A 125,146-nucleotide genomic window follows, 5' to 3' on the forward strand; every position below is an offset into this window, starting at 1 on the left:
TGTGCTCCACGTGTTGGATGAACAGAGAGACACCCCCCCCCCCGGGGGGCTGGGACCTGTCAGGGATGGTGGTCCGGTTACCCACTTCTGCATCATTGACTCCCCCAACACTCAAGACTTCAGAACAACAATTTCTGTTGGTTCTCTCTCACTCTACTGTGGGTCACAGACTCAGACACGGTATGGCGGGCAGTGGGGGGGACGACTGGTCTTTGCTCCTTGACGTCTGTGGCCTCCGCTGGGATGACCCAGATGGCCGGGAGCTGGAACCGGCTGGGCATCATTCTATCTGCATATGGTCTCGCCACATGGCTGGCTTGGGCTTCCTCACCACATGGCCACCTCAGCACGGTCAAAACTTCTTACAGGGCAGCTCACGCCTCCAAGACTCCAAGGTGGGAGCCGCCAGGGCCTTCCAAGCCCGGGCCTGCAACTGGCACACGTCACATGGGCTGCCCTCTTTAATCAAAGCAGTCACAGGCCAGCCAAGGGAGGGGGAGCATACCCACCGCTCAATAGGAAGAGGGTCAAAGGCTTCACGGCTCAAGTTCATCGGCCACAGAGGACGTACAGGTTTTCTGTGGCTGCTGTAACACATTCCCACAAATTTAGTGGCTTAAAGTCACAGCCACTTCTTTTTTTTTTTTTAAAGATTTTTCAGACAGAGAGAGAAAGGGAGCACGAGCAGGGGTGGAGGGGCAGAGGAAGAAGCAGACTCCCCACTGAGCAGGGAGCCCAACTCAGGACTCGATCCCAGGACCTTGGGATCCTGACCTGAGCTGAAGGCGGATGCTTAGCCGACTGAGCCACCCAGGCTTCCCTCACAGCCACTTCTTTCCTCACAATCTGGAAGGGCAGAAGTTCAGGCCCAGCAGAGCTCCACTGGCTCTCTGCTCCGAGATCCGCGGACCCAAATCTAGGGTGTTGTCGGGGCGGCGTCCTTCCTTGAGGTCCTGAGGGTGAATCTGCTTCAAAGCTCTTCCAGGTTTCGGGCAGAGTTCCGTGCCGTTGTGGTTGTAGAATTGAGGTTCTGGCTTTCTGGCCGGCTCTTTTCACCCCCTAGAGGCTGTCTGCCCTGCTTGGCCCACGGCCCCCCTCCGCTATGTTGAATGCCAGCAACGGAGGGCCAAGTCCTTCTCCTGTTGGGATCTCTGCCTCCCCTTCCCCTTGACCTGCCCACTGCTCTCCTCTTCGGCGTCATGTCTCTGACGGACTCTTGTGCTTGTGAGGGCTCCCATGATTACACTGGCGTCCCCACGTGATCCAGGAGAATTCCCCTATTTTCAGGTCAGCTGGATAGTAACTTCAATTCATCTGCAAAGTCCCTTCACATCAGTAACTGGATTTGTGTTGATTCGAATAGCCAGGGGCAGAAATCTTGGGGGACATCCTTAGTGTCTTGCCACCACAGATGGCCTCCTAGAGAAGGGAAAGCATTGGTCAGGCTCTGCAAGGCAGATGGATCTGGAGGGGTGCAGAGGAAGGGGCATCCCTGGCAGGAGGTTCAACAGAGGCAGACACACAGAGGCAGGACTGTCCCGGTGTGCTGGAGGGGAGTCCCCCAGGTGGGATGCTGTCAGGGGATCCAGAGAGGAAGCTGGGCCAGAGGCAAGGGAGGACAGGGAGGGCTCCCAAATGGTCCACACTGGAGAATTTGGACGGCAGGGGGAACCAGCACTTGGGTTCAGTGGTGATTAATTGGGAGTTCATGTACCCCTCTGGAGGCATGATGGGATTCAGGATGCCCTAAAATTTTGTGGAAAATACTGTACTTACAAAGACACATGCAATTTTTCTGGGGAGAAGCTTTCATCATATTCCCTGAGGAGACTATGTCCTATAAGGGGCACAGAGCATCGATTATTGACTGATTTCTATCAGAGGCCGACTATGAGACAGGCACATGCTGGGCACTGGGGACACCAGCACGAACATGAAAGTCTCAGCTCTTGCCCTTCGTGGACTTACAGTCCCGGAGGGTACAGAAGCACCCAGGCATGACAATTCCGAGTGATGCGTGTTGAGAGGGGGACGTACAGAGCATCCCGAGGTGCACTGAATTCAGCCTCAGGAGTTGGGGGGCTCCCTGGAGAAAGTGCAACCTGAAGGGTGAAAGAATTCAGCCAGGCGCAAGGTGGCAGGTGAAAGACGTCAGGAGAGGACTCCAGGCAAAGGGGCACAAAGGTGTAGCGATGAGGAAGGACAGAGCATTTCTGGGGGAATGCTGCCGCCCTGCTCTTCTCCCAGGAGTTCCTGGGCCCTTTCTCCCACTCGCTCTGGATCCAGGGGGGTCCACTCAGTCCAGCCCCACTTCTCCAAGCCTGGCAGGTTAGGAAAGATGGCACATTTATTTCACTTGTGCTGTGTGACCTTGAGCAAGTCATTCTGGGCCTTGGTTCCCACTAGTTGAATAAAGCAGTCAGAAAGTTCTTGAAGGCCCTGGAACTCCGTCTATGACCTTGTTCGGTCAAAAGAACGCTCTTTGGAAATTGCCCTTGTCCTATTCTAATCCTGCCAGGAGAGCAGAGCAGGACAAGCTGGACTCGTGGAGGGAGAGGGGAGGCCGGCCTGTGACCTGGGGGGCTGGGGGAGGTGGGGGAGGCAGCCTGCTCCCACCTTCCAGCCCAAACTCGCCACTAATGAGGCCTGTCTTTGGAGTAATTAGCCGCAATCACAGCGCGGAGCATTAGGCAGACAAGGCCTTGGTGCAGCGGCGGCTCCCAGGCTGCAGAAGCCCAGGGCTTTGAACACTGCATTACGGCGGGGGATGCGTCCTAATGTCACTTAATTACCCCAGACAGCCTCAGATGTAATCGAGCCTGGGTGGGCTGGCGCGAGCGGGTGCAGACGGCCAGAGGAGGCTGATGCATTTATAATGATGCCACTTTGCAAGACGAATCTGGCCTTGGTGGGCTGAACGAGGAGCACAGAATGGGGGGGGAGGGAGGCTGCAGTGACTTCCAGACAAGGACCCCTTCGCTTCTCAAATCCTTGGAGGTCTTGACCTTGTCTTGGCTGGGTGTCTGCACAGACAGGCCCCAGGCAGCAGGAATTGCAGGGAGGGGAGGAGTCTTTACTTCCCATCCCCCATTCAAGAGACTATGGGGGTCAAGGTCTTCCTTTTCGGTCCTCCATCTCATTGCCTGCGGAGGGTGAATGATGGATCGGGGAGGAGGCGTGGCAGGTGCGGAGCTGAAGACAGGGCACAGGAAGGGTCGATGGACACTGCAGAGAGTCTAGGATGGTGGTGCCCTCGAGGACGCTAGAGATGAGTTTGGGATAAAGGCCCAGGGGCAGGAGGAAGAGCTCTGACTCACGAATCTAGACCCTACATTTCAAGGGCAGACTCTCGAGACAGTGCTTCTGTCCATGCCTGGCCCTCTAGAGGTCGAGGAGCCAGCCCGGCAGGAAGCTGGGTTCTCCGAAAGGCCCTAGAAGGCTGGAACCATTCTCAGGACCTAGCACGGTGCCTGGCCCTAGCAGGTGCTCAAAAAATTCTCACTGACACGAGGAAGTAAGTGAGCGCTGCAGACCCGCTTTTCTCCGGAGCTCCTCGTGTCCCCCGCTTGATTTCAGCGTCCGCATCTGGAGCTAACGAATCCCAGCTCAGGCCAGGCCTGTGATGGCACCTGTCAGGTGAGCTAACCACCGCAGATCCCCCTGAGTGGTCAGGAGCCCCTAACAGAGGAGAAGGGGGCAACCCGCTCTGCGGACTGCTCTCTCTCCTGCTTTCTCAGCCAAATCTCTCAAGCCCATCCCAGGCCAGACCGACTCCCTGGAGCAGTGGGGGGTGAAGTACTTGGGCGCCAGGACTGACGTGACCCTGCCCTCGGCTTGGGAAGGCCGAGGACTCGCCGGCCCCTTTCTCCTGCAGTCCCTCTCTCCCTTCGGGGCCCGACTTGTTCTTCACACACCAGGGTCGCAAGCACGGTACTTCCGATAATCCCAGGAATGGCTGCCATGGAAGAGAAAGCTTCTTGGAAAGGGTCCCCCTGAATAATAGCAGAGGGGAGCATCAGCTATGTGACTCAGGTAGGGGCCTCCTGCAGAGAGTAGTTCAAAATGCCAAGTAGAACACACACCGACAAAAGGCCTTCGGGCTAATGCTTCCGATAGATTATCAGACAGAGACGGGAGGGGCTTGGAAGGCCACCCGCGCTCAGGGCCTGAGTGAAGGCTCAGAGGTTGGCGAAGGCAGGCCAATGGCTTGGGCGGCAGAGTGAGAAGGAAGAGAAGGTACAGACAGATGACCACTGCCTCAAATGCTCGGCAAGAAATTGGGACCATACCCTCTGCCCATTTCCAACCCCCCTGCCCCGACCCCCACCAGTGGGGACAGTGATATATTCTGAAGTCTCTCTTTCTCTTCTCCTTCCCTTGGACCACCTAGGACCTCTTCAGGAGTCTCTGCCCCTAGCTTGCTGTGTGACCTTGATTAATTTGCTAGCCCTCTCTGGGCCTGTGCCTCTCCACTTGGATAATGAGCAGGCTGGACTATGGGGTTGCCATGTCCCCTTTAACTGACCTTTGCCAATCGCACAGAGGGCTACACGAGGCACTGGCTTTCCCTGGGATTCCTGGCGCTGCACCCCAGAGTCCACACGCCCCCTCTCTGGAGACCCAGCAGTCACTGTGACCCACAGTGACATTGAGGGACGTGCTATTCTCTACCCTGCCCAATGGGCCGTGTGCCAACACCTGCCTTCTCCCCGCTGTCATCTGTCACTGTCTCAGTGTGTCGGTAGGAAGACAGCTTCATTAGCTCCTCCTGAGTCACCCGTCCCGGGAGCAGAGAAAAATGCAGCCCTCCCACCCCCTTCAGCCTGGGAGGGCTCCGAGCCCTAAGGGCAATTTCTACAGGGCCGCCCTGCCTTCTCCGCTCCCTGTACCGTTCTCCCACCTGAGGTCATGGGCCTTCTCCCAGGGCAAGAGGGTGAGACCCCAGCTCCCTCGCCACCTGACACCACGCCCCGAGGCCCGCCGGGAGAGGCCCAGAGGCACTTCTGCCCCCACAAGGCAGACACCCTGGCACAGGAAGGCGGGCATGAGACTGGGGTCAAGAGTCAAAGGCACTCCCTTCTCTGCTATGGGCCCCAGGCAACTGGTCTCCCCTCTGGGCCTCAGTTTCGCCATCCTGAAATGAAGGAGTTAATTTAGAATCTATATCATCCCCAAGCCCTTTGATCTGCAGTATTATGAGGGTCCATGGGGGTCTCCGGGGTTCAGAGCATGTGGGGGAAGGATGCGCTCTGGAGCCCACTCCCTCTGTAGGAACTGAGGCCACCAAGCACACAGCTCAGTTTCTGAGGCGTACCCACATCAGTTACTGAACACAGCTTTCCCTCTCTAAACCACGTCTTGAAAAATGGTCGCCATTTTGGAACTTCCAGTCGCCAGCCATGGCCTCAGGGGCGGTGGGCAGAGTCGAAGCCTAGCCTTGCATTAGCATCTGGTTGATAACAGGCCCAAGGAAGGAGAGTGGTTTCTTCGCAAGGATTCTGCCAGACCCCCGGGCAGTGGTTCTGCCCCGCCTGGTGGAAACAGGGAGAGGGTGCATAAGGCCCACCTCTGGACCGTCTTGAGTTCCCCACGGGTTCAGTGGAGAGGAGAGAGGCATCCCATCCCCACCTGCTTGCTCAAAGCACCGCCTGGCCCCACAGAGCATGGAAGTCCTGTCCTCAGTTCTCTGCACGCGGCGCCGGAGTCACACGGCGTGGAAGGCCGCGGCTGCCCCGTGAGGGGCCCGGACAGCCAGCTGTCTCAGACGTCAGCGGGAGTCGGGCCCTGGGGACCGCAGGGGCTCAGGGGTGAAAAGGAGAATGTGTCTGGGACCGGAGAGAAGGTTCTTCTGGCTGGAATGAGGGGGACGTGAGGAAAGGACAAGGATCAGAGAGGGTCTTCAAAGCCCGGTCAAGGAATTTCGAACTTGATCCTATAAGCAGAGGGAATCTATTAAAAGCTTTTGTTGGCAGGAAGGGCCCGAGCTGGGAGGGCCCCAGAGGACATCTAACCCAGCCTCCCTGTTACAGGTGGGAAGTCTGGGGGGGCGGGGGGCCCGGTGTAAAGTCATCCACGTGTTTAGAACCAGGGCCAGCCCTGTTCTTTCTACCCAAGAGGTGATTCTGTTCCATGCAGAAGAGGACCTCTCCTGCCACTCCAGCCCTGGGGTCTCTGTCCCCTCTGGGGCTGGTCGTGCGCAGTCCCCGCCCCCCAGCTTCCCTCCAGGAGGAGGTCTGTGCTTCTGGCACCCAGTTTCCCGGCTAGGCAGCCCTGCTTGGGGGTGGGGGGCGGGAGCAGTGGGGAGAGGGGCTATTATCAGGGGGCCCAGATGTAAAATGAATGCCTGTGAGATTTACCCCTGTCATCACTAATAATAAATGGCCTGATTTGTCAAGCAGGGACAGATTCAAAGATGTCAATTAAGAAGAGAAAAAAGCCCAGCGGTACCGTATTTATCTGCCAGGCAGAGGCGTGGTGGGGGAGAGGGCTCCGGGGCGTGGGGGCCCCCCGACCCCCCCCCGCTGCCACTTTCCTTCCACCTCCCTCACCTTCTCCCCGTCCCTCTGTCTCTTCCGCTCTGGTTTCATCGCTCACATCTTACTGCGCGCTCCGCTCTGTCTCTCCCTCACCTCTCGCCCCGCCTGCCCCCGTGCACTGGACGACCCACTGGTCCTGTCTCTCTGCCTCTCCCACAATGATTCTCAATCTCCTCTTCCAGCTCCCCCTCCCCCGAACGTTTGGTTGCTGTGACCCTGGTCTATCTCCACCCGCTTCCTTTGTGAGCCGGGCTCATGAAGCCTGTCCTGGATTCCGAGCGGTGAGCAGAGGTAAGCCGCAGAAGGAAAACTGTAAAAGCCACAAATCCAAAGGTTTACTTCAACTAGGCGTCAACCAAACTTCTAGAGGGTTTCTGCTCTGAAAGATAAAATAAAATCCCAGGGAATCAGTGTGACTGGGTCCCTGAATAATAGATTAAAATTAAACTAGCGCCTGGACCTAAGCAAAGGCTTGTTCCTCCTGCACTCCCCACCCCCGGCCCTGAACCAATCATGTCTGAGACCTGGGCCGCCCAGGACAGGACTCTCTCCGGTGGCCAAGGGGTTCTAAATAGCACTGAGAGCCCTCCTTCTAGATCTGGGAGTTCTCCAATCAAGGAGTCACAGAGAAATGCCCCCAGGGTGGAAACCAGCCCCATGAGGGCCACCGCACTCTAAGGGGGGGTCCGGGAAGGATGTGTGAATGTCCATCGTGGATGGGACCAAGGGAGCTCGGAGAGGTGACGATGCCTCAGCCTGGTGTTCTCCACCACTGGCATCATGGGAAATTGTTGGCTTCTCCTAGAGAATCCATCCCGCTCAGACATCCCAAGCTGGGGCACACGCTCTCTGCTATCTACCTCACTAGAGCCGTGATTTTCCCTCTCAGCCACAGTGGAAAGAGTTCCCTGAATGGTTCTCCGGAAACGGGTCCCCAGCTGCTGGCGTAAGCAGAGATCCCTCCCCCTGGGCCTCCAGCCCCAGCCCCACAGCCTTTCCAGCCCAGGATGGTCTCCCATTGCAGAACGCCAAGACTGACCCCTGACATGGGGCGAGGGCTGGGTTTACCCTGGCTGAGACCAAGGGCGAGACCGCAGCCCATCCCAGGGTGGGTCAGTCCACAGTCAGGGAGAAGGGGAAGCCACATGGCCTCCAGCAGAGCGCTGGTATTGCCAGTCTGCCAGAGCCAGCTTCCCTGGGCCTCACCGACTGTGGGCACACAGGAGGCCCTTTAGCCATACCCTGAGATGTCCCTGCATCCGCAGGGAAATGAGGAAACCTGTCCCAATTGGTCATAATGCTTCTTGGCTGACCACCCCACCTCCTGGTTTAATAACCACCAATCCCACCCTCCTCTGCCCTCTGCCTCGCCCCCCAGCAGTCAGCCGAGAGCTTCCCCTACTGACATCTCTGAGAAGAACTTCAGGCCTCCCATCCAGCCCCCCCCCCCCCAGCAGGCCCAGCTGAGCCAAGCACACTGTGTCACGGGGACATCTGTGGCCTCTCCAGAGGCCATGATCACGTAGACCCTTTGAAAGAGCCCTGGGGTCCAGAGTCAAGCCCAGGGGCTTTAGTCCCTGTGCTCTCGCTAGTGAAGCTCTGACTGGAGATCTGCAGCTTTCAAAGCCGGTCCAGGCTAGTGGTCTCTTCCCTCACGATCTTACTGGATTCTCTAATAGCCCCAGGAAGACAACGAGGTGGTGCGGCTCTATCCCCACATGCAGACAAGGAATCCGTCCTTCATCCTGGAGCCTGACTTAGAATCCACGCTCCTTGCCTCGTGGTCCTTCCTCTGCTCCATATCTTCAGAGACAGTCTGAGGATGATGACATGACGACAGATGATATCTGAAGCTGATCTTTGAATTCTTGGGGAGACAGGTGTCATAGACAGAGAAGCGATTGTCGCGGCCACGATCTATGTGAACAGATTTATAAAGTCACTTGCCGGTGACTCTACGGAGCTCAGAGTCCAGGAATGCTATGGGAGTCTGTTCTTGAACTCCCAAGGACACCGTGAGCCACTGAAAATCACTCTAGTCGGGCTAAGTTGGTAGCGTGTTCTGCAAGCCTTTCTCTTGCTCCCTCTTGCATGCATATCATTGGAATAATAATAAAATAATAATGATGATAATAAACATTTATTGGGCACGTACTATATTCAGTGGGCTAAATACATTCCATGCGTTATTTTGCTTATTGATGACGGCAACCTCAGAGTTGAGGTGCTGTTATCTCCCCTTTTCCAGAAGAGGAGACTGATGTTCAGGGTGTTAAGTAATTTGCCCAAGGACACAGCCTGTAAGTGGCCGTCAGCACTTGAACCCACATCTGTATTTCTCCAGAGCTGGAACTTAGGACCAATTTTTTCCCTCCCTCCTGTCTTGAGACCCAGCCCCCAGCGTGAGGCCTGGGTGAAGGTGCCCATGGAGGCAATTCTCCCCTCGGCAGCTGACCCCAGGGTCTGTTCAACCAGGTGGTCGATGACTGAGTCTTAGGGCAAAACGACCTCTGGCTCCTCTTGGGGAGGTTCTCTCTGCTCGGTCCCTGAAGCAGATGCTGCAGGTTCCCCCATATGCACCCCCTTACCCAACGGCCAAATGACCTCATCTTCTTTTCTATGCCTGAGGATTTTCTCTGATTACCGGGGTCCTCTTTGCTGACTGTGTAGGGAAGACCAGAAATGTCAGGGAATTAACAGCCCCTGGGAGCAGGCTTCAACTGATGACTGATGGGAGTTGGTGTATAAACACCCCAGCTCCCTCGCTCCTTGGGTGGTCCAACAGTGGGGCGTGGTCCGTTCCAAGTCTCAGAGCTCCCCAGCAGGGCTGGGCTCCACTCACCCCTCATGGTAACTGGCTCAATAATGGTCCACTGCCTTTCTTTCCCTACCAGTGTCCCTGTGCTAAAATAGGTGTCTCAGGGTGGGCTTCTAGAGGAATCCAAACCAACCCCTTCCTCCCCACTCTCAGCAGTGTCCTCAGCACCCACAGCAGGAAAGCAGAGGGGGATCTGATTAGGGTATAGATAGCATTTTCCTTCTGAAATCCCCTGATGGCCCCCCAGTGCCCCCAGATGGGGTCCAGAGTCTCTAAGCTGGCATGCTCTGGCCCCCGCCCACCTCACCTTTGGATACCCCTTTCCCCAAGAGGATTGAGCCATAACATAGTTTCGCACCTGCAGGGCTCTGCCCACACAGGTCCCTCAAGCTGGTCTCCTCAGAGTGCCCCCTTTCCACCTAGTGAACACCTGCTGTCTTTCAAGACTCCGCTCAAGGGTCGCTTCCTCTAGGGAAGTCACTTGTGCCCCACGGAAGTGGTCCTTTTTGCCAGGGAGCCCCCGGCAGACGTGAGCCTGCCTCTATCCCAGCCTCCGTGATCCACTGAGGAACATATCTGTGTATGAGGCCTACTTTCCCCCAAGTGCTGAGCTCCTTGAAGGCAGGGGCCAGTCTCACCCATCTTTCGCTGTCAGGCCAGCCCCTGATAAATGCACGGTAAGTGAACAGTGGTCTGTCTGGGGTGAGAGGAGGGGCAGCGGGACGCAGCTCAGGCAGGCTGAACCTCACAGTGCAGGCTTTCTTGCTTCTACGATGCTCTCAGAACTTGTCCCTGCTCCAGCAGCCTGACAGCTGGACCCTGTTAGTCCCATGGTCCCGTGGCTCTGACCCCCTTCCCCTCAGCCCTTGCCTGCCCTGGTCAGTCAGCCAACTTCTAAACTGGGGTCTCCTCTGTACCCACCGAATCCCAGTGATCAATGGAGAGGGACTGATAATCTGGAAAGAGCACCGGCCTGAATTTAAGCCCACCTGGGACCTTCTCAGCAAGCTACTCGGCCTCTGTTTACCCATCTGAGCCTCAGTTTCCCCAACTATAACAAGGAGAATAATACAACCATCTTCCTTCCAGGGGCAATATAAGCATTCAAGACAATAACCACAAAAGGGCCCAGCACGTCTCCTGGAATGTGGGGGTGCTCTCCATAAGTGACTGCACAGGATACGGGAGACGTTTGCCAAGTTTAGCCTAGTCGCTCCATTTCACAGATGTACAAACTAAGGCCCAGAGAACGGTCATCCCCCCAAGGTCACAGAGCGTATCAGGGCTAGAACTGGAGTTCTGAGCTCCTTGGCTGTGCTTTTTCCTTTGCCCCGGGTGGCTTCTTTGCAACCATCCCTGTTGAGCTAAAATCGTTTCAAATGTCTTCTTTCCCCCGCTGTCCCCACAGTGGGTCCCGGTGCAGAGCTTACCAGGGGCCCCTCACCTACTGCCCCAGCCCGGGCAAGCCTTCCCCACACCTGGTTGCCCACACCTGCTCGTATGCCCGCACCTTCGCCAGCACAGACTTGTCGTCGCCCAGGTGTGGGACTCAGGGCTGCATGGCCGAGGGGGCTGACAGGAGCGGGGGCAGGGGGCTGGGGGGCTGGGGGCTGGGAAGTCTCTCTCCCACAATTTTCTCCCCAGACTGCAAGCTCTCTCAGCAAGGAAAGTGCAGATGTGAGACTGGCTGGGGGACAGGGTGACCCCACATCCACTCCGCAAATGTCTGCTGACCTCTCCCAGGACCCTAGGCTCTGTGTGAGTCTTTGGGGGATCCAGCGCTAACCCAGCCACTATCTGCACCCCACAAAGTTCAGGCTCAGGGCAGAGGAGCCAGCAGGCAAAGAAGGACCTGCTCGTGCGACAGCAAACACCTCGCCTCTCAAGGCAAACCCCAGGCATGTGGGAGCGGGGGCAGCCGCTGCGTGACTCCCTCCAGGGCTCACAGTCCCCTCGCCAGCTGGGTGTCTTCACCCCACTAACAGACCCAAAGGGCCTAGCAACAAACTCTGGGTCCCGAGGAGAATGTCTGCGATTGGACCTAGTGGCAGAGAGGGACCCACTTATGGAGAAGGAAGTTGGGGGGACTGTCCGCTCCCCTCCCCCAGCCTTCTCCTTCCTTCTCTTCCCCCCTCCTTCTCCCCTTCCTTCCTCCCCCCCACCCCCGCAGCCCCAGCTCCTGCCCCTCCCCCTCTCAAAGAGTCCTATTAATAACTTGTGATACCATTAGCTTTTGCTGTCACCAGCACTGACAACTCAGAAGCCCCCGAGAGCTGTCTGCAAAGACACAATAAACGAGAACTCTTAATTAACACCTTCCTTAACTAAATAAATTAATTTTATGCGGTTATGATGTCAGCGATGTGACTTGCTGATGACAGAGGCGACTTGGAGAGACTTGGCAAGGGCTGCAGGGCAGGAGAGGCTTGTTAACCTCTGTGGGCCTCGGAGGGCGCAGGACCATGGGTGAGGGCCTGGCATCAGGGCAGGGAACCCGGGACCAGGCAGCGGTCAGGGGAGCCGGTGGTGGTGCAGCCGATGGGAAATAGAGACCCTCCCAGCTCTCCCTCCTCCTGAGGGCGGGCAAGCCACTTAGCTTCTCCAGGTCTCTGTTCTCCTCGTCTGTAAAATGGACATCATCTCTTTCTCGGAACCATGGAGAAGACTAAAAGGTGCTGGGTAGAAGAGGTTTTATAAACTATAAAACGCTGTGCACATGTGAGAAATTATAGCACCCCTTTCCACTGCTGGAGAGTTGGGGCTAGCGGGGCAGGGCTAGTGGGGCAGTTCTCCTGCGCTTCCCTCACCGCTCACACTCCCCAGGCAGCTCTGAGCCTACCCGAGGACACCCTGGGACAAGGAGGACACCTCCAAGAACAACGCCGTCGGAAAGCCTCCAGTGTCCCCCCACTCAGCTGAGTGCTTAGAGCCAATGAGGCCAGGATGGCGGTGCTCACCCCACTGGCTCCCATTAGAGAGAAAATCTGCCTGTGCCCCAGGCTGACCCTGCCCCCACCCGCAGGAGCCTCTCATCCAGCCCTGGGTGGAAGACCAGAAATCAGCCCCAGGCTCTGACTTCACCCCTGACCCAGAGAACTCAACCCCTGCTCTGTCCCGGCCCTGACCAAATTCTTCATCTGGGATCCAGCGCTAGGCCCCAGCTGTTGCTAGAGCCGGCCCTTAACTCTAACCCCTGGTCAAGCCGCTCACCCAGCCCACCCTGATGCTCCGTAGTCCCAGGGCCAGCCCGTGCCCTGGCTGGGTGCCGGGCCCTGGGTACTCTCCGCCCCAGCCCCTCAGGACCATACTGCACTCTCACCCACGTCAGCCTCATCCTAGGGGAGGCAGAGAGGCCCCCCTTCCCCTGTGGTTCACACTGCTGGCATCTTCCCCCCTCCTGCCCCTTCTATCCCTCCCACACTTGCATGTCCTAGCCCCCCTCCACAGGTAGTGCCCTTCCCAGGGATCTGAGCACAGAGCCAAACGGCAATTCACCAAGGGCCCACGGCATCGTTGTGGCAGATCAAGGACCGAGACAGTCACCTAGAGATCTGTCTGCCCCTGAAAAGGAGGAAGAGTCCTCACTTCCTGAGCCCGGAGAGCAGGAAGTTCTAATTCATTCATTCACTCCTTCATTCATTCACTCAAACGTTTACTGAGTCCCCAGCACACGCCTGGTGCAGGGGGCAGGGCGCGGGGTGGTCTGGGCAGACGTGGCTCCTGCTTTCCTGCAGCTCACAGGCAGGGTGAGGACCAGACTTGCTCCCTGGAAACCGCATCGAATCTTTCACAGCTGCTACTTCACTTCCTCCCAACACACACACACACACACACACACACACACACACCCTAGGCGGACAAAGTGAGGACACACCTTCAGAGAAGCATGTGGGGGAAGCTGACCTCAGGGAGCCCCTCCAGCCACTGCACGGGGCACAAGGGTGGGGGGGAGGTGGCAGGATCTCTCTGTCCATCGCTGATGCCACCAGGACAGAGGCCCTCACTGGTGGCTGTGGGGACACAGAGTGCTGCATTAGTGATTGGGCCCAGGTGCGGAGGGAACAAGCGATGAGGTCATCAGGTCTCCCAGCCCAGGGCTGACCCTCAGTGACCCGGCCCAGAGGAGGAGAAGCCAGGAGCGGAAGCTGGGCCAGGACGGCAGAAGAACGGCCACCAGCCCCTCCCGGGTCTCTGAGCGGGGCAGAGTCAGAGAGCCTGAGGCCAGAGGCCAGGGCTGGAGTGGTCTGGCTTGTGGATGGCAGAACCGGATTGCCTGGGCTTCTTGGCCTTTTGGAGGGTCCCCCCGACTCCAGTTCTCCTGACTTCCCAGAAGCCTCCGTGAACTTGAAGTGATCAGAGCCCAGACCCTTCTGTCTGGGAAGCAGCAGAGCCCAGCTGAAGACCCAGTTGCATGTGAGCAGCTGTGTGACGCCGGACAGGTCACCTAACTTCTTGCACTTCAGTGGCCCCGTCTACGAAATGGGGCTAATGGTGCCCTTCTCACAAGGCTGTGGCATTAGAAAGGTCACTGTCCTTGGCTCAGGGCTGAAGCCACAGTGAGTGCCTAGCCATTGGGACTTACCCCATCTTTCCACCCCTTGCCTGCCACAAAGCCAGTCTTCTACCCCAACCCCAGGGACCAGCCCCCCAGAATGGGAAGGGCCCTCGGGGTGCCTGATGTTCCTTTGCCCAAAGTCCCTCCAGGGCCTCCCCTCAGGTTGTCCTTGGCTTCAGCTCGTATGCCCCAGGGGTTAGGGCACTCAGTGCTCGAGGCAGACGTTGGCAGGAGCTCCGCGTGGGGGAGGGTTCGCCTACTAAGTTGGAACGTGACCCCTTGAAACATCCACAGGTCCCAAGTCGCCTGTACCTGCCCCACTCCTGGTGAGCCCTCCACCTGCGGCTGTCACCAAGGTCCGTGCCTGAGTTCAGCTTCTCCGGGCTTTCAATTGTGGTTCCTTGGAGAAAGTCAACCTGAGGACCAAGACAACCCAGGGTGTCACTCCCCTTCCCTTCACCCGGATATCTTCCCCCCTTGTCCGCAGTCGTCACGCGGAGCTCTCCCGATGCCCCAGGGTCTCCAATGCCTCCACCCCCAAGGACCTAGAGCATTACAGCATTAACAAGTGTTCCTTCTCCTGCGATCCCATTTTGGAAGCTGGGACTGTTGACCTAATTCACCCAAAGGAATGACTTCCTAATGGTGGAATTATGGATGTCAGGGTATCTTGGCCGGGGCGGGGAGGGGGTTGCAGATAAGAACCTTCTCTTTTTTTTTTAAGATTTTATTTATTTATTTTGTTTGAGAGAGAGGGAGTGCACGAGTGAGGGGAGGGGCAGAGGGAGACGGAGAGAATCACAAGCAGAATCCCCACTGAGCACAGAGCCCAACATGGGGCTCGATCCCACTACCCTGAGATCATGACCTGAGCTGAAACCAAGAGTCGGATGCTTAACCAACTGCACCACCCAGGCGCCCTGATAAGAGCCTTCTTAATGCCCCTCCAATCATACCACCGTTTGGGCTGCCATGCCTCCCTTTGGGGTAAGATTTTTCCCACGCAGAGCCTTGGGCACGCTTTGGAACCCGAAGCCAGTTCTTCTGCAGGTGGGCTTAGCCAAAGCAGCTGGGACAGCTGTGGCTTTAAGAATAACTTCTGAGCCCGTAGATGGAGGAGTGGAGGGGATTGATTTTGGGTCCTCTTCGAGACTGGGATCTGAAATCAATCTGGCAATTAATAGGCCAGGTGTGAAGTGGCTACTGGATTCCAGGCTCACCCATTGCCCGCCCCCAGGTTCCTCTCCTTTTCTAAAGGAGGGGCTCTGCTGCTCCCTGTGGTGCCTCCGCTCCCTTCCTCCCTGCGTCCTGGTGACAGCTGCTAAGGAGTCCAGCTGGCTGTACCTCTTTCAGGGCACTGTCACCTGTGCAGAGCCATAGGGTGGGCTGCAAGGAGCGGGCCCAGCTGGCAGGGCTAGGCAAGGGAACAGGGGGACCCACCCCAGGCCCACAGCACAGAGGTTGGAGCTCCTGGCCAGATCAGGACAGCCTCTAGGGGCCCTTTCCAGCCCCACCACCTCCACGTCCACATCCTAGGTAGGGAGGAGGATCTAGCAGGGGTTTCCAGGGACCGACTTTCTGGAGGGCCAATAGGGGGAGCAGAGAGCTGTCTGTCCTACATTCTCCACCTGCCCTGCTGACCAAGCCTGGGGGCTGCTGGCAAATGAAACAATTCAGCTCAGCATCCCCCTAACCAACTCCCACTCCAGCCCTCCCACGCCTGGAGAAGAGAGCAGCTTATGAGGATTGCCTAAAGGGGGAAGCGATGGGGTTTCAGAGAAGTAGGGGTTGTCCCAGAAGGGCCACAGCATTGCCTTGGAAAAGCTCTGGATAATGGGGGCTCTGTTTTCCCTTTCTGCCCCTCTCCTGTGCTGTGTGAACTTGGACGAATTCCCTCCCCTCTCTGAGCCTCCAGGCCCCACCTATAGCAGGAGGGAGGGAGCAGAGGATCTGGCTGGGGGGGATGGGGCAGAGTCCAGGACTCTCAGGGCTCAGACCATGACCTGTCAGGGCACCAGGCAGTGGGCTTTACCAAATTCAGCATCCCAGAAACCCCAGGAAAAGTAGGCTGCTTGCGGCCAGGTCCCCTGTGGGTGAAGATTCATTTGAGATCTTGCACCCCAGATCCTGGGCTCCAGCTCTCTCCCCTCCCTCCTGAGCCTGGCCTGGGGTGGGAGGCCAGGTCCTGGAGGGGTTCAGCTCAACCCCCTGCTGCACACAGGACTCAGGGCCACCACAGTGAGGGGCGATGGAGCTTCAGGACTCTGTGGGCTGCTGGAGACTCCAGAGCCGGGTAGTTGGGCCTTGCAAGTATTCTTTTTTCCAGGGGCTTCATGGGCCACTCCGCAGGGCTGGTGGCAGCAGTCCCCACCCATAAGCAGGAGCCCAAGAGGCCAGAAATTCTAATCATAGGCCCCCACCGCTTCTCCTGACCCCAGAGGGACTCCCTGAGCCACATCCCCAACACATGATCTGAGGAAGCCCAGGCTGAGAGCCTCACCTGTTGATTGCCCTTCCTGACCCCTGCTTCTAGAGCTTAGTCACCTCCTGGAAGAGGGCAATGATGAGAGCCAAGGGGTCTTGCTCTGGGAGGAGGCAGGAAGGGTGCCTTCTCCTTCTTTAAGGACCTAGTAGCTCAGGTATGAGCAGGAATTATCTGATTCCTCCTCTCTCATCCCTTATAATCCCTGTCTCCTCCCCCTCTCCCACTTCCCTCTCCACCTAGTGAAAGATAGACTCATTCCAATGCAGCTAATTATGCCCTTTGTCAGATGGCACACAGGTGCTCAGAGAGAAGAGATCCATCCACCCATCTGCCCATCCTCCCTCACATTGCCCACCCATCCATTCATCCACCCATCCATTCATCCACCCAGCCACCCATCCATCCTCCCATCCACCCACCCATGCATCCACCCATCCATCCATCACCCATGCACCCATCCACCCATCCATCCTCCCATCTACCTATCCATTCACTCACCCATCCACCCATCCACCCATGCATCCACCCATCCATCCATCACCCATGCACCCATGCATCCAGCCAGCCAGCCAGCCTGCCTGCCCTCTGCCTCTAGTGTCAGACCAGGGAACAGGCAGACCAAAAAGGAACCCAACACCTTCTGTCCCCAGGAAACTCCAGGCCAATTGCCCTGGAGCAGAGCAGGGTGGGCAAGGCCCCAAGGCACCCAGGCACCAGCATCTATTCTCCTCAAAGAGACAAGGATAAAGTCAACCGGTCAACAAGGGGTGACTCAGGCAGCCCCCATTCCCCACTGCTCAAGGGGTGGTAGAGTGTCCGAGAAGAACACTCGGACATCATCTAGGACAAGGCCCTCGTTGGACGGGAGAAAAGCAGCGTGCCGGTGAAGAGAGCAGTGTGAGCGGAGGTGAGGAGCAGCCGGAGAAGCAAGCAGAGTATAGTGCCTGCTGGCAGAGTGGGGACAAGATGGCCCAGCTGCAGAGCCGGCGTGCAGGGGGACTGGTGGGGGTGGATAGGATGGGGTCACCCCTCTGCTAGCAGCCACGTTCCATCACCAGTTCCTCTCTGGCCTGCACACATGCAGGGGTCACCCCAGGCCCACTCATCTGCATCTCTTCCTTTCTGTGCAGGAGGCCCCTTTCTCCAGCCCGTTGGCTGGCAGTCGATAGACACAGTCACAACCCCCATTATGTCTCCATTGCCCACATCTCTTCCCCTCATTTTTCTTGCCAAGAGACAGTTTTTAAAAATGAGTCCCTGAGCTCAGCCCTTTCCAGCCTCGTTAATTTCGTGCCCCACCTCATTTGTTCGGGGACCTACTTTCCCCCCGCGCACTGCCTCCTTCCTCCCGCCAGCTATATTGGGACCTCTGTTCTGTCCTCAGTAACCTTGTGCGCTGCTCAGAGTTCTGCGGCTGTTTTTCCCTGCCAAGGAACTCTGGACTCGGAGGGACCGCAGAGGTCATCTGTTCACACCCAACCCCCTCCTCATGCCCGAAACTGGAATCCCTTTTCCAGCATCCCTGCCCAAGGTTATCCGGTCCCAGCTGCGTCCCTCCAAGGACAGGCTGCATACCGTCCACAAGACAGCCTCGCCACTGCAGGGCTGCTTTCCCCGGGCCCGAATGCTTCCAGAAAGGTGGAACCGTCCTGAATGAGACTCCTGGCCATGGTTTCCCTCTGTGTGTTCTGAGTCAAGTTCCCTGCACACTACCATCAGCCTCCAAGAGCAGGGCTCATGGCACGCATGTCTTGGGCGTCCCTCGGACCACATGTTCTTTGGGTACCTTGGATGTGCAGGACATGTCCTTTGCTTGCCATCCTGCCAGGGAGGGGACTCTCTCACACCTGTCCCTGTGCCTCCAGCAGCCAGTGAGGTCAGTGCTGACCTAGAAACTTCTTCCCCATTTCAGTTGAAAATCGCCTCTTATTCCTCCCCATTCCTGGAGCTAGCTTTGCCCTCGGGTGTCACCCAGAGCGAGCAGAACTTCCGTTCCGTGGGACAGACCTTCAGACGTTTGAGAACAACCACCACATTCCCTCCAAGTTCAGTGCCGGAATTCCTTCAGTCATCCTGCCTCCGGCCTGGGTTTTGTGGCCTACATTCCTCCCCAGGAGACACACGGCACTTTACTGCTGTCCGTCGGTGGGTGTAGTCCCTCTGACCGTGGCTGAGCAGAGCTGACAGATGTCACCTGTTACAGCAGCATGAGCTCGCCCTGGAGCTTTGGCAGCGCTGCTCCCACTGCGGGCTCCTGCCCCTGTGTCCCCAGGGGAGCCAGGCATGGAGCCACCCCACCTGCTATGTATCACCAGTGGACAAAGCGCGCAGGCACAGGGCCCTTTCTCACCCATGAACCCGCAGGAGGTCTATGCCCAGCATCTCCACACCTGCCATTTCTCTCCCTCCTCACCCCTGCTATGGGACCACGCCCACATACACCTGCTCTGAGCAGGCCCGTCAGCCTCCCGACTGTTACCCTGCGCCCCATACAGCAGCTAATGAACCGGCCACTTCTCTTAGCTTTTATGATGTACAGCCCTGTCCCAATCCAGCTCTCGAGGGACTCTTGTCCCAGTCGGCTGCGCAGGCTCTCACTCCACCCCTGCAGGGCAGACCTTCAGTGGATTTGCACCCTCAGCCCGCCCCTCCTTGCCCTGCACTGGCTCTGACCCGTGCCTGCTTGCAAAGGCCCTCCGGGTAGGCTGTCCCCAGTCTACCTTACAGCGCCCGCTGAGCTGTGAACAGGGCTTTCGCCACTTTCTGAAGCCCTCCTTCTCCTTCAAGATCAAGCCCACCTCCTGTCTTCCAGAAAGCGTCGTGCAATGTCCCCATGTCATTCAGTCTCTGCCATACCCGTGTCCCCTTATAGCTGCAGTGATCCTGCCCACACCCTCCAGATGACACTGATTGGACGGGTGAAAGCATGGCCCTCCGTGGGCAGCCTGGAGCAGATCGTATGACCTGCAGGGCACCTGGGGTTCTGCCCAGTGGGGCGGAGACCATCAGCCGGGCCTCCTGGGGATATGGGCTGAGGACATGCAGAACTGGAGCAAGAGACCAGAGCAAGGAGGATGAACAGGCAAGCAGAGGGAGAGGCTGGCCCGGGAGGGGAGGAGGACAGAGAGACCACTGAGAGAAGCAGCCCAGAGCTGCTGGCCCCCAGCTCCACCTGGTTTCCCGCCAGGGAACCCCTTGGATGAACTTCTGGACTTGACAATGTTCTGCTGCCCCAGGCAGATGGAAGCCCTTCCCCCTGCAGTCTCTTAGGCCACCTTCTTGCGTCAGGGTCCTTAACACGGGGAGGCTCAGGGTTCCTGAGCTCCCGGGGGGCTGATTCCTTCTACCGACTGAAGGCCGTCCGAGCAGCCCTGGGGTCCCTTTGTGGGGAAAGAGAGCTGAGGAGACAGACATTCTGAGAACACCAGACAGGGCTTGAGGGGTGGAGGACCCTTCAGTACAAGGACAGTTACAGGGTCACGTCCCCGAGAGGGGGACCCACCAGGATTACCTGCTCTGGCCCTGAATTCAGGTTCCCTGTCCCCAGGGGCTCCTCCCAGCCCACACCACATACCGTACACGAGTCCTAGCAGCGGGGCCCTGTCACAGCTGGGGGTGAGGCTGAGGATCTCTTGGGGGTGTCGAGGCAGGAAAAAGACCTAGAATTGTGGCCTAACTGGCCTCCATTTTGGACTAAGGACGAAACCAAAGCCCAGGGAGGGTGGCTGAGGCCAAGGGTGGAGACGGCCAGGCAGGGCAGGCACACACGCTGGCTCCCGACGGAGGCTCCAAGTTTTGAGTACATCTCGCAGCCTCTCTGGGGAGATCTGGTTTCCTTCCTGGTTTCTGCGTGACCTTGGGCCAGTCACCTCCACTCCCCCGACCTGGTTTCCTCCTGCATCTGCCTGAAGCTCAGCGTCAGGGGTGTGGAGTTGAAGCGTCCAGCTGCTGCCTGGAACCAGGCTGTGCAAGGGGAGCAGGGCCCGGCGACCTTCCGGAGCCAACGCCCCCTGAGCCTCTGCAGGGCTGCTCGGACGAGATGGCGCGGGGGGGCCTAGGCCGGAGGGGTCCGCTCAGACTCCTCACCTACAGGCCCCGGTGCCTGGCTGATCCGCCTCTCTGGCCCCCTGCTCCCCAGGGCCTCAGGCCCCCAGGGCTCTCCGGCAACTTTTCATCCGGGTCTACCATCTCTGCTGCTCCCTCCTAGCTCTGGGGCGGGGGTGTCTGCGCGTGCACGACGGTGTGCAAGCACGGAGGGTATGAAGGCGGGTGTGGATGTCTGAAGGTGTGTGTGTGTGTAGATGGAGGTGAGTACGGGTGTGTGTGTGTGTGTGTGTGTGTGTGCGCGCGCATGGACGAAGATGTGTGTGGGTGCCTGAGGGGTGCGTATGGGGGGTGAAGGTAGGTGTGGGTGCTGAATGGGGGTGTGTGTGTGCACACCAGGTGTGGAAACCGGGAGGGAATGTGTCTATCGTCAGGCTGTGCCCTACGAAGAGCAAACTGGGGAGGCAGCCCCCTGATGAGCTGAGCAAGAGCTAGTCCCGCGGGGGGATTTCCGGGTGGAGAATCGGCCACCGCGTTCAGCCGAGGTGTCTGCGCCACACCGCGGGTGACGGGAAGGAAGAGCGGCCGGGGAGGACGCCAAGGCTCTGAGAGGGGCAGCGGCTGGCCCACCGTCCGTGTCGAGGGCGGCACGGGGCCTGAGCTGCCTGGCTCGTAGGTTGGCGGTGCCCCTTCCTCGGACCATCCGCTCCGTGTCCCCCAGCCCTGCTGAGAGTCAGGCTCACCCCGGGCCCAGCTTCCGTGAGCCCCGGGACTCCAGCCCTGCCCCTCAGAGGATTGATGCCTGAAAGGACCGCTCTGCGCCTCCGAGGGGCCCGGGGTCGGCCTGCCCTCTCACTGCAAGGAGCAGCCTTGCGCAGACAGAGGCTCCCACCTGGGCCTCCCACCCGGGCCTCCCCCCTTGCCAGCCCTCTCTGCCCCCTCCTTCCAAGGCATGAAGCCAGGGCCAGAAGAAGCAGGGGGGTGGCCGAGCACAGCCAGGGGCCTGTCAGGGGACAGCTGGGGCAGGCAACACGCAGGAAGCTGGCGGAGGGCAGGCCCCTGGTCCCTCTGTCCCTGCCTTGCCAGAGAAAGAGGGAGGCTCTCGTTCCCTGCCCTCCTCTGCATCACCTCCCTCCCCACTGTCTCCCGTGCAGCAAGAAGGAGGCTGGAAGTCCAGAAGTTAATCTCTGGCCGGGAGGAGAAAGCAGAGGCTGATACTCCAATGTCAGGGGCAAACGGCTAACCAATCTCTCCAGCCACCCGTCCACCCCATTTTACAGAAAGAGGAAGAGAGGCCCAGAGAAGGCAAGCAAGTGGGCAGGGCCTCTAGCTGGCCTGGCCTATCATCATGGAGAATTCCTGGTCGAGAACATTCCCTGTCTGCTCTTCCCAACTAGTGGGGCTACAATGCCAGGGAAGGAGGTGGTCCCGACCATTTCTGCCAGCCTCTGCGTTCATCGTGAGCCATGCTAGCCTGGGAGGGGGGAGTCCCCAAGACACTCCTGTCCCAGAGTGCCCACGCCTTTCCAGGTTTTAGCACTGAAAGTCCAATCCCTGGGGACCTGTAGTCCCAGGCAAACCAGGACAGTTTGTCCCCTTACTCTAACCAACAGGGGACATCTCCCAGCGGCTTCCATGTACTGCGGGGCCGGGCCGGAGTCACAGAGGGTGGGGAAGAGTCGTAGAGGCCATCAGCTGAACCGCCCTGCCGCTCAGCTCATCCTCACCCGCTTCTGCTTGAATGCCCCCAGATCCTAGGAGCTCACCACCACAAGCCTCCTCCATTTGTTAGGGAGCATCTCCAAGTGCCAGAAAGTTCTTCTTCCAGCAGGCTGAGGGCTGCCTTCCTGTGGCTTTTCCCCCTACCCTTCCCCCACCTTCCTCCCACTCCTGAGAACACCCAGAAGACACGTGTCTTCTTCTAGGTCCTTGCCCTTCAGACCCTTGAAAGCTGTGATCACACCCCCTGGGGCATCTTGGGCACGTCCTCTGCAGTGAGTGATTTCCAGGCCCTCTGCTTCCTCCGGCCTTGTTGTGCTGATGACGAGCGGACAGCAGCCGCTGGGGTCCACATCTTCACCCCACTCCCAGCATGCTGTCCTCCTGCCCCTCCCCAGCTTCATGTCTTCTTAGGGCAGCCTCTCCATCTGCAAAGCCCATCGGACTCCAGCTGCTCCCCCCTGCAATATCACACATTAATTGAGCACCTACTGCATGCCAGCCCTGTCCTGGATGCTGGGGATAGGCCACCGAATGCGACAAATACCATTCCTGACCTCACCGGGGCTGCCAGTCTCCTGTACACAGAACACGGCACTACAAATTAGGGTTTAGGAGTTGAGGGGAGGTCAGGGGGGCTGCGAGGCTCTCATAGGGATGGGCACCTGAGCTGTGTCTGGGCCCCATGTCATCCTGAACCAGGTGAAGGGGGAAGAGGGTTCCAAAGAGGGAAGCAAATCCGCAGCTTGGAGAGCAGGGCAGGGAGGGTGGGGAGGGCACCCTCAGTGCAACAGGAGCTTTTGGGAGCAGTGGGACCTGGTTTGTGGGAAAATGCTCATTCTGGCCACCGTATGGAAAACAGACAATACAGGGAGGCAGGGGATGGAGGCAGGACAGTGGGGACCAGTGCTGTCATCCATCCTGCCCTGCCCTCACCGGCCCCCCACCCTGGAGGCCCAGGCATTGGCAGGATGGACATGCAGCCCCAAGGGGAGGGGGCAGGGCTGCCCGCCCCCAGGCTTCACCTGCTAGTCTGTCACACTCCTGCCTGAGATCTAGATGAAGGCAGCCCTGTCCCTCCTGCCCTGTATCCCCGTCTCCTCCACACCGTAAACCTGTCTTGTAAAAGCCGATGAAAGGCCTGGCCCTCAGCCACAAAAGCCTTCTCGGGCCTTCTCTCTGGTTTCGTGTGGCTCCTGGAGAAAGCAGGAGGGGGCAGGAGGCTGGCATTCAGCCGCTCCGTAAATCTATCGAAGCTAGTTTCTATCACTTCCCGACATTCCTCTGTAAAAGCCACTCAGCTGCGTTTACAAATTATAGAATTCATTTGATGTCAGGGACCTGGCTAATGGCCTGGGTAAATCCAGCAGGAACCGATGGGGCCCCTGTGAGCTCGGCTCCTGTCTGGCTGCGCAGCCTTGGGCGCCGGGTCCTGGTGTCTCAGCCTCGGCCTCCTTGTCTGTAGAATGGGGAGGCAGGGGCGGTGAGGAGTGGTGGTATCACAGAGGCGCATGCCTGGCTCGGGGGCTGGCACAGAGTTAGGGCCCCAATAAAGGATGGTGGTGATGGTGGGTATTGAAGCCCGTCCGAGGTCAAGGGTTGGGGAAAGGCGATGGGGGCAGAACCCAAGGCTTGGGGTTTCTAGCCCCTGACTGGCATCTCTCTGCCAGGCAGGCCCTCCGGCCTCATCGGACACTCTCTGGGTGAGGATGCGCTGGAAACCACCAGGCTTATGCGCGTGGCGGGATTCTCCCCCTCCCCCTCGTCTACCTCTTCTTCCCATCCAGCAAGCTTTAGGTCCTCTCCCCATGTGGACTCTTGGAGCCTTCCCACATCAAGACTATTCGAGCCCATAGAAGTTCATCTTAGAAGTTCAAGCAATCCATGAACTGATTGGTTGAGGTTCCCCGGTTCCTGGGTTAAGAAAGATTCTGAGGCTGCTTCAGTGGATTAGTGATGTATGCCATTGGCCTTGGACCGCGTGAGATGGCCCCGAGAATGGCCCGGTGCTCTGCCATCCTTTCAAGTTCCAACCCCCTGGTCCTGTAGATGAGACAGCTGATATTCAAGAAGGGCCTGAGCCAAGAAGAAGGCGGGTGATATTCCCTAAGCACCCACCGTGCGTTATACGCCAGCCATCACGGCCAGACACCCTCCCACGAGACCCTCCTGACAACCCCCACCATTTGGCAAAAGCTCTGAAGTTAGAGCGGTCACTCAGCCAGCTGGCAGAGTCCTGGCTTCCAGGGACCATCGCACTGGATTCCGGGGTCTCAAAGAACACAGGACAACCAAAGACCAGGTCCTCGGAGCAGAGGACGCCAGACGCGCGGTGCGCAGATGGAATGGTACTGCCGGAGGCCACAGGGACCTCCCGGAGAGGGGATGAATCCTTGCAGGCGGGAAGCTTCCCCTGGCCGGAATTTCTCATTTATCACTTGAGAGGTAAAACAGAGTAAAATTGTTAGTAGTCCTGGAAAAGCCAATCATCCTCCAGTTTGAGCAACGCCGGAAACTTTTTGGGAAGCTTCCACATTCGTGACGCTGTTGGAGCTGCTGAGAAACCCTGCAAAGGTGGACAGTGGTGGCTTGGCCTGTCCCCTCTCATCGAGGAGGAAGTGAGGCTCGGGCAGGTGACCTGACCTACACCCCTAACCCGTGGTGCTGCAGCGTCGGGGGCGTGTTCCGCGCTGCTTAGTCTGTCTTCTGGAGAAAGGATGTCAAGTCCCCCCATTCTTCCTCCTCCTCTCTGTCAGTCTTAGCTGTGAAGGTCCTGTGTCCGGGGCCTGACACGCGTCATCTCTAACCTTCCCAAAAGCCACATGCACGGGGAGCTCTCATCAGCCCCATTGCACGGATGAGGAAACTGAGGCTCAGAGCAGCTGAAGCATCAACGCCGACACGGCGACTCCGAAGCTCGGTGCTCTCAGCGCCCACTTGGCCAGCACTCATGCTAGCATGGGGCAGGCGGGGGGGCCGACACGCCACACCTGTGCGGTCCATGCTTCCAGAAGAAAAGATATTGTGCCCTCTCGGTGGGAAGCCTGTCTTCAGCTGTCCTGCCGCCCGTCTCAAGTCAAGGAAGCTTCTGCCAGCGCCCAGTCCTGGTGCAGGAACACTCATGGGACAGAGACCCAGCAGCTGAAAGGGAGTGAGGATGAAACATCTCCCTCTTGGGGTCACTGAGTAAAATCAGGCGGCAGGTAGGAAGGCGAGCCTGACACAGAGAATACCATCATTCCTTTGTCATCCTTGCAGCTGTCACGCCCGTGAGCACAGTGCAGCCCCCAGTGGGCCCCCGGGAGAGCGTCTGATGAGCACGGGGTCCAGCAAATGAATGACGGAAGGAAGGAACGCAGCACCTGCCCCTCAGCCCCCTCATCTGGAAGATGGGACAGGAACAACTCCCCCCCAGGCTGTTCAAAGGCTCCAGAGCCCCGTCCAAGCACTTCCACAGAGAGCACGCTGAGTGCTCCGTAAACAGGAGCTGTCATTTTAAGGAAAGACCTTTCCCCTCTGAGATCCCAAGCTAATCGCCTCTCCCTCATCGGCCTTCACCCCCTTATTCCTGGATGAACCACAGGTCAGCCCAGAGCCCCCGAAACTCAATCCACTGTGATGACGTCCTGGGCCTTGGTGCAGCCGCGTGCTCCCCCCCCCCCCCCCCCATCGGGAGCAGATGTTACAGAACGCCAAGGTGGCCCGGAGTTGAAAGGCTCTGAGTGTATTTCTGAGTTTTGTCTCAGAAGATGAAGTCGTCATGTGTGACCCAGGTCAATATAAACACCAATGTCCGCTCGGCTGGCCAGCCTGCGGTGTACAGGAGGTGACCGTGGTGTCAGCCTCCCCCATAACTGCAGCCACTGTCCTGCCCCAGGAAGATCCTGGGAGCTGGGGAAGGGGAGGGGCTCTCCCACAGGCTCCGGCCCAGTCCCTTCCGGTGATCTCGTGAGAAAGGAGCTGGGGGGGGGGGGGGTGCCAGTCTGATCCCTTCCCAGGACCCCTAGGCTGGTCCGCTGCATCACAGACACCCTCTGTGTTCCAGGCAGAAGTGGGCTCAGGGATGCGTCTCTCTCCAGGCCTAGGCCATACTCCCCCTGGGAGCTCCATGTCCCCAGAGTCCCTTCGGTGTGGCCCATCACCTGCTCTGTGCCAGGCAGAGGGGCCCAGCCGTGCCGGCAGTCCTGTGCTGTGGGGATCCGTCACCTGTGCAATGGGCTCCAGTTGCACCCAGGGCTCTAGAGGAGTGCCTGGTTCTAGAAGGGCGTTGAACAGGGACCTGACCTCATCGGCGGCTTGGCATAGCTGAGACAGGGGAGTCCGGGTGACACGGAGGTGGACAGAGGCAGAGGAAGCACCTATGCAAAGGCCAGGACATGGAAGAGAACAAGACACATTCCAGAAAAGGAAAGACAGTCGTGTGCTGGGGTGCAGAGTAGGCTGCCGGCCTCGTGCCGGGGGCAGGTGCCAAATCTCAGCCCAGGTTCCCGGCCCCCAGATCCCCTCGCCCCATCTCTGACCACCCACCACGACGCGTGGGGTGTCTTCACAGACACGTTCCCCACAGACGCAGATGCATTTACACAAATCAAGTTCTGGGTGCCTGCTGCTACTCCTGGCCTCGCCATGCAGCGGGGGCCGTGGGACTCGGAGCCCCAGTTTAGACTTACCTGGGACCCCACATGAGACCCGCTACACCTGCCACCTGCCTCCAGGACACGGAGCCGCCACAGTCACGAGCCAGCACCTATGACTCAGAGCAACACAGCACAAGTACATGTTCACTTGGGTCACGAGCGACTGACTGAACTTGGCGGTGGACAAGTGCTGGGCTGGGGGAAGCATCGAGCTAAGCGTTGGCACCATGTATTTCAGCCCAGCAAAGAGACGAGGCAGGCGCTGGCGGCCTGTGGCTCAGGATCCACTCCAGCTCCTTCTGAAACCAGAGCGGGGCAGGCTGTGCTCCAGGCGCAAGCTCCCTGCAGCCGCACCTGAATCCCCATCACCACCTCCTCCAGGTAGGCTGCCCTCCTCCCTCCATGTCCCTCGTCGCCTTTGTCCCCATGAAAGCCTGAACCATGAACTTCACTAATCCTCAAGGGCCTGGGGACCTGGACTGAGACAGCCCTGTCCCGCCCCCTAGGAAACTGGTCCAGGGCAGATTCACACTGAACAATTCAAAATGCACCCAAAGGCCCTTACCCCCAGGGAGCAGTCTAGCCTCCGCTTCTCTAATTTTAGAGACAGAGACATAAAAAGACAGGGGGTGGGGTGGCAGTAGGGACAAAGAGATAAAGAGACTTGGAGGCAGAGAGAGAGATAAATGTGGCATCATCGCTCACTACTTGTCTGTATCCCTTGATAGGCATCCCGTCTGTCTCACCCTGCCTGGCACCCGGAGCAGAGAGAGCGAGAGCAGGGGCCAGTGAATGTTTGCGGAATGAAGGAAGGAGAAAGATAGTAGAGCAAAGAAAGCAGGACGAGAGGAAAAGGCAGGGAACAGGGTAGCAGGTTGAGAGGGTTGCTGGGTCCCTCTCTCTGTCCTGTTATGTTTGTGTATTTTTGGCGAGAGCAGAGGCTGACTATGCGACAGGCCCGGCCCTTCGACCCAGAACATCGAGTGTCAATGGTGAAAGGGAAGCCCGACGCTGAGCTCCCGGGTCATCGCTCCCCAGCCACCCAGGCTACCCCAGCACCCACAAGTCCAGCCACCCTCCGCCCGGCCGGGAACCAGGCCGGGGCCCAGTCCTCTGGGTGGCTCGACCCCACCCATGTGCGGCGCAAACAAAGCGTCCACGTGGGCGTGTATGACTTATGGCTTTAATCTCCCTGATAGAAGGCCTTTAAAGATTATTTCAGGGATGAAAAAAAATAATCCTGGGTAATGAATCACGGCCTTAAGAAGCTGATAAGCAGCAGGGAAGCTGGCGGGGCTGAGTTCCTGATTTAATTAAAGTCTTATGGAGACTCCCTGAAACAAAATCCATTGTAGCCATCAAGGTGATAAAAAGACTGCAGGTTACTTTAAACTAACTCACCTGCCTCGTGAATCTTCTTCACAGAGGAGGCGACAGACAAAGGGGCCGTGTCATCGGGACCCAGGGCAGCATCACTGCAGAGGGCCCCATGTAGGGCTGCAAGGAACCCCTGGGGGATAGAAGGCGGCTCAAGGGGCCCAAGAGCTAAAGTAGATCGGAGCCTGAAGGCTGCAGAATAATCCGCTCAGACAGGGGGTGGGACCCTATGTGTCCTTAGGTCACTCACTGGCCCTCTCTGGGACTCAGTTTCCAAACTAACATTCAGGCAGCAAGAGATGGGTCCAGCTGGTCTCTGAGAGGCATCCCCGAGCTGACCTTCAGGGTCCTAAGCCCCACGTTCCCCAAGGAGGTGAGGAGAAATGGGTCCTATCTCCACTGGGAAGGCTCTTCTCTCTGGATCCTGCCCACAGCGCCAGCCTCCCCCAGCCTCTGCTCCCCCTTCCGTGCCCTTTCCAGTCCCACTCACATACACCACTGCCTGTTAAAAGTGCAATTGCCAACACTCTTGGGGACACACTCCTGGTCCAGGGAGGGGGCAAGTGGGGTGTATGTGTCCAGCCTGAATGCACCATGGAGCACAGGGCCCTCAAAGCAGGCAGGAGCCATGGACTCTTTCCCGCTTGGCCACCAGGCTCTGCCAAGGCTCCGGAGAGAAGCCGAGTGGGCTGGACCTGGAAGGACAGAAATAGAGCCCAGGAGAACGTGACGACAGTGGCCAGAGGTCTGTACAGCCTCTGAGACTAGCCGGTCCGCGGGGAGTAAGAAAGGCAGCAGGCTGGGTGCTGCCTGGATGGATGGGCGGGCGGATAGACAGGTAGGGGCACGGATGAGCGAATGGCTACATGGACGGATGGATACACCGATGAACAGCATGCAGGGGAGGGGACTGTGAGCTACAGCTGGGTTTGGTCCCCTGGTGTCAGCTCCCTCTCTGAAGCTCTCAGCCCTGGCAGCCTGTGCCCAGGGCAGATGTGTCCGTGACTGTGGGCCGTGTCACCCACGAGGGCCATTGACGCAGGGTGAGGGCTGCCAGATAAATGTGAATTTTAGATTAATTACGAATAATTTTTAGCAAAATTTTGTCCCAAATACTGTATTTAGTTGCTCCACTTGGCAGCCCTACACAGAGTGTCCCCTGGGCCCCATGCCTGGCAAAGAGCTGCTCCAGGGAGAAGTCCCCACCCAGGGGGTGTGCACAGAGAATTTCTCATTTGTGGCCTCCCCCTGGGCCCCGAGGCCCCGGAAGCCTCTGACTGGTGAGTGGGTAAGGAAAGAAGATTCCATCAAGAAACTGCAGGCTGAGAAGTGGCAGTGCCAACCTGGTACCATCCCTAGGAAAGTCCTCCGAGCCCAGGCCAGGCTACAGGTGGGGCTGCTGGGGGCTGGCTGCCACCTAGCGGCCAGTGTCAGAACGGCAGGCTGCGGAGCCCCAGGGAAGGTGGGCAGGTAAAGGCCCCCACGAAGCAGCCTCCTTACGCAAGGTTAGGAGTATCGTCCACTTGACAGGAAAGGAAACTGAAGGTCACCTGACACCTAAACTCATGTCCAGACCCTAGCATGGATGCAGCCCGGTCTCCACATCCAGGCACCCCCTCTCCTGTTCACAGCCACTAAGTGGGTCCCCAAAGCCCACCCTGTCATAGGCATCTCCCGCTCACCAACCTTCGCCAGTAGCTCCCCGTCTGCGATGCATTAAAACAACGCCGTTCTGCGCTGAGTTCAGAGCCTCTTCAACCAGCCCAAGCCTTCCCCCTGACTCTCTCTCTGCCTTCTAATCCTCCCGCGTTCCACCTCCTGGAAACTTCCCCAGCCCTCCTCTCCCTCCTTCTCTCCGGCCCCTCATCTCTGAGGCTGCTGTGCCCCCCCCCCCCGTCTGCCCTGAGGCTGTTTCCCGTCTCCACATGGCCCTGACCTCCCAAAGCCGATGGGCCCCTCATGCCCTTAATACGCTCATCTAATCCACACCTTCAAGTTCCATCCGCCAACAGTTCCAAAATGCCTCTCCCCTGAACTCCGGACTCACACCGTGCACCGTCTGCCTCCCCGGGAGCCCTCCCCGGGAGCCCAACAGGCCCCTTGCACTGAAATGGTCAGAAGCCCAGGCCTCCCTCCGAAACCCGCTCACCCTCAGCCTTTTCCGTCCCAGGGGCACCTCTGCCTCCCCAGTTAGCTAGGCCAAGTCTCTTGCAAACACCCACATCCACTCTGCCCACAAAGCCTGTTGGCTCTGTGTCCAATATCAGCCTGAAATCCAACCACTTTGCAGCCCTCCACCCAAGGAGGCCAGCCACGCACGCCCACCACGTGGAGGCACGCGGCCAAGGGCAGCCTCCTGCGCCCACCAGACCACTGCACAGGCCCCCTGGCTGGCCTCCTCACTTCCTCACTCATCGTCCCCTGCAGTCTCGGCTCCCATTCATTCATTCATTCATTCAAGGACGGGCAAGGGCCCCGCCGTCCTGAAGCTTCCATAAGGCGAGGGCAGGGGAGAGGATGGTGGTGCAGAAGGCATATGGTAAACAGCCAGTGAGACTCGGCTATTACTTCTCCACAGTCAAGGTCACTGCTACCAAGCAGAAGTGGACAGGGTCACAAGGCAAAGAGCAGGTGGAATCCACATGGTCTGAGGCACGGAAAAGGCTTCCCTGAGGATGGGTCTGTGTTATGTGGACAAAGAGAAGGGGAGGGTAGGGAGGTGGAGAGAAACAATGCAGGGAGAGGGATGCATTGGGAGGGAGGCAGACGTGGGAGGAAGGAGGCCCAGAGGTGGGGGCGTGTGGTGTGTGCTGAGACAGTAGGCCCAGCAGGGATGAGACCTGCTGGCCTTGTGGGCCTTGGAGGCACTCACGTTTTATTCTGAGGGCAACCAGGAGCACCCCCTCAGGGTGGGGGCTTTCCAGACCCCTCCATACATGGTTGCCCACCCACCCCTGATTCTGGCCAAACAGGGACAGTGAGGGGTTAATGAGACACCAGAAACAGAAGCACCATGTCCAGCTGGTGACAAAAGTCTGGAAGTCCACCTATAAACCCAAAGCTCAGCGAGCCTGCCTCCGAAAGTCCCCTGGCTCCTCCCTGTCCCACACACTTGGTGAGCACGGACGCCCCTGTGCCAGCCCCAGCCAGCCCAGACAACCCAGGGGAAGGGCCCTTGCTGAGGCCTTGATGGCTGTGCTGGCCTTCCCAGAGGCAGGGGCTGAACTGCTGGCTGGGGTTATTCCCAAGCCCACCCACCAAGAGGAGGGATCTGGGGTTGCCACAAGAATGCCCAGGGAATAAAGGGTCTGGGGGTACCCCAGGGTCACAGCTGACCTACAGGTCCTATGTGGGGAGTCAGGGAAGGGTCCCTGGAGGAGGGGACGAGAGAGAGTCCTGCACATAGAGGGAGTGGCAGGAGCAGAGCTGGGCTGGGTTCAGGAGTAGTAAGTTGCAGAGAAGGGCTTCGTCTCCCTGGCGTGCGCGGCACACATCCTTGGGAAGGGCTCAGGAACTAGGGGTAGAAAGATGGATGGAGTGAGTCGGGTTTGACTGTCAGGGCTGGAGGGAGGTGGGAAGGACAGATGTGGCCAGATGGGGACGATGGCTGTGGAGCGGACCTAATTCCAGGTGAGGGTAGTTTGAGGTGGGCACTGGCCTTCCCCGTGGGGATGGGGGCAGTGACGTCCTTGTCACGGCATCCATCTAGCATGCCGTGGCTGCACGCAAGGGGCACACATGACAGGGAAAACTCTCCCCACAAGGCCAGCGGATCCCACGAACCAGGCTCTTGGTCTGGGGCAGAGTGGGGGTTACCAGGGCCAGGAGCAATGGGGGAGACGGTAGCTCTTCTGCGGTGCCTCCCGGAGAGCAGATGAAGGACCAGGGGCAGAGGGTGGGCTCCCGGACAGGGATTCTGACAGGCCACCTGGAGTCTCGGAAGCACTGGTGTCAGAGGTAGGGGCCCAGGGCATCCTGGCTCTGGGCCCCTCGGAGCCTCTGTGGCCCCACCTGCCAACTGGACAGGTGATTCTCCTGCCGCCGTGCATGGGTGGGGGTGACGTTGGCAGACGCAGCGCTGAGCACAAATGCCAGGCTTTCTTGAGGGGGCTTCCTGGTGAGGCTGGGGGTGAAGCCAAGACTTACTTGAGGTCTCTGCCTTCCTTCTACAGAAAGAATCGGAAAGAACAGGGAGCCCTCTTATTGTCTGGCCTCCTCCCCAGAACCCACAATGACCCCATTGTCCCTCACCTGCCCAGCCCAGCCCTGCCTGAGCCAGGCAAGAGTGGGTCGTGTCTTCCTCTGCCCCCACAAGCTCAGGAGGAGGCTGGCTGTGGACTCCTGAGGCCGTCCCAGGTGCCCGTTCCTGAAGGAACTCCGAAGTCTTGGGTCCTGGTTATGCTCACCAGAAGGAAAATTGAGGACAGCTTTCCCACCATTGAAGATCCAAGAGGACACTAGGACTGGAGCTCTGTTCCTGGTTCTTGTCTCTAGGAGAAGAAGAGGGAGCCCCCCCCCCCCCAGGGTCTTGCAGATTAGCTTGGAACAGGTGCCAAGGATAGCCCAGAGCCTACAATTCTCTCTGAACATGTAGGTCAGCCCAGGCTAGCCTAGAATAGCTCACAGGTCAGCCCAGTCCCCCACGTTAATCCAGAGACACACGACATCCTAGAACACTTGGGATGGTTTGAACACCTGTTAGCCCAGGATAGCCCAGGACTCAGAGGTCAGTTCAGAGCACACAAGTTAGGCCAGGTTAGTCCCTGATACATAGGTTTCCTTGGCACACCCAGAATAGATGACAACAAATAAATTGGTTCAAAAGAATAATTTTTCAGGGTGCCTGGGTGGCTCAGTCGGTTAAGTGTCTGCCTTCAGTTCAGGTCATGATCCCAGGGTCCTGGGATTGAGCCCCACGTGGGGCTCCCTGCTCAGCAGGGCATCTGCTTCTCCCTCTGTCCCTCCTCCCTGCTCCTGTGCCAGCGCACGTGCTCTCTTTCTCTCTCAAATAAATAAAATCTTTTTAAAAAAGAATAATTTTTCAAAACTTTTTAAAACAGGAGAATTCTCCTTCAAATGAAATCTCACCCAGAGCCCAAAGTATAAACCGATGAAGCGGAGCTGCTGTGGCTGGGGGTTGACGGGAGGGCAGGGCGGGGGTGGGGGTGCAGCGGCCCGCTGGGAAACGTGCCACCCTCAGTGGCCAGGGAAAAGCCCCACCTCGGAGCATTTGCCAGTTTCCATGATGCGAATACTCCCACCACGGCCTCTGCAGGCTACCAGCCCCTAGTTAGCAGACTTGGAGCTGGGAAGAGATGCCCATAATTACCTCCACGAGCCTGAGAGCCCGCGCCAGCTCCCAGAGCTACCCGCTGGACTTCCTGGGCTCTTTGGGGGTCACCCCGGGACTCAGAGGATCTCCACGCTGGGGAGCCCAGGTCCAAGACACAGAGGTCGGCCCAAGCCTGGGGGTTGACTAGGGGGTTTCAGGCTTTCAAAGCCTGAGGGGAAGCCAGAAAAACGTTTCCCTATCCCTGGCAAGCGTGGGGGCAAGTGGGAAGTGAAGTCAGTGGGGGAGACCCAGCCCCAAGAATTGCCCATATGACTTTGACCAAGTCCCCTCTGGCCTCTGGGTCTCAGTCTCCGCAGCTGTACAAATGGGGGCCATGGAGCCCCGCTCTGGCTTCTGGACGTCCGCTGAGCTTGCCGTGGTCACTTTCTGCCTCTGCCCCCTTTGCAGGCCTGGCACCCACCCCGGCAGAGCTCCAGGCACGGGCTCACTCTCCCTCCACCCCTCAAACACCTGTCCTCAGCCGGCTGGCACCCAACGGGTTGTGCGGAGCTGGACTCGGGGCGTGCATCTTCCTTTGTCAGAGGCGAGCCCCACACGTGCCCACGGCAGCCCCACGCAGGTGGCCTGGTCCACGCATGGTGTCTGACGGTGACGCCTCGCCAGCAGCCCAGAGCCTCGGGAGAGCCAATCTGGGCTTTCACTATTCAGTTGAAAAATAAGGTAAATTCCGAAATAGTTTGAACACTCAGAAAAGGACATTTAGCCACTACCCGGATTGAGATGCTCGTATTCAGCCGGCCTTCCTGGACTGGGACATGCCTGTCCCCCTCAGAGCGCACTCAGTGCCCCTCCCGGGGCCCCCTCTGTTCTCACGCAGGCGCAGTGGGGCTCGGTGGGGGCAAGAGCGGCTTCTCTGTGCCTCGGCCCTGTGCTCTGTCACATGCGTGCTCCTCGGACATCTCCTTTACCCTTACAGCCCCCTGGTGAGGCATGGGCAAAGAGAGACTGATTCTCTCCATTTCACAGAAGAAGACACTGAGGCACAGAGGGTGAGGGAGTTACCTGAGAGCACACAGTACACGGTGGCAGGTCAGCACTAGACCCAGATCTGTCCCTGAGACCGGTGTTCTCTTCCCCATCAGCCCCGGGTGCCCTCCCCCGCTCCCCTCCCCTCGGGGCCTCCAGGCGGGCTTGTTAATAAGCATGTTGCGTCCATGGGTGTCAACGGGGACTGTCCCAGGCAAACCGGGCCATACCTCGGCCCTACCTTTGAAAACCTACCCCAAGCACTGTGTGAGGTACAGGACACTGTAACAAAGAGAAGACACCGTCCCGCCCCAGAGTTGCACACGGATGCCTGGACGCACACATTTATGGTAGCCGCTGTGCACGCTGAGCGTACAGACCACAGAGATGTCAGCCACGGAGCAGGAGCAGGATGGAGCTGACTTTCTAGAGAAAGTGGTTTGATTTAGGTCTTGGACAGCAAGACTGGCGAGGTAAAGAAGAGGGCGATCCCACCTGGCAGAGGGACCCCCCCGCACACATTCCAAAGCTCGGTGGTGGGAACCGCACGGCCCAAGGAGGCAAAGAGAGGTGTTTGTGAGAAGAAGAAAGTGAATGGTGAAGATAGAGGAGCACATCGTCTATACACATATCCAGAGACGAATCGAATGCAGAATATGTAAAAAAAAAAAAAAAAGAGAGAGAGAGAGAGAGAGAAGAGAGAAAGAAAAAACCCTCCAAATCAAGAAAAGAACCCAGCCCAATAAAAACAGCACTGGCCAAGGCCTGGAATGGGCGCTACTCAGTAAGCCCGTGTCCAGCTGTCCAGTCAGCATGTGAAAAGTCCCCAACGCCGTCACTCATGGTGCAAATGCAAATTAAAACCACAATGGGATCCCATTATACTCCCACCACAATGGCCAAAATTAAAAAGGAATGCTAGCTCCCCGAGTTGACGAGAATGTGGAGCTTCCAGAACTCTCACACGCTACTAGTGGGAGTGTTAATTTGCTTGGGAAACGGCTTGGCAGCGTTTACGGAAACTACACAGGCCCGGGTTATGATCTGGCAATGCCACTCGCAAGGATTTGCCCGAGAGAATGAGAGCAAATGACCGCTAAAGGACGCGAACGGAAATGGCCATCGCAGCTTTCTCCATGGGAGCCAAGAACCGAGAACCACTCTGCTGTCTATGGACTGCGGGGTGGGCACGTAAGTGGGGGCCCATCCCTTTGTGAAATATTACAGGGCGATGAAAAAGAACACATTGCGAGGCCCGTAAGTGTGGGATGGATCTCGTAGCCGTAACGCGGGGTGGCGGAAGGCAGACAGAAATGCCTATGCGCCGTGTGGGTCCCTTTGAATAAGCTCAGGGGTAGATGCAGCTGGCTTGGAGATGAAGGTCCGAAGAGCCGTTACCTCTGGGAGATTATTGCCTGGGAAGGGGCCCAGGGGAATACTCCTGGGCTGTTGGAACTCGCTGTATCTTGATCGATGAGGCAGTTACAGAGTCCACACATGTAGAAATCCATCCAGCCGTGCACACTTAAGATTTGAGCACTTTCTACTACGAAGTACCCCCCACAAAGTGTTGTTTTTTTTTAATCCCTCTAGATAAGGTTCAAGAGTGGAGCAGAGAGGGCCAGGGAGGGCAGCACAAGCCCTTGGGAGGCTTTGCAACACCCCAGGTGCGAGAGAATGAGTAAGCCAGCAGGAAACAGGTGCCAGGCGTGGGCTCAGCCCGTCAGGCTGCAGGAGGCCTGAGGAAGATGTCAGCAGTGTGGGCAGCTGGGAGAGGCTTCTGGAAGGAGAGAGAGGGACTCGACCAGCAGGCAGAGGCGAGGACTCCTTGTCAATACACCCAGGTATCATCTAGAACAGGCACCCCTGCTACCCGTCTCGGAGGGGGTGAGCCCCCCAACACTGGCGGACTCAATGAGAACAGTCAGCCCCATTTGTTGGGCCCTTCTGACGTCCGTGGGGCCTGCGGTGAGAGCTTCTTGGTGCTCTCTCAGCAAGCCCAGGAAGGAGGCCTTCCTCTTCCTATCTCACAGATGTGCACACTGACGCTCAGAGGACTGAGCCCGGGCACCAGCACCCCACCTGTTAGCCCTTTTTGTCGACCACCATGACACCCCAGAGGCAGATGGCCCTCTGGCAGGGACAGCTTGGCAAGGATGCGGCCTCGGTGGGGCAGCGGGGCAGAAGCATGCGAGGGGAATGGGCCTGCGATCTGCAGCTCCTCGGACTGCCCAGGAGTTCCAGGCATGTCCAGGTTTGGGAACGGATGGGGTGCGTGACAAGGACAGTAACTCTGAGCCTGGGTGTGGAGCAGAGGGAGCCTAGGAAGTCCCCAGCACTGTCGTCGGCCCTCTCCCCTCACGATGGCCCTCTGAGGCGAGTGCTGTTATCCCCAGCTGAGGAGTTGAAAGCTCGGAGTGGTCAGCCAGGGAACCTCCTCCCCCCACAGCGCGGTCCCCCAGCCCAGCCTGTCACGCTCGCCTGTCACACCTCCCCCTGGGTCCTGGGCCCTGGAGGGGCTGGCACCAACCCAATGGATGGGGCAGAGATGACCAATTCTGAGAGACCCAGAGAATAGAGAGGAGGGAGGAAGAACAGAGATGGCAAGGAACTGAGAAAAGCCGTAGACAGAGCAGACAGAGCGGGCGGGGCAGGGAAGCAGCCGGTGCCGTGGTGGGAGACAGAGCAGATGTTCCCAGCAGCTGTGAACTCACGAGACAGACGCCGCTGACACCAGCTTATGGGGCCGGTCCCCGCTGCTGCCTGTCCCCTGCACCCGATCGGCGGCCACCCTGGTTCAGGTGGCGAGGGGTGTAAGTCAGGGGAGGGTCGGCAGAACACCAGGCCAGACTCTCCGAGAGACCCCCCCCCACCCAGACTGTGCGACCCTGGGCCCCAGTGTTCTCATCTGGGCAATGGGCCTCAAGGACCCTGCCGGCACCGTCAGGCTCTGAGCCACCAAGGCATTTCCCGCGCACCCAGCCTCACTCCTGCCAAGATGACAGCCTGCAGCCCTCCACCCCCTCACCCAGGCTCCCGGCTCCCTGTGGGAAGTGCAGCCCCCTTGGAGCCACCATTCCAGGGCCTCCAGCCTCCTCTCCGAAGGACGGGGTGTGCTCACTTCGGCCGCACATGCACTAACACTGAAACAGGATGGCGAAGAGGAGCGTGGCCCCTGTGCAGGGATGACATGCAGAGTCTTGAAGTGTTCCGTATTTAAAAACACAAACACAAAAACAAAAGATGAGGCCAAAGCCTGCCTGCAGCGTCTCTGTCCTCCGTGCCCCCCAGGCAGACCCCTGCTGCAGGCTCTGGAGGGCGGGAGGTGCCTTGTGGCTGACCGGAGGGGACCAATGGGACAGTAGGGTGGGGGGGATGCCAACGGGAATCCATCAACCCCATTGTCACCCTCCCCCGTGAACTGCCTTGGCTCAAACCAAGCTTTGCCACCTAACAGCTGCGTGACCTGAGGCAGGTAATTCAGCCTCTCTGAGTTGCTCATCGATAAGATGCAGATGGGCTCGCCCACTTGACAGAGCTGGCGTGAGAACTGGCCGAGCCTGCAGCGGTGGGAGCTGTCCACCGGTGCCCAGTGCTCCGTGGTGTAAGGACAGCTCCCGGGCATGAAAGAAAAGACAACCGTGGAGCTAGAAGGGACTTCAGACGATGCTGACCCCAACCCTCACCTACACCCACAGAGGACAGCTGGAAAGCAGGCCACACAGCCCTCAGGGCTCAGATGGCATGGAGCCCCAGTTTCTGGCTCCCAGGCCAATGCTTCCTGGTCGCCTGAAGTCACTCCTGCCTTTTCTTCAGATGCGGCAAATGCCCACTCCATGATGGCATCTAGAGACACTAGGCAGGGGTGGGCACGGGAACGCCCCTCACTGGCCTCTGGAACCCCCGCTCTGTTGTTGAGGATGAAAGAACCGCATTCCCCGGGCCCGAGTGGGGCACCTGCCAGAGAAGGCGTGGCCAGGGTGGGATCCCAGCTACTGCGGCCCCGCCCCCTGTGCCTGCTGTCCACCGGGGCCCCCCCCCCACCCCGTTCCCTGGCAGAGGCTCCAGGCTTGATGAAGCTGTCACTGTTGCTTGCAATGGCACGACAAAGAGAGTCCAAAGGGGATGAAGGGACAAAGGTGACAGGAACCACAGGTCCCTGAAACAGGCTGAACCTGATGTCCGCGTCCTCCTTGGGTCTTTAATAGCAGTTAGCTGCCCTGTGGGAGCTCAGCCCGGCCCCTGCCCAACCTCCCAAGGAGGAGGGGGACACTGGGTACAGCCCCTGATTAATTAAATCAATAAACCACCAGTGCAAATCTGGCCAAGGGCCAACTCGTCACAGTGCTCCACACTGAGGGGTGGACTGTACGAACCACTGCAGCAGGGGAACAAGAAGAAAGGAGGAGATAGAGGGGGGGAAAGGAAGGAAGAGAAAGGCCAGCCAGGGACGGGGTTCAGCAGCAGCTGAGGGTCCTGGCCCCCAGACCTCCTCTCTGGACTACCTCATGACCCGTATCTGCAGCATCCCCTGGGGTCCCGTGCTCGCCTTCGGACTCCCCTTCCCTCTTCCTGCCAACATGGCTTCAACAGAAGTCCTCTATCCATCATTTACACTGTAGTAAGAATTTAAAGCTGGACAAGACTGCAGAGATGCCCTGATCCCACGTCATTTGGGGGATAGAGCAGCGGAAGCTAGGAGGGCTAAATGCCCCCAGGCATCCGTGGCCAAGCTGAAAACTTCTGAGCGCTTGGCTTATACCATGGTCTTCGTGCTGCACAACCTCCCCATGCCAAGGTCTTGCTTTGGCGGAGAGTCAAAGTGTCTAAGTTGGTGGAAAATAAAGGCATATACTGGTGCTGGCCAAGGCTGGCTGCCGCAGCAGGAGTCCTGCAGGGACCCTTTCTTCAGTGTTTTGGGTCTATGCAGTGTGGGACTCTGGCAAAGGCCCAGGCGAACAGCCCTGCTCGCCTCTATTTTGGATTCTCAGGACACCTGGCTGTCAGGAAGCCTGTCCATTAGGAGAGGCTGTGTGGCCTGGGGCCAGCCCTGGTCCTTTCTGGGCCTCATTTTCTCTGTCTGATCCCAAGGGACTCAGAACTAACCATCTGTACGTGACTGTGTAGCTCAGACACTCTCTTCCTTGGGGTCTGTAAGGGGAGAACTGCCTCTCTGACAAGCCTGGGGTCTGGCCTGAACACAGAGCCTGTGCCTGGAGTCGGAGTCACTCTAGCCATTGCCGAACTGCCGGCCGGGCCCTGGCTTCGGCCACGGATTCCAAGCACCCTTCATTTCCCCATCTATAGAATGGGATTTTGCATGTGGGAGGCTATGCACTAATGAACGCTTTTAGAGCCTCAGAAGAGAAAAAGGGAAGCCTCTGTGAGGACCGGGGGTCATAAGGCAGAAGCCTAGGGGCCCCTGATGCCAGGCTGGATGCTGGGCCCTGACCCCCTGGTCCAAGAAACACCAGCAACCCAGCAACTCCAGCCAACTCTAGTTGGCTAGAGAGATTTTCCCGGCATTCACTTCCTCTGGGACCTTGAGGAAAAGCTTCCACACGTCGTGTTCCCTACAGCCCTCCTCTGTAGATGGCTCTGAAGCCCTATGACCCAGGTTCCTAACTAGTTCCTAACTAGCTCCTAACTCTAGGGAAAATGGCAGCATTTTCCTCATCCCCCTCTCCCCGACTGGGGTTTGCCAAGTCTTCACATATCCCTACCGCTACGAGGGACACGTGGGGATACATGGGAAAGCGCCAGCCATCGGAAGGCTGTGTCTCCCCTGGGTAGACAGAACATAATGCAACGAGAGAGGTTGAATGTCACCACGTGTGAAAATGTTAGAATAAATGGCCCCACGGCCCAGATTCCTCAGCAGGAAAGGCAAGCATAAAGCCCTGCAGTCTTCTAGCTCCTGAGCCTGGCAGACGTCTCTAGTAGGTCCCACAACTCTTTCCAGCTCAGCCTGATGCAGTCTCCCCGATGCTGCAGGCAGCCCCTCCCTGGTCACCGGTGTTAGCAAGCAAAACGGGGCTCACCTGTCCCCAGAGGTCTAAGGGTTACAGCTGAGCTGGCTACAGGAGACTTCTGGAGGGAAGAGTCTTCACCTAGGCCTCGAAAGAAGAATCTGGATAGTTACAGGGAACAGAGCGGATGTTCCAGGTGGCAGGAGCAGTGTAAGTGGAGATCTGGAGAGAAAAGTCTGCACAGTGTAGTCCTGGACGGTGAGATCAGGTGCCAGAGGGGAGAGACGCCCAGGAGACTAGAGCGGGGCAGAGTGGGAGGTGGGGTGGGGTGTGCAAAGTCAGGCCAGGCCCACCCCTCTCCCCAATCTGGTTGATTGGACCTGAAGCTTCATCGGCTTCTGAACCCACTTCCTAGCCCGGAGAGGGGCCCTGTGGAAGGAGCCCAGGGTGAGAAGGTGGCGCTGGGTGACAAGGAAATTTGCAACCTCATTAGAATGACACGTCACTGCCCATTCTGAGTTGCAGGGTAGCTGCCTGAAACGCATAAACCATGTCCTGCAGCTCTGCTCCAGGGGTGATTTATAGCCCCGTCCAGCCCAGTCCGGCCACTGGTCCAGGGACAGCCCACCCCACAGGGAGAGGTGTCCTCCATCACTGTGTACTGACGGCCAAGTGCAGAATGGCCAACTCAGACACCAGGGCTTCTAGGGCCCTAGGACGCAAGGGGCACACAGGCCAAGGACTGGTGCACCATGCAACCCCTTCGCCTTCCCCTGGGGCCCCTCCTTAGAAGACAATTCTCCACCCACACTTTCCTTTAGAACCTCTCTTAGTTTTCATCTCTAACAGGAGCCCACCAGGATTTATCTGCAAGACCTAACCAACTGCACAGAACGGCAGGAAACCCGTTTATAGGTCTGACCCAATGCTAAAGTGCTAAAGGATTCGGGCAAGCCATCCCTCTACCCAGGACTCAGTTTCTCCATCTGTCACCAAGGGAGTCAGACAAGAGAGCTTCCAGGTCTCCAGCAATAACTCTCCCATCACTTCTGTCTGGAGGAGGACAGTTGCCTGGCTGGCCTAGGGCTACAGGGTCATCTGGAGTCCATTCACCTGTCCTGTTGCCCTCAGAGCCTAGCCCAGGCGCTGACCAGCAACCTGAGGGGTTCAAAGGCCCAGAACCTTGGACTGCCACAGCTGGAGGGGCCTTCAAAGACCCTATGGTCCAAACTCTGCCTTTCCCAGGCGGGCCATGGAGGCCCAGAGAGGGCAATGACTTGCCCAAGGCACACAGCAAGCCACCCAAAGCCAGGACTTGTACCTTAGGTGAGATCTTGGTGATGTGACTCATGGGTGCAAAGGCTGTGCTAACTGTCCCAACCCTGCCACTCACAGGGAGTCCCCTGGGGTAAGGGGGAGGGGGTTGCTGGACCCTGAAGGGGTCCACAGGAAAAACAGAAGAAATCGCCCCCACCTGCCAAGAACCCATAATCGAGACAAGAGGAAGAGATTCTAGCGGGAAACAAGAGCCAGAGAGTGGAATGTCCCATCTAGAGCTCCCCCAGCAGCTCCCCGCTGCCTGTTGTTCTGCCCTAAGTGCGGTGCTGCTTCGGGTTAAAAACTGCCCTCTTTATAGAGGGAGTTACAAAGTCATTTCCTAGCATCTCAGGATAAATGAATTTGTCAAAAGTCCTTCTCTGGGGCAACAGGGGACTGAGATCAAATAAAGGATCCGAAGAGAAAGACCCCGGCTTCCTCTGGGGTGCAGACAAAATTTCCTAGAATTCTTTCCTCACGGGCAGCTCTGTGGCCTCATATGCTGGTTTACGGCTTGTCCAGGCACGCACGCACACATGCACACACACACACACACACACACACACACACACACACCCACGGGCAAGGCCAGAGTGAAAGCATCAGCCTAGCAAAGACCTTCTCAGTGTCAGAGCAGGCTTTCTCAGGGGTGGGGAGCTGCCTGACCCTGGAAGCATCCAAGCCGAGGCAGTGGAATGATGAGGGGACTTTTCCATCCCAGAGAAACACTTGGCCGCTCCCCCTCCTCCCCCTCCTCCTCCACGAGCCCTATGGTTCTGCCAGCCTGAATGCAAGTCCAGAACGTCCTGCCCCTCCTCTGCCCTGCTACCAGGGCCCCGGCGTTCGAGGGTGTTCTCTGAGTGGCCAGTGCCAGGGTGGCCCTCGCAGGGGCTGGTAGCCCCCTTGTCACGAGGCTCCGGGGCCCTCAGACCCCCCACCAATCAGGCCACAGCCCACTCAGTTACAGGCCCTGGGCTGCAGGACCCCTCGCTAGCACGCGGGGGCACGAGGAGCCGTGGCCTCCGACTGACCGGGAAAGTGATAGCCCCCAAAGGCCCTCACCCACGAGGCAATCTCCCATGTGCCTGCGGGGAGTCACCAAGGCGGGGCATGGGGAACCGGCCTGCCGCTCTCCTGCCTCGACCTCTCTCCACTCCATATGGCTCTCCACCTTTGAGCCTTTGCTTCCTTCTCCAGCCTCTCCCTCCCCTTGGGCTCTCCTCCTGCGTGTCCCATCTCCTCTCTTTCCATCTCCATCCCTCTTGTCTCTGTGCCTTCTGCCCCTCATTCCCCGCGCCTCCCGCTCTCCCCCTCTCTCTGCCCCAGCCCTGCAGAGCTGCACACGGAAGCCAGCGCTCCATCAGTGTTTCTGAGCCCTGGTGAGCTGGGGGTAACTCTCCCTTCTCCCCAGCACAGCCTGCCCGGGCGGCCTCCTCCGGCTACCTCCCCTCCTCTCGCCATCTCCTGGGTGCCCAGCTCTGCGCCAGGCCCGAGGGCAGGCAGGGGAGAGGAGAGGCAGCCACACGCTGGCCCAGGCACTTGCCTCAAATATCCAAGGTGGGTTTTACTTTCCCTGTTTTCCACATGAGGAAACAGAAGCACAGAGACGCAAAGAGACCACCCCAGCCAAGCTGCGGTTCAAACCCCGGTCTGCCCGACTCCAAAGCCCAGGGGCTCTCTTTTCTCCATGGCAGGGAGCCCAGACAGGTGGGCTAATGGTACAGCCAGGATTTGAACCTCCAGCCCTCCAGGCACACAGGGACTAGTTCCGAGCCAGGAGATGCTCACGGAGGGGTAAAGTACCACAGGGCCCGCTGCTGGGGGCCACACTGTGCCAGGCCCCCAACAGGAAGTCAAGGCTAAGTGCTCGGGGATGTCAGGAGGCAGGGCAGCCTTCTCAGAGACGTCCTAGCCGCGGCGGAGGACAGAGACCTGCAGGCAAGAGGAAGGCGGTGAGGAAAGGCTGGAGGGGAACCCGTGAGAGCCGGCAGCGCCGGCTGGGGCTGGGCTGGGGAGTCCCCAACAGTGTCAGACAGAAGAGTCTGGGGCTGTGGGCTGGGGTGGGCATTGCCCAGTGGCACCCCCTTCCCCAGCTCCATCAGCCCCCGGCCAATAGCCAGCGGCAGCTCCACGCTGACATCCCACCATCATCCCACCAAGAGGAAAGACCCTCCTTCCTCATCCAGCAAAGACCCAGGATGGACTCCCACGGGCCGGGCCTGGTCACACAGAGTCTGAAGCCCGGAGGTGGATGGGGCCCACAAGAACAGCAGAGACTGAGATGAGGTGGGTGGGTGAGGAGGGGGACTGAGGAAAATCCCCATGTTGGAAGCCAAAGAAGGTGGAGAAAGGGGGAAGTCCTCCCCGCAGCGGCCCGATCCCCTGGCCGACACCAGCAGTCAAAGGCAGGGAGGGAGCAGCGCCCAGAGGCTTGTCCAGCAAGGTGGGAAGAGACCAGGAAAGGTCAACGTCTCAGACACCAAGCAAAGATCAGTTTCCCAGAAGGAGGAGAAGGAGGGCATGGTCCCCATGGCAGCTGTGGCCGCGAAGTGTCCACTAGATTGGCCATCAGCGGTCACAAGCAATGGTGGCAAGATTGGCGTTACATGACCTGCTGTCACCTAGGGGACACCATCCAGGACAGGGGTGGAGCTGGGGGGGTCCTGGGAGAAGGCGGCGAGAAAGGGAGATGGGGGACCCTGGTGGGAGAGCAGGAGGCAGGGAGAGGATGAGCACAGCAGGGAAGGAAGGACGTGGGACAGGGGGAATGGGGGAGGGGGGCAGAGCAGGGAGGACCCAGGAGGAAAAGACAAAGGGAAGGAGACGGGAGAAACCGCTGCCACAGAGCCCTTCCTCCCCTCCCCCAATGCCGAAAGTTAAAAATAGGTTGTGTGGTGAAAGAGAGACAGAATGAGAGCAGGCGTCTGAAGCAAGAGGTACGGGGGCTGGACCGGGAGGAGTGTCCCTGCAGGCCTCGGTCAGGACCCAGGACGAGGCGGCAGCTGTGTCCCCCACTCCTGCCCTGGCCCTGACCTGGGGCTGAGCACATCCTTCCACCCAGAAATAACCCACCCGTGCTCAGAGCCAGGCTCCAGGCACCCAGACCTGGCAGGGTGGCCGTTAGCACTCCACTGTACAGATGGAGAAACTGAGGCTCAGAGAGCCACATGACAGGCCTGACTCCCAGGCACCACCACAAGGACTTGGCCACAGGGAGGACGGACACCCTGTGGAATTCTCCGGGCTCAGAATTAAAGATGCAGCCCCCCCACCCCTTCCCCCAAGTGCCCTCCCTGGGCTGGCACCCAGCATCAAGGAGGGCAGAGAGGAAAGGGTGGGGGAGAAGTGCCAGATCGGGCCACACACGCCACAATGCCCCACCAGCTTCCTGCGTTGGCAGCTCTGGGCGGGGACCTGAGGCCCAGAAAGGGCAAGCCATCTGCCTTGGTGCTCGCCACAGCGGCAGAAGTAGGCCCTGAGAACCGGGAGAGCTTTCTGTTCCCAGCCCGGCCCTGCCCCTAAGCGGCTGGGTGGCCGGGTTAGACCCCCCCTTCCCGGAGCTTGAGCTCCCTCATAACCCGGTGCCCTTCCTGCCCACCTCCCGGGCACGCCCGTGGAGGAACTAATTAGTGGTTGGTTTGCAGACGCAAAGCCCCACATGAACACAGAGGCTTATTAGCCCTGAGAGCCGGAGAGGAAGGCCAGCTAGGAGCTGCCGTGCTGACGGGGCTGGTTTCTCTGCCCGACTTTAGGGCGTCATTACTTTTGTTAGCAGACAGCGTGATTATTGGATGGTGTTAATAATCTCTTAGGTTTATAAACAGCCTTTCTTCCAAGGATCTTAGAGCTCTTCCACATTTAGCTTCCCCTGTTGCCAGCAGGTCAATACCACAGCACGGAGAAGCATAGATCACTGTGCTTTTATGAGGCACAGAGAGGTTCGGCCTCTTGCCCAGGGCCACACAGCAAATCAGCGACAGAGCTGGAGTCTGTGGTCACGGTCTTCTGGAGCCCGGGAAGAACCCATCTTCTGTAGACTCAGTGATTCTCTCAGTCTCTCTCTAGCCATCTCAGGACAAGCCCACTCCTCACACTTGTCTCACGTTTTCTATCAGATTTGATCCCCTGTGATCAAGGCAGGGCTGGTGGCATTATTATTACCATTGTGCAGGTGAGGCTCAGAGAAGTGAAGTGACTTACTAAAGATCACACAGCAATGGGCAGGTCTCTGGACTCCCCCTCCAGTGCTCTGAACAGGGTGGCAGCTGAGCTGGGGGGCTCCGGGGGAGCAGTGAGATGGGTTCTACCACAAGGAGGAAACCCTTACCCTGTTAGTCCTTCCTGCAGGGTACAGGGGAGGGGGCCAAGCCAGGGCAGCCGGTGGCCATCTCCCTTCCTTGGCCCACGGTTGCTCCTGAGGGAGGAAAATGAGGAGGAAGAAGGAGGAGGGGAGACCCCCAGTGGCGGACTGAAGGCGCTGGCTGCCTTCTTGCACCTCGCTTTCCTCAGCTGCCCTATGACGATGCGGCGGCACAAGGCAAGGCCTCCGGTTCCCTCTGGTTCGGAGGCCGCCGAGGTCCCAAAGAGCCTGAGGTCTGAACCCCGAGTTCGGCCTGCCAGAGCCCCTCCAGCATGTTGGGGTGGAGGCGGGGGAAGCCCTGCGCCCCCGACCTGTCTGGGGGGCCCACGGCAGAGGGGAGAGCCCAGCCAGTAAGGCAGGAGCCCTGGCCTTGTATCGCATCTGGCAGTGACCTTGAGCAGGTCCTCACCCTCCGGGCATCTGTCTCCTCAGCTGTCGAGTAAGGGACTACCCTGGGGTCCCTTCTGGCCCTGGTGCAGCCATGACTGAGGCTCCTGTGGGAGCAGCTCACAGTTGGCTGGTTTGGGCACGCAGGAGTCCGATTCAGACACGGATCAACATCGGTCACCCGGCCTCCCCCGGGGCCATCAGATTACAGAGAGACCCCAAGGAGGCTCTGCTCATCTTCCTTCAAAGCCACTGTCCCCAGAGCTCTGACCCAGGGTGGCCAGGTCCGAACAGCACTAGCAGCCCAACTCCCTGGTTAGTGAAGACAGTTGGGCTTGCCTGGGCTGCAGGGGAGGTAGGAGGTGAGCAGGGCTGGAACTGGGGGAGCTGTCAGAAGGGCAGGGGCTGGAGGGAAGAAGTGATTCCTAATAGAGAAAGATGAGGAGGGGGACAGTTCCCGGGGCCTCCTCCAGATAAACTGCCCCCAGGGCCCACAGGGCTCCTGCTTTGTAGGCTCTCAGGGTGGGTGCCGCCCCATCCTCTGCACCCTTCTGACTTGGGGCAGGGCAAGAAGCGGGGATTTGATCTCAGCCCAAAGATCCAGAAGCCAGCCATGATCCCCTCATCACCAGGCACAGCGCTTCAGTGGTGAGGATTTCCCGGGACAATCTCCCTGGAGTCGCCATGAGACAAGTCCTCCCACTTCATTTCATAGCCAGGGAAACTGAGGCCCAGAAACTCTCACCACATCACCCAGTATGGTTCTGAGCTTGGCTGTGGACTTGCTGGCTCCCACCAGCCCCGGTTCCCAGTCTGGAACCCGAGCAAGCAGGGGGTCTCTGTGGAGGGACCCTCCATCAAGACATCAAGGCCCAAGAGAATTGGCCAGCCCTCCATCACGCATGTTGGTAACAGACAGGGATTCTGTGGGCTGGGGGGAGGAAGGTGAGGAGTGGGGGGAGCATGGTCTTGTCCTAAGGATGTATTACAGGTCAACCGAAAGGGACCGTGTCAGCCCCGGGTTGACCAAGTCAGCACAGTGTAAGTGGGATTCTGGGAGATGCCGGCCCCCTGCCTCATTCACATGGAGGATGGGGACAGACAGTCCACCTGGGGCAGCGGGTCGGGGAAGGTAGGGAAAGCGCAGAGTTGGTTGGAACTCTTGTTGGTATAGGGGAGCAAAGGGGACGCCTCGCCCACCACCAGCACCTCCACCCTCCATGGGCACCCAAGGGAATTGGGAAAGAGACAGCTCCCTCCCCCACCCCTCATGGGCCAGAGGCTCCCCCTACACCCCTGCACCTGAGCCCACCCCCCTTCTGTGGCCCTGGGCTGCAGGGAGGGCTGGGGGGAGGCAGCGCTTGGGGAGTGCGGCTCTGCAATTCAGTGCCTCTGAGCCGTGGTCTCCTGACCCGTGAATGAGACATAACAAGACCTCCCCGGTGGGCTTTGTGAGATTAAGACAACACGTGCAACGTCTGGCTCTGCTAAGCTCTCCCCGCTTCTCCCCTCACGGCAGTGCCCTAGCCAAGCGCATGTCCTCGCTGCTTTACCCCAGCCTCGCATCAGGGTCTCCGGGCTGCTGCCCCCACGCCAGCCCCCTGACCCCGCGCTTCCTGGAATCCTGACCTGAGTCCCGCCGCTTCGGGACTTAAAAATCTGTCAGTCCTGGATATGGGGTGAAATTAAGGAGTGGTTATTCACTTCGTTCAAGTGCGGTCATGGTAGTACGGTTATGTTTTGTTTTTGAAGAGTCCCTCAGTTTAAGATGTACAAAAATATTTATATATGAAATGATAGGTGATTTGCCTCAAAATAATCCGAGGGTGGGGTGCCGCCGGAAGGAGCTTGCAAACTGCTCATTGTTGAGCCAGGCCGGCGGTCGGTCTATGAGGATCATTATACCAGCTCCCTGCTTTTGTGCGTGTTTGAAATTTCCTATAATAAGTTTTTCAAACATGGAGGGAGAATGGATGAGAACGTGGGAGAATGCGATCGTCGTGGGTGGGCGCAGGGAGTGATCATACCGCACGCTTGGGTGTATATTTGTACGTTTTCACAATGGAAAGTGAGTTCCTGAAGGCAAATCTGTCTGCTCCTCCTTGCTGCCCCAGGACGCAGCTCCTTAGCGCAGGTCCTCCAGGAGCTATGCCTCCAACCCCAGCGCACTTGTCACTGCCCCAGACCCGGCCCCCAGGTCTTGCCGCACCTCACGCTCTGGGATCTAGGATGGCAGTCAGCCACCAGATGCTCCAGTCTGCGTCCCTCCCCCACGCACCCTGCTCAGTCCCCTCGGTGGCACATCTCGAAACCCCATCAGCCAAGAGGTCTTGGTTGAGCCCAAACATGGCCTTCTCTAGGGAGCAGGTCCTACTTCTCCTCTGGCCTCCACCCTGATGGAAGTGATCACAGCTTCCTTCAGCCCCTGCAGTCTATGCGGCCAGGGACACAGGACGCAGGGGGCGGGGTTTGTCTTCGTCTTCTTGCCCCCAGAGCCTAGCATCAGGCCTGAAGCTCAGTAATTGTCCGCTGAGTATCGAGAGGTCTCATGGAACACCAGACATCCTCTGGCTGCCCAAATCCCAGAGAACCAGGCATTATTTCCTGAGCTCGCCCTGCCCCCTATTGGTGGAAAGTAGCTTTGCGGGGAAGGGTGGAGGCAAAACTGGATTCCTCACACCCCCAGAGCCCATAACTGTCATTCAGCAGAGCTCTGAACTAGGCTCAGAGATGGGGGAAGCCCGCCATAGAAACATGCAGAGCCCATCACTGTCAGCTTCCTCCCACCCTTGGGGGTCCCATGTCAGCCCACTGAAGACTCTCCTTAGGGACAGGCCACACCCTCCCTCAGGCCACCTGACTTTGGCTAGGCACCCCAACACATACCTTGTCTCCGCCTGGCCAGCTCCTGGTGAATCTTCAAGGCATACACCAAGCATCCCCCTGTGGACACTTCACTGTCCCCCACGTGTAGAGTTACTCTGTGTCACTCTGTTATAGCCCAACCACAGCCCTCTAGGATAGCACTTGTCACCTGTGTTTCTGGGGTAACTGACTCCTTGCCCAGACCAGAGGGTCCTTGAGAGAGGCCACTTGGTCTCAACATGGCAGAGACCAACTTAAGAACTGAACTCATGGGTTTGGTTTCTACCACTCTTGCCGAAGCTCCCCCTGTCCTTGGGAAGGAAGCCTGAGTCATCAGACAGGAGAAGGTGACAGTTTTTGTCTCCCTTAAGAAGAAACGAAGATTTTTATTTCTAATGTCTAGAACGGTCCTGTCCAGACTGGCAGGTTCCAGTCACACGTGGCCCTCTGACAGTTGAAGGTAGCTGACCTACCCTTCCCTCATCAGCAAGAACGTCTGCTCAGTCGGCTGGAGCCATCCCAGAATGGGGAGTGCACTTAAGGGAGTGAGCACCCCGTAACTGGGGACATTCAGGGGGCCCTGGGGACACCTCATCCTCAAAACCAGTGGCCACCTCCAAGTAGGCTCAGGACTCTTGGGCAGCTCCTAAGCTGTCTTTCAGATTCATTTCATTCAACAACCTGTCTGACCAGGTGTGACGCTGAGTACAAGGGGAGGGACCGCATGATCTCTGGGCGGCAAAATTGTCACTGTCACTACCACCTTGATCGAGAACCACTGTCCCAGACCCTTCTGGTGGGTAAGCATGGTCCCTGTGAGAGATGGGTGGGACAGAGCCATTTGTGGGGGTGGAGGAGGGGAGCAGCTCTCCTGCAGGTGACTCCGTGGGCCTAGGAAGGAGGGCAAAGGTGGCCAGTTTCAGGATTTCCACCAGGCAGAGCCTGCTGTCCTTGCCCACCAGCTCTGAGGCTGTGCACCCCTTGAGAACTGCTCAGAGGGTCTCTGAGGAGCAGCCTCTGTTGCCTGGGGGGAAGGACACCCGCACTGCAGCCTCAGAGAAAGCTGGTTGCTGGAACAGAAGCATCAGTGACAGGGGCGCCTGGGTGGCGCAGTCGTTAAGTGTCTGCCTTCAGCTCAGGGTGTGATCCCGGCGTTATGGGACCGAGCCCTGCATCAGGCTCCTCCGCTATAAGCCTGCTTCTTCCTCTCCCACTCCCCCTGCTTGTGTTCCCTCTCTCGTTGGCTGTCTATCTCTGTCAAATAAATAAATAAAATCTTTAAAAAAAAAAAAAAAAAAAAGAAGCATCAGTGACAGAGCAGGGGCCCAGGACCAGACAGCAGCACCCTCTGTGGCTGACGTTGAGGGGGGCAGCCTGGAAAAGCAAGACTCCTCCTTCATGGAGAATGGAGGCTTTCTTTTGGGATCGTGCAAGCCCCTGGGGTTCATGTCTGCCTAGGAACATGCGGTGGAGGAGGAGCCCCCAGAATACAGGTTGTACTTCTAGCCATTTCGGGGTGTGGGTCTCTACCACGCTCTAATTTGAGAATAGTTTGTGACATCACTTGCGTCCCAAGACTGTGAAGCATTTATACCTGCAACTATCATCTCAGTAGCCCTTTCCCCTCCTTCCTGCCACTTGTCACAGCGCTCAGCATGTAGAAATCAAACAATAACAGATGAAGAAGGAAAGGAAGGAGGGAGGGAAGGGAACTCGCCCTTGATTGTCATGCAGTTGGGAAGATGGTGCCTGAAAGCAGACATGGCGACCAGAATTATGAACTCAGAGAAGCTTTAGAATAGGGCCATAGGCGGAGAGCTCTGCCCCATGCAGCCGTCCCTACAGCAGCCCTAACGGGGTCGTTGCATTCAGGCGCCGCCAGCCAGGTACAACGGAGCCCTCTGCTCTTGAGGGAGGCCCGTCTCATGTGGGACAGGCATGGCTGGTTTAGAGTTCGGCTAACCCACAGAAAAACATTAGAACTACATAGAGCATGGGTGTGACTGCAGGCAAGGTACCATCAAAATTCACACCCCACCTGCGCGCCCAACAGTAGCCAATTAGAAATGTAATGGGAAAAATATCCTACATGCAATGCCCAACTATAAAATAGCTAAGAGTAAACTTAATGAGAAATGTCCAAGTCCTATACTAGGAACACAGTAAAATCTTACTGAAGGGCATAAAGAAGCCCTGAATAAATGGACTGATCTATCACGCTCCAGATGGGAAGACTCGATAATATGACGATGTCAATTCTTCCCAAATTAAGTCTATAAATTCAATGCATTTCCAATCAGAACCCTAAAGGGATTTTTATAGAACTTGACAGGCTGGTTTTAAAGCTCATCTGAAAGAGTCAACAAATAAGAATCACCGAGAACATTTTGAAAAAAGAAGAAAAATGAGATGAGACTTGACCTACTAGATATCAAAACACGTTGTAAAGCCAGAGTCATTCCAACAGGGCAGAGTTGATGAATCAAAGGAACAGAACAAAGATTCCAGAAGCCATGCTACGGGGATCATGGGAACTGGGCAAAATGCAAGAGCAGCAGTCAAATCAGGGGGAGACAAGATGGACTCGTTGAGATATGAACAAACAGTGTGGGATTTTTCCTTTTCCACTTGGAAAACAAAACAGTAAGTATTGCTGTCGGGTTGTTTTTTGTTATTAGTATCATGATATCTCACATGATGCCCAAAAGTAAATTTCAGAGAGATTAACAATCTGAGCACTTTTTACCAGCTGTCCAATATTTGTTCATCTCAGTGTGAGGAAGTCCTTTCTGAGCTTGACATGAAATCCAGAAACCACAAAGGAAAAGTCAGACAGATGTGCCTGTCTAAAAATTTAACATTTCAGGGCGCCTGGGTGACTCAGTCGGTTGAGCGTCTGACTCTTGATTTCTGCTCAGGTCATGATCTCGGGGTCATGAGATCAAGCCCCACGTCAGGGTCTGCGCTGGGCGTGGAGCCTGCTGAAGATTCTGTCTCCCTCTGCCTCTCCCCCACCCCCCTCCCTAAAAAAAAAAAAATTAACATTTTGCTGTGTTACTAAGCTAAAAAGCAAATGAGATTCATAGAAATATTTACAACATCTAATAAACGAGGGCCTATTATCCTACAAATCAACAAGAAAAGGACCATCTTGAATTAAGGAAAACAAAAAAAACACACGACTGTAGGTGGGTTGGTGGCAGAGGGAGGAAAGTCCAGAACATGTGCTTGGAAGAGCAGGAGGTCCGTGAGGGCAAGGGGCTGAACCTGCTAGGGACCCCCGTGAGACTGTGCAGAACACATCAGGATTGACCCCCAAGGAGCAAGGAAGCGGATCTTACCCACTAAGCCCTGGTCCCCATTGGGGGAGATTGGGGCATTACCCTCCCACTCTAAACGTCTCGACAGAGCTCGTTCTAGGGACGGAGAACGTCCTTAGAGGAGGGAGGCAGAGAGCAGCAGTGGACAGACTGTGCATAGGACCTTCACCTGGGGTTGAGAGGGCACAGGCACAGTGCCAGGCCCTTGCCACAGACTATCTCATTCAGTCGTTGCAAAACCCTACAAGGCAACTATTATCATTATTATTAGTAGTAGTACTATTAGTATTACTCCCATTGTACAGTTGAGTAGACTGAGGTTCTAAAACGTTCAGTAGCTTGCCCAAGATCCCAGCATTAGGCCAGTGCAGGAGCAGGACCTCAGAGCAGATGCTGTTCCAGTTACTGCAGTGGCCTCCGTGGTGACCCTCGGTGGAAGCCGTGTGGAAAGGTGGTTTCTACCTTTCTCGTTACACCCAGTCATATTATCAACGGCCTTTTTGTTATTTTTTTGTTGTGTTGTTTTTTTACTATAAGCATGTGTTCCCTCTATAATTCAAAAAAAAAAAAAGTTGTGTGACTTGTCCAATCACAATGTGTAAACCTGAAATTAACGTATCATTGTATGTCAGTTACACTGCAATAAAATTTTAAAATATTTTTTCCAAGGTTTTGTGTTTTCTGCTTTGTGTTTTTGCTTTAACTTTTTAGATCCTTAGCCTAGGATCTGGCAAAAAATTAGCGGTATGGAAATGTGAGCCTGAGTGGTGTCCCTTGTAGACAGTACTTCTCAAATACAGTTTGTATGTTGCTCGGTAGCCATCCCAACCAGCAAATAAACAGTGCATGAACACGGATTTGGGAAGCATTTGTTGAGAGCATTTTAAGTACAGGGCAGAGTGCCAGACACCGTGGGGAATTTAAAGATGGCATGTTAGAGCATGGGAAGGAAAGGAAATGTCCTGAGGAAACAGACCCAATAAAGCTTGGTCAGGAAGTGGGTGGGGCCCATGGGAAAGGCCCCTGGCCAGGGTGGCTTTACTGGAGGAAACAGATTCTGAGCCTCAGGGCCCTTCACCTGAATGGGACCCATCCAGGAAGCAACCTGGTCATATGTTTTTGCAAAATTTGCAAAAGAAAGATATTTTGATATTTTAAACACAATGGGCTAAGCCCGTTGTCTTCTGTCTCTCTGACACTTTCCTGGTGGTGCTCACCTCAGGTTGGGTTGTGTTAGACTAGATGCTGGGTGACTTTGGGGATCTGGCTAAGGGCAAGCTGAGTTGGGGATACACTTAATTTGGGTTCAGAGGGACAGATACATGTATGTGATTCTCAGTCATTTCCATGTCTAGATGAGCTGTTGCTGGCCATTATACTGGTTGTAGGAACACCTTCCAGAAATATCCCCCCCTCCTGCTGTGCCAACTCAACAGGTGAGGACAAAAAGGTGCAGGACCAGACACTGTAAGTGACACAAATGTGTCCCTTGGGTCCTGACAAAGGGCATGTGGGTAATGCAGGAGAAAAAAGGCTCCTTATGTACAGAGCCAGCATCTAACTTCTAGAATGTTCTTCTAGTTGTCAGTTCTGTAATATTTGTAAGCAGGCATTTTCATTTTCATCAATACCTGGTAAAAAATACATCTTTTGGGGGCACCTGGGTGGCTCAGTCTGTTAAGCGTCTGACCCTTGCTTTGGGCTCAGGTCATGATCTTAGGGTCCTGAGATCGAACCCCACATCGGGCTCCACACTGGGCATGGAGTCTGCTTGAGATTCTCTCTCCCTCTGCCCCTCCTCTCTCTCTAATAAATAAATCTTTTTTAAAAAGACAACTTGGGGCGCCTGGGTAGCTCAGTCGTTAAGCGTCTGCCTTCGGCTCAGGGCATGATCCCAGGGTCCTGGGATCAAGCCCCACATCAGGCTCCTCCGCTGGGAGCCTGCTTCTTCCTCTCCCACTCCCCCTGCCTGTGTTCCCTCTATCACTGGCTGTCTCTCTCTCTGTCAAAAAATAAATTAAATCTTCAAAAAATAAAAAAATTAAAAAATTAAAAAGACATCTTCTCCTTTGTTAGCAAAATTCTCAATAATGTAACATATTCCATCGTAAATACATGGTTATTTTTTTCTTTTTGTATTGCACAGATAGAATGTACCAGAATTTCATTGTTGGTCAGATCCAACTAGCAAGTCTGTATATGTGTGAGGTCAGTTTGTGTATCTAAATTATCAGCAAAATAATTAGTCTTTCTTCTAGCATAATTATCAAAATTTATCTTCCTATTCTCTCTTTAAAAATGCTAATGAAACTATCATTGTATGAAGCAATCAAAATGTAGAAGAAATTGGAGGAAATAAAAACGATTACAGGTACATGTCAGGCACCTAATTAAAATATTATATTATCTCTATGAACTCTGTGATGTTTATGGTAGTTCTTTCAAATTTGCAATTTGTTGTGACTGCCTTTCTCCTTCTAAATAAATATTCACATTTGAGCTTAAATTGGGGGGGCAGATTTGTTTCTATAAGTTGTGTTATTTTTTTTAAAGAGGACCTCAAAAATTGCATACACTTTGGAGTTATACAAAAAATCTGGAGCTGCCCCTACTTCTTGGAAGAGGCCATGATTAAGCTGTTTTAATGGAGGCGTGAAATTCTAGAGGCTCAGAAGACGGCCCAAAGTAACCCAGATATTATGAACCTCCGGACTCAACGGGGGAGCCTCAGAAGTTTCCCTGGGCCAGATCATGCTCCTGGAGCTTCACACATGCCTGACACACTGTCCCACACTATGTGGCCTAAAGGACAGCCTCCCTTTCCACCAAGGCTGGCATCCGACCTCTGTAGGTGCTCCATCATGGGCGTAGTGGATTCTGGTCCTTCATGCAATTCATCAGATATTTCCAGCATCACTTCCCAGGCATACGGTAGAATTGCACTTCCTCACTCCCTCTGAAGCTGGGTCCCGCCATGTGAGCTGAACCCGAAGACCCAGTGCTAATCCATCACATCCCCATCCCGCCCTTGCAGTGATTAGTGATTGTGGAAGTACAGAGGACAAGAGACCTCCCTCGGCCTCGGTCCCCGTGTGCCTACAGTGGATAGAATCCACCTGTCAACGCGCATTGGGCATGTGGTGAGAGAAAGAAACTTCTGTTCTGTTGAGCCCCAGAGATGTGGGGGGTTATTTGTCACTGCAGCATAATGCACCCCATCCTGACAGAGGCCTGAAACGGAGGAGTTGAGGCTGCTTAGCCCGATGTGAGGCCCCCAGACTACTTGTCCGTTCTGTTCCTATTCCATCCCCAGAGAACATGGCTCATGAATCAAGGCGTACCCCACTGGGACAGAAGGGGCTACAGGAAGATGACAAGGTCTTTTCACTTTCACCAGAACATTGCCCTACTGCAAACTTTCCCTCTTAACCCTCCCACACCCAACATGCAATAACAGGGATAGGATGGCTGGATAAACATCCTATGTTTATCCCCAAAAAGGGGAAGGAAAAGGAGGCATGTGGCCGCTAGTGGGCCTTAGCAATTCTGAAATTCAGCAGGGCACGATCATCATAAGATCCTGGATCGTAGCCCAGTCCTGCCCCTGGGAGTGAGTCTTCATAGCTCTCGGCTTAGAACACTGAGTTCTTGTCTCTGAAACGTGGCTTACTTTTTCTTCTTGATAAGAAATGCTCCTGTTTGAAGTGTAGTAGCTTTTTCGGTCTGAGTCCTACTCCTAAAAGGTAGGAAATGCAGTGGACTCTTTGCCTTTTCAATCGTCTCTGTCTTTTTCAGTCCAAGTTGGTAGTGCTATTACCAATACAATTCTCTTAAAAATTTGGTGAAGTTCCTATGAATCTTATGGAGGTTTATCTGTTAGACAAAAATTGCAGCCACAAATCTCAAGAGAGGCCCCTCTCTACCTTGGCCTGTGGGTCACGGCACTGCAGAACCATGTCCTTAGGCTTTTTAACAGCCCTCCTGTCTGGCAAAGTTGGTCTAAGAGTCACATCCTAAAGATTCTTCTAGAAGACCTGCTATCTACCTGAAAGTATGATACACAGCCTTAAATCTCTCTAAGGTCATAACAACTGCACCCCTGACTTGATCTTTACTGTGAAGCCATTTCTGACTCTGAGAATCTTTTGCAAGCTGGAAAGACTGTCCTGGGCCCTGTCTGTTTCCTCTAAATTCTACTCAAAAACCCAACAGATCAGGGTGCCTGGCTGGCTAAGTCTATAGAGCATGCAACTCTTGATCTTGGGGTTGTGAGTTCAAGCCCCACAGTGGACATAGGGATTACTTTTTTAAAAAAGAACAAAAACACCAATCAGCTCACCATTCCCTCTTTTCTCAGCGTTATCACAGGCAGCTAGAAAGCTCAGTACACGTTCATCAGATAACCCCTTTCTCTTCCAGGTGACTTGAAGAGACAATCTTCCTAATTGTTCTTGAATCCTCTTTTTTTCCAATAATTTTGTCACTGTCTTTTTAAAATTTTATTGAAATATAACATACATGTAAAACAGTTCATAACTCATAGAGGTATAGCTTGAAGAATTTTCACTAACCGACATGCCCACACACCCACCACGCGGATTCAGGGACAAAACATTACCAGAAGCCCACTCACAATCTTTCCAACACTAATTGTCATTGGGAAGTGATTGTCCTGAGATTTCACACTTTAGATTCATTTTTTAAAATTCAAGTTTATTGAGATGTAATTTACATATTCACACTTTTTGGCAAAGATATCCAGTCATTTGACCATACCGCAATCAAAATATAAAATATTTTAATTACCCCCCAAAAAATTCCCTTGCACCCCTCGGTAGTCAGGTCCCTCCCCTCCAGTCCCTTGCAGTCAATCAGGAATCTTTGCCTATAGTAGCACACTTTTCAGAATGCCATATAAATGGAATAGCATAGTACGTAGACGTCGGAAATGCCGTTACTGAGCATAATGTGTTCGGGACCCACCCACTACACTGAATGGGTCCACTCCTCTCCGCTGCTGAGTAGTATCCCCATGTCTGAATGGACCACATGTGTTTATCGTTCATCTGTTGATGGACATTTGGATTATTTCCAAAGACAGCTGCTATACACATTTGCATGCAGGTTTTTGCAAGGACGTGTTTTCATTTCTCTTGGAATAGGATTGCTAATTTATAAGGTAAGTAGATGTTTAACTTCAGAAAAAACCGCCAAACTGTTTTCCAAAGTGGCTGAATTGTTTTCTATTTCCAGCAGCCATGTGCGAGCATGGCAGCGGCCCCTCACCAGCAGGTGGCTGACCTCTAGTGGTATTGGTACAGGATCCCAGGCCCAGAACCGTTTCCAGCACCAGACCGGAGGGGCAGAGGGATTGTTTCTCCTGCTGGAAAAGAAGCCACAGTGGATCTTTATGTGGGCCCTGGGAATGCTTGGTATGTGGCCCTCTCCTAGTGACTTAGGCTTTTGGTCCTCTGCAACAAGGGTCTGTAAGAGGAGGGCGGGGTTTGGCACTTTCCCCATAGCAGCGGCCAGTCCCCTCTGGCCCTTGCTCAGCTGTGGGGTCTTCCTCTCATTTTCCACCACAGCACCTGCTGGAGTCCCTTTATGCAAACTGTCCCTGTGTCTGGGACCCCCAGCTATTCAGGCTGACATGCCAGCACACACCTGGCTCCCAGGTATTTGTTAAGATCTTAGCTGATTTCTCGGATGCCTGGGTGGCTCAGTCCGTTAAGCGTCTGCCTTCAGCTCAGGTCATGATCTCAGGCTCCTGGAATAGAGCCACGGTTGGGCTCTCTGCTTAGTAGGGAGTCTGCTTTGCCCTCTCCCTTGGCCCCTGCCCCACCCCCACTTATGTGCTCTCTCTCTTTCATCTCTTACAAATAAACAAATAAAATCTTTAAAAAAAAAAAAGGTTTCCACTGACTTCTTCCCCACGTATATGGAGGCTGTGTGTCCCCCTCCCTCAGCAAGAGCTGGCGCAGATGAGCCCGGCTGTGCTCCTCCCTTGGAACTCAGGCTCCTTGGTCGCCCCGTGAGCTCAGCGTCCTGGCGAACAGAAAAAAAGCGCTGATTTTGCAGTATATCCAGGCTTCCCCCGTTAGTGCGGGAGCAGCACTCTGCAGCTTCTATGTCCTGGGTGGAAGCAAACCTTCCTTCCTGTCTTTGCAGCCTTTCCTTCCACCTTCTTCCCGCCACCATTTCCGTCAGCTTGCTTTTAGCACTCCGCTTGCAGGTACCAACCTTTGTTCAGGAATCTATGCGTCCCATTCTCTATTGCTGTATGACAAGCCACCTCAAAGTCTGGTGGCTTACAAGGAAAATGTACTACTAGTTCTCATGGTCCCATGGATTGGCTGGTCTCTGCTGGGCGATGTTCTCACTTGGGTCTCACATGGGACTGCTGGGGTCGAAGTCATCTGAAGGTCTGGACAGCCAAGGAGCCCCCATCCCACGCCGGCGATGATCAGGAGAAGCCACAGGCATGAGCACAGACAGTGAAGGTCTGCTGGAGGGCCGTGTTCGAAGCCTAGCTAACATCCTGCAGACCACCACATATAAAAGCGGACCTTTCACATTCAGGTCTTAACGTGTATCTAACCATAAAATTCACGGAAGAAAAGGAAGAATATTATCATGGCAGGAAAATTATCAGATAAATCCTCCAAAGCACACAGCTATAAGGCATAGGAAAAAAGAAAGAAAGAAAGAAAGAAAGAAAGAAAGAAAGAAAGAAAGAAAGAAAGAAAGAAAGAAAGAAAGCCCAGTACACCAACATATAAAATTTCTACCAACAAAGGACACTAGGGAGGAAGTTAGTATACCAATGGCCAATGGGAGGAGATATTTGCAATGTTGAAAATGGACAAGCATTTAGGTCTAGATATAAACTCCTGCAAATCAGCTTAAAAAACAGAACACTGTAGGGGCGCCTGGGTGGCTCAGTCATTAAGCGCCTGCCTTCAGCTCAGGGCGTGATCCCGGCGTTCTGGGATCAAGCCCCACATCAGGCTCCTCCGCTGGAAGCCTGCTTCTTCCTCTCCCACTCCCCCTGCTTGTGTTCCCTCTCTCGCTGGCTGTCTCTATCTCTGTCAAATAAATAAAAACAAAACAAAACAAAAACAGAACACTGCAAACTCTTAAAAAAAATGAAAAGACTATTAAAAGGCAATTTACGGGCAATAAGCCCCAAGTGCTCACAAGCAGATGAAGAGGTGTTCGGAATCATCAGTAATCAGAAAAAAACAAAGTAAAACAGCGAGCTCTCATCTTTTACCTATTAACTTGGCAAAAATTGAAAAGCTAGATAATGCCAAGTGAGAGCATTACGTGCGAGCAATGTTGGGGAATAGAAACCCTCCTTCACACGATACACGCGACATGAGGACCAGCACAGCCGCTGCCCGCAGCATCTGAAACTATTTTGGGGTACGTATTCATGAGGAAATTGCTGGATTTATAGGAGATTTATATATTTCTATACTTATATTAAGTTGCCTAAAAAACTGGCCACAGGCCGGAGAGCTACTGAGTTGGGAGAGATGTGCACTGCGGCACATCCGTGTGTGGTGCACACGCACACGCTGGGCGGCTGGTGGTGGCCGTGGCAGGTTGCAGGAAGCTACCCGAGTGTCTGCCCATGGAAGAATGATCACCTATGCTGGTGCCCACCACGGAATACTGCACGGCGGTTGGAAGCTACAGATTAAGTATATATACAGCAAAAATAGGGGAAAGAAACAGAATGAGACATGGCACACAGATCCATTTACAAAAAATAAAAAGACATTCTGACGAAACAACAGCACCTGTTGCAAAACACATACAAACAAAAATAGATATTAACACATTAGAGTCCACAGAGTAACACACTGGGAGGAGAGGAATAAAAGTGTAGCATAGGGATGAAGGTTAATGGGAAAGAAAAATTGTTTTTAACATTAGAGGACTTGTATTTCCTGACTCCAAGACTTACACAGCTATAGAAATCAAGATGTATGACATTAGCATCAAGATGGACAAACAGGGGGCGCCTGGGTGGCTCAGCTGTTAAGCGTCTGCCTTCGGGTCAGGGTGTGATCTCAGGGTCCTGGGATCAAGTCCCACATCAGGCTCCCTGCTCAGCGGGAAGCCCGCTTCTCCCTCTCACACTCCCCTTGCTTGCATTCCCTCTCTTGCTGTCTCTCTCTATCAAATAAACAAAATCTTTAAAAATAAAAAGATGGACAAACAGATCAATGAACAGGATAGAGTTCACCCATATAGGTCAATTATAAGCAAACCACACATATACCGTCAACTGAGTTTTTACAAAGGTATAAAAGCAATTCAGTGGAGAAAGGAAGAACTGATTATCCATACGCAAAAAGTGAATTTGGATCCATAACGCAAAGCACAGGAAAAATTAACACAACGGACCATAGACTTAAATGCAAAACCAAAAACTAAAAAACACAGGAGAAAACATCACACAAAGGAAACATAACAGAAGACGTTGGAGTATGCAAAGATTTCTTAGTTGCAACACCAAAATACTAGTGCATAAAAGTGACATTGGATAAATGTGATTTCGTCAAAATTAAGGGCATTTGCTCTTTGAAAGACAGTGTGAAACACAAAGAAAAAAAAACTAGCAAACTACATCTTTGATAAAGTGCTCATATCCAGAATAAAGAACTCTCAAAACCCAGTAAGAACACAACTCAAAAAGGGGAGGGGGAGCAGGAAATGTAAAGGCAATTTATCAGATTTACCAAGGAAAATAAACACCTGAAAGAGTGTTCAATATCATTAGCCATTAAGGAAACTCAAAGGAAAACTACAATGAGATTCGACTACACATCAGTTAGAAAGGCTGAAATGAAAAAGACCGACCATAACAAATATTGGTGCGTCTTGAGGGTGTAGGCCAACTGGAACTCTCATACACCGCTGGTGGGGGTGTAAAATAGTACAACCACTTTGAGAAGCAGTCTGGCAGTTTCCTAACAAGTTATAAACACACATCTGCCCTATGACCTAGACATTCCACTCCTAGACCTTTACCAAGAAAAATGAAAGCAGATACCTAAACAGACTTGGATGGGGAAGCGCATAGCAGCTTTATTTGTAATAGTGAAAAATGGAAAACAACCCAAATGCCCATCAACAAGTGAGCAGATCAAATTGTGGTATATCCATACAGTGTAACACTATAAAATAAATTTTACTTAGCCATAGAAAGGAAGAAACTATTGATACATGCAACCACAGGGTGAGCCACAAAGTAATTATGCTGAGTCATAAGCCAGACACAAGAGTAGACACTGTATGATTTGCATTTACATAAAATTCTAGGAAATGCAACCTAACATATTGGGCCCGGAAGCAGACGAACTGTCGTCAGAGAAACAAGGAAACTTGTAGGGACCATGGATATGATATGTATATGAGCATGACCGTAGAGATGCTTGCACGAGGGCTCACATATCTCAAAACGCATCAAAATGTGCCCTTTAGTTCTGTGCAGTTTCCTGTAGGTCAGTACCTCAATCAGGTGCCTTTAAAAAAGAAAAAGGTAATCTCGCGTCCAGGGTAGCACGGCTGGTAAGTGGCAGAGCGAGATTCAAACGCAGACGTCCGCACCCGGAGCCCGCGTCGTCAGCCCCTGAGCTCCGGGTAATCAGAGCCCGGAAGAAAGTGCTGGAAGGGAGCAGAGGCCGAGTGCGCGGGTCGCGGCCGAGTTAACGATTACCGGTGGGCGGGTCCTCTCGGCCCCTCCCGCCCGCTGCCCCGAGAGCCCCGCGCCGCCCGCCGGCCGCCGCCACCTGCTGCTCGACCGCGTCCGCACCTGCGCCCCGTCCGCACCTGCGCCGCGCCCGCCATGGTGAGGGGGTCGCGCGCCGCTGCACGCGGGGCCCGGGCGCGCGGGAGGGCGGAGGAGAGGAAGGGGCCGATCGCGGGGGGGGGGGGGGGGGGGGCGAGGCTGGGGTACCGTCCCTGGGAGCCCCTCGCCCGCCGGCCGGTCGCCGGGCTTAGAGAGCCGGGGTCTCCGCCCCGCTGCCACCCGCACCCGCGGTGGTGCTCCGGGGCGAGCTAAGGCCGAGAGAGGGGCGGGCGGTGGCGCGGCCCTGTGACAGTGAGGCGCAGCCCAGGCCTGGCCCTGCTCCCAGGCCCATGTCGCCGGGGCGCCTCGCTGCTGCAGGCGGGGTGTGGGCGGTGGCCCCAGGGCAGGGGTGGGGTGGGGGGAGAGGCAGCTGGTGAGCCCGTAGACAGCGCCTCCCCCTCGTTGCGGGTTCTCGTCCACACTGAGAGGAGGGGGGCGTGTTTGTGTCGGAGTGTGAGTAGGAGAGAGGGTGGGTGTGTGCTACTTTGCGCGTGTTTTCCTCCCTCCTCGCCTGCACTTGTGGCACAGGGGCCGGGAAAGGCCTCCGTGCACCGGGCGGCAGCCCCTGGGGACCCGATTGCTCAGGGGCAGCCCTCCTCCAGGCTGGGTTTGCCCCCAGGCGGGCCCGGGCCCTACTTCAACACCCCCACTGAAGGAGAGCCCTGGCAGGGGAGGAGTGTGTAGACTGGGGAGGAGTGTGTAGACCAGGGAAGCTTTACTAAACAGCCCCTTTCTGGTCCCAAAGTCTGAGGAGCAGTTGGGACTGCGGTGACAGCTGAGAAGGCACTTGGAAAGCTGTGGCTTCGAGGGAGGGGAGTGGGGGGGGGTGAGGCCGGTTTTGTGTCCCTCCGAGGCCCCAAAGATGCAGGGCAGGGCGGGTAATCAGTAACCTGAGCGCACACTCCCCCAGATGGCTCGGCCAGGCCTGGCCAGTGATTTACTAAGCAAACACTGCCCCTTCCCCCACTCTGATCCCAGCTCTGATCCCAGCTCTGAGGGGCTTGGCATTTCAGGCCCAGGCTGTGAAACTTAGGGGATCCTGGAGGACTCTAAAGGGCAAGGGGTGCCTCCTAGGAGCTCATTAGTACCCACCTACTTCTGGGCCAGAGAACTAAGCAGTGGGTTCTGATGCCTGGGCTGACATCATTCATCCTGTTGCCTGGATACACGACCAGGCTTATCAGCCACTGAGAAAGGGCAGGCTCTGGAATGGAGCAGGGGTTGGGCGCAGGATGCAGATCTCGCAGAGCCCAGGAAAGGAGCCGGACCAAGCTAGATCAGTCCAGAGAAAACAAGTGTTTTCAGGAGCGAGAGAAAGATTGACTTTGAGAAGGCCTTAATGCTTTTCTCCTTGGACCCCACACCTGCAGGGCCTGACAAGCCTGCTAGCCCCAGAAAGTCTCCTTTTACAAATGCAGATGGCAAGCCCTTAATAAGGGCTTTACTAAGTGTCCCATTGGCTCCTCTTGCTGATCTGAAATGGTGGTTCTGGGCCCCTTCTACCTTTCAAGCCGAGGGAGGTGAGTGCCGCAGGGCCGCCCTACTGGACAGTGGCAGAACTGGGGCTCGAACCAATCCTGGGGACACCCACCATGGCTGCCAGGCTGCCGGCTGCCTCATGAAGCTAAATCAACCTCCCTCACCTTCTCTCCCCAGACCTTACTGGTTCATTTTCCCTTCAACACTCTAGAGTTTCTGTTGCAGAAGTCTCAATTCTGGGGTCCCTTCAGTGCCTGGGCCTGGATCCATCCCCCCGAGAATGGAACCGGCCTTTGCTTCCTTCTGTTTCTGAGGGTTCCATTCGGGACCCAAACTGTGTGCCAGCTTGGGCTGCCTGGAGGGCACTTTACACAATAGGTAAATAGGCTGAGGCACTAGGTTTGCCAGTCGCCCTTGGCCAAGTTCCTTCCACGGTGAGCCCGAACCCTGGGGCTCAGGCTCCCCAGGCTGACGGAGTAGACAAGAAGGTGGGAATCCGAAACCCCCAGGCCTGGCAGCTGGTACTCAGAGGCTGCGTGGGGGGGAAGTAGTACCCGTGGGTGTCCACTGTGGTGTGGTGAAGAATCACCTGGAAGGTGTTTTAAGTGCTGGCTCCTTTGCCCGGGCCAGGGATGCAGACTTACACCCCGTCTGAGAACAATGCCTGTGCTCTCACAGACGGAGGGGGAAGTGGGGGGCAGGGGGAGGAGAACCGTGGTCATTTTCCCTTTCCAGGCCTCAGTTTCCTTGAGTCACAGTGCGGGCATGGGGGTGAACTGGATACAGCCCATAACAGAAAAAGGAAGGTTGGACAGTCATGGGTGCTCTTTTTCTGAAAAGTTGTATAGTAACACGTTTGCATCTGGGCTTGATTTTGCTTTTACTCCCTCATTAACATAAGAGACGTATGGTGGGGGGCGCTCTGTCAGGCTTTGGGGGCAGGGGTGTGGGGGTGGGGGGGAGTGTTGATCAGCCCCAGTGACTTGCGTCACACCTCAGGATTTTGTTCTCTGAGCAAGGCGTCAAAATCTAAGAACCTATCAGTGCGTGAGCCAGGGCCCCACCCCCAGGGCAGGGTGCCACCCTCAGCACCTCCCTGCCCGTTGCTCTAGGCCACGCTGCCAGAGGACTGTGGAGTCTGGCTAACTTCTCATGACTGGGGCCCTCTCCGGGGTCCTGGAGAAAGAAAGGCCCGTGGGCCTCTTTTGATTTCCTCTCCCAGGCTGGCAAAGCGCACAGGCTAAGTGCTGAGGAGAGGGACCAGCTGCTGCCAAACCTGAGGGCTGTGGGGTGGAATGAGCTGGAAGGCCGAGACGCCATCTTCAAGCAGTTCCATTTCAAAGACTTCAATCGGGTATGTCGCCGGGTGGGACAGGGTTTCTGAGACTGGGGCGGATGGGGTTACACCCCAGAACTTATTCTCTCCCTCAAAGCCCTGCTACCCGAGCCCCTCAGACACCCCCCAGTCGGGCTGGAGTGTCATCCTTGGGGACTGGAGAGAGGGGAGACGGGTCTTGGGTTCTCCCTGCCTGGAACTCTCGAGCAGCCCTCTCTCGGAGCGCTGACCGGGTCTCACTTCACTTCACAGGCCTTTGGCTTCATGACGAGGGTGGCCCTGCAGGCTGAGAAACTGGACCACCACCCCGAGTGGTTTAACGTGTACAACAAGGTGAGCGGCGCGAGCCTGCGGCGGCCGGCCGAGTCCCGAAGGCCCTTCGCTGGCCTTGCTTGGGGCCTCCCCGCCCGCAGTCGGCCTGTCCGCTCCTCCTGGTCCTGTGGGCTCCTTCCCGGGGTCGACATGCAGGACAGCCAGGCTCACTACACATTAGAGAAGTGCCGCTGAAAACGCTCGCGGAGAACGTGCGGTTGAGGTAGACAGTAAGCAGGCTTCGAGAAGGCCGAACCACAGAAGGCAAGGCTGTGGGGCTCGGCCGATTCGTGGCTAAGAGCGCTAAATAAATGGCTTAAATCCTCCCGGAGGTGCGGAGGAATGAAAAAGTGGTCACCGGAGCTGAGAACACGCATGCCCCGCAAACAGATCGGACTGCATGCCGACCGAGCGCGGGCATTGGACGCCTGCCACGGGCCACGACGGGAGGGTTGGCACCGTCGCTAGAGACGCTCGGGAGCGCAGCCCCCAGGCAAGAGCCTGGTGACTGGCTGCTTCCCTGGAGCACGTGGTGTGGCCAAGCCCCGCAGCCGGGACCCTCTCCTGCTCCGGGCCGAACTTCTGGTTTTGTTCCAGGTCCACATCACGCTGAGCACCCATGAGTGTGCCGGCCTTTCGGAACGGGACATAAACCTGGCCAGCTTCATCGAACAAGTAGCCGTGTCCATGACCTAGGCCCTGCCCTTCCTCTGTGAGTTCTTCAGGGGAAGGGGGTGACTACATCGGGAATCCAGGGAGGGAACCGGGGAGCCCTGAGGTGTGGCTGCAGCCCGAACGGCCAAGTGGATGCTGCTGCCTCCGGCTAGGGGAGAGTCCTTGCTGTGGAAGGAGATGCCAGCGCCGCCGCCCTTTCCTCCCCACCCCGCTCTTCATCCTCGGCGCTCTGTTACACGTACGCTGACTACGGTCTTCCCTTGCTGGAAGACTTCCCACAGCTGTAATGGTCTTCTTGCCAGGCTGTGTCCTGCTCCCTTTCTAATTCATTTCCCAGGAAGCTGTGTCCGAGATGCACCAAGTCTTAGCTTAGAAACCAGGACCCTAAAGTCAACCCCGCTGTATGTGACAGAAACACGTGTGCTTTTGCCTCAAATAAAACTAGTGTTTCACTTGGTCTCAGGCTCTAGAATCTTCCTTTCCATAAGTCAGTCCACATTTGAGTCAACAGGCATTTAAAGCCCTTATTCTGTGGGAGGCACTGTTCAAGGCATTGTGGGGGTGGAAATGGGACCAGACCACCCTGCCTTCGTGTAGGGGAATTAAGCAGGAAGCAGTTAACTACCACTAGGCAGGACGAATGAAGGCAACACTAGAGGCAAGGGCAAGAAATGAGCTAAGGGAACACGAAGTGACGGACTTGTGCCTCAAAGACCTGAATGGGATTCCTGAGGCAGGGATGGCCGAAGGGGCACCACGACTAGAAGTAAAGGTATGCAGGACACCTGTGCTTATGCACGGTAGGGTCTACGACTAGAAGGGCAGTCTGCGGTCTACAACATCCCAGGGGAAGATTTCAAATCCTGACAGTGTCTTGCAGTTTCTTAGAGACATAGCCAGAGTCTCAAGGCTTGCCTGCTTTTACTGTGTAAGGGAGAGGACAAAAATCCTAGCTTAGGAGGTGATGGGCTGCTTAGCATCTGAGGAGTTAAGGAGCAGAGTCCTACAGATCAGTCCTCCAACCTAGTAACTCTAGGATAGACTGTTCCCACTAATGTGCTGTGACTGGGAAAAGTGGGGGGGGCGGGGCACAGAGCACAGTCTCGTCTCTCCCCAGTGCACGCCACGTGGATGGCAGTCCGCATATGCCATGATGCAAGACTGTGGGACGTCCTTCTCCGGATGGGTTCTCATCCAAGATCCCCTAGCCTGAAGCTGCCTGCATTCCAAGCTGACTTGCAAATGCTGGGGTTCCTTGGAGCAGGCACTTAGCAAAGTCACGACCCAGTCATCCTGGATAACAAGGGCCAAAAAAGAGGCAGAGGTGGTGTCTGAGAAGTAAGCATATTGTTGGTAAGTGGCACCAGCAGGATCTGAGGGCTAACAATACCTATGTCAATAGCAGGCTCTCAGAAAACTTAAAACCGATGAGAGGTGGCTCAGTCGTTAAGCGTCTGCCTTCGGCTCAGGGCCTGATCCCAGGGTTCTGGGATCGAGCCCCACATCGGGCTACCTGCTCTGCTGGGAGCCTGCTTCTTCCTCTCCCACTCCCCCTGCTTGTGTTCCCTCTCTCGCTGGCTGTCTCTGTCAAATAAATAAAATCTTAAAAAAAAAAAGAGAGAGAGATTCCGATGGTAGCCCCCATCTGCTCCACCTCTGATTTCCCTTTTCCTAAGTGTGCTTTCATCTGAGGACTGAGGATTAGGGGACAGAAGCCACCAGACATGGAGGTATGGGGCACGTGTTATGTCACCTTCCTGCCTCTGCTTACCCACCGGATCAGGGGCTGAAAGACGCCAACCTAGAGGGCACTACAGTTCTATGAAAGGCTTTGATGCGGGACAAAGACATAAGCGATACTTTTTCAGAAACAAATGTTTATTCTACAATTCATGCAAATAACTGAAGTTATAGGGGAAGATGTTAAGGAGAGATTATGAAAAAGAAAGCCCAAGAAAAAGGATGGCATTTAAGACTCCAACTCGCCAACAGCTGCCTTTTGCTGACCCAGAATGTAGTTGGTGGCTGTCAGGTCAGGCCTCTGTCATTACTTCTGCCACTGCTGGGTCTGGGTACAGGTGGCTCGTTGCTACCAAGAACCCACAGAGAAGGCAAAGGGGTTTGCAGCGGTTAAGTAGCAGGTGTAAGGACCCAAACACCAATTCTTGGATGGGGGGGCCAGGCCCCCTAACCAAGCATATTCTGGCCTCATCCTCTAGGGTTAACCCCAAAGCAAGTAGGTGCTCAGGAAACCAAGTCATTTAGCAGAAAACTAGCAAAGACGGCATTCCTTGGCTTGATTCTGGCAAAGTCCAAACAGGCTGAAAAGCTGGGTTGCCCGAGTGACAGGCCCCAGGACCTTTGGAAAGACTTCTCACTTCTTACTTGTAATGAAACAAGAAGCACAGCAGTTACATGTGCAGAGATATTCTGAGGGGTTCCATCTGCTCCCAAACCAAATGCAGGGCTTGGAGCCAGTGCCCCGCTGGGGCCCACCCAGGAGGGTTCAATCCATCATTAAGGTATAGGCAGGAGATGGTGAAGAGGACAGGAGACACAGGGCGGGCCCGGACCCTGTGGAATGAAACACCTGACTTCCAGACCTCCTTAAAACAGGTATGGCCAACAGTCCTGGTGAAGCCCCCCGTGGAGGTGCTCTGGCCCACAGCTCGTGCCCAGAGTCTCCGTGGCCACACACAGCCATTTCGCCACAAGGGGGCGATGTCCCACCAGCAGCCCCACCCAGGATCTCCCACCGACCCCTACATAAGTGAATGAATGCAACCAGTCCCGTTGGTGAAGATTTCGGTCATTTAATTACTGAATTGCTTTTTAAGATATTATTGCTGCAGTTAGGAAGGGAGCACTGAGCTGGGAAGAAGGAGGTTAAATACAGAAGAGATTTAAAAGAGGCAAGTACCATTTTCCAAGTATAAAACCAGTAATATTAAAAGTGACATGGCAGTATAGTCACGCGACTGCTTACTCCGCGTGGAAACCAGACAGTACAGATTCTGCAGAGGCCAATGTGACATCTGCTAGCAACACGACATCTGAAGACCTTCTGCCTGCCTCTGCCAGACTAGGTGTTCCTCGGCGCGCATAGAATGAAAAGCCCACAAGTGTCGAGGGAAACTAAGGCTTGTGATATAAAGTGGCTACAGTAGATCCCTTTGAAAACACCACCGCCCATGGGACGACAGGGCCGTCACAGCAGAGGAAGGGCCGGTGGACACTGCAAGCAACAGCACGCTCTGTTGGGCACAGGCGTCTCCGTTTCAGCAGCCGACAAACCACAGTGGTGCCCGCGAGGCGGTTCTGGGTCCCTGGTCTTCCTCCAACAGCACGAGCGCGCTGGTCTCAGAGCTCCGGCCACAGCACCCCTTGGAGCTGCCCCCCAGTTCGGCGACGGGAAGGAACTCGGCTCCCGTGTCCAAAGGATCTTAGCCTCTCCCTCTAACACACACACACACACGCACACACACACACACACACACACACACCCCAACCTCTCCTGGAACCCACCACACCCAGGAGGAACACACACACACACACACCAGCCCTGCAATGACACGGCCAGCTAGTCACAGTTATTGTGGAGGAAGTACAGTGCCAAAGGCCACTTCAGACAAACGTGCTACGGAGCCCGGGGGAACGTCTGGTCGTCCTGGCTCCCCCCGGCCAGCATTCCCAGCAAGGGAGGCCGGAGCAGGGCAGCTGAAGAGGCTGAATGGTTCAGGAGTCCCTGAGAAGGGGAATGGAACAGAGGATATTTTCCCCTGACTTATCCTAATGTCCTCCCCCACCCAAATAAAAGCCCAAAGACTGGCCCGTTTCCCCTAGGGCCTGGGTCAGGAGTAGCCCCCGCTGCTCACTGCTGAGGAAAAAGGCACACGATATGTCGTCTTCAGAGGAAGACAGTGGCTCCATCGAGATCGGGGCCCTGTGCAGGGGCGAAGAGAGTGAGGAGTGGGCACAGGGTTTGGTCCTGTCCCTGAACCACCCTGAGCAACTAGTCTTAGGAAGGAATCCAAGGCCTCAGGCCCCAACTGACAGTTGCCATCATGCCTTCCTAGTCCAAAGCTAGCCGGGGCTGAGAAGAGTCCAATAGCTGAGGCTAAACTGCCATATAGTACCTCTGGGAGCTGGACAGACGGAAAGAGGCAGGAGGGACACACGAATGGGGAGGGACGTTTCCTTGCCTGGAGGCTCGCTCACACCCTCCTTGCAGCCACCTAGGGGAAGTCAAGGCAACTCGTGGTGCTCCGAGCTGTTCTTCAAGCAAACACATTCTCATACGTGATGGCTTACAGCAGTGGGGGAGGGGAGGACCACCACCAACTCTGGGGACGTGTATTCGAATGTGACACTCAGAACTTGAGAAAAGGCTCTGGTTTCCAATCCTCAGCAGCCCAGGAGAGGGTTCAGGTGTGCTCTGACCACTGCCAATGCAGACAGCACCAGGGCCGGAAAGGCCTGGGCTCTCTGGAAACCACATCTTCTTCCTAATCCAGCGGAACAACCACAAACCCATGGGAGCACAGTTTCAAACACACATTTCCAAAGATGGTGGCCGCCAAGTATCAAATGGGGACAGCAAAGGGCCACTCCAAAGCCTGCCTTGATAGACCGAGCAGGTACGCTCGGCCACTCTAATCCCGCCGAACAGGACAGCGGCCTGTCCATCTGTGTCCTGGAGAAAAAAGCTGAGGTGCACTATGAGTGACTCTGTGAGACAACCCACCTACTCAGAGAGGAGGCTGCGAAGGCCTCGTGCTTACAGGGTGTCTAACTCCCACCCGGAGAAACATCTTCCGATCTGCCTCACCAATCTGCCTGAGAGAACAAAGAAAACCTTCTTTACCACATACACCATCCCCCAGCCTCCGTAAGGACTCAGGACAGGTCAGAGCTGCCACACAATGATTAAGTCAAGTTGAAAGCTAGAATGTTAGAGAAGGACATGGCTAAAACAATTCCTAGGGTAACATTTGAGAACAAGGGCAAAATAATTAGGTAACGGACTCCTTCAGGGTCTCCACATTAAAGACATGGAAGGATGACAAGAGGAGGAACAAGAATCCTGAGGATCAAGCCGTCTCGTGGTCTGTCTCGTCGTGCTCCACGGAGCAAGACCAGATGCTCAAACTGCATGTGGCCTGTTCCACACCCCAAGAACCCTGTGAAGGCCAGGAGCCCCTCGAGGCCACAGGGGGTCCAGGCTCAGCGGGGTTTCGGAGAACCATTCATCTGGCTGCTCTGAGTTACAGTGTCAGTGCTGAAAAGGCTGTCCAAGAAGACCGAGGACAATTCTGCGACCAGGTTCCTGTCGACAGTCGTCTGGGCCATGCCGTAGATCGCACCCTACAAATCCAGTCAGAGAGCGTTACTGGCGATGAGAAGTATGGGGGCAGAGATGAGCTGTGGCTCTGATCTCCCTGTTTTCCCCATCCCTGCCTTCCATATCCACTCCCCTCCCCGGCTCCATGCCCACCCCAGGCAGTTCTGCCATAGAAAGTTCCAGAGAAAACAGGCTTATTATCTTTCCTGTGTCAAAATTTTCTGTTCAAAGGGACACGACCACCACTTGCCTTTGTACGACACATTCAAATTTACAAGGTGCCTTACTTGCAGCACACCTCACTTGAGACCAAAGAGCCTGGGAACGGGTGAGGTAGGGGTCATCAGCTCTAAGGAATAAGGGTTACGCAGATGGGACAGAGGCAGGAACAGACTCGAGGTCACCTGGTTCTCCCGAACCCCCCACGACACCTAAACTTCCACAGGAAGAAAAAAATCCCAAGCATCCCTACCATTCCTGTGGTCTTTGCTTTTGGGTTCTTCATGATTTGAGTGACAGACTCCCGGATGTCCTTTAGGAACTGTATGGCTACTCGCTTCCGGGTGTGTACTAGCGTGATGCAGAAATGGATGCTACGGGAGAGGAGAGAGACAGGCAGAGATGAACCTTGGGGAAAGAAAGCAAAGTCTAAAATACAGCAGCCCCACATACTGGAATTTACCGCTCGCTTTTTCATGTTATTTGTGACAAGTGTTCCCAGTCCTGGGAATCGGGGCTCTCAAATACATGGGCTGTCAAGCACGGGCCGGCACGGGGGCTTCATGCCTCCACGTGAGCAACAACATCCCGACAGAAGGGAGTACGGCTGTCTGGTCTGTCCCACCCCTCCCCTCAAAAGCTGTCAACTGCTGTGTCTTCAGCCATGGGACCACCAAGGGGGTGCTCTCCTCCTAGATGATAAAGCCTCACGGACAAAGGGCCACAGGGGTCTTGAAGGACTTCAAGGCACAGAAGAAACTCTCACGCCCCCTAGAGGGAAACTGAGATACAGAGGGATCACGAAGAGGAGGAAGCCGAGTCCAGGGGGGACTAGCAAGGGCACCACGAGGTCAAAGGCTCGGGGTATACGGAGGACACCGGGGAGACCTCTGCTGTCGGGGTGCGGTGTTTATTTACAGGCATTGTGGGAGATGAGATGACAGAAGCATAGTACAGGACAGAGCAGTGGGTCTGAATGATGAGAGGCCCTGTGGAAGGTTCTGAGCTAAGCATGACTTAGGCAAGGAGCGCGTCGGCGAAGGCAATCTGATGGCGGTGTATGAGATGGGGTGGGGAGTACACAGCCCAGGAAGAGGGCAGGGGCGCGGTAGAGGGGCTCGTGACCGACCACCAGTCTCCAGAATTGAAAAGCTCATCGTCTCATTCTTGATACTGAGTAATTCCAGGTGGCAAGACGAGAGCCCACAGATACTCCGTCGGCCCCGAAGCGCTGGCCTCGCTGTCCGTCTCTAGGCTGCGGCTCACCCCGCTACCCGGGTTCTTGGGAAGGCCCGGAGCAAGGAAGGGCAGGAGGATGCTCTGGCTTACCTGGGCGGGAACTGCAGCTGGTTCAGGTTCCAGCCCTTAGCAGTCATCAGGTTAAACAGTCGGTAGATGTCAAAATCTCGGGAGCCCAGAGCAATGACAGACAACTGAGGATTCCCGAAAACAAAGATGCCTTTGATATTTTCCAGTCTTAAACAAAAAAAGGAACAGAAAGGACATTTCAGCCACATATACTCCTCTTAAATCATGCAATGTGTCCCCTATAACACAGTCTAATCTTTTAGGGCTTCAGGTCGCTCACCTTTGAAAATCAGGCAGCGAGACTGAGATCAGTGGTTCCCAAACATTACAAATATTCAAAGGCCCAAACCCCACTGAGCTCCAATGAGTCAGAATCACTGGCTCCTACCCTGTCTGCCCAACTTCCAAATTACGATGTGCCCCAGGGGCGTCTGAGGCATAAAAGACACGCTTAAAAAAAAAAAATCCTGGCAAAATAACCCCTCCATCTCTGCAAATTAAAAAGTCACATATGTAATCCCTGAAGCAAGAAATGGTAGAGCAGTTCTCAACAGATGGGTGTATCAGCCGGGTATACGCAGGCTTTGTTCGAACGAGACATGCCTACTGGCCACTTTCACTCGCCCTCCAGATTCTGAAAAAGCCTCCCCAGTGCGGCTGAACCAGAGACAAGCCGGGGGCACATGAACAGCTGTGTCAGACAAACGTGCAGCCTCCTCCTAGCCTCGTCTCAGCCCTGGGTTTCCCCGCCTGCCCTTCCCATTCCCTCTGCCTCTGACGCCGTTCCACCAGCAAGTCTCCGAGCGTGCGCCCTGGACCCGCAGCTCCACCATGCACCGGGGCCTCCCAGACACGCAAGTGCTCAGACCCCCATTCCAGATGGACAGGTGAGAATCCCAGAGTGGGGCCCAGCAGCCAGCGTCGCGCCAGGCACGCCCGATGACGAGGACGCCCGCTCGAGTACGAGAACGGCCATCTAGAGCAGTAAGCTGCACGGCGTATCAGCGCCTGGTAGGAGCTGCCGGCCGTGAAGACGCCCTCGGAGACACGATGGCCTCTGCATGAAGCCTGGGTCTGACCCTCCAGGTCCCAGCAGAGCAAGGGAGCGTCTCCTCCCAGGCCAGCACCACACTGCTAAGCTGCTGTCCTCAACCCCTGGTCGCTGGGGGACGGGGAATGGGCTGCGAGCACGGCTGCGTGGCCAGGCAGACGCCTCGAGCCTATGGGCAGACCAAGCAAGAGACGAGGCGGAACCCCAGTCCTCCACACATACTCTGACTTGAGGAAGCGAGTGGTTTTGATGATCTGTTTGGTGGCTTCGACATAGCCGCTCTCACCGAAGTGCATCAAGGCAGCCCAACAGGCTGCACTGATGCCTCCAGGCCGGGAGCCCGCGATGGTCGGGGAAGCGTAGATGCCGCCCTGCCAGTCTGTGGCCACGAAGAACTGGTGGCTCCTGTACTTCTTGTCACTGTAGAGCAGCACGGAGGAGCCTTTGGGGGCGTAGCCATACTGCGGGGCAGAAGCAGAGAGGTGAGCGCGGCTCCGCAGGCAGGCCCGCCCCGCCAACTCCTCACGCACACGCTCCTTCCCGGCCCGCGGCCCCTCGCACGAACACTCAAACTCAGAACGTTAAGGGTGGAGGGCTGCAGGGATGGGGCTGAAATGCTCTCTGAGGGCTGAGGCGTGCGAGCCCCCCTCGCCAGCACGTGGTTTCTCTGATGTCAACAGGACTCCAGCGCGGTGCGTCGGGATGCAAGAAAGATAAATTCCCACTGGAAACTGGGGAAAAGGCCGGAATTCATGACACCTGGAGCAACTAAGATCACGCCCTGACTCCCTTCCCGTCTCTTTTGCTCAGTATTGTACTTCCTTTGTAAGAACAGTACGGTGTTCAGAATCTAGAAGCTACCGAATCCAGCCTAAAAACAACCTACGTACTTGGTTTCCTTGCAGACACGTGCCCTCCTAGCGCGCTGCCTCCACTCCCTGGCCCACACCGGGAGAGACGGCAGGGAAGACGGCAGGGGCAGGGGGCCGAGGCGAAATCCAAGCAGAGCTTGACAGAAGGAGCGCGTGCAGAACAGGTCTCCACTAGACTCGCGATGAAAACAAGCTCTGCGAGCGTCGTCGGAACAAAGCACCCACTCCTGACGCTGCTACTTCTCTCACGTCTGCATGTAGCTTCAAAGCGTTCCTGACCAACCTAGACTTAGTTCCCGGCCACCGGGGGTGGCGGCATCCGAATGTGCCTGAGCACGCGGTTCTTCCCTTTCCCAAGGGACTCTCCCCTTAGCGGGCGGCTGTCACGTAGGGCTGGCAGCCAGCGTGGCAGCTACAGCACTAGCATACGTCCTCTCGGGAATTCTACTATCCACTTCATCACTACCCTCCACCCCCCCAAGAATCGCAAAGCTTCAGGGAACATTTTTCTATGGGCCGCTGTCCTGGCATGTCCCGGCTACATAGAGTCATGAGGGCAGAAACGCTCTCAGCCATATGCCACAAAAATAATAGGTCCCTTTTCGCAATCACGTGTCACCTTTAGCACCATATTTTGTCACCAGAACCAGCTACGCGGGTGAGAGCAAAGAGCCAGATTTAATTTTACTTTTTGGGCGGAAGTTAATGCTTTAACCAACTTATTTCGTTGATAGTATTTGAAATAATCAACTGCCTACTCTGATGAACTCTGGTCCCTTCCCTATCTCACCTTGTGGGTATCAGCTGAGATGCTGGTCACGCCTTTCACCCGGAAATCGAATGGCTGCTCCAGTGGGTATCCGGCTTTCTCCATAAAGACGATGAGGAAGCCCCCCAGACAAGCGTCTACGTGAAGAGGTATTTTGTATTTGACAGCCAGCTAGTTCCAAAAACAAAGACCACAAGAGAATTTCATGTAAGGCCATATAACAAAAACTCTGCAAGACACAGTGGAAAGGTGTGCTGTAACCCCAGGCCACTACAGACTGTGTCTTTCAGGCTTTAAAAAACTGGCTAGTTTGACATTCCTAATAAAGCTCATCTTTCAAATGTATTCAGGCTTCAAAATAACTCCTCTGAAATGTGGTATTTTATATTTAAATATGCAGGGCCTCAACCTCACTATAAAATCAAGCAGGAGACGAGTAGCCCTCTGATGCAGGGGAAAGGTCCCGGTTTAGTAACTGCAGGGTGGGGCGGAGGGGGTGCTGGGGGGCGGTGCTCTTGGATGCCAGCCTCTGGTAGGCAGGCTCCTACATGCAGCTCACCTTCCCGGCCGAATCGAAATGCCAGTACTCTTTCAGAATATCCAGTTTCAACAAAGTCTTCTTCCCACAGCAGAAGCCAGTAACTTTCTGCGGCTCCAAATGGAGCTGTAGGGCTTCCTATGGGGCTCGGGAAACTTGTGCACCAATCTAAACCCACACCTCCCTCTCCTTGCCGCGTACTGCACTGTTAGATTCTATTTTTAAATCTCAACTTGAGGGCCCAGCAGCCAATTTCTCCCGCGTACCTTGGCCACTTCCGGGACAGGATCGATGATGCCATGAGGAAACTGGGGGGTAGAACAGACGAGCATGGCCGTGTTCCTGGAGATGGCTCTCCTCATTGCCTAGGGGTTTAAAGTGGAAAGGAAAATGAGAAGCCACGTTGAAGTTCCTTTTCCGTGCTGCTGCTGAGAGAACTCCAGGCTAGCAGCTCCGGTCTGCACTCCTCTAGCCCGCCTCTTCCGCCTCTCCAACCCGGGAGAAGCCCGCACCCCGCGATGGAGGCAGCACGCAACACGGCCAGAGGGGTCCATCTGGTGAGGCCACAGCACGGCAAATCACTGTGGGAGGAAAAAGGGCATCGGGCCAAGAGGCAGAGAGGCCTGTGCGAGTCCCCATCCCACGCACGAGCGTGGAAACCTGGGGCAAACGGCTTAACTCCACCCAGACAGTTGCCTCACCTGTGCACTGCAAAAGGACAGATAGTCTCGACAGCCTCCCTGGGTTGTCACAAGGCTCAGACGCAATTCTTACAGTGTCCAGACACTGGCGGGTTCTCCATACAGGCACGGCATAAAGAAAATGACTAAAGGACTACTACTGGCTCTTACAAAAAGAAAGCCTGCCATCTGTGACGACATGGATGAACCTGGAGGACACTCTGCGAAGTGAGGGAAGCCAGGCAGAGAGACAAACGCTGCATGACCTCACGTATGTCGGACGTACGACAGACTCAGAAGCACAGAGTAGCACGGCGGTTGCCAGGCCGGAGGATGAGGGGCACCAAGCTGCAGTGATGCCTGACAGGAGTTCTGGACCGCTCGCAGACGGCCATGTGACCACGCCTAACAATACTGCACTGTGTGCCTGACGTCAGCTAGAGGGCGAGAGAGTGGCCTTATGTATTCTAACCCAGGAAAAGGAAAAAGAAAGAAGATGGTAACTATTTGGGGAGACGGAATATGCTCCATAGTGCGACTGGTGACCAGTCTGCAGTGGGCACCCGTGTCATCAGACAGCAGCTGGCACCTGAGATACAATTTTGTATTTGTCAATTAATTAATTAGTCTGTTAATATGTCAATAAAGATGGCCGGCAGACATAATGCTAGTGCTAATAAATTGGGTAGTTTAGTTCTGAAAAGATACAGTGACTATTGTATTGGCGAGGATATGGATTCGGGCCCACGAAAACCACAGGGAGCGTCCTGGGGCAAGTCAGTCCGTGCTCATTTTACAGAGAGGAGAAAGGGACGTTGCGGAAGCAAAACCCAGATCTGCAAAGTCTCAAGTCAGGGCCTGGACCTTCTTGCTATCAGAGCTCATGAATTCATGAAAACCCTGAGCCGCGCTCCATCACTGGCTGGTGGCAGCTTGTCAGCTCTGGCGCCTGCAGTCAAAGGCCTCTGGAGCCTCTCTGCGCGCAACGCTGGAAACGCCAGTCAGTCAGGTGTGTCCCGCTCCTCACCATCCATGGCACGAACAGCCCTTCAGGGGAACTCACCCGAACATCCACCTCCATCATTTTGTTCAGTGGAACCCGGATAATCTTCATCCCAAAATAATTGGCTGCTTTGTCAAACGCAGCATGAGCACTTTGGGGGGCCACACTAAAAGAGAAGAGGGAGATGAAATTCAGATAAAAACAGGGTTCAAGAGAGAGCCTAGTTAGCAGCTCATCTATGTTACCAGGAGTAAACTTCTAATTATTTTCCTCACATTTTTACAAGTGCTTATATTGTCTTACTTTTCTTTTTAAGCACAAAGGAAAAGAGGCCAACTGATTTTCTGCAGAAATCTTCTCCCTATGGTTTAGGAAACCCCCAAAGCATAAATTAGGGCTGACAGGTAGAAGACGAGGGACTGGGAATCTGGATCAGAGCGGCATCAGGCAGAGCCTTCTCGTGTTGGCCATCCAAAGCCAGGGAGCCGTTGGCGGGGGCATACTGACATGACACGTGGCCAAGCAGGAACCCAAGACTGCTTATATCTGGTCAGCGGTTCCTTCCAGCTCTGCAAGCCCACGAGCCTGTGAGAAACTATAATTCCCACTGCTCCTACACACTTGGAAGCAGCGCTCCCAATATACTGAAATGGGGGCGCCTGGCTGGCTTGGTCAATAGTGCCCACGTTGGGTGTAGAGCCTACTTAAAAAAACAAAAAAAAGACAAATAGCACTGGAAAGGAGACTGAGTCATGGTTAAGTATTTGCTTTCAGACTTCTCTAAATTACTGCACTCTCAAAATCATTGTGCGCCCTTTAAGAAAGGAAAGACGCTATCGCTGAGCACCGAGCACTACAATTTATGTATGGAGAAAGATGGCGGCCTGATTTAGTCTCTTAGGCTAAGGAGGAAGCACAGCATGAGATCACATGCAACCCTTAGTCACTGACACTTGTGGGAAGCCAGGAACCGCGAGGATGTAGTACACACACTCTGGGCAAAGGGAGGGTCTAGAGAAAAAAATGCAGCCAAATATCAAAGTTATGTCCATGGGGTGGCATTATGGGTAAATTTCAAAAAGATTTTAAAAATTTCTCCTCCCAGAAAACAGCCCTCAGGCTGAAATTTTCTTAGGAAGCACCCTGAGGTGGCCTATTATATTTGGGTAACCTTCACTGAACTTCAGGGAATTAAAAGAGTTTTCCTTAGGCTCCAGATCACTTATAATAAACATCACAGAATTCAAAAATGTAGTCCTGTTACTCTGTCACTTTTAGAAAACGGATCTCATTCTTGCTTTCAGCATATACCACGTATAAACTTGGGGGTTGGGAAAGGGGGTGACCTTTAAAATTAACTGGCTGATCCACTTAGGATTCGGTGGAATGTGAAGGGATAAGGGTCAAGGGTGCAGGACAGGATGAATGAGGACTGGAACCGCCAGAGGAAGAGGGAAGAGGAGTAGAAAACAGATGGTCAGGTTGTTTCCAACCGCAGTACTCCAAACAGATAAACCCAAAAGCCACACATACATACATTTCTGGAGTTCTGATCCCGTTCTCAAAGGCCAGGTCCCGGTAAGCTTTGCAGGCCATCAGTATGCTTTCTGTCCCCCCAGAGGTCACCTGAAATAAAGAAGAGATGGCATCCACGGAGTGGAGCGAGGGACAGCTGTCGGCACGCACGTCCCGCCTTATCTTGGTGGTGTCTGATGAAGCAGCAGGTAAGGTCTGGGATGCGCTCTGCAGAACAGACACCGCATGTCTTCCGGAAGGAAATGTGGCTTTATCGGCTGAGCCCAATCCTGGGTCAGAAGAGTAAAAACTACAAAATACGAAGGAGCAGAATCTCTACACTGTATGGAAAGATGCCCTATCTCCCCAGACGTCACCAGCGTGCGGTCTCTTTACACTTCTGCTACTCGCCCAGATGCAGTCAGGATAGAGCATTTTACATTGCTCAAAAACATATCAGGATTACAGAATCGGATTTAAATCTCCAATGCCCACTGCAGGATGAAACTGCAGTCACAAGTGTAGGGAACTAGCGATACCTCAGAAGACCAAGAAGAAAAGTCTAGACATTCCCAAGGGGACTGTGGTTTTGCCAAGTTTGAAAAAGAAAAGCAGAAGCCTCTACTTAGAAGTTGGTTATCTCACTTATCTGAAACCAAAACAAAAATCCTAGTGCTTTTAAATGACGTAAAATGTCTTCCTGAAGCTGGGCCTCGCCCTCTGTTATCGGTGACTTTATCAGAGTACTCCAAGCACGGAGCCTGAAGTCTGACACCTAACAGAACCTCAACTAACATTTCTCAAAGCCTGATCTGGCTCCCCGGAAACCAGGGCCAGCACAGGCACACCATACCCACCAGGCTCTCTTTGGATGACATCTAAGAATGAATCATCTCAGGGGAGTCTGGGTGGCTCAGCTGGTTAAACATCCAACCCTTGATTTCAGCTCAGGTCGTGATCCCAGCGTTGTGAGATCGAGCCCCACAACGGGCTCTGAGCTCAGTGGGGGTCTGCTTGAGGTTCTCTCTCTCCCTCTGCCCCTCTCCCCTCCCCCTTTCTCTCCAAATGAATAAATAAATCTTTTAAAAAAAATGAATCATTTCAAAACAAACAAAAAAAGCCACAGCACTGAGCTAGGTGGTTATTTTCTTAGATTTCTCATCTCTCAAGATTCACACAAGCTTAGATAACTTTTTCACTGTACAGGTAAGAAAAGTGAGCCCCTAAGACTAAAATAATTCACCCAATGCCATCCGTTAGCATCAGTTGATAAAAAGTAAAACTTTTGCCACAGCAACTTCTTACTAGACACCTCCCCAAAGGCAAGGGAAACTAAGGCAAAAATGAACTGTTGGGACTTCATCAAGATAAAACGTTTTTGCACAGCAGAGGAAACAGTCAACAAAACCAAGACAACAAACAGAATGGGAGAAGATATTTGTAAATGACATATCAGAGAAAGGGCTAGTATTCAAAATCTATAAAGAACTTATCAAACTCAACACCCAAAGAACAAATAATCCAATCAAGAAATGGGTAGAAGACATGAACAGACATTTCTCCAAAGACATACAAATGGACAAAGACACATGACAAAATGCTCAACATCACTCAGCATCAGGGAAATACAAATCAAAACCACAACCTCACACCAGTCAGAATGGCTAAAAGTAACAAATCAGGAAACAACAGATGTTGGCGAGAATGCGGAGAAAGGGGAACCCTCCTACCCTGTTGGTGGGAATGCAAGCTGGTGCAGCCACTCTGGAAAACAGTATGGATGTTCCTCAAAAAGTCGAAAATAGAGCCACCCTATGACCCAGCAATTGCACTTACTGGGTATTTACCCAAAAGATACAAATGTAGTTATCCAAAGGGGCACCTGCACCCCAGTGTTTATAGCAGCAATGTCCACAATAGCCGAACTATGGAAAGAGCCTAGATGTCCATCGACAGATGAATGGATAAAGAAAGTGTGGTGTATATATGTATGTATGTGTGCCCGTGTGTGTGTGTGTGTGTGTGTGTGTGTATAAATACATACATACATACAATGGAATATTATGCAGCCATCAAAAATGAAATCTTGCCATTCATTTGCAATGATGTCGATGGAACTAGAGGGTATTATGCTAAGTAAAATAAGTCAATCAGAGAAAGACAATTATCATATGATCTCACTGATATGTGGAATTTAAGAAACAAGGCAGAGGACCACAGGGGAAGAGAGGAAAAAAATGGAACGAGACAAAACCAGAGAGGGAGACAAAACATAAGAGACTCTTGATCACAGGAAACAAACAGCGTTGCTGGAGGGGAAGGCGGGGTGGGGGGATGGAGTAACTGGGTGATGGACACTGGGGAGGGTATGTGTTGTAATGAGCACTGGGTATTATATAAGACTGATGAATCACAGAGCTGTACCCCTGAAACAAATAATACATTTTATGTTAATTAGTTGAATTTAAATTTTTAAAAAAGAGAAAAAACAGGAGGAAAACAAAAAGGAAAACTTTCTACATTTGTGCATTTGGTGAAGCTTAACATGAGACGGAATGAGAGGGGGATTTCTGGAATTTCCTAGAATACCCACACAGAGGACAAAAACACCATTGGCTACAAAATCGCAGTGGTCAGGAGTTAAGTGGAAGATGAGCGAAGAGAAGTTAGTCACACTGTGATTCAGGAAGTCTTCACGAAACACGTGCCCATCACCCACAAAGTAATACGCTGAACTTGGGTACAGGATGCCTGTTTGTAGCCTCTGCACTTTTCTGCTGGAGAAGATGAAAATGCTTATAGTGGAGGTCAGCTCTGTGAATCAGCAGCTCGCCCTGTGGTCTAGCACAAAACCTCAGACGGTCACATGAGGAGCCAAGCGAGCTGTGAAGCAAGTCAGGAAAGGACCAGCAACGTCCAAGTCTCTAGTGCATCAGCCTCTTACTAAGGTCCAGTAATGACCTAAGCCAAAGGATTTCTAAACCCCTAGTCACCCAGCACACACGCCCTATTTTTAGTCCAATAACTAATCAAATCAACATCATTATTTGTTGGGCAAACAGCAGTGTACTTTTGACTGTAAAAGCAGGAATACCTAAATTCTGCCTCTAATTTTTATTTCTGATCCCCAAATTCTGTGTCTAAACACACTACTAGGGGCGCCTGGGTGGCTCAGTCGTTAAGCATCTGCCTTCGGCTCAGGACGTGATCCCAGAGTCCTGGGATCGAGCCCCACATCAGGCTCCTCCGCTGGAAGCCTGCTTCTTCCTCTCCCACTCCCCCTGCTTGTGTTCCCTCTCTCGCTGGCTGTCTCTCTCTGTCAAATAAATAAATAAATCTTTAAAAAAAACATTTAAAAAAAATAAACACACTACTAACCTCCCATTGCCTTCTACCCTCTGTGCCCAAAGAAAAATGGAAATTTAACTGTGAAATCAGATGATAAAAGCTTCGATAACTACTTGTAATATTAGTCAGCTTCTTCCGACACTTATAAAAACTCTCACTGTAATATACGAGAAGTATGTCAGAGAAATAAGAGGAGAACATGGCCTGTTGGGAGAATTTTCTTTCAGATGCTATTTGGACCCAGAGACCTTTGCGCAAGCCAAGACTGTTCCCCAGGGCAACAGAAGTTCTTTCCGTATACGAAATCACTTCTCATCCATTCTAACTGAGGCAAATGAAGTCAGTAACAGGAAAGATAGTTTAGATTGAAGAACAACGAACAAGAAGAGCTTCAGACCTTGGCTGGGAATATGCTAGAGGCTGCCCAGCCATACGGCTCTGTCTTCTCATTTCCCACCTCTGAACTCCAAACTTTTTTCACCAAAAGCAGCTCATCGAGAAAGAGACAGAGAGATGGAGAGAGACAGAGACTGAGAAGAGTGAGAGAAACAGAGGAACTCAAATTACCCCAGAGGTAATTAGCTCCTTGTAAAAGTCTAAGTTTTAGAAAAGACTGGGATCTCAGACTCCATCCTTCTCCCAATCCCGACACCGTAGCAATGCAAAAATACCCCTGCGGTTGGACTTCAGCATTAAGATGAAACACTGAACCTGTCTCACAGCTACTTTCTCTCCTCCCAGCCCACCTGAAAGAAGGAAGAAACACAGTTGCAGAAACCTGCAATAACGACCACCAAATAAGGAAACAGAGAGAATCCGATGCAATCAACTTCAAATACTGGCAGTGAAAAAAAGAGACAAGTTACTAAAGCACAGCAGAGAGCAAAACACAGTTCCTAATCCCTCCTCCGAGCCCTGAAAATTGTCCAGCAAGCCAGCGAAATCCTGAGGATTCTCATGAACACCCCCCAAATCTTCAGAGAAGCAAGTGGAGGGGGTTCCTTATCTTCTGATCAGTGAGTGGTAGACATGGCAGCTAGGGAGAAGCAGGCAACACGGAGAGAGAGAACATTGGGACTGACCCCTCAAAGTCAGAGATACAGGATGGGTTAAAGAACTAATCAAAGCCCGAAGAGTTACTGTCTTCCAACTAGGCAGAGTGAACTCTAACAGGTAACTTTTAGCAATATCTCAGAAGAAGAGACCCAGATAGTCTAATACAGGTGGAACCAAGCGGCCCTCAACCAAACGCTCTCAGACGAGAAATCAGCCAACATGCATCAGAACAAAATCGAATGTTCTCATGAGCATGAGCCACAATGAAAGAAAATGGCATGGTAACTGTGTAAACACACAGAAAGAAAGAAAAACAGCAGCCTGCAAAATAAAAGCCTAACTTAAAAGATAACAGTCTAAGGAGAAGGGAATTCCTCACCACTGCTTGTCACTACAGGACAACGCGACAAGAACACTGTTCAAGAAAACACGAGCCGAAAGACTGGACACCAAAACAAGAGAATGAGACTGCAGACCTAAAACACAGAGTACCACACGACCCCGATACAGGGTTAGTAAGGACACGAGGGACGGAATAAACACTGCCGAGAATAAAGATCAGGACGTAGAGGAAAGGTTCAAGGCAAGTGTAATGAACCCAGGTTACAAAAAGACAGAGACTGAAAGATCACTGCCACTCCACACTTGTGTCCCTCTGGTTAGACACAGATAACCAAAAGGTGTTCGGACGTGGTCGCCAACCTGTGAAATCGTATACTCTAAGAATAGCTGAGTAGGCTAGGAAGAAAGCGGGGAAGAGAAGATCCAGAGGGAAAGAGGCTGTAAAGTGTACAAAGGTCATGTGTAAAACAAAAAAAGAAAAAAACAACAATCATGGCACTCCTACTTCCAGCAATATAGATTATACAGCTTGGGCAGCCCGCCCTCCCATGGGAAACAACTAAAAAGCCTCCTAAAACATGAAAATTTATTTTACATCCACCACTGAGCTTATAACATAAAGGAATATACTGAACCCAAACAGAGCAAAAATGAAGAATCCTAGCAGATAAGTGAGTGCCAGAGCTGGTTTCAACTTTGAGGGCTGCTGCCACCCCTGAGACCACCAACTCCCACTGTGACAAATGAACAGAAGGTAAACTGAGGGCCTGCCTAAGGTAAGGAGTCAAACAGGAGAGAGCCGGAGAACCTGGGACTTACACCCACATTTCAGGGGAACAAGGAATTAAACCCCACTCGTGCAGAAGAGGACAGCAAGAAAAACTGCTTTCTCAACCCTGACCTGATGCTCAGTAAAGAAAAAAAGGATCTCTCAAGAATGGCTCCCCAGACAGCTTGCACGTGGGTCTGCAGTGTGAACCCACGCTCCCGCTGGAGGATGAGACCTCACGCCGAGCATCACGCTCAAATCAGTTCCCGTGTGACGGCACCTCCCAGCGAGTCTCCGGCAACTGGCAGAAGTCATTACATATCTTCCCTGTGAAAACTTAACTTCAATCTAGGCCTCAGAAGTTCCCAGGAAGATGCAAAAAAAAAAACAAAACAAAACACCATCTCACAGGGGCGCCTGGGTGGCACAGCGGTTAAGCGTCTGCCTTCGGCTCAGGGCGTGATCCCGGCGATCTGGGATCGAGCCCCACATCAGGCTCTTCTGCTAGGAGCCTGCTTCTTCCTCTCCCACTCCCCCTGCTTGTGTTCCCTCTCTCGCTGGCTGTCTCCATCTCTGTTGAATAAATAAATAAAATCTTTAAAAAAAAAAAAACCATCTCACAAATATAAGGATATGAGACAATATGAGGGAAACCAGCAGAAACAGGTAAGGCTTGTGAGTAACGGAATTGTCAGACACAGAGTATAAAATAAGTACATGTGATAATATTTAAATAAACAAAACATAAGCCAAGGAAAGGAATGATAAAGAACACCATGCACGGGCGCCTGACTGGCTCAGTCTGCAGAACATACAATGCTTGACCTTGGGACCGTGAGTTCAAGCCCCACGTTAGGCATAAAGCTTATTAAATAATAATAATAATAATAATAATAATAATATAAACACCTTGAGCAAAAACCTAGTCTAAAAAAAAAAAAGGAACCACCAGGCAGACTAAGACAAAATTCTCAAAAATGAAGAATACAATAAATGAAGTTAAAAAAAAACAATGGAGGAACTCAAGTGCAGAGGAGACACAGCCGAAGAGGGAATCCACGAAACCCCTGTACTCATCTCCCAGCTCCAACAATGAGCACCTCACAGCCCGTCTCTCCTCCACCTGCAAACGCCCCGGCCGCCGCTGCTACTGAGAGCACCAGCTGTTTTCACAGCTAATCACACACCAACCAGATGCATGGCAGCCCTTCTCACTCCAGCCCTCGTGTCTCTCAACCTCCTTTGTGCTGTTTGTCTCTCCGGGTGTGTTCCGGTTCATTTTGTATAAGTCCTGCTCTATAAATTGGACTTAGGAGCCACGCAAGTATTTTGCATTGTTCTAAATGAAACAAGGCTCTTTGGACAAATGGCTGAGTTGGGGTCTGAAAATGCATAAGGTAAACCTGGAATATCTCATCAAATAAAAACATTTTCTCAAAAAAAAAAAAAAAAAAAGGAAAGAAAGGAAGCTTTCCAAGACCACGTGAGTCATTCGAAAGAACCCAGAGGCCACAATGAAGCGGCTCCCGCTGGTCAAAATGGGCTAATCTGAGCACCCATCAGAGGAGCAGCTACAACGGACTAAAGCACGTGGAGCAGTCCGTATTTTCCACCCCACTGTTGACTGACATGTGAATTACTCCCAGGTTTCAACACCACGGACAACGCTGCTATGAATACCCATCCATCCTGACGCACACGTGCCAGTTTTCCCAGGGTAAACCTGAGTAGTGACATCTCAGGATCAGGAGATTCGTATTTCCTCAACTTGTCCAGATGAGGCCCAACTGTGTTGGGGTTGCTTAACTGATGGTCTCTTGAAAGTTCACGGAGTCTCTGGCACAGAATACCTATGGACTGTAAGTATGCTGGATGGATCGAAGAGGGAGGAGGAGGGAGAAAGGAGCAGACAGAGCAGACGCACAAAATATTTACAGTTACCGAATCCAGGGTGTTGTCCGCTCTAGCTACTTCACGTTTAAGATTTTTCAAAATACGAAATGGAGGAGGAAAAAAATCTTAAAAAATATACAATAAAATGCGAATGCTCTAAAAATTACAAAAGTTAACATTTCTACGTTGCTATTATCTGGATTTTCTTACTAATAATCACATATTACTTGTATAACAAAATGTTTTCAGCAAACTCTATTTTAAGCTAGAAAAAATAAGATTATTGGAGGCCACCTGTATATACTTACACATCCACAGGAATCCGGCCCCCCATTGAACAGGGAACAAGCTATCCTCACAATCTCCGCCTCGATCTTTCGCAGTCCCGGGAAGATATCTGGATGCAGTGGGTTGCTCCATGCAAAATCTCCATAAGCCTGCAAAGAAATGCACGCAGATATGAAGTAGGATGGGTACGCTGTATGGGACAAAGAACCATGCACTAGACAAAAGTTTCTAGGCATCAGGCACAATACTAGAAACTGGAAAAATGGTAAGATATGTGTTCCCCTCTAAAGAAAATCAAAATACAATGGAGACAGACATGCAAATAAATTATTCTACAGTGTGGTGAGAGAGGAAGTAGAAATGCAGTTAAAATCACATACTAAAACACCAAACAGACCCAGCTTGCAACCTTAGCTTTGCCTATTACTTCTAGCTGTGTCATCTTAGGTCCGAAAAACCTGAGGTTCAGTTTCCTCGTGTGCTCAAGGGCATAATCATGGTACCTACCTGACAGGGTTCTGGCACTAAGTAAATAACAGAAGGCACGCAAAGCCCTTAGGAGAGCCCGCGGCACAAGGCAGCCATTGTTCTGAGTACCATACCAGAGCTGTGCGAGGGATGGAAGGAGACCTGAGGAGGGAGTAACAAACAGCCCAAGGGGTCTGAGTGTCTGTACCAGCAGAACCTTGAGAGATCAATGGGAGTTCGTCATTTAGAACAGGTGGAATGAAGGAGGGGAGGGAAACATGATAAGAGCAAGGTACACTCAGTGAAGAGGGAAGGCGGAAGTTCGTGTTTACGTGGGAAAGTAACAGAGGTGGTTGAAACACACAGGTGGGAGCTGGCTCACGACGGGGCTTGCATTTTCTGCTACGTAAGCAGCTGGGGTTTTACCCCGTAGATAGTGGGAAGCCACTGAAAGATTTTTAAGCCGAGAAGTAAGATCAGAGCATTATGTCAAGATATAGCTGAGCCAAACCTATAGTATTTAGTAAGGCAGAAGCAGTTTCATAGTTATCGTAATCAAACACAAAGACCTTAGAGACTGTTAGGTCCAATGCCAATTTTATATGACAAAGTGGGGTTTAGGAAATGAATTTGATCAGGAAAGGAAGAAGCTATAGGCAACTCTAAAGTCAACAAAAAAGGAGAATTATTTCAATTGTAAGTGAGCCTACTGCTCATTCTCAGATCGTTTGATCTCGGGTGGTACAGGAAATGATGACCCAAGTGTCTGTTCCTCCTCTCCTCTCATCGAACAAAGCATGTCTTGTCCTTAACATCCTCAAATAATGGGGAACTGACTACCTTCCCTAGCAATCTGCCCTCCACATGGGGCACCTACAAAGCCTGGAAACATAAGTAATATTGTACTTTTTTACGGACGGAAGATGTCTCTGACGATGTTACCCATAGTCACCTATGTGTGAGTAAAGAGAAACTTTCTGAACTTATTTTTAACAATAAACTTTCCTTAAGTAATTTTTTTATTTTTTGAATTACAAAAGCAAGCAGACAAACTGAGGTAGGACGAAGGGCACAGACCGCCCACACTCCCCTGGGTGCTGGCATTCACCTTCACGAGGAGTTCGGTGAGCTCCTCTGCCCCGCTGTATACCGCTCCGGAGGCCTTCCCTTCCTGCCAGAAGACGTCTGCGGAGAAAGTTAAGACCACTGGGTCAGTAAGCAGGAACGTCCCCCAAATACAAAGAAATACCTCTGGGTACAAGAGACAAAAAAAACTTTTGAGCAGAAACCCGGAGGTGTTCTTCTATATTAAATCAAGAAAAAGAATTCCAATAAAGACCTAGCATAGCAAAACAAAGATGAAAGATCTTCCACTATTATGAACAATAGTGTGAAAAAGATATTAACAGCATCCAGGTATAACAGAGTCCAACAATGACGTCCTTGCCCCCAGCTGCCTTCTACCAGTAGAAAATTGTTCCTTTATCTATGCTCATTTTGTGGTTTCTGTATGGCTATCTTGACTTTTTCTCCCCTTCCTATCCAGTCAAAGGAAGTGTGAGAACTGTTATGAGCAGAGCTGGCAGGGAAGAGCAAGGCAAAGTGTGAAACTTCAGCACACTATCGTCAGGGCTGGAGCCAGGGAACTGAATCCCTGACCAAACTACAGTGATGCATATTCCATCAGCACCTTGGTCTCAGCGGCCCCGCCCTCACACAGGCCCAAAACCCACCCACAATTCCACTTCCTGTCTGAGGTGCTTCTCCAAAGATGGTCTACACTGTATCAACGAATCTGCTGATGTGGGTATCTCAGGTACAACATGGCTGGGCCCCACTGAGAGTGGGCAGTGACAAAGCTACTACAGAGACACACTAACTGAAAACTGTTGCCATGGCTCCACAAAGCCAAGATCTTCAGCTCCAACAAGAGAGCAGAAGATTGAGGAGCGAACCTGCAGACCGACCCCTCATCCTCAGGCAATCTGCCAAGCTCTGGCTTGATTCCAGTAGGACTTTCCCTCTTTCCTTAGAGGACACTGGACTGTACCATGCATGTCTTCAGACCAGGGGCCTGAAGCCTTTCAAAAATAGAATATATGGTATCATTTCCTGTTATTTTACTGGTGCTATTGACAATGACTTCGAAAAGGAAGGGAAGGCAATATGGCGGCAGCAATGTGCCCTCGCAATCATAGGTATCTTTAACATCCAGGTCTCAGAGGGCTGATCCCTGCTTTATATCATCTATAAATCCTGGACTGCAGCTAATTTTGTACCATCCAATGTCAAAATCTCGACATACGTCAATTAGAAATTTTTAAGTGTATTTGTTGAAATGCAATGTGGTATCCTGGATTGGAGCCTAGAACAGAAAAAAGGATACTAGTGGAAAAACTGGTGAAATAGGAATAGAATTTGCAGTTTAGTCAACTGCTGTTTCGACAAATGTATCATGGTCACTTTAGATGTTAACATCAGGAGAAGCCAGTTAAGGGGTGTATGGGAAATCTCTATGTATGAATCTGTATAATTCTCTATAAATCTAAAATTAAAACAAACTAAAAAGCCTATTTTCTAAAAGTATTTGCAATAGGATCTTAATCTATAACAAACCTGTGTTTGTGTTAATACTCAACATTTATGGGGCGCCCGGTGGCTCAGCCAATTAAGCGTCTGCCTTCGGCTCAGGTCATGATTCCAGGGTCCTGGGATGGAGCCCCACATCAGGCTCCCTGCTCAGTGGGGAGCCTGCTTCTCCCTCTCCCCCTTGCTAGTGCTCTATCTCTCACTCTCTTTCTCAAATAAATAAAACCTTTAAAAAAAAATAGTCAACATTTATTGAGCACTTACTATATGCCAGGTATTATACATTTATAGGTATGATCTTATTTAATCTCGGTAATCATCTTTTCAAGTAAGTTGTATTATCCCCACCATAGAAAGAGACCAAGACATAGGTGAAGTAATTCACGCAAGGTCACACTTTAAGTGGCCCAACCAGGATGTGAATGCAGACTGATTCCACGAGTTACACTCTTTTTTAAAGATTTTTTTATTTTTCAGTAATCTCCATACCCAACGTGGGGCTTAAATTCACAACCCTGAGATCAAGAGTCACGTGCTCCTCCGACTGAGCCAGCCAGGGCTACACTCCTAAACATTAAGCTACTTGGTGTATTTATCCTTCCCTTATGTGCTCATGCATATATACGTACGTATATGTGTGTGTTTATTACACAACAACACTATTAGGATTCTGACTTACGTATGTCTACATAACCTGTGTTTATCTTGTGATGATGGGATTTTCTTTTGTGCCTTTGTGCAGATTTCACAATTTCTGTAATGAATCTGTAGTTCATTTTTATTACATATATTCTCTTTTTAAGAAACAAACGTATCGGTTTTACTCAGGCTTACAAAAGGAAACGGGACCAAGTTCCAGTTCCACCGTCTCTGAGATTTGTTTGCTTTATGGATGAAGGATGAATTTAAATATAATTTTTATAACAAGAAATTCAGCCTCTGAGATAGGATGAACATGTAAGTTCCAGCAATGAAGCGCTGTTAACCTATCGACATGAAACAATGACCAAACCGGCCACGCTAGGAAAGCAAGCACTTGCGTTCGCCGAGAATCATACCCATAGAGCTGTATTCCTTGAGCTTCTCCAGAACTGCCGATGCGCTCAGACCTTGAGAGGGCAGAGCCTTCACATACTCCTTGTCCACTTTCAGGAATGACATGTTCTTGCTTATATCATCCTTGGTCTTGTTCACCTTATCTTGGATCTCCAAATGTAAGAAAGACAAAGTTAACAAGGAGATGGAAGAACACAGGCCAGGGAGCAGAAGAACCAGTTATGACTCCTAGTCCACCGCTCAGGGCTGGGCGCCACACCAGTGCTACAGAACGGGGACGGTCTTTTTCTTTAAAACAGAGATGGGGACGTTCCAGCTGCCCAGCTATTTTCTGGCATGTGCGATAGGCTCTTCAAAGTCTGAAAAGTCAACTTTCTCTCTGAAAGTCAAAGATGCATTCAATCCCCACCGCCGCCCCTTTCTTCTGCCAGGCCGACATCACCCCTGCTTTACTAGGTTTGCACACGCCAGTGTCAGCACCTCTCCGAGCGCGGTATTTGGATGTTATCTGCGTCCTGGCAGCAGCCAGTGTGTGGTAAAGAAACAAAGGTGGAGTCATGAACGGTAGCCAGAAAATAGGCCAAGCCGCAGAAGGGATTCTGGCGCTCGTGCAGGTGATGAGCTCCGTCACCAGACATGCACAGAGCACCCCCAAAACTCCCCACATGCGTGCGAGACACCCCGGGGGGGCCGGGGAGACCGCATTCGATCTCCTTGGGCTGTCGGACACCTGTACTCCGACTCGTAAGTGCTAAGGGGAGCAACGGTCATTTCTGCTACAGTTTATCAACTATGGCTGTTTCTCCTTGGTCCTCATCCTCACCACTATAGTCTGGGCCACGTGCTTTCCCTCCCTAGCTGCTGAACTACCCCCGCGGGCCAGGGAGACACGATGAACAGAACACACGAGGCAGTACGAGTGAGAACCACTTCTGTTCTCACGACGGTTCCTTGTAGCAGCAGACACAGAAAATGAAAGTCAGGTAGTGGAAAGTGCTGGGGGGAACAGAGCAGAGTTTAAAAACACAATGAAACCTAGCAGGGGCTGCTACCTGTGCTAAGGGACTGTTGGGGGGGGGGAAGGCTTGGAAGAGTGGCTACAGGTCACAATTTGTGTGTGTTACACAGAGACGGTTTCAGTGACCCGTTTGTGAAAGTCTGAAGCCCAAGATCTGACCCCAAATGGTTCGACTGTCCCATCTCTAACTGTAGAGGATTAGAACACGAGAGGACCCTCGGAGACTCGGCCCCCAGCGAACCGCAGGGAAAGCCTCGCCTGCGAACCACGCCGGCCAGTCTAGCAGGCAGGCACCGGCAGGCGGCGGAGGCCGCGCCCCAGGGCAGTAGGGCGGCAGGTGATGGGCATGAAAGGGTTTTTAAAGTTGTACATGGACGATGCTGCCTAAACGGCGAGCATGCAACGGGGAGCAAGCATGGAAGCTGAGCTTCCGAGCCAGACTGCTGCTGTAGTAAAACAGAAGGGACACAAACCGATGGGGAGCCGCATCAGAAAGCACAGCAAGCCCTTCCCCCACCCCGTGCCTGCCTCAGAGCCTGTATCACAGTTTAATTTCCTCACAGCCTTTTTTTCAAAGTGAAATTCTTATGTATTTGTTCATGTATCTATTTTCTATCGTTCCCAGGAAAACGTAAGCTGCACAGAGCAGGGACTCAGTCCCCAGCACCCACAGCGGTACCCAATGCAGAGAACGGGCCCACGAACCGCGTGCTGAGTACGCGAATGCAAGGGAATGAAGGAGACAGGGGGACACACACACACTCGCTGGGAACAAAGACCTCTCGTCTCTGAGCCTCAAAGTCTGCTTCTAAAAAACGACAGGTGATTACATAGTTTCTAAGTGCCTTCCAATTCTGTTATTTTATAAATTTAAGAATGGGTTCTGGAACCGTAGCATTTATTTGTCCCAAAATCTGAAACTGAAGGAGAAACGTGTGAAGAAAAAGAGTAGAAACATGCAGGGAATGAAAAGGGGAAAATGCTAGCATCCTTTGAATAGCATCCAGTCCACCCTCTACAGCTGCCCTCCCCCTCCCCCTTAACTCTAGAACGACTCAAGATTTCATTGTAGAGCTTAAGATGATTTAGGGTCAAATAAAAGCCTATCTACTCCCATTCCCCTTTTCTACCCCAATAACCACTTCCGCTTCCCTACAGGAAATGACCTGAAAATAAATACACAGTTATGGGAGAGTTCGTTAGCACAGGGGTCTGAATGGATTTGGGTCAAAGGCTAAAGATGACTGACATCTCTTCTGGTCTGGCCAGGACATGGGAAAAGGGAAAGGGAACTGAAAGCCAAAAGGGAAAGAAAGCTTGAAGGAAAGCTGAGGGGCAGGCAGGGCACGGGGGGAGACGCAGACATCAGGGCCCGTGTGCCTTCCTGACAGCTTGCATGGGGCCTGCCCTGTTTATCTTCTTCTGTGATAAAGAGCTGCTGGGAAGGGTACAGAGGTGACTGTCTTATCCTCAGTGTGGGTGAGGGGACAGAGGACACAGTGAAGGGAACAGACTATGCTGCATACAGGTACAAAGAGCAAGAGAACAGTGCTCTCTAAGTTCTAAACCTGGGATCCGCAAACTACAGCCGAGATCCAGCCCCTGGCCATTCTGTAAAGAAAATGTCAGTGGAACACAGCCAGGTGCAACTCCTTACCTGCCTATCGCCCTGTGCTGCTCTCCCGCTCCAGGGGCAGACGTGAACGGTTCTGACAGACATGGTATGGCCTGCAAAGCCTAGAATGTTTCCTGTCTGGCCCTTCACGGAGAAAGTCTGTCAACCCTGACCTAACCCGGGAAGCACCCGACCCCCAGACACGTATCTCAGTCAGTGCAGCCAACTATTGCTCTAAAGCATCATGCCCCTTCGGTCAGCTTTTCTAATTTCAAATTCTGCCTTAACAGACATCGCTTGTCTCCTCTGGTCAAACAAGCTGGAGAACGGTTTCTTAGGTTAAGTCAGGTGTCTTAATCTTGGCACTTCCGACATCTTGTGCCAGGTAATTCTCCGCTGGGCCCTGCAAGATGTTTGGCAGCACCCCTGGCCGCAATCTACTAAGTGCCAACAGCACCCCCCTCCAGGTGTGACAACCAAAGGTGTCCTCAAACACTGTCCAAAGTTCCTTGGGGGGGGGGGGACAAAAATCACCCCTTGCCCTTGGGAATTCGCACTAGGTTCAGTAAACAGAAAGAGGTCATGACCACAGGGGTGGCGGGAGGGGAGGAAGATCTACACGGATTCCACTTACCTTGCGACCAATAATAGGCATCTTCCTGATGAGCTTAAAACATCTCTTTTTAAACCTTGACCATAAACCTAAAAGAAACAAAGGGTTCTGTTATCCAAATAAATTCCCATGGATAATGTATGAACTACTCAATGTGCCTTCTGCAACCTCACCTGCCTTCTGATCGCAAAGGTAGTCTCTTTCTGTTTTAAAAAACCTTGAAATTTAAATTGCCAAGTAAGTAACATATTTACGTGGTTCAAGAATTTTAACAAATTGGGGGGCCTGGGTAGCTCAGTCAGTTAAGTGTCCGATGCCCAGTTTCTGCTCAGGTCATGATCTCAGGGTCCTGGGATTGAGCCCCACATCGGGCTCCACACTCAGCATGGAATCTGCTTCAGATTCTCTTTCCCTCCTCCTCTGCTTCTCCCCCAGCTCACATGCACTCTCTCTCTTTTTCTCTCTTTCTCAAATAAATAAACAAAATCTTTTTTTTTTTTTTTAAGATTTTATTTATTTATTTGACAGAGATAGAGACAGCCAGCGAGAGAGGGAACACAAGCAGGGGGAGTGGGAGAGGAAGAAGCAGGCTCATAGCGGAGGAGCCTGACGTGGGGCTCGATCCCATAACGCCGGGATCACGCCCTGAGCTGAAGGCAGACGCTTAACCGCTGTGCCACCCAGGTGCCCCTAAATAAACAAAATCTTTTTAAAATTTTTTTTTAATTAATAAACACACACAGAGCTAAAAGTTTCTCTCTCATCTATTCCCCAGACTTTCATCCTACCCTCAGGTCAACACTACTACCATTCACTTCTAGAACAGCTATCTAGAGTTTCTTTATGCTTATACAAGCAACAGTAAAGAAAAAATCTTATTTGTCCCACCTTTTAAACAAAAGGTAGCATACTCTAGCACTATGTAAGACCTTGATTTTCTACTTGGGCATATTCTCTTAAAGCTTAGTGCTTCCTCATTCATCCTTTTTTTTTTTAAGATTTTATTTATTTGAGAGACAGAGCACAAGATGGGGGAAGGACAGAGGGAGAGGGAGAAGCAGGCTCCCCGACACAGGGCTTGATCCCAGGGCCCCGAGATCATGACCTGACCGGAAGGCAGATGTTTAACCGACTGAGCCATCCCGGTGCCCCTTCATTCATCTTTATAGCTCTAAAGTAGTCCATGATACGGATGTATCATAACTAATTTAACCTGCCCCTTCCTGATGGGCACTTGGGTTATTTCTAGTATTTCCTATTACCAACAACAGTGAAGCGATAACCTTGCAGCGCGTACCGCACACCTGAGTGCGTGCCTGCAGCATGAATTCCCGGAAGCAGAATGCTGGGTCAAATGACGTATGTATTTCAGAGCTGTTGACCTCCCAAGGTTTCAGATGCCCAACACCTCTCTTCCCTCCCCGAAAACAAATGACCAAGCCATGCTTTTCTTCAGGATCTATGCTCTAGCCTCTCATTCAACACACACCCTGACAATACTTCAACATTTTTTGGACTTCAAAAGGCCTTCAGTCTCATGGACACCAATCAGACTCCCTTCTGTCAGGCAGTGCACAGGACGAATATGGAATTCTGATCCTATCCACTGCAATAATTATAAATACATGGCATCCAAATAGACCATCATAACTTTTAATGAATTCACATTCAATACAGAAGGCACCACCTACCATCCAAAGGCAACTAAGGATCAAGCATTAATAACCTGCTGAAGGCCACAGATCACATCGGCGACGGAGCAGGGATTTGACTGGAGTCTTAATTTTCTTAGCCCTAGACCCTGAGGACTCTATGCTGCTTCACATACAGAACAGAAATTCTCAGTTATCCCAAATGAGTCTATAAGGAATCTAGACCTCACTTCTGTGCAAGCAGGACATAAATACCTTACTACACTTCTAGGAGATGGAGACGTTCCGACGTCCCTGGCCAGTGGAGCACTCTCCAACAAGCACAGACCGCGCCTCGTTAGTACTCGTTACAGGATGCCTTGCACCTTTACCAGCTGGTTTTGCTGGGGCTGCAACCCTGCCTTTCCACCTGGCCCACAGTGCCTGGCGCCAGAGTCAACACTCCGTAATGGCTGGGACAAAACCAGGGAACTGAGACCCAGACTGAATAAGACGACAGAGGGACTGGAATCACTTGTCTGTGGTTACTTTTTTGTTTAAATTTTGGAGTATTTCCTTTCAGTCCTATGTTCTACACACTGAAACACACAGCTGCAATCTTACAGTATATACAACGCTGTGTCGTCTTGTCACAGCATTTTCTACATTAAAGATTCTCCCTAAAGAGAGTTATTTAAATATTACAATAGGCCACCAAATGCGTATAACTTAGTGTTGGATATTTAAGGTGCTTGTTATCTGACCATTTCTAACAATGTAAAAGCTGTAAAGATTCAGAACTGCCTTATTTAATAGATGAAGTAATTAACTAATGAGGCAGAAAGAGGTCGCAAACTCAGTAAATAGAGTCACTTGCCCAGAAGTACAGTCATGTGGCTAGGTGGAGGAGGACAGAATAGACTGAGTATGTGCCAGCTGTGAGATTAAACAGGACAGGTGAAAAGAAGAGAATACAAGATCAGAGACGGAGAAATTAGAGATGAAAAGATCATGTGGTCATGACTTAAAAAGACGATCTCAAAAGTAAAAGTCCCCAGAAGTACAGAAAGAAACATAATTATAGTGTTTATTGTAGTGTTTCAGGTTAATAAAACAGGAAATGCAGTGTGAGGACACCAATGCGTGGCTCTTTACAGCTGACAAATTCCTTTCATACAAACGATGCCTCTCGATACTCACATTACCCTATGAGTAAGTAAGGCGGGTGACACTTAGGCCCATTTTACTATGAGGAAACAGGCTAAGAGAGCTCAAGGGTGTTGCTCAAGGTGCCACAGCTAGAAACTGGGAGAGTACATCTCCTCCTCCCACCACATAACTCCGACTTGTTCATGAACTATGGACAATCCCACAGTTAAATCAACATCAAGGAGTAACGATATGCGCCGATATCGCAGAGCAGAATGAGGGACGAGATAACACGGCCGAGAACTGCTGACCCCTGCCCATGCTCCCAGCCCCCTCCTCCTGCCGCTTCCAGGTCTTATCCGCCCCAGTGTCCATCCTGTGTTCCAGAATTATCCTTTCCTCTTAGAAGTGTATTCAGAGTTGAAGATCAGCAAAATTTATCACTAGTCCGGACTTTAAGACTCCTCTGGGGCAACGTGCTGAAAATAACTTGATGGTTCAGTGATAAGGACAATGCCTTTCCATGAGCAAGGTACTGAAAAAATGGCAATGCTATCAAAGTTATCTCCAATCTCCACAGGGAAGACATTCTGATCGTTGTCTAAAATTCAAGCTAGAAGTTACAAAATAAAAAGTGTGTTGTGTGTATATGTGTTAAACTATAGGAAACTGCTGATACTCAAAAATGTTGACCTACAAAAACCACATTTTGTATGTCTGGTTCAACTGGATTCAGATATAGAAAAAAGATGCATATGCGTAAATAGTGGTTTGCTCTAGGTAGCAAGACTTTCATTTAGGTCTCATGGATTACTGGTATTGCCTAATTTTCTGCAATCAACATGTAATAAAAAATATATTAAAAAGGACTTAAATAGCTCAGAGTTGGGCTTACAAAGATTTCCATGGCGCATACCACGACACACCGTTACTGGTGATTTCCTCACGGAATGCGCGGAGGCCAGCATGTTCTGCTTGGAACAAGGCAGTAGGTAAGTACCAGGGCCGAAGGTGGCTGTGCTTCTACTACCGGGTGGGCAAAATGCACACAGGCACCGTGGCCTACAGAACTAAAAACGGAAGTCAGTACCTAAAGCTAATACTAATCACAGCAAAGAAATAGAAATGTCAAGATCTGTAACCTTACGTTGTTTTTAACAAACGCACCACTAAAAGGAAAAGTACACAGAATGGTGGCCAGCAGGAGCTGGGGGGAGGGGATCATGGGGAGTTATCGTTCAATGGGTACAGAGTTTCAGTGTGGGACGCTGAGGAAGTTCTAGAGATGGATGGTAGGATGCTTGCACAACAATGAGAATGTACTTAAACACGGATAAAATAGTAAATTTTATGTACATGTATTTTATCACAATAAAAAAGAAAGGAAGAAAAGTCTATTTATTGTCACTCCTCAGAGTCCTCTGGAATAAGTTACTTCACCTAGAAGGACAAGGTGGTGGGCTTCCCTGAGCAGAAAGACACGGGTTGTGTCCCTTTCCAAACCACGGAGCAGGTGCAGCAGAAGCGTGAGTCATCAGAGTTTATGAGGAAACCTTGCAAGGACTAGGAGCAGAAACTGAAGACAGGGTTTTACAGCTGGAAGGGACTAAAACATAAACGGCAATCAGGTCTCATTTCCACGTTCATTCAGTGCAATGTTTACTATGCCGTTAACTGCACGGTTACTAGGACGGCTCAGTGGCTATCTGCAGGGTAAACAGATAAAACAGAATCTGGCTTCTCAGTTAACTTCCTGGGGGGAGAAGAAAAGCAGAAAAAGTATAGTTAAAAGAGCCCCTTCAAACAGATGTTATTAGGGAAGCAAACAGTTATGGACATTTTAAACAAATGACACAGGACAAGTGATTCTCTTCAATATTATTGGTTTTTTATCCCAAGGAAGTTAACTCAGGTAGCCTATACTAAGGGTGGGGAAGGGGTGCAGAGGAGAGTTACAAAACACCCACCACCACTCCCACTTTACTCACGAAGCACAAGCTGCAGGGGGAAACAATTCACAGGAGGGAAGAGGCAACCAGGTCTGAAAGGCAACCAGGCAGAAAGGGTGCACGGGAACTTAGGAAGGACGGAGGGCTTACAGACTCATCACTAACAGACTTCTCACCTTCTTCAGCACTCCCTGAGAAGTGGCCTCCTCGTCCCCACATCAGTTTGGCTCCTGAGTCACTACCCAAGAAGTTCATAGTGCACTGTCCCCTGACATCAGAAGTTTAACTCCAAGAGGACAGGGACCCTGTATGACTTGTGTAGACATCCCCAGAGCCCAGCACAGTGCCTGGCACACAGCAAACACTCACAGGGTCACTGCATGAGTGCTGTTCCAATTTCCCATAATCTGTATTGAAAGGATGGCCTAAAATGAACACAGTAAATGCCTGCTCAGGGAACTCCAGGGTACACAATTATGTTCTAGGCAAGAAACTAAAAATGAGAAAGGTTCAAGTCATGCTCTAAGATACCTGTGGATCCTTCCAATGACTCATTTCTCAGGAGTTTTTATGCGAGCTGCAAATCCAGAAAAATCAACAAAAACAGTAATAGATACACCACAGTAGCTATTATAACTTTACGTAGAGTCCTACTATACCTTTATGGTCAGAAGATAATGTCCCACTTCCCATTTAAATAGATTTTAAAAATCAGAACCAAACCAGAAGGCAAGAAATGAGTCCAATCCATCAGCCACGAGTTCTAAAGCTGGTGGGACTCCACTGTGCCTTTCCAGAGGAGAGGGGGCAGTATACTTACTCTCTGGCTGGAAGACAAAATCGTAGGCCCAGATTATCAGCAGGGTGCACAGGACACTCCAGGCGATGAGCTGCCAGGGCTCATACTTGGTGCAATGTCCATTTACATAATTCTTGGCCTTTGTGCAATATACTTCCAAAATGTCAAAGTAGGGCTCAAAAGCCTTCTAGAAATACGAGAAAAAAAGAAAACACGACATTCAGAGGGAGAAAAGTCTGTTTTTCATTTGCTCCTCAGCTCTCATTTTCAAGGGCAAGGCCATTCATGATCTGGCCCCACCCCAGCAATAATCTTATCTTCCCCCACAGTCCTCAAAGCCCCTGCTCCAGGAGCTCCAGGGTACACTGCCCCCTGCGAGTCCGGTGGACTTTGACAAGGTTTTTCATCTTCTGCCTAGTCTATAAAACAGCAGGTTCAGCGGGATCATCATTTCAGCCCTGAAGCTTCCCCAGAGCTACAGAATTCACAGTCCCACTCTCCTAACTCGAACGAGCCCGTCTTCCCCTCCTTCACTACTTTGTTTGAATCTTTCCCATCCTCTAACCCAGGGGTCAGCAACTGTTCCTGTAAAAGGCGGGAGAGGAAATGTGTCAGGCGTCACGGGCCAGCCGGTCTCTGTCACAAGGACTCAGCTCGGCCGCTGGGGCACAAACGCCGCCCCAGACAGAGGGAAACCAACATGTTAATTACAGACGCTCAAATCTGCATTGCACAGAATGTCCCATATCACAAAATATTCTTTTTATAAAAACAATTTTAACAACGTAAAATATCATGCTTAGCTCATGGGCTGTACAGAAACAGGCAGCAGGCCAGATGTGGCCCATGGGCCGCAGTCTGCCAATCTCTGTTCTCACGCCCAACCTAACAAGCTCTTAGAGCCGGTGTCCGGATCTTCGCCGTGTGTAGCCCTCGCAATAGCGGGCACAAGCAAGAAAAAAGTCCTCTCACCTCATCACCTACCAGACTGCCCAACTCGTGAGGATGAATCTCCCCCGTAAACTGTCCTTGTGCCTCCCGTTGTGCCGCCCCGCAGAGCCTAGCACCAGGTGGCCTGCAGTCAGCCTACTCATCTGTTCTCACCTCCCTCACTCCATGCTTGGGTCCTCGAACGCTGAGCAGATCTGAGTCATCGCTACAAGCCCCCATGGGGGCCGGTACAAAACAGGTTCATCTGATAGTCCGTTCCTCTCTTGCTTATTCAATGTTTACTAACACATCCCCAGTGGCTCAGGCATTAAGCTGGGGGAGCCTTAAGGTAAACATCACAAGTTTCCGCCCTCACTGAGCTTACAATCTAATGGGAAAGGTGTGTGTGTGTGTGTGTGTGTGTATGTGTGTATGACGTGCGCACAGCCATACACACAAAAACATACGCCGGGAGACACATACATGAACAAATAATTCAAACTCTTCAGGATAAAAAGTATTTAAGGGGGCGCCTGGGGGGCTCGGTCAGTTAAGTGTCTGCCCTCAGCTCAGGTCATGATCCCAGGGTCCTGGGATGGAGCCCCCATCTGGCTCCCTGCTCAGCCAGAAGTCAGCTTCTCCTCTGCCTCTGCCCCTCCCTCCCCATGCAGCCACCCCCCCCCCCCGGGGCTCATGATCATACTCTCTCTCAAATAAATGAATAAATATATTTTTTTAAAAAGTATTTCAGTGAAGTGCTAAGAGAGACCACTAAGGAAGGCCTGTCTAACTTTACCTGACAGGAGACAGGGAAGATATTATTAAAAGGGTAAAAGAACTATCAAAGAAAATTCTCTTGGCGGAAAAGTTAAAAGAAAAAATAAGTCATACCGGGAAGAGAGCACAGGAGCTGCAAATGCATAAGAAAAATCTAGGAAGGGCAAAAAAGTTCTGCGTAGTGAAAGCAGCGATGAGGACAGGGAGCTAGGTGTGTCATCAGTGCTAGGGCCCCAGCACGCAGTGCCTGCTCCGTGAACAGCTGGACGGTGGCCGGCAGCGAGCAAGCGCATGCGGGAACACGTCAGTCGGAAAACGGAGGCTGGAGAAGTACACTAGGTCCAGATTAAAAATGGTCTTAGAGGGGCGCCTGGGTGGCTCCGTCGTTAAGTATCTGCCTTCAGCTCAGGTATTGATCTCAGGGTCCTGGGATCAAGCCCTGCATCGGTGCTCAGCAGGAAGCCTGCTTCTCCCTCTCCCACTCCCCCTGCTTGTGTTCCCTCTCTCGCGGTCTCTCTCTGTCAAATAAATAAATAAAATCTTAAAAAAAATGGTCTTAAAATAAACATGGCTAGTGGGAATATAAATCGATAGGTACTTTTTGTAAAGCAATTTGTCAGTGCCTATTGACGTTTTAAAAGTACATTCATTTTGACCCAGGTATCCCACTTTTTGGTATCTACATGCTTCAATGTGTACAAAGAGACAGGTTCAAGGATATTCATTTCAGTCTTCTTTGTAACAGTGAAATATAAAATCACAAATGTCCATTCATGGACGAATGGGTAAATAATCTATAACACACGCACTTTATGTATTCATACTATGCAGCATTTAAAAAGATAGATATAAATGAACTACGTAGAAAAATTTCCAGAACATAATGTTGAGTGTAAAAAAAAAAAAAAAAAGCATATTGCAGAACAACAGAAAACAAAAGGTTGTTAATCAAGGGAGTACTTTATTTTTTTTCTTTTTTATTTATTTATTTTTTTACAATAACTTAATGGGAGATAAAGGTAAGGAGGACAGAGGTCAGAAACACAAATCTCAGTTCGGAGGACTGCTGAAACAGTCCAGGGGAGAAACGAACTAGGTTTGACCTCAAGCAGTATGACACTGGGGCTGAAAAGCCGCACGGATTAAAAGCCCCTTCTGGAGGTGGGACAAACAGGGTTTGCTAACTTCACAGATACAGGAAGTGTGCAGTGGGAAGAGTATAGGTAATTCCAAATGTTCAAGTTCAAGTCTGGGAGAGCGGTTGAGTGGTGTCCCCACTAATCCCAGCAGACTAGAAGAGAAAGGGAAACTGAAGAAGGTAAAGGAGATTTTGAGATAAAGATAATGATACTGGTTTGAGTTATGTTCCTGTGGGGTATCTACCTGCAGTGTTCCAGTAGGAGCATGAAAGCTTAGGACGACAGGTACCCAACAACTGTTTACTGAAAACATTTCTATCCTTAGCAATTAGGCTGCAGTATAAGGTCATTAATATCGGGCAAGTGCTGGGTTCCCTAGAGGGCTATCCACGGAAACACCGCTTATCTGCAACCCCCTCATAGTTCTTGGCCATTCCCCAGAGCCCGCTGTTGCTATCAACAACCTCGATCCCGCACAGCAGTGACAGTGCCAGTCAGGACCTGGGGAAGACCAGAGGAGTCTACCCATCATCAGAGGTGTGTCATGATTTCCATCATTATAAAGAATCTTCTAGTGTTACGGCTAGGATCAAACCAAATGGTTAAATGGTATATATGGGGTGTGTGGTTGGCTCAGTCAGCAGAGCATGTGACTCTCAATCTCAGGGTCATGAGTTCAAGCCCCACACTGGGCATGGAGCCTACTTAAAATAAATAAATAATAATAATAATAAATAAATGAATAATGTATATGAATGGGATGACAGAAGAAAGAATCATGCAGATTAGCTTTTCCTCTGGTGATACTAGTTCCTAATTCACCCAGAAAACAGAGCTTACCTACGTCAAAAGATGCCTGTATATATTATCAATTTCTCATAGCACAGAACAAAATGTAACATAACTAGTATCAGGGAGAGAGCAAAGAATCAGCAAATGCAAACTGTGTTAATTTTTACAAAGCGTATTAAGATATGAAGGCGTTCCTTGCTAACATTTATAAAATTACACTTGGCGAGAATATATTTTCTTGGTAACTACTCTAAGAAGATAATGGGAGTCTTTAAATTCCAAGTCCTTAAATATACCTCCTTAGGAAGAGATCTATTTCTATATTCTCCTTCTCCAAAGACAGAATGCTGCTGGCCTTGGATAGGTCCTAGTAAGCTGTTTGAGTAGACAACTAGATGGTCACAGAAATTACATGTCGTGGCCTCAGCCCAAGGTCCTTCTTGTTACTACAAACAACCTAGGCTCCGTCCCCAGTGAATAAGCACCTCACGGCACTAACAGCTCACTGCCTTATAGGGCTCTGTGGGCTAATGCATGCTATCTCCTTGGAAAAAAGGAGGAGGCAGCTCCTTGGGGCCTTGCACACGGCACAAGCCCCAGGCCGGGGCCTGACGCAACACTGCAGCCCTAGAGAAGCATACGGTCCCAATGCTGAAGGGAACCCTAGAGATCAAGGCCACGTTCGCAGTTCACAAACAGAGGCCCTGCGGTGAGACAGCCGTGCTAAGCCCAGCCACAGAGGCTGTGTCAGAGCCCAGGCCTCCGACTCAGGGCTCGAGGTTCTTTCCATCCTTCATTCTAAGTGTCCACGGGCAGAGGGTCCCTTAACGTATTACCATCCAGTGCCATGTCAAGAGTTTCCTTCTCACAATTTATGTTCTTGGTGGGATCTACCCGGGATACATGTACAGTTCAGAACGAACTAAAACCGTAGCGGTAGGTCATGACTACAGATGCAAACACACTGAGACAGAAACCGCACAAGAACATAATATTATTATAATTACTACTTCCCACCATGTCTTCCTGCTTACAGAAATACATTTTTTGGTCTATATACACCAGCATATATATTAATAGTTAACAACACTTAGGCTTTTATTTATTTCAACCTAATCCGCACACTGTCTCTGGAAACACAAGAACTATGAACGGTCATCTGTGAAGGCCACTAGCTTGTCGCGCCCCTCCCCGCAAATATTTCACCAATCTATGCGTCCACCCTTCATCTAGAAGAAGGGACGCAGGATAACAGTCACACAATAAGTAAACTGTGTCTGTGTAGACGTGTATCCGCGGGGGGGTGTGGGTATGTGTGGGCAGGTATCTCCAACCCTTAACAGAGCAGTTTTGGTAAAATTTCCACAAGTAAAGCTTTCCTTTCTCCACAGTTTGTTATCAGATCGGGAAAGTATCCCTCTGGAGGAAAACCAAAACGAAACACTTTGCCCACTGACTATATATATAAAATGATGACAAAGCATACCATAAATCTTTTCAAAGTACAATATTAAGATAGAAAAGATAAGCCTCGGAATATGAAGACTCAAACTCTTAACTAATTTAAGGAGCTACTGTCAAATAAGAATGAGTAAACTAATTGGCCTTTCTCTTCTTATTCGTTTCCATTTCCCATCTAATGACTAAGTTTCAGCCGATGCCTACAAGACGTCAAAACAGTACTCAATAATCCAAATCACTACTAGACAAAAGGCAGCGGTTAGGATTTATGGGAATTTGGTAGCCCTCCTAGTCCCAATCATACTGCACTCTTTCAACTCCCAAATCACTTCAAGGGAGCTAGACACTTTCATAAAAGTAACACAATAGCGGAAGTCTACAAATTCTGTAAATTTGGGACATGCTACTTTTTATTTTTTTAATTTTTATTTTTTAATTTTTTTTTTTTCTAGAAAGGCAGGAGGAGATGGGAAGGGGCAGAGGGAGAGGGAGAGAGAGAATCCCAAGCAGGCTCCATGCCAGCTTGGAGCCCAGTGTAGGCCTCGATCTCACAACCCTGCGATCATGACTTGAGCCAAAATCAAGAGTCAGACACTTAACTAACTGAGCCACCCAGCCACCCCTGCGTGTTACTTTTTAGACCACGGGGTTTCATACTTTTCCTTTTTTTTTTTTTTTTTTAAGATTTTATTTATTTATTTGAGAGAGAGAGCGAGAGAGCACGAGCAGGGGATGTGGCAGAGGGAGAGGAAGAGCTAAGCTGAGCAGGGAGCCAGCCAGATGAGGGGCTCCATCCCAGGACCCCTGGATCATGACCTGAGCTGAAGGCAGATGCTTAGCTGACTGAGCCCCCCAGGCACCGCCGGTTCCACACTTTTCCAACCCGGACCCGCGGAAGCGTATTTCACAACCACCTAGTACACACACAGCAACAGAAAGATAGGAAACCAAAACAAAGGTTTCCAAAATAAAACCTAACACCTTATTACTTGTGATGCATGTACATTTTTTTCTCTGTTTCCTCTTTGTTTTTTTGAATGTTCGAACCACTCACCTGATTCTGCATCCCTCTGAATGGATCACAACCTTCAGGTTTAAAAGCAGGGCCTTACTGTGATTCTACCCCTGGCTTCTCTGAATGTAGAATGCAGTTGTGCAACGAAGCCACGGGTGTTAACATGGAGGTATTCTGCACTCCTCACAATCTCAGTGCTTTTTACACGTAAGATGTATTCTCTTTACATTTTTGTGAGGCCAGGATTATGATGTCATGGTAACGGTCAGAGAGATGCAGGTTCCTTCCGTGACAGGCTCCTTCCCTACTGGTACCAGCCCCCAGCTGCTCCCAATGACTGCTAACTCTTTCAGTCCCCAAATCTCTCCAGGAGAAAAGATTCCACAGGCAAACTTCCCTCGGTGGCACTACCCACACCCTTCCCCCCAAAAAAAACCTCTTTGAGAACTAGGACTGCACTTGACCAACTGCCAGTTAGGCAGTGATATTTCCTCCCCAGAGATTTTCTTAATGACCAATGTATAGTAGACGAAACACTCTAAGAATGCATAGGACTAAAAGAGAAAAACCATCTGGCAGACATTTCCAGAGCCACACTGGATGGCGCTTCCTTCCTCGGAGCTAATACAAATGACAACAATCCTCTCTCCATCATCTTGCAGGGCGAACCATCTGTGCTTTATTCAAGAGGTAGGACGTCTCAGCTCCTGCGGCCCCAGCGCTGCCTCCCACACCCTACGCGCAGATCTCGGGCCAACGCTGCCCCCGCTACACACGCTACTGCTCTTTACGTTTTCTGCCACAGACAATTATTTTCTGAGCACCTACTATACACATGGTTATTTTATAGGGATCAGAGATCACCAGTTTGATTCACTTAAAACTTTCTCTTCCCTTCAAAACTCAAAGATTAGGTGACCACCTGATCACAGAGGGAATAGAATGGAGGAGGAGAAGGCCAGAAGGGCCATGATAAACACGCACAGGAAAGGGCGAAGCACTTAAAAGAATTAACTCATTTATAGAGAATACACGGTGATGTTTATATAACTTAAAATTTTAGCTGGCTTTCATGTTCTATTATGTGTACTTTATAACCTTACGAGGTTCTCAGGTTAAGAATGAATGGTTTCACGGGGTGCCTGGGCGGATCAGTCAGTTAAGTGTCTGCCTCCGGCTCAGGTCCTGACCCGGGATCCTGGGATGGAGCCCCATGTCTGCTCACTGGGGAGTCTGCTTCTCCTTCTCCCTCTGCCCCTCCCCCTGCTGGTGCACTCTCTCTCTCTCTCTCTCTCTCAAATAAATAAATAAATAAATAAATAAATAAATAAATAAAATCTTAAAAAAAAAAAGAATGAACGATTTCACTTCATAGGCAGTAAAAAGTAAAATCAAGAAAGGTTAAGTTTGCTCTACAGCAAAGTAAAAAGGAGCAACATCAGGACTGGAACACAGGACTTCACACACTCAGAGTTGAACTCCAAGACGTCCTGAACCACCCCTCAGGGCTCCACAGCGTTATACACACCTGACATTAACCGGAGGAGTGATGACCTAAAAGAAGAGAACTCAAGAAAACCAAACGCTGTGAGGACAAGCAGAGGAGCCAACAAGTTATTCCAATGTACGTCCCCTTCCTGATCCTCCCACATCAAAGAAAATCAGGCTAAAGATCAAAGAAAAACATTCCCACTGTCAAAGTGATTGACTCCACTAATAACTTCTGAACAGAGACATGGATTCCTTGCCAAAGAAATGTAGCAATTTTGCTCAGTTGATTATTACCCAGCACAAAGTCTACTAAGGTTTTCTGGTCAAAACTAAAGTGCCCACGAACTAGTTTCCCTCATTTTCTTTGGCTCCTGTCACAACCTGGGACCCTCAAAATGCTTGCTCTTCCAAATTAGGGCTGCCAGCCCCAACAACTGCCCGACCTGGGTTCAAGTGTAAGTCTGTCACTCACGGGAGGAAAAACTCAGAACAGTGATTCCTAACAATATTACTGAGGCGTCATTGTGAAATTGGGATTCTGGGAAAGCTACTTTTCTACAAAAGGTTCAACTCCCTATCACAGCACAATGACTTCTTTGCATTTCTAATACGCCAAATATCCAGTATGCCTCAATTCAGGTTATTTCTCAAGAGTCAATCAGGGCCAGACAGCATTATCCAGTTGCACTGTGAGTTAACGCGTCCCAGAGGCAGAGCCCTCAACCCTGGTGGGGGAGAATAACCAAGCAACTGTTTTCATAGCTGACCTCTCTTCTGGTACCGAGTGCTGATAAGAGTACATACAAACAACAGCAAAGGCATAATTTTTCCATCCCCTACAACACCTCAACACGGCAGGAACGCAGCATTTATTGATTCAACCGAAGGAAGATAATTATAATACTCCATACACTCAGGACTGCTCTGTACGATGAAGACTCTGCCTCGCCTCTCCCACATGTCTCCTGGTGGCAGTGGCTCAAACCCGCAGAGGACAACGGCTGGTATTTGTAACCAGACTGCACACACCAGCACCGTTCAGATGAACTCCCAAGACACATCATGTCATCGGCCGCCAGAGCCAACAGGAAGGTTAAAGACCAGTACAGGACCACTCTCCATCCCTCACAGATGAACACACTGAGGCCTGAAGGTCACACAGCTTCCCCATCCCCTTCTCTTGTAGAAGAATCACCCAATAACGACTTAACATATTACTAAGGTGCAATCACCAAACTTAGTGGCTACCCATTTTTAGATGAGCGTAAAACATCGCCAAGTATTCCTGGAAGTGTTAGTGAGGGCCCAGCCTCGTCACTCCACAAGCCCAACTCACTGCTCCTAGCTAATATTTATTCTTAAGCCAAATACAAATGAAAATCAAAATCTCCCACCCTGCAGTGCCGCAAAGAAGCGATTCGTTTTCCTCCTCCTTCCATTTTCTTTACACCTAATACAACTACACACTTCACCACTCAATAGTTTTCCCAGAAGAGCCAGAAATCTGAGCTTTAAAGCGAGAATGGGCTGATGAGGAAAAGAAGACCAAGTTCACCCACTGCCTTAATGTCTTAAGATCAGATGCTACGTAAGGCCTGGGACTCGGGTTAAGGAGTGGAGTTAAAATACAGAAGACGTCAAAGAGTTAATGTGGTATTCTTGCTCCACGTCTGCCCTAAAAACACAGAAAACAAAGCAAATTAAATCTGGTTCCCTTTCATATCACATTCCACAGAACTTCAAAGTGCAAAGTAAACAGGTAAGAAAACACTATTGTTTTTAGAGCCTTAAAGGCATTAAAGTTTATCAGCAAAACCAGATCACAAGCCCGAAAGAAAAACTCCCTTGGGTCATTAAAGAAATAAGAATTGAGCAGGGGCGCCTGGGTGGCACAGCGGTTAAGCGTCTGCCTTCGGCTCAGGGCGTGATCCCGGCGTTCTGGGATCGAGCCCCACATCAGGCTCCTCTGCTATGAGCCTGCTTCTTCCTCTCCCACTCCCCCTGCTTGCGTTCCCTCTCTCGCTGGCTGTCTCTATCTCTGTCAAATAAATAAATAAAATCTTAAAAAAAAATTTTTTTTAAAAAAAGAACTGAGCAACAAAACCAAACAGTCGTTTGACTGCATTACACAAATGTTTGAAGGGACTGAATCATCGTTTCTTAGGTGGTAAAGGGCAAACCATATACTTCCTCCAAAATTCCACTTTGTGCATCAAGTTCATCTCAACGAGCTTAACGGTCCATGTTTTCCCTTCCAGCCACGCCTCAAGAGCCAAAGGCACAGCTCAGGACGACTCCACAAACACTTACCAAGTCTAACTGCTCCACGCTTAGCGCCCGAGGATTCAGGGTAAGCACCTGACCATCGCTAGACACAATCTTGGCCTCCGAAAAGGGACGGACGTGCAGTGTCAGAAGGGTACTCATGGAAAAGCAAAGCTTCTGAGCTCATAAACGCTGACAGCCCTAAACACTGCCAAATGGGTGCATAAATTCTGTATTTATTTACTTGTGGGCAGGGCAAGACACCGAGTGAAGACTGATGCAGAGTCCGTCACTGAAGACTCGGAGCCGTTCTCCTCTGTGATGCATCAAGAAAGGCACCATGCGAGCTTCAACCAGGAGAGAATGCGGTCATGCTGACATGCAGGAAACCGAGCTCAGTAAGCAGAGGACTAGGCTGAGGGATGCTGAGGTAAGAGCAAGGATGGATCTCCTTGCTAAATACATCCACACCCAAAGGCAAGGAGGGAAGATGCAGGGGGGAAAGGTCTATCCAAACCTGACGGCTGAAGTCTCTTACGGTAAGTAGCTAAATGACTGTGCACATCACAGGAGCCACCTTCCAAAGTACCAAAGGAGGTCACTATCCCCTGGACATCAGTGGGAACTCCTTAGACAACAAGCAAGGCCCAGCAGAAATAATCCCGTAGTCTTCACACATAAACGGGAAGTCTTGACTTCCCTGTGCATACTGCAGCTGGGGAAGAAGTCATATGGGCTTCTCCCTTCCTGTCCTTATTTACTATTAGGATTTCTACCTTTGTCACTGAGTTCAGACACCTCCACTTTCCAAATTATATTTATAGAAATCTCTATTTCAACCGTCATGCTACTATTAGAGATAAGAAACACTGAGTATGTCCTGGGGAAATGTAACCTAAATTGCAAAGGCTACTTCTCTGGAGACTTCTAACATGGAATCTTATACAAAAGCACAAACCAAAGACCTATCCCTGGGTCTCTGACGGGCCGTCAACTGATATAAACACCCTTTGGAAAATGTGCCTGGTTTCCTCATTGTAAGCAAAATAAAATTTTTAATGTCTGTTCATTTTATATTTGTATCAGCGTCATGATTTTACCTTTTTTAAAAATTAACTTTTAACAAAGGCTAAAATCTGTAGGTCCCCAAACGCCCCCACCAAAAAAATGTCTGGGAACATGAAACCTGCGAATAATTACCAAGGGTTCAGGACATCCTGGAGGCGCGTCATTGGGGCCCATATTCCCCAGTCCCAAGCGAAGCCCCACAGGCAGAGCTGGGAGAGGCTTTAAGTGGTTTGCTTCCCATGCCTACGCTGTATTTTCTTACAGATGCTGATAATGAAATGAATAAACCCCTCTTTAACATGAATCACAGAAGCAGCTTTAATATGACAAAGTAGGCTATTACACGTAGAGTAAGCACAAGCCCCCGATGTCGCCTGTAGGTGAGAACCATCATCCGTTACTTAAAATTCTCCAGGAAAAGCCTTATGACTATAATAAAAAGGAATGAAATTCTGATCCAAGCTACAATATGGATGAACCTTCAAGACATCACGCTAAGTGAAAAACGCTAATCACAGAAGACCAGGCACTAAAGGATTCCATTTATATGAAGGGTTCTGAATAAGGAAATCTACAGATGAAAAGTAGTTTGGGGGTCGCCTAGGGCTAGGGGGCTGGGAGGACAGAAGAAAATGACCGTTGAGACATGGGGTCTCTTCTGAAAATGTTCTGAAATTGTGGTGCCGGTTGCACAACTCTGTGAACGTAGTAAAAACCAATGAACCGGATGCGTTAAGAAAGAAAGAAAGGAAAGAAAAGGCATTGTGACCCAGCAGTTGCATCTATGTTCACCAAGTGTCCTCTCAACTAAAACCAACCTCCTAAGATTCACAGGCTTTCTTTAAAAAACAAAACGAAAAAAACCCCCCAAAACCCAAAGGCCTTTCTGAAAAAAGTTCCCATATGGGCCAAAAACAGCAGAAACTCTGCAGTTCCAGAAACAGAGAGTAAAGCCTTGGACTCCAAATGAAAGCCATCCGAAGTATCTAAAAATAACTTGGAAATTTGTAGAGCGATGATGTACAAAACTAGACAAAGCAGGTCATTATTGCCTAAACGTACATATTTTTAAGAATCTACAAATGGAATTATTAACTGCTAAAATGATGAAATTTTTAAAAAACACTTTCTCCCTTGGCCGCTCATAACACGTACTCCAGCCACTACCGAGGACATAGGAAAAGGACAGCCATCTCTGGGTGCTGTTCTGAACCGACACTCGTCACCACTCCTGGGGACTCATCAAGCATCCTATTACTAGTGTCCTACCCACAGCTGTGGTGCCCTCGAAAGTCTGGACTGGTAATGGGAGGCTTCTACTCGAATCTTAGCTCTGTGTGACCTCTGGCACGTGACTGAGCCTCCATGCAGCTGGATTCTGCCCATCTGCTAAAACAGATGCCATTGTTATAATTCACAAAAAGTTCACCAGACAAAAAAGATACCCCCATCTAGCTACTCACAGGGTCGTTGTGAATATTCAATGCAGGAAGGTAGCAAGAGATTGTCTGCAGATAATCAACACTTACTGAATATTTGATGAGCCTGAATCTCTGATGGTAAACGTTCTCCTTTCCTTTTCAGTAAGCAGCAGGGAAGAGTAAGCTTTGCCATGCCCCTAGCGAAGTCCAGCAGGCAGAGCAGGGAGAGGCTTTAAGTGGTTTGCTTCCCATGCGTATGTTGGATTTTCTTACAGACGCCGATAATGAAATACATGCTAAGAGTGGGCTGCTCCTCCATTTAACAAGACAGATGTTAAGTCAACTCCCAGCCTTCTACTATCTAATTCAATCAGAATGCCCTCTTACCTACAAAACAGGGTTATATTGGTTACCTACTCATGTTTACAGATCATAAGCCTGATTTCAGGCATCTGGACAGACTGCTGTTGACTGTATTGTTATGACTCTTGGGAAAGCATTTGAAATCACAAGTTTATCAGAAAGGGCTGGGTAGCATACTCCTAGGCCTTTGTCCGCCCTGGCTGCAATGCAGCTAGACAAGGAGCAGGTCCCCCGTGGCATTCTTGTGTTTGGCCTCGAGTCCCTCCTACTGGAGTCTGAAAACAGAATTTTCTATTTGCCTCAATTGTCTCAGCACCAGTAAGACTGGAACTCAAGACGGTTTGAAAAGGGAATACATCAATCCTATCTGCCAAAATGCATTTCAAAGGAATACATTTAAATGCTTTCAGAAAAGCCTCCAGAGAAAACCTGCCCAGTACAGAGCACAAAGCGTAAATATACCACAACAGCTGCTTAGATTGCCAAGAGTTCCAGAGAACTATGATTTTACCTTGGAATTAACTGTTACAAATGCTGTTTTACAAATCTAAAACTCTGCCCTTAACAGAGAACCAAGGTTGCTCTCTTCCCATCAAATGTTTATTAATAGTTACAGACGAGATAAATAAGAACACAGGAGGCTTTTACTCTCCGGGGAAATGACAGAAAAGGAAGGACATTTCACACTTTAGAAGTGCCTACCCTACTTCAGGATGGAGTTCTCAATGTTGTCTCCCATGTCCAGTGTGCAGGTAACAGAAATTTAAGATTTGCTGCCCAAAAGCTAAAAGCACAAGTTACACATTAAGAAAACCCTGTGGGAGTATAAATCGGTACAACCACTTGGGAAACCCGTCTGGCAGCAGGCCTCATGACCTGGCAATGCTGTTTACCCAAAGACACGCTCAAGAACGTAGCAGTGTCATTCAAAACAGCCAACAACTAGAAACGCAAATGTTCATCAACTATAGAATGAATAAATGGTGGCATTTTATACATGTAAAACCACCCAGCCATGATTTTTACAACTATTATTACATAAGAGCACGGCTGAATCTCACAGATTCACCAAAAAGGACACTCGAAATAAAACATACTGTATGTTTCCATTTATATGAGTTCCAAAAATCAGCGAAACGAATTAACAGTGAGAAGGACAACCTCTGGTGGGTCCAAATGGGAGGGAAGGAGGAACCTGCTGGGAGGCTGGACAGTCTTTGTATCTGGGCAGTGAGTACAGTGTATCCACCTGCAAATATTACTGACCTGTATAATTAAGATTCATGCCCTTTACTGTATGCAAGTTCTAACTCAAAAAAGAAAACTACTTTTTTTTTTTTAATTCAAAAGTGATTTATCCACTGCCTGGAATAATCGGCCACATAAACAACAGTGTGCCAGAAACACGAACCAGGAGGAAGACAGTTCTGCAGTTTCTGCCTATATGACAGGTAAGTCATTCATTCATGCATCGAACATTTGCAGTTTGCCCATTTCATGACAAAAAGCTCACATGGCTATATCAAGTCAAGATGCAGTATTAGGTTAAAAGTGCAACTTACTAGGTAAGATGTAACAATTGTAAATCTGTATGCACCTAGTAACAAAATCTCAAAATACATACAACAAAATCTAACAGAACTACAAGGAGAAATAGATAAATAATTGAGAAAGCGAAGACTGGAAGAGGCACCCACAAAACAGGAAATCCAAACAGTCAATATACAATGAAAAGGACACTTGACCTCAGGAGTAATCAGGGAAATGCATATGGGAATCAATTAGATTTCACCCTCCTGGAACAGCAAAAAGTAAACACCCTTGTAAGTCCCAAGTTGGTCAAACTGTGTAGGAACAAGAACTCTCATACACTGTTGCTAGGAGTATAAACTGTATCAACTTCTTCTGCAAAGGTCGGCATTATCAAGTGAAATTACAATGCGGCGATTCTGCTCCCGAGAATAAATCCCAGGAAAACTTACACTTTTGATCACTTGTCATATACAAGAAAGTTCACTAGGGTAATGTTCAAAAAAGCATCAAACTGGAAACCACCCAAGTGTCCATCAGCATGGATTAGACGAACTGTGGTAGTCATACAGTAAAATATCAGGCAACGATGAAAACGAATGAACTAAAACTCATAAACTACATGTGACAACGTGGATGAATGTCACAAATACTGAGCAACATTGGGAAATCATCCAAAAATACATATAAACCAATTCACAGCAAGTTAAAAAATGAACAGAACTAAACCTAGGGACATATACATAGGTGGTAACACTTGTTTTCTTTAAACACAGCAAGAGAAGAATTATGCCAAAAATCAGGATAGTCATCCCTAGAGGGGAGGAAAGAAGCTATAATCAGGGTGAGGCACATGGGATTGGGGGTAAGTATCCTAGTCCTTAACCTGGGGATAGACGTAGGACTGTTTTATTGTTATTCTGTAAAACGTAGGTATGTGCTTTATCTAGCTCTCTATATAATAACATAATATTTCACATGAAAACATTTGTAATTAAAAAGGAAGGTAAGCCCTTTTCCTTGCCTTCGCTCTTCCTACCAAAGAAAACATGAACATAACAGCTTAAGCTCAGGGCAGCTAACCTGGACCAGGAACGGACCTACCACGTATGGTGGAACCTCCCTCAAAGACCTAGGAATGGCCACATCAGCCAACAAGGGTCTACTCTGGCTTTCTCTTACTTCAGAGACATTCATTTCTACCTTTTAAAAAATCTCTGTTACTTTAGTTTCTCTTTTATATACAGCCAAACCTAACCCTACCGGATATGTCAGTGATCCGGACACATGGAACACTTTCTACAATTATAGCTGTCCAACAATGGAAAGAACTCCCTGAGAAAGCATTCTGCACCCACCCCTGGCAGGGCACCGTGGAAAGGATTTCCACACAGCAAGGAAAGTTGGACTGCAGGATTTCTCAATGCCTTTCAGGCAATTAAGATTCTAAGGCTACTCCTGGAAAAAAGCAGCTCTGGCCTTGCCAAAGCTGTGGCAACACTTTGCCTCTGAATCTTTCCTTCTGTTATCAGCGAGAACATTCCTTTTCTACAACATTCCATGTTCTATCCGTTCTTCAGGACTCTGCTAACAAGCTATCTTCTCGCTTGTGCCTTTCAGAACTAACTTGACCTCAGTTTTAGCATGCTGGCTATCCTCCCTTGGCTCCTCCAGACCCTCTACCAAGCCTCTCTACCTCTCTGGGCCTCTATGAATTAAATCACCCAGGCTCCCTTATTTATCGTCTCATTTCCAGTTGGGTTTGGCCAATGAAAGGCTCCAGCATGAGATCAGCGGGTGGGGGGATAAAGGGTCTGAGGTGTTTATTTCCCTTGATTCCCTTCCTGCTAGGATACCGGTTGGCAGTGACAGCTTTCCTACAGGTTACCCTCTCCTCCAGCTCTACTTTCAAGGTTCCAGAAGCAACTCTCTTTGCCCCTTCAGGCCTAAGAATGATGATGGCTGTGAGCCCTGAGGTGTTTCACCAACCCCCACAGGTCTTCTTAACTCTGCCCAGCTCTGTAAACAGTCCTTTCATCTCCTCAATCACACTCCTGGAGGGTGCCCGGAGATAACTGATATATCCAACCCGCTCTTCAGCCTGCACCATTCCATCTTCCTAGATGCCTCCTATTTCCCCTTACCCCCCCAACATGGTTTTTCTCTCAGTAACTGTGTTCTATATATTTCCGCATACAGACTGATTCACTCTAAATCAAGTCCCTATGGAAAATTCTTAATCCCCAAATGATTCCCAGTTCTGCCACCAATGTGCACAAACTGTATGTTTGGGCAAAGCCTAATTAAGAAAGCAAATGTTACTAAAAATTCCTGACACGTACACTGCAAAGCCAAGCCAAATACTGGGGTTTGAAGTTTATCTATTTATAACCCCTCCTTCCTTTAGACCAATGGCTGGAGAAATTATCAAACTTGTTATTACAGTTTTCCTTTACTAGTAAGACTGGAACAATGCCAAATACAGTGCTCATCTTACAAGGGCCACGCAAACGGTCAACAAACCTTTAAAGGATCTACCGGTCCCAATGAATGTTCCCTTTCTTCTAGACAATCCTACAAATAAGACACCAGATTCAAATACTAGAAATGAGCTCTTAGTGTCGATCTTTTGGCTTATTGCTCAAATCCTACCTGACATCCAGAAAGAAAGCATGCCTGAAAAAGATTCAAGGCTCAAAGATAAAGCTCTAAGATCTGGAAAGATTCCATTCTGAACCCAAAAAACTGAGACAGGCTTACTGTTTCCAAATCAAGAGAGCTGCAGAAATGTTGCAGAGGAAAGCATTTCTTAAGATTTTACTGTGTTACAGAAGATTATGCTGTAGACAGTCCAACAAATATATTCCAAAGCAGCAGGACCTGGTCCATGGACAAAATAACCCCAAGCAGCACTATAACAGACCCACTCCACTCTAAGAAAGACTCATTCTCCCACCCATACGAATGCAAGGGCTACGCAGATGCTATTACCTATGTTAAGGAACCCCAGACCAGGGTTTCTCAAGCCTAGCACAACTAACACTTTAGGCCACATAATTCTCAGTGGTGGAGGGCTGTGTGCATAGTAGGGCCTTTGGTTGCATTCCTGACCTCTAACACTCAAGTATGGCAACCGAAAATGTCTCCAGATATTACCAAATGTTCCTGGGGAGCAAAATCACAGCGGAGAACCTTGGCCCCAGATAAACTATCACTGAAACTCCACCCAGCACTACCATGGCATGTATGATTCACCAGATGGGAATAGAGAAAAGCCACCCAAAGGAGTAGACTTCGCTTTATAAACTATTCTTTTTTTAAAAGCTCTAAGTATTTGACAGCTTGCAAAGTGACACCATTCCCTAGCACTAGCGAGGAGGAGAACATGCGACGGGTGAAAAGAATGGTTGCCAAAGTGGAGAGAAATTGCTAAAAAAATTTCCAGACTTTTCTTCTGAAATCATCACAGGTCTCAGATGAATACTCTCACCCCTTTTAGTGTGAGACACAGGTGGAAAGTACTACAGTTCATGACATAAGAGAGCAAACGGAAAAAGTCAGGCAAACCACCCTTATCAAGCGAGGGCCGAGCGAAGGGCAGGAAGGCACTGAAGAGTGACAGCCCCAGCTCTGTGGTGTGGAGTACAGGCTTATCATGTACGGACTCCGGTTCATCTTCAAGCTTTAGTGCCACGGTATGCTGTCCACACAAGTAGTTTCCAACCCCATCAAACCCAATGCCCTCTTTTTAGAACAAATATTTTGTATGCCCCTTTATTATTCTGAAATGGAATTCAAAGACTACCTCTATGAACACAACTTTTACAATTTCAGTATAAGCCCTAACTGCAAGGTAGGAGAAAACAAATCAGAACATCTGTATCATAAAACATACATTTTCGGACAGGACCATACTAGAAAACAAAAGCACCCCCACACACGCTTCCAAATGGCCCCCTCAGAGGGCAGAGCTATCCCCCCCCCTGTCCGACACAAACCCTCTCCCATCAGTCACAAAGCTCAGCAACCTCTGTCCCTTATGGGCAATGTGGCCCAGAAGCAGCATCACAACGCAGAACAGAAGGAGGGATCTGAAGTCAGACTCACTGTAGTTAAAACACGGCTCCGCCACCCCATCACTGCAATACCCTCCCCAAGCCTGGTTTTTCACCTACCTAAGGAGGATGCCAGCATATTTTTCAAAGGGTTTTTGTGAAAAGTAAACGAATAGCCCGAGCATCTATTTCTGCACCGAACATGTAACACCTGTTCAATAAATGTGAGCGATCAGACTTCTGTTATTCCTGGATCCACCTTGCATTGTGTCCTAGCTTATGCCCATCTTATTCCCCCAGCAGAAAGGACGGAGGACGGGCTATCCAGTCACCAGAGATGCTCTAACAAGGACTCCCATACAATATAAGTAAGAAGTTGCATCACGCGGCCTCCAAGACTGCTTCTCCTTCTGAGGCTCTACCACACACTGCCCTGCACGGAGGCTATTTTTTATTAACTGGGGTCCTTTCCTCCCTGTTAGAGGGCCCAGAACACATCTTCTGCTTCATACAAAGTAGCTAAAGAATGCAGACAATGACAGTTTATTGCCCCTGCTGAGAACTCGGCCCTGGCCACTGGTTCTTTACCATTAGGCCTCAAAGAGCACAGCACGGGGGGCAAAGAAGGAATGACAACTTTTCCAGAGAAAGCACCTCGAGGAACACGTACAGTAGCCTCAGACAGTGAGGATTCTAGAGAGCCAGTCATTATCCGTGTGAATTAATTCCTTATTCCAACAAGCAAATCGACACCTTCAATACTCGAGATGATCAAATGAAGAAATGAAAACTAATGGTGGAGGCCAGAGAAATACTTCAAAACAAAACGTTAATATCCTGAATAAAAAAGCACTGACTGGTCACACGGTTCAAGAGAGCCCATGGGCCCAAGAAGTCACAAGCTCATCTCTGGGCATGAAGGTGTAGCCTACTTACACACGGAAATCTTAATTTACATAAACATGCTGATCTGTCTGTAAAAGGAAAAACAAATTGCCAATCATTACAAATCATTCTGCATTAATCCTCTATGGCGGTTATTTCTGAGCAGTGTAATTATTGCGGGTTACTTCCTTTCGCTTATGTATGGCTCCTAATTTTTGTAACACATGGCTTCTGTGATAAGAATCTAAAATCACAAAGGCTATTTATTATCTACTGACAATCCATGACATTTGAGGCAAGAAGCTACTTTAGGTGAACTCTTTATCAGGATCTGTGAATAAGCCAAGTATTTACCTAGGTCTCTAAAACCATCCTTGCTCTCTGCCTCAAACCAGAACTAATCATCACTTAGTTTCCTTCTTTATCCCTCCCACAGACCTCATAGGTTTTGCCACTACAGAAAGTCAGCCCTGGGTATATTAAAAAAAAAAAGAAAGAAAGAAAAAAGACCTCACTACTAGTTTTTGTTTGTTTGTTTGTTTTTGCCAATTTCCCAATGACAGATACCAGCTCTCTGGGATAGTGAGATAAAGAGAGGGAAATGAATTGTTCTGAAATCAACGTTTTCGCACAGACATCAGACTCAGAGAAGTACCTTATTAAAAACAAAATGCTCTTTTTTGAGATAGCTATTGGAAGGCCATGGGCTCCCAGCAATACTCACAATAAAGAGCCTCTATGGAGTCATAAATGCCCCAAGAATAAAACCTCATTTTGGTAAACACTCATTTGGCAATGCTCTTCTCTCTGCTGGGGGAGGGGGGGACGGACAGACAACCAGGGAAAGATCTCCAGAGGAAAAAACAGACTTTACCAAAGCAGGCATATTCCTCAGCCCCACAAAAGAACTTGAATTCAAATCCGTTTAACTGGACAAGCATTTGTTAAGCACTTCCTAGACACAGAGCACACGACAGCTGTTTATTCATCTTTAAACAAACTAGACATGATTATCTGTTTTCTGAGGAATTGTAACTCTAGTCTGGGAGACCCACACTTATAAACGAATACATGGCAGACCCAGGCAAAATATATTAGTTTTAAAACTGTTCTGGTAGTATGGTAAGGGAGAGACTAAAATCAATTACAAGATTCTTCATATTCATTAAATGCAAATATATTCGTATATTTAATTTAGCCGTTTATCCACCCCAACCAGTAACCCAAAATAAAAAGGTAGCAGAAACGCTCAGCTACCAAAAGCAAGCATCAGAAGTGATATCTATACACTCAGATCCTTTAGACTATAAATAAAACTTAAGGGACAAGCGCCTTCTAACAAGGAGGATGTTTGGGAAAAACTCACCAACATCAGAAGGTCCGTACTCGGCATCTTCCTCCCCCAGCCGTCCTCTTGGTGCCTCCCCTCTGCAAAAGGGAACCAGGTTTGTTTACTTCTAAAGCTTTAAACTGTGGCCTCGGCCCGCCTAGAGTCGCTAGAGCAGTCAAGAAATGGTTCTCTCCCTCCTTTGAGAGCTCCGATTTCACTCCCAGATATGACACTCCACCCCCAGCACCCAAATCAGCGAATCAGAATCCTGCTGGCTCTGTGCTTCCCTCCCACAGCTGACCAAACGAATCAAGACCCAGCCTCCCACCAAGCAAGCCCCCCAGGTAGACACCGGGGGAAACGCCCAGCCCGCCGCCGAACGGGCCCGGAACCCCGGAGCCCCGGAGCGCAGCCCACCAACGCAGCAGGGCGGACGATCGGACGCCACGGGCAGCCCAGCCCAGCGTCCAGCCTCCAGATCCCCGCTGGCCTCTCTCCCGACTCCATCGCTCCCACCCCGGAGCCCTTCCTCTCCTCGGAAAGATCAGCAGATCCCGGCTGCCCCAGTCGGCTCCCACCTCCGCGGGAGTGGGGTTTCAGAGCCCGCTCCGTCTCGGCCCTGGCGCCCTCCCGCACCCACTCGCTGGCCCCTCCGCTCCCTCAAACCTCGGGGATCGGGGATCGGCGCGCCCACCCTCTGCCCGCGCCCCTCGGTCCGCTGGGCCCTCCTTCCTCCCCTCACTCCCCTGCCCTGCCCACCCTGGAGCCCTCCGCCCCAGCCCGACGCTCCCTTTTCCGGAGCCTCAGCGGCCCCCTACACTCCCCTGCCCCGATTCCGCTTCCCCGCTCCTTCCCTCAGCCTCTCTCTCGCCGGCCCGGCTTCTCGTCACCACGCGACCGACTGGCGGGCGGCGGAGCGCGGGCTCCCCCTGCAGCCGCCGCCGCAGAGATTGGAGGTCCGACCTCCGGCGGACCCGCCCCTCCCCGCCCGGAAATGGCTCCCCAGCCCCGGCGTGCGCGGCCCCGGCATCGGGCGCGCGCACGCTCCGGCCCGGGGGGTGCGGGGACGAGGCCCGCCTCGCCGCCGGGCCCCCACGGCGCGTGCGCGCCGCCTGCTGGCCAGGCAGGGCCCGGCACCCGGGCGGGCTCTTGTCGGAAGGTGGGACCTACCCGCACCAGACGGTCAGCAACTTCTCCTTCGGGCTGCCTTTTATAAAAACCAACTTAATGGTCTCATTTGGTCACTTCGAGCTCTTGAGAGAGTCACCCTGCCGAGCACTGCACGAACTGATCCAAAGCAACCACTCAAGATGAGTCTCTAGAGAGACCTTTGGGATTTTAATAGGTGACTCAGAGATTTGTCCCCTGCTCTTTCCTGGAGGTTTCCTGAAGGTCAATAATGCGTGAAGAAAAGCCGCATGAAAACTCCCTATAATGGAATTACCCTCCCCGTCCTTCCCTCCCCCACAAACGCGGAGAACAGAGACCAGGTATTGGGCAAAAAATGTAACCAATATTACTTATTTTCATGAGCAATGTTGGGAAGCATCTAATACTCAAGTGAAAGCGTCCACCAGGCCCACGAATGTCACCCTTCATTCCCAGATGAAATAGCTAAATCTCAAATATGTTTTTCCTGACTTGCCCAGGACACTAATTCCGCAGGAGCGAAGGTGGCGCAGTTACACGTAACTGACCAGTGATCAACACGCGGTATTTTTTTCAACAGATTTAAAAATGACACCTAGATGGAATCTTGAAATCTTAACAAAACTGACACTGATGAGGGTACCCAATTCCATCCCCTTGAAATGGTGTGAGGACACTAATTTAGAGTGTCATCGCCTCCATGGGTACCCTCAACCAGTGCTCTCAGGACAACATCCCTTGTTAGCGCGGCTGCCCTCCTCTGCACACCCCTCAGCACTTCCGGACTTCCCAGCCAGAATGGTGAAGACCCTGAAAGACTCAAGCAGGTTATCTCTGGGCTTCCTCACCCTCAGCCCCACCCCCTCAGAAGTCCCAGACATCTCTGCCATTCGGAGCTCCTGAAACAGTCCCTGACACCCCCAGACCCTCAGCCCTCTTGCTGCTGTCCCCGAGCAGACATCCTTTCTCAGTGCTGAAGGGTCAGAAAATGTGCTGGGGCCTCCAGCCAATGTATTCATCCAGAGTTACTTTGGGATTCCAGGCATGATCTCCCCACTCCCCACTTCCCACTTCCACCCTTTTGCTTTATTTCTTCTTCAGATCCTAGGATCTGCTCTCCCTGGTCTCCTTCTTAGCTGCTACCTCCCCTCCTTTCATGCACAATCTCTGTGCCCGCAGACTGAAAGACAGGACCCACCGGAGTCCTCCCTACACTTCGGCAGTACCACGTCCCTGCTCTTCACACGCAGCAGGCAGTCTCTTCACTCTCCCCAGATGAACCAACCAATTCAACCGTATTGACTAATCCTTCTTGTTGTGGACGAAATGTTTGTCTCCCCCTCTCCAAAATTCATAGGTTGAAGCCCTACGCCCCCAGTGTGATGGTGAGGGCTCTGGAAAGTCATCAGGTTTTGAGGCATCATGAGGGCAGAGCTCCCCTAATAGGATTAGTGTCCTTACAAGGAAAGGAAGAGACCAGAGCTCGCTCTCGCTCTGTCTCCCTCTCCACTCACGCACAAAGAGGAAGTCACGTGAGCACACAATGACGTGGCCCCAGTTTGCAAGCCAGAAAGAGGATCCTCAGCAAAACCCAAACCTGTCAGCACCTTTATCTCGCATTATGTTATAACAGTCCGAGCTGACTAAGAAACTTACTCTGCCGAGAACTACACTAGGTATCTTTACATCCAAGGCTCTTTAGGACCTAACTTGTCCGGATCAGGTGACTCTCATCACTTCCCAGCTTGTAAATCAGGGCACCAAGGCCCAGAGAAGGTGAATGACCACTCTAAAGACACACAGAAGAATGGGGTAGAGTTTCGATAGAAAGTTAAGTCTTCAGATTTTGTAGGGAGAACCTAAAGTATGCTGGTTGATTTATTAAACTCAAACAATGTTAAGAGGTAGAGGAGCCTTCCACTATTTGCCAGCTCAACCCCATAGTAAATGCATGTAGAAAACAAAGCCCAGAAAGGAACATGACTCTTGGCAGTTCCTGGCAGAGCCCAGAGTGTGTGTGTGTGTGTGTGTGCGTGTGTGTGTGCGCGTGCGCACGCACGCACAAAAGCTAGGAAGAGACAGACAGAGAGACAGAGAGACACTTCGGGCCCCCTGCTCCTCTGCCCCACGCTCCCTCTCCCCCTAACCACAGAATAACATCAGGGATTACAGGAGAAGCATCAGAGTAGAAAGTGGCCAGAGATCAAAGATGCATGGGGATTAAGGGAGATCATTTCAGCTTTCACAGGGGAATCACTTTATGCCAAAATGGAGCAAAATCCCCACAGCCTCTTGGTCTTACGTGTCCTAGCTATATTGGTGGGCCCTTGGGAGAAAGCTGGAGAGAGAACAAAGGAGACAGAAATAAAAGAGAGAATTATACTGCAGGGGGAAGACGGGTATAAAAAAGCAAGAAGCATTGGCTAAGGAGGGGACACAGCCAATCTCCTTCCCCTCTCCCCTCATCAGAGCTCCCACAGTACGGGCTTCGGAAGGAGGGGCTGAGCTGGCTGGTGGGAGGCAAAGATGGGGTTGCCTGGGGCTTCTGTACCCAGAGTGTGGTTCCCAGGAGCACCACTGGCATCTCCCGGATGCTTACTAGAAATGCAGGTTCTTGGAGCCCCACTCCAGATGATAAATCGAATCTACATTTCGACAAGATCCCCGGGTGGTATACACGCACGATAAAGTTTGAGAGGTATTTCCCTGGACACCCTGCTTGCAGAGAGAGCGCAGTGTTTGTTTGGGGTGGTTTAGGGAGGTCGATGAATATTTGGGGGTTGAGGAGAACTAATGCTCCCCAATTTGGCCTTTGGTGTTATCATGGTGCCTTCCAGGATAACTAAAAAACCGGGAGGGATTGGAAATACCAATGGGGAACGAGTGAGGGACTGAAATTTGTGCTGATGACAGAGGGCTTGGGGTGGCAGGGGGCACAGTGAGAAGGAATATAGTCTGGGATGTTTTTCCCCCTGCATGGCTTCTTTTAAAACAGCAAATCGGGTTCTGCTTAAAAGGGCAGCTATCCATGGCCAAGTTAGCAACACCCCTTCCCCCATCCAGGAGCACACACGCCCCCACTCTAAAAAGCAGGAACAAACATACTACCCACGCCCCCATTCCTGTCCCTGACACCTCCCCACCCCACTGGGGACCTTCTATGGAGGCTCACCTCAAGACAGGGCAGATGTTCTTGCAGCGTCTGAGCCCCTTCTGGAAAGGAA

General features: G+C 51.9%; 2 protein-coding genes and 1 non-coding gene across 4 annotated transcripts; 2 read left to right on the forward strand and 1 right to left on the reverse strand.

Moving 5' to 3' along the window:
- Nucleotides 1-37,601: 37,601 nt before the first annotated feature.
- LOC113259315 (U6 spliceosomal RNA) lies at nt 37,602-37,710 on the forward strand. Its single transcript, XR_003317557.2, has one exon. It is a non-coding gene; the product is annotated as a U6 spliceosomal RNA (small nuclear RNA).
- A 19,690-nt stretch (nt 37,711-57,400) lies between these two features.
- Nucleotides 57,401-67,988, forward strand: PCBD1 (pterin-4 alpha-carbinolamine dehydratase 1). 2 transcript variants are annotated; one of them, XM_044386140.3, is made up of 5 exons: nt 62,464-62,570; nt 65,272-65,403; nt 65,638-65,718; nt 66,295-66,409; nt 67,490-67,988. In XM_044386140.3, the coding sequence occupies exons 1-4, from the start codon at nt 62,568-62,570 to the stop codon at nt 66,391-66,393; spliced, it is 315 nt and encodes a 104-aa protein (XP_044242075.1). In that variant the 5' UTR covers nt 62,464-62,567; the 3' UTR covers nt 66,394-66,409; nt 67,490-67,988. The 2 variants fall into 2 exon arrangements, with proteins under 2 accessions (XP_057164412.1, XP_044242075.1); XM_057308429.1 differs by lacking the exon at nt 67,490-67,988 and having other exon boundaries at nt 57,401-62,570; nt 65,638-66,829.
- A 1,181-nt stretch (nt 67,989-69,169) lies between these two features.
- On the reverse strand, nt 69,170-121,350 carry SGPL1 (sphingosine-1-phosphate lyase 1). The gene is made up of 14 exons (XM_026504402.4): nt 120,810-121,350; nt 100,273-100,438; nt 94,745-94,812; nt 91,480-91,627; nt 88,941-89,017; nt 87,385-87,513; nt 79,691-79,779; nt 78,214-78,319; nt 76,737-76,835; nt 75,954-76,103; nt 74,514-74,752; nt 73,262-73,408; nt 72,186-72,306; nt 69,170-71,736 (listed from the first exon to the last, which is right to left on the reverse strand). The coding sequence occupies exons 1-14, from the start codon at nt 120,834-120,836 to the stop codon at nt 71,596-71,598; spliced, it is 1,707 nt and encodes a 568-aa protein (XP_026360187.2). The 5' UTR covers nt 120,837-121,350; the 3' UTR covers nt 69,170-71,595.
- Nucleotides 121,351-125,146: the final 3,796 nt, after the last annotated feature.

Source organism: Ursus arctos, unplaced genomic scaffold (assembly GCF_023065955.2).
Source record: "Ursus arctos isolate Adak ecotype North America unplaced genomic scaffold, UrsArc2.0 scaffold_7, whole genome shotgun sequence".
NCBI lineage: Eukaryota > Metazoa > Chordata > Mammalia > Carnivora > Ursidae > Ursus > Ursus arctos.

Bases quoted from the DNA above. Each gene is read 5' to 3' on its own strand.
- PCBD1 (XM_057308429.1), top strand. The intron at 65,404-65,637 runs GTATGTCGCCGG...TTCACTTCACAG, and splicing joins ATTTCAAAGACTTCAATCGG to GCCTTTGGCTTCATGACGAG.
- SGPL1 (XM_026504402.4), bottom strand. From the start codon at position 120,836: ATGCCGAGTACGGACCTTCTGATGTTG. The intron at 89,018-91,479 runs GTATGATTCTCG...CTTTCTCCGCAG, and splicing joins CAAGGAATACAGCTCTATGG to ACGTCTTCTGGCAGGAAGGG. The intron at 76,836-78,213 runs GTGAGTTCCCCT...TTAAACCCCTAG, and splicing joins TGATGGAGGTGGATGTTCGG to GCAATGAGGAGAGCCATCTC.